This window comes from Anarhichas minor, unplaced genomic scaffold (genome assembly GCF_050575085.1).
Source record: "Anarhichas minor isolate MPS153535 unplaced genomic scaffold, ASM5057508v1 ptg000021l, whole genome shotgun sequence".
NCBI classification, from domain to species: Eukaryota; Metazoa; Chordata; class Actinopteri; order Perciformes; family Anarhichadidae; genus Anarhichas; species Anarhichas minor.
Window position 1 is genome coordinate 1725733 of NW_027466467.1, and position 101896 is coordinate 1827628.

Genomic DNA, 101896 nt, shown 5'->3' on the forward strand with positions numbered 1-101896 from the left:
CTTGAACTCCGGTGCCCTCTCTCTCTTCATATATGATTAACTACACTGGAGTGAACTTTATAAACTGAAGGTCACAGGACGGAGGGGTGCAGACAGGCCAGCTGGAGGCATGATAGGTATTCTCATACAACCAAATCTCTCTCTGAAGCCTGAACACTGAGGGAGAAAGACAACAAACTCTCTTTTAACAGATGTCCCAGAAAAATCTAACATGGAAGATGGATAATTGGTCGTGGTAATGCTGTCGAAATCCTAAATTAATACTCCAACAAGCCTCTCCATCGTAATGTTTCAACAGACACCCTAACCCCTGCGTGTAGTTATTAAACCCTCTAGTAACAAAACCAGAGTTACCAGTCATGTCTAATCTGGATGAATGTGTGCTGCACAGTGTAGAATATCGTTAACATAAGATGCATGTCCGTAGTCTTTAATATAAAACATAAGCGATGTGAGAGCCTACAGAAGTTGAATCACAAGTTAATCTGGGTGGATCACAGCTTCCCACAGTTGACAGTCATCTGTACGAGGTGTTTGAGCTCATATGTTTAACTCACAGGCTGTATGGATGCACAGACAGGTACATCGGTCTCAAATCGACTTGACATGAGATTAATAACGATATATGATACAAATATAAGACGGACAACAGAGCGTTTCTTAAAGGATTTATTGACGTAAGAATTTTGTATTGACGTAAGTATTTTGAACAGGCATCGACACCTACCACCAACTTTGTCATTCACTCTGGTCCTCGTTATGCGTCCTCGGAATCTCAACCACAGCCTCGCGAACGAGTAGTACATTTTCCAGCAAAGTGTTCCGTTTATATTCTATCAAAAGAAACCGTAGAAACTACGTGAAAGACAGAGGCGAAACGATCGAAATATTTATTTCCTGTTTATTCTACGTGGGTCCTGAAATGCCACTCCTACCACACATCTGCCTCAGGCACTCCCACATAAACCAGTTAATTCAAAACCAGTTAAACTCGCACACCGGCGGTTCTGAGAAGCAAGAGAAGAAGAAGAAGAAGTAGACTTGTATCCAAGTGTTAGTGTTACTGGTGCACCCACTGCCACATACCTCATGAGCCTTCTTTACTGGCAGATAACCAAAACCCACCACACGTGAGGCTGCCAATGTATTTGTACGATTGTTTAGCCAGTGAGCGTCAGTATGCTGGTTAGGAGTCCTGTCCTGGTTCTTAAGGTTTATTCAGGACGTGACGTTTACAGGAAACGTGGATATTCACCCCCCAGTTAGTCTCACATAGCTACATTCATCTACACTTTGTTTTAGGGCTATGAAATAACCACCGGGCAAAAAACACAAGAATGTTCTGCATGGGAACACAAACTGTGACGTGAATAACCGGGTTTAGATGGACTCCAAACATGTACAGTAACTTTGCATCCCTTTGTAGTCATTTTGCATCTCTTTCTGGTCGTTTTAAATCTCTTTGTTATTGTTTTGCGTATCTTTCTTGGTAGTTTTGTGCAACTCTGTAATCAAGTGAAAGGGCACTCTAACTAGTCAGGTCAAAGGGCACTCCAGCTAGTTAACTAGTGAGTCAGATATTAATGGATATGGAATAAATGCTCAAACGGTGTTATTCATATGAAGCTAAATTTAGCTACTTTCACCTGCTGCACTCACAGATTAGAGTTTATTATCAACGTTACATAACGTAAACCAGACTAACCTGGTGGTTAACACGGTATCTCGTTAACGTCGAATCACGTGTCAGCACCGACACATTAAGAAGTATTTAAGAATAGCAACACGTGCTGTAGTGTCTTTAAGTTTAGCATTAGCTGACAGGTCGTCAGGTCGTTGTCGAGGTGAAGGAGTCTCGTGCGTTGGTACCTACCCCCTCCAAGATTGGCTCACAGCCGCCCTCACGCGCAGCATGTTTTTATCCGACAGGTGGTAAAGTACCAGTGAAAGTACTCTCTAATACTGCTGATCAGAGATCAATACCTGATCAGATACAAGTCACACAGTATTGACTGACTAACTAAACTAGGGTGTAAAAATGCGACAGCACGACCCGCCCTACTCTGCCTCTGATTGGCTACTACACGCCGCCTTCGGTGACTAGATTGGTTAGATTTGGGGCACGAGGGATGCGATTGGTTAGGGTTAGGCTAAAAATATCAGAGTGAGCCAATCAGAGGCCGAGTAGGGCGGGTCATAGACAGGGTCGTAATATGTTATGTTATCAACGCTACCGGATGGATGTTTATTTTTGAATACCAGATTCCCGCTCATTGTTATCCAATTAATTTAATAATAAGTATTTTAACGTTTTAATGAACGTAAGGAAATACGTTTATTTTTTGTAAACGTCCTCATGCCCTTCTCTCCCCATCCTGCGAAATGGTACCTTCCACGGGCGGGTCTGCGACCGGCCAATCAGCGAACGTTTAAAATGTCCTCAGCCAATCACAGGGCCACATGTCAAAGTTCTATTTCTGAGCAGCCTCTTGAACTCTCGATCTCGTCTCCACTAACTTCATTCATCACCGCCGAGTAGTTATGAATTCATTCAGACATATTCATGGAGACACACAGTGTAACACGGTCAGGATAGGAGAACAACATTATAATAATAACCGATAATAAATGGTTAAATGTATGTACACCTGCACCTTTTCCCGGATTATCTGACATTATATTCTTATCTAATATTGCTGTTCTATTTATTATTATATTACCACATTTCACCTCATAATACATCTAATATCTCCCATGCAATATCACAATTTACCATTTTGCATTAATATCAGTTCTATTTATTAATTTAACTTTCTCTATTTATCTGTATTTGTGTCCTTGTTCTGTTGCTGCAACAACCGAATTTCCCCTTTTTTCATTTTTATCTTATCTCATAAAATATGTTATAGACATTATATACGTCATGAAAATGATGTGCAGTACAATGTACCATTATGTATAATATACAGCCAATAGTATTCAACTATAAAGTCGAAGGTAATGCTTTGTACAAATTGAATATCTTTTTTTTTAGGGAACCGCTCCAAGCTGGTTTGGAACATTTTCTTATTATCAATATTATTATTAGTCCTCAGGGTTTTGTACTCGTTTTCTTTATATCTCCATTATTTGTAGGTCATGGAGCCAATAATTATCTGTCATGACACATAATGACCACAACACAGAGTCGTAAACTTCTGACTGAAAGACATTTCAAAGATATATTTCAGAACATGTTTTAACCCGTGTGTTGTTGGGCTCCTGTTGCCTCACTGTTCACAGGAACTAAGACATCGGTCCAGTTTTCTTGGAAGTTAATACGGAAATGTGCACGATATTCTTTTTTTTCAGTATCAAAGTAATTCGTCTGTACAGGCACATTGCAAACAGGAGCTAATAGCTAATTGAGCAGTTTTAATGGAGACTCTTTGACTAAATATTAACAAACATTGGTTAAAACAAGACCCAAATTTGTAGCAAATGCTCCCTTTTTCTTGTAATTTATGAAATGAATGTACTGACTCAACTGGAGGAACACCTCATGAACACGTCACATGAAGATATAAACAAGAAATATGTGGACTTCCTTTAATGATCACTTGATAATTGTGAACATGGACGGATCATGAGACAGTGGGCCCCTGGTCACCGACATGTAGAAGCCTCTCTCCTCTCACATAAGAACAAGAGCCGCAGATTCAAAGAGACATTTTGCATCCCTTTGTAATCATTTTGTATTGTCTTTTTGTGGTTTTGTGTCTCTTTTTGGTAGTTTTGCATCTCCTTTTTGGTCCTTTTGTATCTTACTGTAAGTGTTTTGCATCTCTGTGTGGTCATTTTAAATCTCTTTGTTATTGTTTTGTGTCTCTTTTTGGTAGTTTTGTAACAAGCTCCACCTGCTTCATGTAGATAATCGATTACATTACCCATTCAATATTTATTCCTCCACTCTTTGCATTCTTCTTTTTCAAACATTTATTAAAACAAGTTCCAAGTCTCACACAACTTTACATATACAAATACATTTTGTATAACAAAAAACCCAGTTACAATACAAAGAATTCAGAGTTTTCATATTTACTGTCACATTCCTCCCAAATGATCCACATGAATGTTTACAATATGTTCACTTTGCGAAGTACAATATAACAGAAGACCATCTTTCTAAATGAGAGTCCCTCCAGAGTTGCAGTCTGTTGTGTTTTCCGTTCAGTTCACCACCTGAAATCTTTCTGTCCACAGAGTGCTGCAGGAATGAGTCCTCAAACCAGGAAAGGAGTCAACATCTTCTTTCCTGTTCCCTCGCCTTAGCTTAGTGGTGACGTGAAGTCACGTGACCGAGGTGCAGTTCCTTTATAGCCTGACGTTAGCTCTTTACTTTTGCTGATTGCATTCAAAAATCACAAATGTGACAATCATTTCTCAAGAATATCATGCTGAACAAAAAGTGTAAGTATCATAAACAATATGGAATAATGCAAAAACTAAAGTCTCTATCAGACCTGTTGTTTTGACACACAGATCTTCAGTGGTGATATCTTCAGTTCATCTTTAGTGTTAATGAATGGAAACATCCTCTCAGTGAAAGTGTGTGTGAAGGTGTGTATGTGTGTGTTAGTATCAGGATCAGAGAACGACAGCTTTCCTCTGTTCCAGTCCAGATTCACTCTGATCCTCTGGAGGTTCTGCACATTGAGAACAGTGAATGGAGCTGATGGTGACCGTGCTGAGTATTTATCTTCATGGAACTGTATTTCCCATAATCCAGACAGTATGAGTCCCTTTCTCTGGACAGACTCTGCTAACACACCTAGAAACCAGCCTGTACTGTCTCCTACCTCGACATCCCAGCTGTGAGTCCCTGAGTTAAATCCCTCAGAGCCCAGAACAGAGCAGTCTTCATTAAACCTCTCTGGATTATTAGGAAGCTGCTTTATCTCTCCTCCTCTCACACTGGTCAGATCTTCAGACAGGATGAGTGCTGGATGAGCAGTGTTTGGGTCCAGAATCAGAGGAGTGTAGGAGACCATGTCCTTCATCTTGTTCCAGATTTTGAAGGCCAGGTTGCCCAGGTGTTTGGCCTCGTCTATCAGAGCTCCTGAGAGCAGCTGTGGATCCTCCAGCAGGGGGCGCTGCTGGACTCTTTCCACTGCAGCCTTGTAGTTGTTCAGGAATGAGACGTCTTCAGCTCTCAGCTCGTCCTCTGTGGCTCTGACTGTGTCTGAAAGAGCTGCTATCTCTCTGCTCAGAGCCTCCATCTTCTCCTTCATCATCTGACTCTTCTGCTCCTCTTCCTCCCTCAGTGCAGCCATCCTGGCCTCCTCTTCCTCCTCTAGAAACTGGTGAAGCTTCTTAAACTGCTCCTTAATCTGCCTCTCTGTGCGTCGGGCCTGGACCTTCATGTGTTCTGCTGTTTGATCAGACTTCACTTTAACTTCTTCATAAACCTTTAACTTCTCCTTTAAGGGCTCCAGAGTTTCCTGAAGGTTCTTCTTGTGTTGTCGAGCAACTTCATCGATGGGTCTGAATCTGTGGTCGCTGTGTTTTTCTGAATCTCTGCAGACGAGACACACTGGCTGCTGATGGTCCAGACAGAAGAGTTTGAGTTTCTCAGAGTGCAGACTGCAGAGAGGCTCTGAAGCTCTCTGATCTCTCTCCAGTAAGAAGGACTCACACAGGTTCTTTAACACCAGGTTACAAGGTGGTTGTTTCCTCGAAGATCTTGTCTTACAAACTGGACACTCCTGAGTTGGTTTCTCTCTCCACCAGCTCTTCAGACAGTGTTTACAGAAGCTGTGGCTACATGACAGAAGAACAGGATCTCTGAAGACTTCATGACAGACCGGACAGCAGAGATGCTCTTCTGATCTGGAAGACATTTTGTCTCTGAGTGAAGCTGAAAACACAGAAAGTACATCAGTCATGGCTCCCCTCCCTCCTCTACTAACTTCACTGTTTTTAGTCAAACTCACATTCAGTGTGTGGAGCGTCAGCAGGTTGAAGCAGCAGTGTTGTAGTTTTCCTCTTTTCTCTCCTGTAGCTGAACTCACTCAGAGGAAGTTGTTAGTTTGGTCTGAAGGTGAATCTGATCGTCTCTCTCTCAGTCTGTGTCTCTCTTTAGTGAGGAAGAATCACAAACTGTTTGTCTTAAGTGAGTCAGGTGAGGGGTGGAGCTTTGTCACTCCTCCTCTGATAAACGCTTGACCTGTAACACAGGGGTGTGTTTCACACCTACACCCCCTCTACAGCTCACTAGTTAACATGTTTTACCTCATTTAATCTGCATAAGGAACATTTTCACCTTCATGGAGCTCATAAAATATCATTCAGTAGAGCAGCTGATGGAGCTTTTATCTGAAAAATGTTGCAGTAGTTTAAGGTCAAAAGTTATTTCTCACATTTATCTACAAAACAAAACGAGTGTAATGTGATAAAAAGTCAGCACCAGGTAGAAGCACTGCAGTACTCTAGTCCTTCTACCTGTAACTGTCCTCAGTTGAAGTCGCAGCTTTGTAATGAAGGTAAATCTTACCGTCTGTGTGTCGGTGAGTCTCTTCTCACTGAGAACTGAACAGTAACAAACTGTTTCCTGTTTGTCTCAGAAGATGTCATGTAAGATGTCATGTAACAGTGGTTCTGCAGCACTGAGCTCCTGATCTGGAATCCTTTATCATGAACTGTAAACCCTTTAAATCCCCAGTGAGTTCGCTTCATTCATCCTGGTCGGTGTTTACACTCCTCCGCAGGCAAACGTGCAAGAGGGACAGCGGACGCTCACCGACCAGATACTGTGTGTGGAACGGACCAACCCGGACTCTTTATTTTTTGTCCTTTGTGACTTTAACGAAAGGAAACCTCAGTCATGAACTCATCAAATACAGACAGTTTATGAAATACTCAACCAGAGAGGAGAACACTTTAGACCACTGTTACACCACAATAAGCGGGGCCTATCGCGCCATCCCTCGTGCTGCACTGGGACACTCTGATCACATCATGGTGCATCTGATTCCTGCATACAGGCAGAAATTAAAGCTCTGTAAACCTGTGGTGAGGAAATTTAAGCATTGGACCAGTGAAGCTTAAGTGTTTAGACTGTACAGACTGGGATGTTTTCAGGACTGCTACCTACAGTCTGGATGAGTACACAGAGGCTGTGACGTCATACATCAGCTTCTGTGAGAACAGCTGTGTTCCAACAGGCAAACCCTGGTTCACAGCTAAACTCAGACAGCTACGGTTGCATACTGAACAGGCATTTAGGAGTGGGGGCAAGGACATGTTCAAGGAGTCAAAATACAGGTCTAGCAAGGCGGTGAGAGGCGCTAAACGACAGTACTCTGAGAAACTGCAACACCAGCTCTCAGCAAGTGACTCTGCTTCTGTCTGGATAGGCCTCAGACAGATCACCAACTACAATCCTAAAGCCCCCCACTCCATGAACGACCTACATCTTGCAAATGAGCTTAACGAGTTCTACTGTCGCTTTGATGGACAATGGGACAGTCCTGACGCCATCCCCCATGAACCCATCCACTAGCTTCAGACCACCAGGTCCCCCTCCCCCAGCAGGGGCCCATGCATAACACCCATCCCAGTGCCCCCCCCCATCCCCCTCCCTGGTGACGACTCTCTCTATTCTGGAGAGAGACGTCAAAAGGCTGTTTAAAAGTCAGAACCCCCGCAAAGCAGCGGCACAGACTCTGTCTCCCCCTCCACCCTGAAGCATTTTGCTGATCAGCTGTCTCCAGTGTTCACATGCATCTTCAACACCTCCCTGGAGACATGCCACGTACCAGCCTGCTTCAAGGCCTCCACCATCATCCCCGTCCCCAAAAAACGACTACAGGCCCGTCGCCTGTCGCCCTGACCTCTGTGGTCATGAAGTCTTTTAAGTGCCTTGTCCTGTCCCACCTCAAAACCCTCACCGACCCACTCCTGGACCCGCTGCAGTTTGCCTACAGAGCCAACAGGTCTGTAGACGACGCAGTCAACGTGACCCTTCACTTCATCCTTCAGCCTCTGGACTCCTCAGGAACATACACCAGGGATCCTGTTTGTGGACTTCAGCTCTGCCTTCTAAACCATCATCCCGTCTTTGCTGCATGACAAGCTCTCTCAGCTGCACGTGCCCGACTCCACCTGCAAGCGGATCAAAGACTTCCTGTCTGACAGGAAGCAGCATGTAAAGCTGGGAAAACACGTCTCAGCCTCTCGGACCATCAGCACCAGTTCCCCCCAAGACTGAGTTCTTTCCCCTCTGCTCTTCTCCCTGTACACCGACAGCTGCACCTCCAGTCACCACTCACCAGTCCGTCAAGCTCCTGAAGTTTGCGGATGACACCACCCCCATTGGACTCATCTCTGGTGGGGATGAGTCTGCCTACAGGTGGGAGATTGAGCATCTGGTGACCTGGTGACTTAGAGCTCAATGCTCTAAAGACAGTGAAGATGGTTGTGGATTTCAGGAAGAACACAGCCCCACCTGCCCCTATCAATCTGTGTGACTCCCCCGTCGACGCGGTGGAGTCCTTCCGCTTCCTGGGCTCCACCATAACCCAGGACCTCAAGTGAGACCTTAACATCAGCTCCATCACCAAGAAGGCTCAGCAGAGGATGTACTTCATGAGGCAGCTGAAGAAATTCAACCTGCCAAAGATAATGATGGTGCACTTTTACACTGCCATCATTGAGTCCATCCTCTGCTCCTCCATCACAGTCTGGTACGCTGCAGCCACCAAGGACAAGGGCAGGCTGCAGCGCATCATTCGCTCTGCCGAGAGAGTGATTGGCTGCAATCTGCCGTCCCTCCAAGACTTGTTTGCTTCCAGGACCCTGAAGCGGGAAAAAAAGATTGAAGCCGACCCCTCTCATCCTGGATATAAACTGTTCGAGACCCTTCCATCTGGCAGGAGGCTGCGATCCATCATGACCAAGACCTCACGGCACAAGAACAGTTTCTTCCCTTCTGCAGTTGGGTTCATCAGTAAAGCCCAGGACCCCCACTGACTCTGACTCTTACATCCCCAGAACAACTTCCTACTGTTACACACCCTTGCACATCCTCTCTCTGTTTCTATATTTAAATACACTTGTCACTTTTATAATATACTTGTTTTAAAGTACTGTTATCTGTCTACGATACTTTATTGTAAATTTTAATATTTTTAAATTATGTCTCGATTAATGCACTGTGTTCCTTGTTTGTTATGCACCATTCACCAAGTCAAATTCCTCGTTTGTGTAACGTACTTGGCAATAAACGTTTCCGATTGTGATTTCGTAAGGTAATTTATGAAATTAACGTACATGGAGCTTCTGACCCAACTGGAGGAACACCTCATGAACACGTCACATGAAGATATAAACAAGAAATATTTGGATTTTCTTTAATGATCACTTGATAATTGTGAACATGGACGGATCATGAGACAGTGGGCCCCTGGTCACCGACATGTAGAAGCCTCTCTCCTCTCACATAAGAACAAGAGCCGCAGATTCAAAGAGACATTTTGGGGGAATTTTGCATCGCTTTGTAATCGTTTTGTGTTGTCTCTTTGTGGTTTTGCGTCTCTTTGAAATCGTTTTGTGTTGTCTCTTTGTGGTTTTGCGTCTCTTTTAAATCGTTTTGCATCTCCTTTTTGGTCCTTTTGTATCTTGCTGTAAGTGTTTTGCATCTCTGTGTGGTCATTTTAAATCTCTTTGTTTTTGTTTTGTCTATCTTTCTGGTAGTTTTGTAACAAGCTCCACCTACTTCATGTAGATAATCGATTACATCACCCATTCAATATTTATTCCTCCACTCTTTGCATTCTTCTTCTTTAAACATTTATTAAAACAAGTTCCAAGTCTCACACAACTTTACATATACAAATACATTTTGTATAACAAAAAACCCAGTTACAATACAAAGAATTCAGAGTTTTTATATTTACTGTCACATTCCTCCCAAATGATCCATGAATGTTTACAATATGTTCACTTTGCGAAGTACAATATAACAGAAGACCATCTTTCTAAATGAGAGTCCCTCCAGAGTTGCAGTCTGTTGTGTTTTCCATTCAGTTCACCACCTGAAATCTTTCTGTCCACAGAGTGCTGCAGGAATGAGTCCTCAAACCAGGAAAGGAGTCAGCATCTTCTTTCCTGTTCCCTCGCCTTAGCTTAGTGGTGACGTGAAGTCATGTGACCGAGGTGCAGTTCCTTTATAGCCTGACGTTTGATTTTTACTTTTGCTGATTGCATTCAAAAATCACAAATGTGACAATCATTTCTCAAGAATGTGTTTGTGTTCGCTTGATTTTTGTCTTATTTTGATAATCAAGCAGGAAGTTCAGTTGAACAGACAGGACGTTAAAGCAGCTCTGAAGACTCAGGTTTTACTTTTCAGTTTTACTGAATGTTAACCTCATTATTCTGCTCTACTCTTCTTTCACCCTTTATTTCCTGTTACTGTTTGCTGCTGCAAATATCTGACGGACAAACAGAGATCAATAAAGTTTAAACTGAATTCATCATTTGTTTTCTCATGCACACAATCTACATAAATAGATGGACTCATATTCACTTTTAAGAAGTGAAGAGTTGTTTACTAATCACCACCTTCAAACTAAAGTCTCTGTCAGACCTTTTGTTTTGACACAGAGACCTTCCGTGGTGATATCTTCACTTTATCATTAGTGCCAATGAATGGAAACATCCTCTCAGTGAAAGTGTGTGTGAAGGTGTGTATGTGTGTGTTAGTATCAGGATCAGAGAACGACAGCTTTCCTCTGTTCCAGTGCAGATTCACTCTGATCCTCTGGAACTTCTTCTGCACTAAGAGAACAGTGTGTGTAGCTGGTGGTGACTGTGCTGAGTATCCATCATCAGAGAACAATATTGTCCATAATCCAGACAGTATGTCTCCCTTCCTCTGGACAGACTCTGCTAACACACCCAGTCCCCAGACTTTACTGTCTCCTACCTCAACATCCCAGCTGTGAGTCCCTGAGTTAAATCCCTCAGAGCCCAGAACAGCGCATTGTTCTTCAAACCTCTCTGGATTATCAGGAAGCAGCTGAAACACTCCAAAACTCACAGTGGTCAGATCTTCAGACAGGATGAGGAATAGATTAGCAGTGTTTGGGTCCAGAATCACAGGAGTGTAGGAGACCATGTCCTTCATCTTGTTCCAGATGTTGAAGGTCAGGTTGCCCAGGTGTTTGGCCTCGTCTATCAGAGCTCCTGAGAGCAGCTGTGGATCCTCCAGCAGGGGGCGCTGCTGGACTCTTTCCACTGCAGCCTTGTAGTTGTTCAGGAATGAGACGTTTTCAGCTCTCAGCTCGTCCTCTGTGGCTCTGACTGTGTCTGAAAGAGCTGCTATCTCTCTGCTCAGAGCCTCCATCTTCTCCTTCATCATCTGACTCTTCTGCTCCTCTTCCTCCCTCAGTGCAGCCATCCTGGCCTCCTCTTCCTCCTCTAGAAACTGGTGAAGCTTCTTAAACTGCTCCTTAATCTGCCTCTCTGTGCGTCGGGCCTGGACCTTCATGTGTTCTGCTGTTATATCAAACGTCACTTGAACTTCTTCATAAACATATAACTTCTCCTTTAAGGTCTCCAGAGTTTCCTGAAGGTTCTTCTTGTGTTGTCGAGCAGCTTCATCGATGGGTCTGAATCTGTGGTCGCTGTGTTTTTCTGAATCTCTGCAGATGAGACACACTGGCTGCTGATGGTCCAGACAGAAGAGTTTGAGTTTCTCAGAGTGCAGACTGCAGAGAGGCTCTGAGGCTCTCTGATCTCTCTCCAGTAAGAAGGACTCACACAGGTTCTTTAACGCCAGGTTACAGGGTGGATTTGACCTTGAAGATCTTCTATTACAAACTGGACACTCCTGAGTTGGTTTCTCTGTCCACCAGCTCTTCAGACAGTCTTTACAGAAGCTGTGGCTACATGACAGAACAACAGGATCTCTAAAGACTTCATGACAGACCGGACAGCAGAGACCCTCCTCTGATCTGGAAGCCATTTTGTCTCTGAGTGAAGCTGAAAACACAGCAGACAGCACGTTAAAACAGGAAGTCAGTTTCTCTGCTGCATAACGTTGCCTCATTTACTTTCAGTGTTTACATTATTTTTTTCAGTCAGCAGCAGGTAGAAGTACTTCAGTACTCTTGTACTTGTACCTGTAACTGTCCTCAGTTGAAGTCACAGCTTTGTAATGAAGGTAAATCTTACCGTCTGTCTGTCGGTGAGTCTCTTCTCACTGAGAACTGAACAGTAACAAACTGTTTCCTGTTTGTCTCAGATGATGTCCTGTAAGGGGCGGAGCTCTGTCAGCCCTCTGATGTGTTTCATCTTAAAAGGGAACAGATGATAAATATGATCAATGATTGAAGTTCTTGCAGATTCCTTGATCGCTTCATGTTGCATGTTTAATATAAATAATTGAACAGATAAAATAAAATGTCCATGGGTTCTAAATTAAAGTATGAGACTCACACAGAAGGTTGTGCTCTCTTCGTTTTACACAATAAACAAATGAACATATTTTCCTGAAATTAAAATGATCAAGTTTGATAATCCGGTTTATTTTTTCTTCAGATGACAATAATTACAAAACAAACAATGTTTTGAGAATAAATAAGTTAACATCTTGCTCTGATGCTTGTTTCTTACACTAGTTTATTCTATGTATTCAGTCAGTAGTCCTTGAATGTTAAATATGTTGGTAGGATGAGGGTTCAGTGGAGGAAGTGACACAGAATCATTTGTGATTTTTGAAACAAAAACGTTCATATCCACCACAGTTTGTTTTGTTTTTAAATCAGAACGAAAACTAAACTCGACAACAGTAGAACAGCTGACACAAGGTTTGTGTGTTCAGGAAGTAAACACGCGCCCGCACACTGTAGCTCGTGTCACAATAGTTACAGGAGTCTGTTTGACCAGCTGTCCGTGTTGTTGGAATAAAACTGAACAACATGAAACATCACGACTCATTCTCTGCTTTTATTTGGGACATTTGTTTGCAAGAAACGACTGGCTGCCTAAACACCCACAGCCCTGGATATCAGACAGACGGCTGCAGCAGAAGGTGACGTGTGACGTCAGTCGGCCAACTGAACGGTTTTGTGTGTGCGTGTAGCTGTGTGTGTTTGCATGCGTGTCAGTGGATGAAGAATGGTAAATAACACATTCCGGCTTTCTTGTAGCAGAATGCTCGTCTGTTGAATGACACCGAGTCTGAGGATGAAGAGGAAGATGAAGAACTAGCAGAGGTTCCACGCCTATCCTGGTGGAGAACACCCCACAATGCTTTCTACAATGCTCACCTAGAACGTCAGGGTCACACGTTACTCTGCTGACTGACCCCTGACCTCCTGATTGTCTCTAAAACGACCCTGATCCTGTTCCTTTCTCTCAGAATAAGTTCCTGTGTCCATTTCTGTATTTATCAGTAGATAGTAAAGTAAAAACGATGACTATGGTCATAATTATTACACACTGTCAAGTAGAGCTGAGATCCCAGAGAAGCTGCTCTAAGTATAAGGCATAAAGATGGGACCATATAGATCAGGCCAAAGGCCAAAGAACACAGAGCTTTTATGAGTAGTAATTTAGTACAACTTAAGAGTTGATTCATGCATTTATTTATCGTTTTAATTAATACGAAGGGATATAATAATCATAATGCGATTGTAATAATGATTTTGTTGACTAAGAGAACTAAAAGAGAGAAATTACCTCATATGACTAACTCGACCTGAAATGACCGGCTGTGTGCAAGAGTGAAGCAATCAAGTTCCTATTTGACGAAATAAGGAAGTGTCCTGTTGCTTTGCCCCCTGCTAATTACCCTGCAATAAATATCTAAACTGCATTTAAAACAAGTAGTCCTGAGAATTTATTAGTAAAGTAGTAAAGAGTACCCATGGCTGTAAAAAGTATTATTGCGTGCCTAACAACAATAGAGTTCTGAATGGTTATTCCAGTTCTTAGTCCACTAAACAAACCCTCATAGCTCAATTCTAGCTATCAAAACCTATCCTGGCACCTTACACACACACACACACACACACTCACACACACGCACACATACACACACACACAGACACACACTGTGTGACCCCTGACCTCTTGATTGTCTCTCAAACTTCCCTAACTGTCTGATCCTGTTCCTTGCTCTCATAATCAGAAAGATCTGGTGGAGAGCATGCGTCAACTTTACGCACTGGCATGTTTGGTGGTGACAATCCCAATATCTGCTGCCTCTGTCGAGCGGACATTTTCAGCCCTCGAACGCATCAAAACATATTCCAGGAATACAACTGGGGAGGGTCGACTGTCATCACTGGCGTCCATGGCAAACGAGAAGGATCTCTTCCTGGAACTGAAACGCACGGATGTTCTGTACAACCGTGTTATTGACTTCTTTGTAAACAAAGAAAGGAGGATGGACTTTGTCTTGAAGTGAACAGCAGCTTTGGTAAGTGAACTGCATTTGTTTTTACATCTGCAGTAGCGTTACTACTGTGTTAATTTGTCTATCGGGTCATTGTTATGATATGGTTAATATTGGTCCCTCTGATGTGAATATTTGAATGGCTCGTGCTCTTGTGTGTGGCGGAATGCGTGTTTTAGCGCTGCAGTGTTGCTGGATTGATTTGTCATGCTTTGTTGTCATATAAATAAATGTGACTGGTTCATGTGAGTTTGTTCTTGTCATTGAGTTAATTACATTGATTTTGACTATATGCATTGTCCGTTAATGACGAAGCATCCCGTCATGTGCGTATTCATGTATCTGCATTCTGCAGTTAGTGTATTTGGTAGGTAGAATGGGCCCACTGGACAACATACATACAGAATAAGTAACACTCGGGTGTCAACCGGACCATTACCTGGATCAGGCTGTTACTGTGCATGATGAACACAGGACTTGATTTCCCTGGACAGAGCAGCAACAAGAGCAGGTGAAAGGTAAGACGGGGTCTGACTCGGAACCAGAGTTGTTGAGGATTTGTGGTTTGTGAATCTGAATCTACCAAAGAACAAGGACCGCCTGGCTTGCCTTGAGTTCAGACGTTTGGCGGTCTGGATGTAAGACAGGTTTTTGTGGTCTGTCCACATGATGAAGTACAGAGCCTTCTAGCTAGTGACCCCATTCGTCAAGGGCCAACTTAACAGATAGGAGTTCACAGTTGCCGATTTAGTAATTATTTTCTGCAGGCGAGAGCTTGCAGGAAAGGAATACACATGGGTGGAGCATATGATCACATGGGGAACGTTGGGAAACAACAGCACCTACCCCATTGTCGAAGGCATCTATCTCCACAATGAACTGGAGATAATGGTCCGGTTGCGTGACCATGACCCTAACCCTAACCCTTTGAGTTTCTGGAAAGCTGACCTGGCCTCAGGGGTCCATTGGAATGGAGTGGAGGTGTTAAGAGCAGTGAGGGGTGCTGGCAGACGGTGTAGGTGCGAATGAAACCATTATAAAAGTTGGCAAACCGCAGGAAACAATGTACCTGCCAATCTGTGACTGCCTTAACCTTTGAAGGATCCATAAGCATCTGTCCCTGTGCAGTGATATAACCCAGAAAATATACGTACAAGCGTACAATCCCATCCGACAACAGATATTTGACCAGGTTCTGAAAAACAGCAGCGGTGTTAGTCAGACCAAAAGGCATTACTAAATACTCATAGTGGCTCAGCGGTATGTTGAACACTGTTTTCCACTCGTCTTCCTCCCTGATGAGGATAAGGTGGTAGGCATTTTGGAGGTTGAGTTTGGTAAACACCGTGGCACAATGGAGAGGGGAAAAAGCAGAACTGATGGGTGACAAGGGATACTTGTTTTTCAAAGTGGTGTTGTTCAGTCCACAGAAGTCTATGTATGGTCTCACTGACCATTCCAAAACCAGCATCCACCGGAGATGAAGAAGGTCTTAAAATACTAGCAGCCAGGGTGTCCTAAATTAAATTTTCCATCATACTCAGGAGGTTAAACAACCGGCTACTGGGAAGATGAGTCCCAGGCTGGAGGCATGGTGTTTACTGAAGACAAAAGCAAGGTTGTGGTACACAGGAGGAACTACAGAGAGGTCCAGAGGTTCAGAGATGGACTGCGTCATGGAAAAACCAGAGGACAGAGCAGAATGTAGACAGTTAGCATGGCAAAAGAAATTCAAGGTATACCTTTCCCATAGTCTATCTGTGGGTTGTGCAGCTTTACCCGAGGATGACTGAGAACAAGGGGGAAAGGGCCGTCAATAATGTGTCAACTGATCTTTCTCTGGTCATTACCTAAGAGGCGTGGAGTTAAAGGAACAATGTTTTTACCAAACCCGTGCAAAGACCTGTCTGTTGAGAGCATTGACCTTTAGAGGAGAATCTAAAGGAACAGTGTCAGGGTTCAATTGGGTTACTGTCTCTTGATCTGAAAAACTCTTATCTGCGCTTGCGCCTATGAGAGCAATGAAGGGTAATGGACTGACCTTGCCACACAAGGAAATCATTTAACAAAGATCTGAGGGGAGATGGGCAGGTTATGTGACTAAGCAGTATATCTCTCACTACTGCCAAGCCTCCCCTTTTTCAGGGCGTAATGGAGGGGACAAAATGGCCGGCCTGACCACTCTACAAACAGCTCTTGGAGTTAATTCGCAGATGTCTCAGGTGTAGCTGTGGGCAATGTATCTTTACCAGCCCTGTCCCTCTGATGCTCAAGAAGGCTGTTGTCAATACGGATAGCAAGAGATACAAGATCATCAAGGGCACTTGATGGATTGAGACAGGGCATTCAGAAAAGCTGCCTTGCGCAGATGAGATGACCAAAGACTTAATTTCTTCCTTGAAACAGGAATAGGAAAAACAGAAGGGGGGGCTGTTTTTCCAGGAAAGTGCAGCTCAGCGGAGGCAGACAATCAGGAAGGAGATTTTAGCCCAATCACTGGCATACGTACGGGATTGTTGCTCGAATACTAGCCAACACTGAACCAGAAATGCTCTGCAGGCTCTGAGGTCACCATCATATGACACAAGGGGTAGCAACAAAGGAATCACAGGAAGGAGGAGAGGGGCTGGTGGATCGCTTCACTGGACTAATGGCTGGTTGTAGACTCTGGACAATGAATTGGTTCTGTAGGTTAAACAAGGTCTGCGACATCTCCGGTACTTGAGTTAGCAGGGTCCTGAGGACTTGGTCATGTTGTCCGAGCAGGGCGCCTTGACCAGTCCGTTGACTGTGTCTGCTTGGTCCATGACTGGCCAGATCGTGCTGTTACGAGGGCTGCAGAACAGGTGAACCAAAGAGCAAACACAGACGAGGAAGCAGGGATGATATTAAGTGCTTTAATGCAGAGTTTAAGGATTGGAATATTGAGCCGGGCAAGAGCAGGGCAGAGGGAAGGACTGGACGCTTTGAGAATCGGGCTTGTGGCTGATTGTGCCAGGCATGGGGTAAGCCGAGACTCGTGCAGGGAATCCAGAGTAGAGGAGTGCCTTTCTAGTTTAGTGTAGTACACTACATGTTATCATTCACCTAGTCACACACATTCTCACACTGATAACGAAGGCTACAATGCAAGGTGACACCTGCACATCAGGATGCATGGACTAGAAGGGCCGGGGATCAAACCGCCGATCTTCCGATTTTGAGGTTGGACACTTTTAGGGAGGGAGGTGTCTCATCCTCACAGAGACACAGAGTAAAAGACAATACTTCTCAAGGCTTTTTTTTTTGCATGGCATTATAACAGCTCCACTACAGTCAGTCTTATTCTTCATTATGTGTTGGCAGCAACAACCACGTGAGCATTTAAACACCATAACTGTAAAAACTGCTCCACCTACTTCATGTATATAATTGACAACATTACCCATTCAATATTTATTCCACCACTCTTTGCATTCTTCTTTTTTAAACATTTATTCAAACAAGTTCCATGTCTCAAACAACATTGAGTTTTATAAACCTAGTTCGGGAACAAGGACCACACCCCGAACATATCTAATTTCCTCCGCACAAAGTATTTAAGCACAACTGACCCATTGACTTCCTCTTTACTCAGCTTCAACAACATCCCTCCCCCAACTCCTTTTTCTTTCTATATTTCTTCCTTCCTCTTTCTCTCTCTCTCTATCTCTCTCTGTCTCCCTCTCTCTCTCACTTGATTACAGGAACACCGGGGGACTCCGCATAATCAGAGCTTTCGAAAAGACAGCCTCCACTCAAGAGTCTCCACTCCCCCAGTTCTCCTCCATCCATCATTCCAGGACCCTCTTTACACTCCTCGTTCCTTTACCCTACACCCTTTCCTTCCTTACCCAACATCCTTTCATCCCTTACCCTCATCCCTTCATCCCCTACCCTCATCCCTTCGATACTTACCCTTCATCTCTTCATTTCATGACCCTCATCCCTTCATCCCTTACCCTACATCCCTTCATCCCTTACCATACATCCCTTCATCCTACGACCCTCATCAAACAAATATCATCAATTCTTTGAAGTCTTGTCACTTAAAATGACCGACTGAAAATGTGTCCGCTTGATTCTTGTCTTATTTTGATTAACAAGCAGGAAGTACAATTGAACAGACAGGACGTTAAAGCAGCTCTGAAGACTCAGGTTTTACTTTTCAGTTTCACTGAATGTTAACCCTCAATCATCTGACAGACAAACAGAGATCAATAAAGTTTAAACTGAATTCATCATTTGTTTTCTCATGCATGTACACAATCTACATAAATAGATGGACTCATATTCACTTTTAAGAAGTGAAGAGTTGTTTACTAATCACCACCTTCAAACTAAAGTCTCTATCAGACCTGTTGTTTTGTCACACAGACCTTCCGTGGTGATATCTTCACTTTATCATTAGTGTGAATGAATGGAAACATCCTCTCAGTGAAAGTGTGTGTGAAGGTGTGTATGTGTGTAATAGTATCAGGATCAGAGAACGACAGCTTTCCTCTGTGCCAGTCCAGATTCACTCTGATCCTCTGGAGCTTCTTCTGCACTACGAGATCAGTGTCTGGAGCTGATGGTGACCATGCTGAGTATTCAAATCCATCGAACAATATCCCCCATATACCAGACTGTATGAGTCCCTTCCTCTGGACAGACACTCCCAGTATCCAGACTAAACTGTCTCCTACCTCGACATCCCAGCTGTGAGTCCCTGAGTTAAATCCCTCAGATCCCAGAACAGAGAAGTATTCATCAAACCTCTCTGGATTATCAGGAAGCTGCTGTTCCTCTCCTAGTCTCACACTGGTCAGATCTTCAGACAGGATGAGGTTTGGATGAGAAGTGTTTGGGTCCAGAACCACAGGAGTGTAGGAGACCATTTTCTTCATCTTGATCCAGATGTTGAAGGTCAGGTTGCCCAGGTGTTTGGCCTCGTCTATCAGAGCTCCTGAGAGCAGCTGTGGATCCTCCAGCAGGGGGCGCTGCTGGACTCTTTCCACTGAAGCCTTGTAGTTGTTCAGGAATGAGACATCTTCAGCTCTCAACTTGTCCTCTGTGGCTCTGACTGTGTCTGAAAGAGCTGCTATCTCTCTGCTCAGAGCCTCCATCTTCTCCTTCATCATCTGACTCTTCTGCTCCTCTTCCTCCCTCAGTGCAGCCATCCTGGCCTCCTCTTCCTCCTCTAGAAACTGGTGAAGCTTCTTAAACTGCTCCTTAATCTGCCTCTCTGTGCGTCGGGCCTGGACCTTCATGTGTTCTGCTGTTTGATCAGACTTAACTTTAGCTTCTTCATGAACCTTTAACTTCTCCTTTAAGGTCTCCAGAGTTTCCTGAAGGTTCTTCTTGTGTTGTCGAGCAGCTTCATCGATGGGTCTGAATCTGTGGTCGCTGTGTTTCTCTGAATCTCTGCAGACGACACACACTGGATGCTGATGGTCCAGACAGAAGAGTTTGAGTTTCTCAGAGTGCAGACTGCAGAGAGTCTCTGAAGCTCTCTGATCTCTCTCCAGTAAGAAGGACTCACACAGGTTCTTTAAAACCAGACTAACAGGTGGATCTGACCTTGAAGATCTTCTATTACAAACTGGACACTCCTGAGTTGGTTTCTCTCTCCACCAGCTCTTCACACAGTCTTTACAGAAGCTGTGGCTACATGACAGAAGAACAGGATCTCTAAAGACTTCATGACAGACCGGACAGCAGAGATCCTCCTCTGATCTGGAAGCCATTTTGTCTCTGAGTGAAGCTGAAAACACAGAAAGTACATCAGTCATGGCTCCCCTCCCTCCTCTACTAACTTCACTGTTTTTAGTCAAACTCACATTCAGTGTGTGGAGCGTCAGCAGGTTGAAGCAGCAGTGTTGTAGTTTTCCTCTTTTCTCTCCTGTAGCTGAACTCACTCAGAGGAAGTTGTTAGTTTGGTCTGAAGGTGAATCTGATCGTCTCTCTCTCAGTCTGTGTGTCTCTTTAGTGAGGAAGAATCACAAACTGTTTGTCTCAGGTGAGTCAGGTGAGGGGTGGAGCTTTGTCACTCCTCCTCTGATAAACACTTTTCCTGTAACACAGGGGTGTGTTTCACTCCACAAACACCTACCACACCTCTACAGCTCACTGGTTAACAGGTTTTACCTCATTTTATTTGCTTCAGGAACATTTTCACCTTCATGGAGCTTTACAGTTTACTGTTACTGTGATCAAAGATCAAAATCATTTTATTCTTACAAACATGATTAAATATTAATTAATACTTTACTTTGAAAACCATCAAGTTAAAACATTAAACTTGTGCTGTGAAACTTCAAAATTCTCCAATATCATGTTTCCACGTTACATAACCTGATCAGCAGAGGTCTGATTATCACTGGTAGCATCGTATGTTAGAGTTTAAAGTGTTTCTATCAAACACACATCATCAATTCTTTGAAGTCTTGTTGCTTAAAATGACGACTGAAAATATCAAAGAGGGAAGTTCAGGATGATGGTTTTCAAAGTAAAATGTATCAGCGCTTTAAATTGAGAGTAGTTACAATTTCACAATAAAGTATTTAGTGGTTTCTAATAATCAAATCTTTCTTTGCTTTCAAATGTTTCAACATAATACTTGTGTACTTTTACTTAAGCAACATTTCAGTGCAGAACGTTTAATTGTAACACTTTTACATTGTGGTGTATTTACTTAAGTAAAAGATCAGGAGGAGGAGGAGGAGGAGGAGGAGGAGGAATGCATTGTCACACACCGAGAATGGAAGCAAGACCATAATAAGTGTGCTCGCACGCTTCAAATGCCATTTTTTTTCTCACCGACAAAACTCAGTGAACAGATCGACACAAGTTCAACGGTCGGATATCCAGCGGTTTTTAGCGTGTGTGTGTGTGTGTGTGTGTGTGTGTGTGTGTGTGAGGAAAAGCCTGTCTTCGTGCTCCGAGCAGCAGCTGGACCTTTCACTCGCTGACGACATGTTTTACTCTGCCGACACCAAACTCCCGCCAAAAATAAAGAACTCTCAAAGACACAAGTGGTGAACAGTTAATGTCATCTGATTAAACTACATATTGTGCATGAAGTACTCAGATACAAATACTACTTCCCTATATATCACAATATTTTTCACCAAATATCGACGATATATATTTGTAGGGTTGACCATTGGTTCTTGTTACAAAATGTTTACACAGTGAGATTTTTGATTCGTAATCATTAGTGATGTGATAATGACTAAGATTAAAGAATAGAACAGTCTGGTAAGTTGAGATAAATTGCATCCCGTTACTGTAATGCAGCCTTTAAAACTAGCAAAAGACGGCACTTATGCCATTTTACGAAATCCAAAATTTTAAAACGATATCATATGTCGATATCAATATAATACGGATACGAGTATTTCTACTCTCTTACAAGTAAAAGCCTTGATAAAAAAGCCAATATTGGACAGAGTAAAGACTAAAACAGGTAATAAAAGGTGTTGAGTCACATGCACCGAGAGGTCTTTTGAGCAAGCGGCCATAACTTGGGTGCCAAAAGTATTGCTCAGTCTGTTGCGGCAGCGATAGTTGGCTGTGGACAGACGCAGAGGTGCACACTCAGTCACTCACGGATGCGAGCACACGCGCGGGAGGGGTCGCATGGTTCTCCTGGCGTAGATGATAATATAATAAAGTCAGGTATGCGACATAATATCCAAGTTCTCTTCAAACGTTTGAATAGATATTGAACTAACTGCTGTCACAGGTGACGGGTGACGGGTGAGACATCCCCCCAACAGGTAACACTGAGCAGCTACATGACAGGATGTAAAGTACATGACGTAGTTAGAGACACGTCCAGAACACCATCTCCCATCTCCAGACCGAGTACATGCATTCCTGAGAGGGGGGGGGGGGGGTTAGGGTTAGGGGGCTCAATGAGGAGCTGGGAACAGCCTGACCCCTGATCCTGGATCCAGAGACATGGCGGGAAAACTTGACTTTAGGTCAGGGTTCCGTTCTTTAGTTAGACGAGCTAGTGTTTTACTTTGACAGATGGACGGACGGAGGGACAGAGAGACTGAGAGACAGACAGTCAGACGGAGGGTCTTAAGGACAGAGGGACAGAGACAGACAGACAGACCGAAGGACATTATGTTCCAGTCATTTAGCAGACGCTTTTATCCAAAGCGACTTACATTAAGGACAGACAGACGGACAGACAGACAGACAGACAGACGGAAGGACAGACAGACGTTAAAAGCAGCCGATTACTAACAAGTTCAACACTTCAAGTTAAAAGGTGAAGACATGTTGTAAAATGTCCACCACTTGTTTAATATCATTTAAAATAATCTGTCACAAGTGAAAGTCCTGCAATCAAATCTTTTGGTACTTAAAGTACCAAAAGTAAAAGCTCTCATGCAGAATGGCCCAAGTCAGAATAATAATATAATATACATTATTAGTTAATTAAATATAGTGAAAGTGCAATATTACCACATGAGCAACAGTGGAGTAGTGAGTAGCAGAGTATAGCAGAAACTTACATGTACAAGTACCTCGATATTGTACCTGTGTACTTGAGAAAATGTACTACATTCCGTCACTGTCTCACATTAAGACATTTATTCACATTATCTCCGCTGTGTTTTCTTTGCTGTTATAAAACTCTCATTATCATGTCATTGTCACACCTGCACACTTGGAGGTGTGCTGGGGGTCCATGTCTCATGCCCCCCCCCCCCGGTAGCCGTCCAGATGGCCCATTGAGGCCGGAGCATAATGAGGGTCTGAGGGATCAGTGGCGTCCGCCGCAGGGTGAATGGAGGGCTGAAGTGTGGGAACGAGGAGCCGCTCGCTGCTCTCACACATTCCTCAGTGCAGAGTGCTGTCTGGCGTGTGCACGTGTGTATGTGTGTGTGTGTGTGTGAGGCGGGGGGGCCATCTCTGACTGAAGGGGGGGGGGGGGGGGGGTGGAATGTGTTTATGTGTTTTTCATCTGCATATTGTGTCATGACTCACTTGGAAGAAATGCATCCTGAGGACCAGAGAGGAGAAAAGATTCCACCATCTGCCTCCTTCTGCACCTCCGCGGTCATCGACACACGTCAACCATCTCACATCCTCACGTCACCACATGGATGTAAACACAAAGAGATGCAGCGTCCCGGTTAAAAAGTACAAGTAAAAGGAGGTAATTCTTCAACATCCTACTTAAGTAAAAGTACACGTTTTCTCAGCTTCAAAGTATATTCTCATTGTCATGCTGCTTTCTTCCAATTTTCCAGATTTTCAGGTACTAGTACTTCACTTGAGTATTTTCATTTCCTGCTGCTTTATTTTCCTAAAAAGTCAAAAAGAGTAATTTATGAAATCAAACTTAAACCTGCAGGATATTTCATATTTGCATGTTGCAGCTGTTTAATCAGAAAGTTAGTCCGAAAAAAACTACTTTTAGGAATCAAATCCAACAAATAAGAGTATTAATCAAGCTCCACACTGGTCAATGAGAGTACTAATATCTAATACTCTCCATTCCAACAACATCTCATGCTGAAAAAGTTCTTTACTCCTCGTGTCAGTTTGTCCAGCGTCCAATTTGAATCAACATTTAAAGTTGAATAAAGACATTAAACGCAAGACTTATACTGTATTTTTGTAGTTGTCACTGTAGATGGTGTGAGTACGTTTTGCACCACATGTTTGGTTTATGTTGAGGGGCTGCAGGAGGAGGAGGAGGAGGAGGAGGAAGAGGAGGAGGTGCAGTCATCAGTAGGTGGGTATAAACACGCTGAAACTCTCATGAGGTCTGGTGGATGTGAACGATTGGCGGTAACGCAGGGAGACGCCCCCCCCCCCCCAGATCAGAGGAGCCTCTGATCTGATACTGCAGGATCCCAACCTCCTTTCCCACACTCTCTTTCCCATTTATCACATATTCTCCTAAATAGGCGAGTGAAAGAGGAGGATGAGGAGGATGAGGAGGATGAGGAGGATGGCGGGGCAGACAATAGAAGTGTGCCTTCCCAGAGGACTCTGGGTAAATGTGTTTAATTGACAGATTATTTTTCCCTCCAGATCTCTCTGAGATATTCGGCTCTTTTAGTTTTTCAGGGTTTTGAAGCAGAACTATAGGTTTTAATGTATTTCCTCTGCAGCAGAACGGTGTTGGTGTTATAATGTGTGTTATATGATTGGGTTATTAATTATTCATTAACACTGAAGCAGACTTTCAATGTTGAAGCTAACTTGAATTACTTTATCCTGCTGGGAGGTTGAGTTTATGACAATAATTCATTTTTTATCTAAAGAAAATAAATAAAATTGTACCTAGAGCTGTTTAAATACACCGCACAGTAAAAAGTACAATATGTCCTTCTGAAATGAAGTTCTCTAAAGAAGCTGTATAATTCTCAAATACAAGAACCTCAAAAACTGCACAGTTTTTATTTTAAAACTGCAGAAATGGTTCTATTTAATGTTTGCTGAACTTATTCCCTAAAACAAACAGTCTGTGTCGTCTTTTCTCTTAAAGGTGCTTGTTTGGGGGGGGGGATTGGGAGCGTTTAGATCGTAGCTCACAGCTAATGATGCTAACAGTGTTTACTTCAGAGGGAACCAGAGGGCGGGTGCTACGTTTCCATGATGACGACGTCGGCTGTAACCGCCTTATTTTAGAAATACAGAGCGTCGTCCGTGAGGTAACATTACTCCACTATACCTCTACATATATATATTGTGTTTGCTGCTGAATTAATGCTCTGAATGTTGCATATTACTTTACTGAGTACACTCATTCCCTTCCCTTCACGTTTAGTTGTATTAAATATGAAAACAAAAAACGAGCAGCCGTCTTCAGTGTGTCCTCTGATTGTTCCGTCTCATCTCTGAAACTTTTAATATTTGTTTTGTTCACCTGCACAGAGCTCGTGAACTGACCTGGTGTCAGTGTGTTTTTATCTTTCCGTGTTTAGTGGCCCCTCATCGGGCCGGCTGTCAGCAGCCTGATCCCATCAGACAGCAGGAAGGTTCCCAGGTAGTAAAAAGAGGCGGTGAGGCCGGTTAACCAGGAGATAATTGATGCCTCTCTCTCTCTCTCTCTCTCTCCCCCTCCCTCTATTGTTGGGTGGGCCTCGCCCCACCAGCCTCAGAGTGTGGGAAAGCTAATCCTGCCTGGGACTCATGGCTTTGTGATGCGAATGTTGCTCCTATAAATAGAGGAGGGGCTCCTCGGGGTCCACATCACTGCTCGCTCTGCTCTCGGACCAACAAATGGCTCCGAGCAACACCAGAGACTCTCCCATCTCAATGCCGTCCACCAGAGACAAACACAAAGTAAGTCTTGCTTCTCTTCAGTCCAATGGCACTTCATATATTTTTTGTTTCTTCTCTGTGCGGCTCTTCTGACCCAGCTCCCCCTCCCTCATTGTTCTGTCCCCCCTAACAGCTGAGGAAGCCGGCGGTGGAGAAGATGCGCAGAGATCGCATCAACGGCTGCATCGAGCAGCTCAAGGTCCTGCTGGAGGAGGAGTTCCACGAGCGGGACCCCAACGCCAAGCTGGAGAAGGCCGACGTCCTGGAGATGACGGTGGGGTTCCTGAAGCGGCAGCTTAGGCTGCGTCCTCGGGTCTCGGTGGATCACGTGGCGGCCCACGGTGACGGCCCACGGTGACGGCTACTCTCGCTGCTGGGAGGACACGCTGCACTTTCTCTCCACCGGCTCCCTGGAGGAGGTGACACCGCTGCGTCTCCGGAACACGCGTGACGCGCCGGCCCTCTCCACGCACAGCCACGTCATGTGTCGTCATGTGGGGTCATGTGTTGTCATGTGTCGTCATGTGAACGGTGTCTTCATGTGTCGTCATGTGTCGTCATGTGAACGGTGTTGTCATGTGTCGTCGTGTGTCGTCATGTGAACGGTGTTGTCATGTGTCGTCGTGTGTCGTCATGTGAACAGTGTTGTCATGTGTCGTTGTGTGTCGTCATGTGAACGGTGTCTTCATGTGTCGTCATGTGTCGTCATGTGAACAGTGTTGTCATGTGTCGTCGTGTGTCGTCATGTGAACGGTGTCGTCATGTGTCTTCATGTGTCTTCATGTTTCGTCATGTGTCGTCATGTGAACGGTGTCGTCATGTGTCGTCATGTGTCTTCATGTGTCTTCATGTGTCGTCATTTGTCTTCATGTTTCGTCATGTGTCGTCATGTGTCTTCATGTGTTGTCATGTGTCTTCATGTGTCGTCATGTGTCGTCATGTGTCTTCATGTGTTGTCATGTGTCTTCATGTGTCGTCATGTGTCTTCATGTTTCCTCATGTTTCGTCATGTGTCGTCATGTGGCGACTGTGCTGTGCTGGTGGAGAGCAGGGCCATCCTTCAATCAGAGAGTCAGCGGTTCGATCTCCGGCTCCGGCTCCGCTAGTCGCATGTCGATGTGTCCTTGAGCAAGACACTTAACCCCAAAAATTGCTCCTACGGTGCCTACGGTGTATAATGTGATAGAATCTGAATTGTAAGTCGCTTTGGACAAAAGCATCTGCTAAATGACTGTAATGTAATGTGAACAGTGTCTTCATGTGGACGGTTGCTAAGCCAACCAAAGCCTCGTCATCACTGCGTCGGCATGTTTGCGGTGATGTCAGAGTGTCTGAGCGCCTTTAATAAAGGCTGTGAGATCATTATGGTCTGTGAGGTGACTCGTTCGACACCGTGTGTTGCCCTGGTTACCTGTTAAAGTGACTGAATGTGAAAACAAACATGTTTCCTGTGGAAAAGTAAAAGTCTATTTTCTTTATATTAAGGAATTTCAAAATAAACATTTTTACTTTATTGAAATTTTTTTATCTGTGTTGTCTTTCATTCTGAGGAACGTCGTTCTGCTGCAAATGTTGTCAAATCGACCGTTAAACACGAGGACAGAAAGTGTCGATGTGCTGCCGATCAGAGAGATATTGATCTCACTAATCGATGAGAACGGGGGGGGGGGGGGGGGGGGGGGTAAGCTTCTAACCTCATGGGTTTACGGCACTTCCTGCTTTCCCACACACTTCAATCCAAGACGAGATAAAGCCAATTATTGTGTGTGTGTGTGTGTGTGTGGAGGGGGTGGGGGGGGTAGTTTTTATTGGTGGATAGGTGCAGATAGGACTCACCTGGTTCAATAAAGGTCCACACTAAATAAAACGTTCAACGTTTCCAAGCTAAATGAATAGATGAGCTCAGTAGATTCATAGATTTAAAAGATGAAACAGTTGAATCAGTTTATATTATACGTGAATGTTTTTCTGCGTCTTTATCAGTTTGAAGTAAAAACAACTTAATGTTATTCAGGGTTTTTAACTCATTAAAGAACTTTTAACTCTGAAATATGTCTTTGGGGATAATGTGCACACAAAAAAACTGACATTGGTTAAAAGTAGTGGTGGGAAGTAACTAAATGCATTTAAATACTTTATTTTCATTACATGACACGTTATACTTCTACTTTTTACTGCACTACACTTATTTGATGTAAGTTACCTGCAGTGTAATATTTAAGGCTCAAAGACATGACTATATATATATATATATATATATATATAGACGGATCCTGATGTGTTTCTTTAACAGTATACTGTATATAAGGATGAAAGTAAGCTAATGAAATTTAAAAAAAAGTTTAAAACAGTAACGTTAAATTAACCAGTTTTCAGTGTGTGTGTGTGTGTGTGTGTGTGTGTGTGTGTGTGTGTGTGTGTGTGTGTTTGCTCAGTGTGTAAACCCATCTGCTCTCACCTGGAGAGGGACACCACCTGCAGCCCGACTTGACACCTGCTGACATCTGACGCAGGGCAGACAGTTCCCACACCTCCACACAGGTCTGCTGTACACTGATATACTGTGTACTACACTGATATATTGTGTACTACACTGGGTACTACACTGTATACACTGATATATTTGTGTACTACACTGTGTACTACACTGATATAATGTGTACTACACTGATATATTGTGTACTACAATGATATAATGTATACTACAATTATATACTGTGTACTACACTGTGTACTACACTGTGTACTACACTGCTATAATGAGTACAACACTGATATACATTCAGATATACATTAAGTCCACTACTTGTGTAAATGTAGTTACTTTCAAGCGCTGATCCTCGAAGTCTGTCAAACATCATGCAGATAATAATAGAGGCGACTTTTCCCTCCAGATTAGTGCGCACAGGGGATGATAAAGCGAGGGGGGGGGCAATTTAACACGGCACACTTCCTTTGTACCGGGGAGTGTGGGAAAGCTGTGCAGAGGCAGACTCCACACAGGGGGAGGCGGCCAGCTCAGCATCTGGGGGGAGGGTCAGGTTACCCCCCACGACCCCCCCCCCCCCCCCCCCCAGCCCACCCCATCCCCCCCCCCCCCCCCCCCCCGCTCTGTCTCACGGCTGCTGCACGTGTGACGGCACGCAGTCCGTTTAGTCTGCTCTAAATATACACACGAGATTATCACACGTTCATCCGGGCAGCACAGTCAAGCACACGATAATAACAAAGGAGGTTTAAAAGAGGAGAAGGAAATACTCACAATTCTGGCTTCTCTTTAACTTGTTAATATATATCATTTATTTTTTTGCACTTGCAGCGACCTGCACATTTTCATACATCTCATATATGTATATATGTATATAAATGTATACATGTATATGAGAGTGTTAATAACTGCTGACTAACTGTAACACACAAGGGGTTGATTCAATAATTGATAAATTAATGAATTAATTAAAGTGTGATCAAATCCATATTTTCATATATAATCATCAACGATCTGATCTGTTTTGTTTCTATTATTTTCCTACGATTTAATTTATAAATATATGTGTGGACTCACATTAAATACATTTCATACATGAAGAGACTCAAACATTTGTTATGACCCTCCATCAGCTGTTAAACAAGTTGTTTATGTGATGAGCATGAATAAAAAATGACAGCAAGTCAACGATTTAAAGATCGAATATGAATTTATTCACATATTTAGTGTCAATAACAGAATGTATTTAATTCCTTTATAAAAGGTGACAGTCAGACTTCACATGGAAGATAAAACACCACATTATGCAGCACATTGATTCAGTACCATGAAGTCGACTCCACAGGAGTCCAACAGGTTTCACTTTGTAAACACTCAGCAGCTCCTCAGAGGAGGAACTCAAACAGTGGAGAGATAGAAATATTCCATACGGGGCTTGGAGATGGTGAACGTCCATCCGGGTGTTGATGCAGCTCCACTACCAGGGCCTCCACACCGCCCTGTCGGTGCCGGGCGGCGGCGGCGGCTTCGCTGCAGCCTGGACGTGGCCGTGCGTGGAGAGGGCCGGCGCGTCATGCGTGTACCGGAGACGCAGCGGAGGTGTCGCCTCCTCCGGGGAGCCGGTGGAGAGGAAGTGCAGCGTGTCCTCCCAGCAGCTGGAGTAGCCGTCACCGTGGGGCCGCCACGTGATCGACCGAGACCCGAGGACGCAGCCTCAGCTGCCGCTTCAGGAACCCCACCGTCATCTCCAGGACGTCGGCCTTCTCCAGCTTGGCGTTGGGGTCCCGCTCGTGGAACTCCTCCTCCAGCAAGACCTTGAGCTGCTCGATGCAGCCGTTGATGCGATCTTCTGCGCATCTTCTCACCGCCGGCTTCCTCAGCTGTTAGGGGGGACAGAACAATGAGGAGGGGGAGCTGGGTCAGAAGAGCCGCAGAGAGAAGAAACAAAAAATATATGAAGTGCCATCGGACTGAAGAGAAGCAGGACTTACTTTGTGTTTGTCTCTGGTGGACGGCATTGAGATGGAGAGTCTCTGGTGTTGCTCGGAGCCATTTGTTGGTTCGAGAGCAGAGCGAGCAGTGATGTGGACCCCGAGGAGCCCCTCCTCTATTTATAGGAGCAACATTAGCATCACAAAGCCATGAGTCCCGGGCAGGATTAGCTTTCCCACACTCTGAGGCTGGTGGGGCGAGGCCCACCCAACAATAGGGGGGGGGGGGGAGGGGGGGGGGGGGGTTATCAATTATCTCCTGGTTAACCGGCCTCACTGCCTCTTTTTACTACCTGGGAACCTTCCTGCTGTCTGATGGGATCAGGCTGCTGACAGCCGCCCGATGAGGGGCCACTAAACACGGAAAGATAAAAACACACTGACACCAGGTCAGTTCACGAGCTCTGTACAGGTGAACAAAACAAATATTAGAAGTGTCAGAGATGAGACGGAACAATCAGAGGACACACTGAAGACGGCTGCTCGTTGTTTGTTTAATACAACTAAACGTGAAGTGAATGACAGGAAATAAAAGTGAGATACAGCAGCAGCTGTTTGATATTCGGAGGTGATCCTATTTATATGCTGTTTTTTAGTGTGTGTACTTTGTAAAGAATCACAAACTGAATGAATATGTTGAAAATAGAAATACCAAAAGTCAAGCTGTCGTAAATATTAAATGGACTTCAAATAAAACGTGATAAAAACATCTGTAATAAATAATACATTTTCCGGTGTTGCTGTTTGTTGTTGACTCACTGAATGATGTTTACATGATGACTTGTTGCCATCAAACATTGTGTGCGTTTGTGTGTGTGGGGGGGGGGGGGGGGGTGGCGCGTGGATGTGTCACGTGGCTCGGTGTGTGAAGCTGCGAGTCCTTGAAGACGTGTGCGCGAGACGCTTCTTCCATCCTGTCCAGACACGCGCTCTGCAGGAAATAACATTTATTATCACATTATAAACAGAAACCTCCGCTGCACGTGGTGTTTAATTGCATCTTTATAACAAGAAACCCTGTTTTTTTTATCTTTGACTGATGTTTTTGAAGTATTACATTCATAAACATGAAAATGTTTGACGTGGTATTTCTTATGTTTATGTTCACATTATTGTGACACTTTGTCTTTGAATTCTGAGGTGCAGGTTGTCTAGTTGTTTCCTCTCAGTGTGAAGATCAGTTGGGGAAAAACCTCGGCACACTTCTGTGTGAACACGAGGATGAAGAGGAGGAGGAGGAGCAAACAGGAGGCTGTTTGTAGTCGGGGCTTTATGGCTGCGGACTGTGGGAAAGTCTCAGGTGTGAGGTGCACGCACACGGAGCCCCACCCGGAACTTATAAATACTGCAGTCCCACATGTGGACCACGAGGACACGCGTCTGAACACATCCTACATGGCTCCTGTGACTCAGACCAGACCGGAAGAGACACCTGTGGACCTCAGCAGCTCCAACAAGGTGACACATCTGGAATAGTTAGGTGTGAAACTCCTTTTAAGACTTATTCTTCTTAATTAAATTGAATGTGTTTCTTCTTCTTCTTTATCAGCAGGACGCCCTGCGGCACCTGTCGCTGCACGCCAGAGGGAGGACATGATGCGCTTCTACGTGCTCCAGAGAGCCGCGCTGCAGAGGCACATGTCCGGGGAGAGGGGCCGACGGACTGCGCGGCGAGGAAGCGGCCAGCCTCCCGGTCGTCGTCTCGGTGGCACGGCTCTCTGTGGAGGCCTTGGTAGGTCGGACACGCTCAAGTGATGATCGTTTTAACGGACACGCTGAGACACGTGTCTCTGCCGCGCGTGACGCAGCAGGTTGCACGCTCAGCTGTGTGTGTGTTTGCGCGCGTGCTGGAGGCAGACGCTCAGCTGTGCAACATTTGCACATTTTAAAGAAGAGAGAGAGACGCCATGTTGCCTTTTGTAAAGGCGTGATAACATCAACGTGTTCATGTTGATTCTATATAAAATATTCTCATGTTTATTCTTCATCTCATTTCTCACTATTTGCCCTATTTTTACAAACTGAACAATCAATCGATTAATGGAGAAAATAATCAGCAGATTAATCCATCATGAAAATCTGCTTTTCCATTAATGCACTATTGTGTGTGTATATATATATATATATATATATATATATATATATATATATATATATATATATATATATATATATATATATATAAAATAGTAGCACAGTCTCACAGTTTTACATTTACCTGATTATAAAGACATATAACTGAAGGAAAAATTTACATGCAGGACTTTTACTAGTAACAGAGTACTTTCACAGTATGGTATTAGTACTTTTACTGCGATAAAGGATCTGAGTATTTCCTCCACCTCTGATGAAAGTATAGATTATAAAAGAAAGAAAAAGACATCTGAGAACAAAGCCAAACTAAATTAAAGTTGTCAGTAACACAAACATTAGCACCACACAGAATAAAATATAAACATGCTGCTTTTATACATAATAATTATAGTCTTTGACTTTCTGAACAGTTCAGGCAGAAGTTTTACTGTTGATCCTTTAATGTCTCATTTTCTGAACAGACGGAGTTTGATTTAAATTTTTTATTATTTACCCAGATTTGTTTTTTGCTCTGTTCAAACGTGAAGAAATGTAAATGTCTGACAGCAGAAAACATGAAAAGGTTTTCTGTAAAAAATAAAACGTCTGACAGCATTTAGTCAGATCACTTCACCTGCTAACTGTCTCTGAAAACTGGTCATTTACTGGTTATTTGTATTGAGAGTAATAGTTAAATTTTTCAATCAAAGGGTTAACAAAGTACCTAGAAAGTACAAATACCAGCTGGATCGAAGTTTTAATAATACAACGTTAAGTGTCCAGCACTCACGTGTCATGCAGCCGAGGCCTTTTACGCTTCTATTCCAGGCCTGAAAGTAAACTTTTGTTCCATATATAATACAGCAGAACTGTGTAACAACAATCAGACATTGCACCAAGTGCAGTGTGTTGATGTCACAGCAGAATATAAAAGGCCCGTCACACATGTTTTAAAAGGATTCTACAGCAGTGGAACTGCTTATTTTAATGCATATAATGCATTCAGAAGATGTGCAGATTTCCAGTAAACGGAAAAAGATGGTGCACGTCATCACCACGTTATATATAAATATATAAACCTGTTGTAGCTCATTGAAGGAACTACAAGAGTTTCACTTCTTCTTCTTCTTCTTCACGTGGTCATTAAAAGCGTGGAGCCACGTCTTCTTCTGAGTCAGGAAACAGACGTAAAAGGTCTCTGGAGTATCTGGAGTATCCGCTGTGTGACAGCAGAGCTTTCCTCAGTGTGAGGAAGGACGCGGTTCTGTCCAGGAGGTCCGACACGGGGGTCCCGTTCTGCAGGTGTTCTCCAATCAGAGCCTTCAGCTTCTCCAACCCACCGCTGCACTTCTTCTCCAACAGGTGGAGTTTACACCTAGGACACACACACACACACACACACACACACACACACACACACACACACACACACGAAGGCTCCGTTAACACCGACGCTCCAGTAGGAAGGTGTGTGACTTTAACATTGCCTCTCCATCTAAAGACAGATCCTGGACTCACCTGAACAGCTGCTCCTTCATGCTGTCCTGCAGATCCAGGTCCAGATACTGAGCCATCTCCTGATGTGTTCCAGTGATGTCGCGTGAAGTCCGGTGTGTCGAGTCTTCTTCCTCTCGGCTCCCCGGGTCTCTGTTCACGTCTGCTGCTCCGCTCCGTATTTATGAACCTCATTCTGCAGCCTCTCGGCCAATCAGGAGGCTCGGTGGCTCCGGGACAATGGGGTTGAGTTGAGTGTCCGTCTCGCGGGACAGGTGGGAGGTCGGAGGTCAAAGAGATGCAGAAAATGTTCCCTGGGAATGTTTCCGAGGCGTGAGGACGGTTCGCTGTCCGAGTTCTCATTGAATTTATTAAAACTCATCATCGGAACGTTAAAAGATATAAAATACACAATAAAATAAAAATAATAAAATATATGTTTCTAATGTGGTGAATTCTTTTAAAACAGTGTGATGAATAAAACATATTTTGTTGTAATTATCTTGAGAATAAAGCAGGTCAACGCAACATGCATTTATTATTATTATTTATTTATTGAATATGGGTAGGAAATAAAGTTTAAATTATAAATGTAGTTTGGTTTCTGGAAATCAAAAACCGCGAAATTCAACTCACTGAACCTTCTGAAATAACTTTTTTATATGTATATATAAATACAAATATATTATTATTTTATCTTGTATAATAATCCTGTAATAAAATGATTTATTTAAATATGTCAGCTGTGATATTTTTCCACTTTTTTCAGACATTATATAAAACAAACTTTTCTGTATAATGAACATTTTTATTCTACCAATTGTTTTTGATTTTCTTTCTCTTGATCTGCTCTTTTGTATTTTATTCTTATTCAGAATTTTATTTTGATTATTAATATGAATTCTTACCATTTTAATTTCCTCTCCCCTGTTTTTTCTAATTGAATAAAACAAATATTATTTTAAAAAGTCTTACAGTTTTGCTTTCTGGGACTCTTCTGTGTAAATTGTTAAAAAGTTGCAGGACTCATAAAATAAAGTGTTACGTCAATATTCATAAAATAATTAAACATATTTCAGGTCAATAAAAATACAACATACTGTGGTCTGAGTGTAGTTCTGGACCCAGCTGGAGAACCACCCTCCTCAGAGCCGCCCAGGGGCATTGTGGGAACAGACACACTTCCTTTGTGTGTGCGTGAGGCAGAAGTGTGGGAACACGCGTGTCTCCGTGGCTCCACAGACAGCGAGGAGGGCGTGAGACTGGGCTGACTGGGGGCACGCTCAGCCCTCGTGCTGGGAGCTGTGGGAGCTCAGAGGAGTGACACTGGGAAACAGACAGCCAACACACCCACAGACAGATGGAGGGAGATAAGCTGGGGCCAGTGTAAACACACACACACACACACACACACACACACACACAAACAAAATAATACATTATTGATCAAATATTGTTAAAGTCAGTGTCGTACTTGTACTTTACAAGAGTACTTCCATTTTCTGCAAATTTATATTTCTACATCGGAGAGGTTTATTTTTATATATTGGACATTATTTTACTTAATTTTATTTTTATTTATTTTCCAGATTTATACAATACAATACGATATAATAATAATATGATATAATAATAAAAAATAATAATAATATATCGCTTTGCTACAGTGCAAAACACGAGCCTCCGAAGATGGTGAGCGAGCTCCGAGCATGAACGGAGGCGTTTATACTCTCTGTGCTGTTCGTTGTATTATTCTCCTAAACGCCAGAGGACTGTAACTCATAGATATGACCATAGACTAGGTGTGTCCGACAAAAAGCCATAAATTAACCTCCACAATGAAAAGGAGGGATTGAAATTATCTGTAAACTCATATCTCATATTCATGGACTACTTTATTGACTTTGTTCAAGACCTGTAAAGAAACAAGTTAAGGAATGAATGTATTATAAAGAAACAAAAGGTTGAATATCCTGTAAACTGCAAAATATTTACTCAAATGAACATTTTTACACAAGGTCTGGACTCCATGGACCAGTTACCAAAAGACATCCTTAGCTCTGTTAACTAGGGCCAACTGTAGCCATGGATTATCTTACAAAGTGACCAGAGGCCCATGCACTGCCACACCAAGAGACTGAGACAGTGGTAGAAGCACTGACTGGAGGGTTCTTCAGTCACTTTGCCAGAACTTTGACTCCAAGCTGTTTGCAGAGGTACGTCACTGACTAGGCATTCATGAAACGTGAGCCACCACATAAAAGCCATCCCGAGAACCCAACCGGTCCTCGCAAAGGACCAGAAGGATCGGGATGTCCCGGTACTGATGGCTGGTCACAGTGCAGTGCAGGAACCATAGACTGTATATGAGAAGTGGACGAAGACGTCGAGACGTCACCCAATTGTTTGTGGACGGAGGCTTTGAAGACTCGAGTTCGGCGTTTTGGCTGTCGCCATCTTGGATTAGGGACATTGTCATCGTTGTTTTTTGCAACCAGTGAACAGAAGTGACCATATTTGGACTGAGGAGGAGTGACGTAGAGACGCCGTATACGTCTCTGGTAGAGACCTGTCAATCACAGTAAGCCCCGCCCTAAAGCATACCCTGCTTTATGGTCTGTTTGACTCTAAATGGACCATAAATTACTAAATGAACATCATTCTGTATTGAAGAAGACTTGAAACTAGAGATTGAGACCATAAACTCATGTTTACAATGTTTACTGAGGTAATAAATCAAGAGAGAAGTAGAGTCATTTTCTCATAGACTTCTATACAACCAGAGGAGTCGCCCCCTGGTGGACAGTAGAGAGAATGCAGCTTTAAGACCTGGAGGTTGCCGCCTGACAGGAACCCACTGGTTGAATCCCAGTTCTCCTGATGCAGCGCTGGAAGCTCAGGACCCCCACAGGGAGCTACCCGACAGCTACCAACTAAAGGACCGGCTTGAGGTCGTCGTCCCTTTGGCCCAGAGCAGCTTGTGTGCAGCAACAGAAGCTTTAAGACGTTCTCACTATTAAGAGACGCTAGACCAGAAGAGACTCTGGGTTTTAAGGGAGCGAGCTGCGCCTCCATTAAACACGATGTGAATAAATAGAAGATGAATACAACTCTTTAACATGATTTAAAACAAACAAAGTAAAAACTGACAGAAACAGTGAACATGAATTTACTCTGGTCGTGTTTTCTTTGTGTTTGTTCCGTTAAAGTTAAGTTGACATAAAGACGTGATCTCAGAGCAGAGTGATGGATCTTATTCATCATATTTATCATCTGTTCCCTTTTAAGATGAAACACATCAGAGGGCTGAGAGAGCTCCGCCCCTTACATGACATCATCTGAGACAAACAGGAAACAGTTTGTTACTGTTCAGTTCTCAGTGAGAAGAGACTCACCGACAGACAGACGGTAAGATTTACCTTCATTACAAAGCTGTGACTTCAACTGAGGACAGTTACAGGTACAAGTACTAGAGTACTGCAGTACTAATGTACTGTAGTACTAATGTACTGATGTACTGAAGTACTTCTTCCTGCTGCTGACTGAAAAAAATATTTAAACACTCAGAGTGAAAGTAACTGAGGCAACTTTATGCAGCAGAGAAACTGACTTCCTGTTTTAACGTGCTGTCTGCTGTGTTTTCAGCTTCACTCAGAGACAAAATGGCTTCCAGATCAGAGGAGGGTCTCTGCTGTCCGGTCTGTCATGAAGTCTTTAGAGATCCTGTTGTTCTGTCATGTAGCCACAGCTTCTGTAAAGACTGTCTGAAGAGCTGGTGGAGAGAGAAACCAACTCAGGAGTGTCCAGTTTGTAATAGAAGATCTTCAAGGTCAGATCCACCTGTTAGTCTGGTTTTAAAGAACCTGTGTGAGTCCTTCTTACTGGAGAGAGATCAGAGAGCTTCAGAGCCTCTCTGCAGTCTGCACTCTGAGAAACTCAAACTCTTCTGTCTAGACCATCAGCAGCCAGTGTGTGTCGTCTGCAGAGATTCAGAAAAACACAGCGACCACAGATTCAGACCCATCGATGAAGCTGCTCGACAACACAAGAAGAACCTTCAGGAAACTCTGGAGCCCTTAAAGGAGAAGTTAAAGGTTTATGAAGAAGTTAAAGTGAAGTCTGATCAAACAGCAGAACACATGAAGGTCCAGGCCCGACACACAGAGAGGCAGATTAAGGAGCAGTTTAAGAAGCTTCACCAGTTTCTAGAGGAGGAAGAGGAGGCCAGGATGGCTGCACTGAGGGAGGAAGAGGAGCAGAAGAGTCAGATGATGAAGGAGAAGATGGAGGCTCTGAGCAGAGAGATAGCAGCTCTTTCAGACACAGTCAGAGCCACAGAGGACGAGCTGAGAGCTGAAGACGTCTCATTCCTGAACAACTACAAGGCTGCAGTGGAAAGAGTCCAGCAGCGCCCCCTGCTGGAGGATCCACAGCTGCTCTCAGGAGCTCTGATAGACGAGGCCAAACACCTAGGCAACCTGACCTTCAACATCTGGAACAAGATGAAGGACCTGGTCTCCTACACTCCTGTGATTCTGGACCCAAACACTGCTCATCCAGAACTCATCCTGTCTGAAGATCTGACCAGTGTGAGACGAGGAGAGATACAGCAGCTTCCTGATAATCCAGAGAGGTTTGATGTAGACTTGTCTGTTCTGGGCTCTGAGGGATTTAACTCAGGGACTCACAGCTGGGATGTCGAGGTAGGAGACAGTACAGGCTGGTTACTGGGTGTGTTAGCAGAGTCTGTCCAGAGGAAAGGAGACATAGAGTCTGGATTATGGACAATATGGTTCTATGAAGATAAATACTTAGCAGGTTCACCATCAGCTCCAGACACTGATCTCTTAGTGCAGAAGAAGCTCCAGAGGATCAGAGTGAATCTGGACTGGAACAGAGGAAAGCTGTCGTTCTTTGATCCTGATACTAACACACACATACACACCTTCACACACACTTTCACTGAGAGGATGTTTCCATTCATTAGCACTGTAGATAAAGTGAAGACATCACCACGGAAGGTCTGTGTAACAGTGGAACAGAGCAGTTAGAGATGAAGAGGATGAATATATTTACGATCTTTATTCCTTAAAAGTGAAAAGTCCCTGAATTTAACCTGTTAAGATGAACCTGTCCTCCTGGTGTCTCATTACTTAAAACATGTTGAGTTTTCTTTCACTTATTGTTTGTTTTTATTTTATTTTTGTTTTTAATTAGTTCAACAATTAGCTTTTTGTTTCTATTGTAAACCTTTTCATATGTAAAAATGTTTCACTTAGTTTCTGATCTTTATGTTTTGGTTCTTTTATTTTTTTTTCTAAACTGTTTCATTTGAAATTGTTCATTTCTTGATTATTTTGATTCATGTGTTTGGAGCCATGAAGACCAGGAGTCTCTCATTCCCAGATTTTAAGCTTCCTCGTCTCCTTGTCTCCTCGTCTCCTCTGTCCTCCGGCGTGTGACCCAGATATTGATCTCAGCGCTCCGTCTTGAAGGACGTCCTAGTTCCTAAAAAGCACCTCGAGGACGGAGGAGGCCTGCTGGAGGAGCTGTGAGCGAGGAGACATCGGTGCATCCTTTGAGGAACGTAAACAAACAATAGAGACGTTGAACACAGCTGGAATAATCTCTAACATGGCGGGACTCTACAAATGTAACTGTTCATAACAACATTACGCTCCGAGGCAGCGATGTAATAATTACATGAAGATCTGTTGCCTCGACTCCTCTCTCCTTGCATCTCTTCCTCGCCTCCTCCGCTCCCGTCTCCCCTGGGCCGGACTAAGACACAAGGAGAGGAGGCGAGGAAAGGAATCGAGGATGTGGGGAAAGAGATGTAGACCTCAGGAACCTCTTTGCAGAAGGTGATGGGATCCAAATAAAGACTTGAGGAGTTTATCAATAACTGCTTTGACTTTTAGTCGAGGGAACTTCCGGAGTCGGACTACAAAAATACGTCATCTGCAGCTCTCTGTTTGCTGTCTTTGTCTTTGACGGCAGCATTTTGGGATTTTGTTAAAAATGATTGAATCATCTATCGGCTAAATCTGTAATTTATAGAGAAACATAAATTCATTATATTACAGTATAAAATCACATATTTGTTTATTTAAGTATGTTAAATTGTTTTAAACTCAGTGTCAATGGTTAAATAATTAAACAATTATATTTCTTTATTCTGTCTTTGAAATGTAAACACATCTTTTAAATAAACGTGTAAAACCTTTCATTGGTATTAGTTTGTTGTTATTAGAGGATAGTATTTGTCTTCTTTTCATATTTCATCTCATTTATTTGTCTCCTGCTTCAATGTTTAACTCATATTTTTAACTAATAAAATACAAATAAGCAACAGAAGCAGCCAACACAGAGCTCTGGAACGACAATATTAATATTATAACTACTTGTGTTTACAGTTGAGTAAAATAAAGAAATGGAGCAGGTAGTTAACTTCAGTAACAATGAGAGCGGACATGTTGGATTCTTCAAGTCTCTGCATGTTGAGTTTCAGCTTCATCTTTGATGTTACATTAAAACAACACGCTGAACACACTCCTGCATGTGCACGCCCTTATCTCACACACACACACACACACACACACACACACACTCCACAGCTTCCTCCTGCAGGAACACACACGTTAGCTTGTTAGCCTGTTAGCGTGTTAGCTTGTTGGCCTGTGGATATCATTGCAGTTTGTTGAGACTCGTTTGACAGTTTGGTTGATGGATGTTCACACAGACAGACACACAGTAGTATTCAGTCTCTTGCCTCTCAAGTAGCTGCAGCTTTGTGTGTGTGTGTGTTTGTGTGTTTTTTCAGTCTGCAGGTGTTGACTGATGATGTCACTCTGACTTCACCTTTTAAAGTTAAAAACAGACCAAACATGTGACCACTTCCTGGTCTCAGCTTTTGAAGACTGAGTGACAGTCTGACAAGATTAGTGTTGTTGTTCAGTGTGTGTGTTAATGGGAAGAAATAAGACTCATCTTCAAAGAAGTCACAGGTTGATACGATGTTTATGTTTTGTTGCTCATTATGTTCATATCATACAGTTAATCAGATGATATGAACTTGAGGTTTATGTTTAGTCTACTTTTATTTTGAACAGCAGGTGAGTGTTTTGATGAGTGTCCATGTGATTTAAAATAACGTTGAAGGTATTGGAAGCTGTCGTGGAAAAAAATATACCCCGTACCCGCTTTGCATGAGTCTTTTGATGCATACCAAAGAATACCAAAGACCAGAGGTTCCCTTCTGTATATTCATTTTCTGCGCAGAAAAGGTTCAATCATCACATCAGAATGCGTACAGTCTCAGTGAGGACGAAAGAACCTCGAAAAAAGTGAACAAGCTTTCTTTATACCGAATGAGCAAAGGTGGGGGCCGATGGCCAATGTTACAGACATTTCAGTCTCAGACTTTGGGTCTCAGACTGATGGAACAACAAGTGAAAACAAACGGCCAGCAACCAAAACAAGTGGCCCGAAGGCTTTGGCACTGGAACATTCTCATACAACATTCTCAAAACACAGTTAGTTATCTATGTGAACAGGCAAGAGAGAATCCTTCTTTTGCACCACAGAGACATGGTGGTGCAGTTCAACAAAGGTCAGAGCAAAAGTATTTACGCATGAATACAATATACTGAATAGGAATATATACTAAGTAAGTAAAAATACATATATTACATAAAAAATACCATTACAAAGCACATTTAAGTTATTTATTTTTCAGTATTTTATATTGTGGTCACAATATTGTGGACTTCAATCGAGGCCAGACGAGATATAAAGTCCCTCCAGCGTGTTCTGGGTCTACCCCGGGGCCTCTTACCATCCTACCAGTTGGACGTCCCCGGAAAAACCTCATAAAAAAAAAAAGAAAAAAAAAGGAGGCGCCCAGAAGGCATCCTGATCATATGCCAGAACCACCTCAGCTGGCCCCTTTGGACGCGACTCAGATCAGGCAGGCTGGTGCTCCTAAACCCCCCCCCCCTTCCAGGTTTCTCCATCGTTGTAGGTTGAAGTCCCCCAGCAGCACTAGAGTCCCCAGTCGGCGCCCTTTCCAGGACGCCACCCAGGGACTCAAAGAAGTCCGGGTACTCCAAACTGATGATTGTGACCCTCCTGTTCTCCTGGGTTGTGGACATGATATTGTGGGCATTATATTATGGGTATGAAGTGATTGAAAATACATGAATGATGAATAATTTACCTACCTGGTCTTGAAAAATGCTCCTTAAATAAAATGTTGTTATTATTAAGAGAAGAGCATAAATAAGTTCAGTAAATGTGTATGAAGTTGTGATTTCTGAAGTCTTTTCTCTTAAATCACACGAAGAGAAACTGTTGCGTATGAACTGTTCAGTTCACTGCAGGTAACTCTCAGGTTACAGGTGTGTGTGTGTGTGTGTGTGTGTGTAAACAGTCATCAGAGTGTGTTGTGTGATGAGAGGCTGACAGGAAGGGTGTGTGTCGCTGATGTCTTTCATCTGGAAACACTGGATTTAGGAAGAGGAAACTGCAAACACTCATTTCTATCCGTCGATGCTCTTTGATGTTTCGACTGCAGCAACAGATATGACTCCAAAGAGCAGATTTACACTCACACCTGATCTGATGCTGAAAACAGTAAGAAAACAGTAAACAGGGAGCTCGTGTTGTTGTTTCTTAACAAACAAATCAGTGATCGGTTTCCTCTCGGCTCCATCATGCAGCGTTTAATGTTCCATCATTTAACAAACGCAAAGAATCGAATGTTTTATACTCACGAGAAACGACGCGGCGTGTTCGGTCCTGTCTCGTTACCCGACGTCCTGTCACACACCTGGAGGGGCGGAGCTTCGGCGAGTAAAGCCAGGTAAAGCTTCAGCGTTTCATCCTGCTGCCTCAGACGGGAGGAAACACTGCAGCAGCATCTGAAGGTGAGACAAAGACATCACTGCATCTCATTTCATATATACTGTATATATACATACATACATACATACATATACACACACACACACTGTGGTTTGTATATTATATGTATATAGTGTGTAGCTGTAGGTCATGTTTGTATATTAGGTCGATTTGTTATAAGCTTGTTTACAGCTTTCACTTGTTGCTTTAATCTGTTTAATGTCTTTAATGTCTGTTCTGTTTTTATTAATTATATATTTAATCAACTCAACGATCTATCAGCGGGGGAAAGAACATTTACTTAAGGTACTTGAGTACAATTCTGAGATACTTGTACTGTATTGTATGTATATATATATATATATATATATATATATATTGTATCCTGTATTTTCATTTTTCTGCTACTTGATACTTGTACTTTTTTAAACTCCACTACATTTATCTGACAGCTTTAGTTACTTTGAACATTTGTACTGTTAATACAAAATATATCAACTAATATAATAATAATTATGCATTATTAAACTACTATACTAGTAGTACAAAGTCATTGAAATGAGCTCCACTTTTACCAGCTGGACCATTAAAGTAATAAACATTAATGCATCAATACTTATATTCCACTTATTATTCTGAAATAGTATATTCTGCATGATGAGTGATTTAACTTTTTTACTCTTTTACTTCTAAAATTTTAGATGCAGGGCTTTTACTTATAACGGAGTATTTCTACACTGTGGTATAAACACTTTTAAGTAAAACATTGGTCTCATTTGTGAATAAATAACTAAATAAGTTAATGTGTTTTTTAATATATTTGCGACTAAGTTTGGGCTCGACTGTACAAACTCAAAGTCCACATATTAGCTTTTCCCGGAGCTTTCAACCACATCTCACAGTCTTCAGCGGTGTCGTTATTAGAACACAAAATAAAAGTCTGGTTTCTACGTTGACATCGTGACGACTTACAGAATTAGCTGGTGAGCTACTGTAGCTGGAGAGCTAGCCGCTAACATGCTAGCTAGCTGGGAAGATGTTATTCTTCCGTTTACTCCTCCTGACATTTAACTCTCTGGATTTCTCATTATTTCGTTCAGTGTGCATGCTAGTTAGCTCAGTGGCTAACATTACAATAAGTCCCTACACTGTATAGTGACACATAGCTGCATCAGTAGGATGACTTCCTGTCTGCTAACTGTGTGAAAGCAGTTTATACTCAGACAGAGAAGCGTCAACAGCTGATTAATGAATCTGAGGTAGTTAAGTCTGACAGGATATAACTAGAAAGGTGCACTCAGTCGAGGACAGATCTCCACCACTTGTGTCTTCAATGACGATTGATTGATTGAATACAACCGACAATTTGTCGTTAAACACACTTCATTAAAAATCAAAAACAAGCGGCGATGTATACAGGCAATCGGCTCAAAGTTGTTGTATAAGACATTTTATACAATCTTGCCAAAAACTAAATTAAACTCACCTCAAGGTGTCTGCCAGCGTACTCAGCAGTGTGTGTACTGGTGGTTCCGTTAGCCAAACACACCGTCCAAAACAATAAGAAAATGTTTCTGCCACTCCGTTTCTCTGGCTGGGGGTCGGCGATGCACTCAGCAGTCAGTATAAAACGGGCAATAAAAGGTGTTTTGAGAAAGTGTGAGTCACCGCAACCAGTAGAGGTCCTTAAGCATGCAGCCATAACTGGGTACCAAAAATATTATGCAGTTTGCTGCAGCAGAATTAGAGATTAGCCGTGGACAGACGCAGAGGAGCACACTCATTCACGGATACACACGACCGATCGCATGATCCTCCTGGCAGAGATAATGATAGAAATACGTTTTATTGAGTTGGCACTTTCTAACTTTTAGGTAAAAACCAGTTTGAGCTTCAACACAAGTCGCTCACTATCAACAGACGTCACACAACTCTTCTGGAAGAGACTTTTGTTTTGGGGAAAAAAAGCTTTCATTTTGATTTATTTAGCACTTCAACATCCACGCCTACAAAGTGCTTCACAAAAGAGTAGAAGGACACTCGGGAGAGTGTAGACCTTCACCAGGACCATGCACTCTCTCGAAATGTATCAAAATGAAAAAAAATGTGTGTATCCGCCCCGTGATTCGTATCTGCTCCAAAATATGCTGGGTTCCTCCTCGGCTCATGCACCGGGTTCCTCCTCGGCTCATGCACCGGGTTCCTCCTCGGCTCATGCACCGGGTTCCTCCTCGGCTCATGCACCGGGTTCCTCCTCGGCTCATGCACCACCCTTCCAACAGATTCCATGAAAATCAGGCTGAAGTAAAATTAGTTTTCCAGTCCAGAAAAGCGTCAGTGACCCTCGATCAATATTGAACCACAACGGTGCAACTGGGCTCTAAATATGTATTTAGTCTGTTTTTCTTTGTTCAGCTTATATTCAAATAGTGCTAACCATAAACTAACCTTCTGTTTCTATTGTTTAAAGAACAGCTTTCTGTTTCAGTGTCAAGAAACACTTGACACTGAAACAGAAATCTGATGCGAATTAAATTTGCACACATTTTGATGCTAAGCTTGATTTCTTCTGTTCTCATTGAACTGTTGATCAGAGGGATCTTTGTCTCTTCGTCGTACAGCGTTTTGTTCTCTGTGTACTAAAATAAATAACATCTATTAGTTTAGAAGATTTTCTACAAGCTAAAAGCATCAACGACCATTCAGAAACAGAGAGTCGTCCTCTCAGACATCTGAGGGGACACAATCATCTTTGTAACCTTTAAAGCAGTGTAAATATTTATATATAGTATATATTTACACTATTGTTTCTCTGTCTGTTTGTGTCTCTGCAGGTCAGCAGGATGAAGCTTCACTGAGGTCCGTGTTCGCAGGTCTGTGTTTACTGGTGCGTAGTGTGTTTACAGGTCCGCGGTGCGTTTACAGGTCCGCGGTGCGTTTACAGGTCCGCGGTGTGTTTACTGGTCCGCGGTGTGTTTAGTGGTCTGTGTTTACAGGTCTGCGGTGTGTTTACTGGTCTGCGGTGTGTTTACAGGTCTGTGTTTACAGGTCTGCGGTGTGTTTATTGGTCTGCGGTGTGTTTACAGGTCTGTGTTTACAGGTCTGCGGTGTGTTTACTGGTCTGTGTTTACAGGTCTCTGTTTACAGGTCTGCGGTGTGTTTACAGGTCCGCGGTGTGTTTACTGGTCTGTGTTTACAGGTCTGCGGTGTGTTTACAGGTCTGCGGTGTGTTTACAGGTCTGTGGTCCGTGCAGGTCACATGATGAGCTCCGCCTTCTCTCCATCATCTTACCTGAGCTTCGGTGTGTCTCCCCCTGCTGGTCACCGTGAGGACCGCGGCGTCTCTCAGCACTCTCTGTCCGGCTCCGTCCCCTTCCTCCTCTACCCCTCCGGCATGGACCCTCTGAGGGGCCCCTACCTGGCCCCCTTCCATCACCACCACCATCACCACGGACACTTCAGCGTCTACGAGTGTCCCTTTGAGCCGGCGTTCATCCAGAAGCGCAATGAGCGCGAGCGGCAGCGGGTGCGGTGCGTGAACCAGGGCTACGCCAAACTGAGGGACCACCTGCCGGGTCAGAGCGCCGACAAGCGCCTCAGCAAGGTGGAGACGCTGAGAGCCGCCATCAGGTACATCAAATACCTGCAGGGCCTGGTGGAGCTGGAGGACCGGACTGTGGAGGAGACTCTGACGGAGAACTGAGACCAACATCCATGTAGTGGACATTAATGACAAATAAATTATTTACATGCGTGTGAGCTGACAGGAATTAAAGGAGTCAACTGATCGTCCTTTTATTAAAGTCAGATATTATGGATCAGCAGCAGAATTCTCTCTGCAGCAACGTTGTTTATCACTTTAAGGAAGTTGCTCTGAAAATGTAATTGTATTATTTTCCTCTTTCACCACTCCAGTCCTGATCATAACTATCAAATGTTCATTCATTTAAAATAATTTTAACCCTTTTAAATGTTTCTTTACATGAGGTTGATTTAAATTAATAGAAAAAAACATTAAAAATGTTTAATTTTTTGCTGTTTACCTATTTATTTATTTTAAACAGGGTTACATCATTGATTATTTATCAAGTGCTCAATAATACAGCAGCCCCTAGTGGAAACCAGGAGAACAGCATGTACAAACCGCTGGAAAATAGTAAAAATACAATTTATTTATTTATTTATATATATATATATATATATATATCTATATATATATATAGATATATATATATATATATATATATATATAGATAATAGATTTGATACTGTAACGGCTGTAAGATCAAACATTTTTGTCCATTATTTTGGTTAAACAGTTTTATTATAGAAGTATTTTGGGAGCCGAGGTTGAAAAGTCTCAAATATATCTGATATATGTAATATTATTACAGGTATTTAGTCATAAACATCAGCATTAGATGCATTCAGATGATCACCTCAGTTATTCCAGTTCATCCTCGGGGGAACACGAATGAGCCACCACATTCTAATCACAATCCATGAACTAGATGTTGAGATGTTGTTGCTCAGAGATGAACCCTGTGAGACCTGTAGGTGGCGCTGTGTTTACCCGTCTCTCCTGCAGCTCCTCTGGTTGAGTGAACAGCTCCCCCTGCTGGACAAACTACAGCCTCACATCTGTTAGGAACATTAAACATCTGCAACATTTAGAAACTATTTAATCTGTAAACTGAACGTCAGACTTGATCGTCAGTGAAAATGTAGGAGGAAAAAAAAGCAATAAGGAGGCAGTGTGTGATCATTAAATATTGATTTAATATTCAAATCGCTCGTATCGAGTTGTGAGGAAACGATGACGCAGAATGAGTTACCCACCACACAAAGCATTAGAAAAATAAAAAGCTTTTCTTAAGACTAAAATAAACACCAAAAGATTCCTCCTGTTTCCACCTGCGCCTCCTGTTGGACTCCTTTAAAAACGTATTTAAAATGTGTAATTTTCCTTCCTCACGACAACATCAGCTGACAAACACCAAACATGTGTCAGACGTTCCTCGTGTCTACATGTTTCTTTATATATATTAACAGACTATTTAACTCCTGACTCAGCATTAATAACCTCAAACATATCATCCACGTCAGCTCTTAAAGTAACGATGAGTTGTTGAATGAAGCCAACTGTCGGTTCCTCTTTTGTTTTTTTAGATAAAAGGAGATCATGAAAATAAACATTTGTATTTTTTTCAGTTTCAGGTCACGTATTTAAGGTTAAAAGTGTCTCCCAAAGGATTTTCATGTAAATTAAGACGTCAGTATCTGTTGAAGCTGAAGGAGGTAACGCAACGGCAATATGTTTGCAATACGAACATTTCCTACTGATGTAGCTTCACAATAAAAGCATTTAACAGGTCTTCTAATCTGAAGGAGTTACAGGAAATGCAAACACGTTCATGCGAACAGTTCAATAAAAAATAGTTTTTTAATAAAGACCAGATTTGAGGAACAACGTTAGAATGCTATTAATACAAGTTCCCCAAAAATAGATTTTCTGTTACTGAATATCTGAGCAGAGAATTTATAATGGTGCATTTTTCTCCCTTTTATATGAATGAATTGATTAAATTAGTAAGTTAGTTTTATTCACTTTTTTAGATCTTGTTTTTTTCTCCACAGTCGACATGATGCATTCACTTTAGAATCAACCCATAAATGTTTAAATTATATCAAATCAATACTACTGCCAACATTCGTGGTCTTAGTTCTGAATTAAAATAATAATTAAAAGTTTAAAGTTGTCGCGCAGCTGTTTTGTTAATTAACACTTCTTATTCTTCAGGTGTGAAGGAACGTTAATACCAGAGATTAATATACTGATTAGAGGAAGAACACTATTGATCATCAGTGATTAGTGGGAGGAGCAGGTAGAGGAGCTTTATTCTACACTAATGAGATCGATTCATGCAAATCGATCTGATTCAAACACTTCAGTTCGTCCTCCCGTCACTCACACACGAGCTTTAAATCTTTGGCTTTGAAGTTAAACTAGAAGCTTATAAAGAAACACCTGAATCGTCCTCAGACTGGTTTCATCCGGTTCTTCTTCTGTGAAGACGAACGAGTCATCAGGAAGTCCTCAACTGTACCTCCGAGTCACAGAAAGAAGCTGCTGATTAGATCAATAATAATAAAACAATTAATTTAATGTTTCATGTTAAGCTGAAATCATTAGAATCAATTCAGCCATTAGTGGATCCAGTCTGAGGATCGGTTACTCCATTTTTAACAGTCTGTCAAATGTAAATATATATAATATATATCTTAGTGAACTGACTTTCTGCCGGTGTCGAACAAAACAAGACTGGACTCTGAGGACATTTTTCACTATTTTTTGATGATAAATGATGAATAATTAGTTTATCTAATAATATAAATCTATAATGAAAACAACGTTGTTTCATTTGATGGATTTCTGGGGGTCTGAAGAGTTAAATAATGTTTTACATACATAAGAAAAACTGTTTTTAATCTTTTCTTTCTGATAAAAACAGCCGCTTGTTTCTGTGATTTAATCATCAGCACTAAAAGTGAAAATGTAAACTGGATGATTACACAAACAGAACAGCTGCAGATATTTTTAGACGTCTGTCCGTCTCCAGAAATAAAAATAAAAAGGAGGACACTGTCCCACCAGGACACGGTGACGACTTCTCTAACAGTGAAGCGCTTCAGGACACCAGCCAGTACTTTACTAAAGCAGTCGGTCATGAAGCGGCTTTGAATCGTGTTTCAGTCCAGAGACGAAGCTGCAGAAACAAAACAGAGAAGAAGAAGTCAGTCAGTAAAGAGTCCAGCAGCTCTCAGTCTGTCCACATGTCCTCTGTGTCTCTATAGTGTCTCACTGCTCAACAAGTGCAGCTTTTCATTTCCTCAATACGACAGGTGTTGACCTACAAGGTCCCAGGACGTAGACGACAGATCAGATTGATTGTCCTCTGTCTAGGACATATAGGACAAATCAATTGTCCTCCAGCGTCCAAGACATAGAGGGCAGATTGAGCTCAGATATCAAGGACAGAGAGGAAAGATCATCCCTCAGTTGTCCAGGAGGTAGAGGACGAATCAATTGTCCTCAGGTGTCCAGGATGAAAAAGACAGATTGAGCTCAGACATCAAGGACAGATCATCCCTCAGTTTTCCTGGACGTAGAGGACAGATCGATGGTCCTCAGGCGTCCTCGACGTAGAGGACAGATCGATGGTCCTCAGGCGTCCTGGACGTAGAGGACAGATCGATGGTCCTCAGGCGTCCTGGACTTAGAGGACAGATCGATGGTCCTCAGGCATCCTGGACGTAGAAGACAGACTGATGGTCCTCAGGCGTCCTGGACGTAGAGGACGGAGACGAGGCGGCGGTACACCAGGTGTCGGTGCTGTGGCTGCAGACAGAAGGCGATGCTCTGCTCCACCTCCTGGCAGCGCCTCAGGAACCGGAAGCGGTCCCGGGCCAGCTCCTCCCAGGGACCCCGCCGATCCTCCTCCTCACCACAGCTGGCAAAGAACTCCTCCACGTCGTCACAGAAACGGACCTGAAACAAGAAGAAGAGTCCCGTTTAAAATCGAATGTAGGACTAGGCCAGGATATTTATTTATATTTTAATTTAAGCCATTTAAATCTGTGACAGATGTCGTAGTTTCAATTTGACTTTAATACACGTTTATTAAATGCTGCTCTGAATGTGTGGTCTTTGATGTACATCCAGGTTTTAAAACCAGACTTGACTCTTTATGAAACAGCTTCATCTTGGTTCAGCTCATTCAACACAATATAAACTTTAAAATTAAACAGAAACCAAAACACTGCAACTTAGAACCAGTGGAAGAATGTAACTAAGTACATTTACTCAAGTAGTAGTACTGTACTGAGGTACTTTACTTGAGTATTTTATATTTTATGCCACTTTCTACTTAACTCAGAGGGTAATATTGTTATTTTTACTGCACTACATATATTTGATAACTTAAGTGTCTTTGCTGATTTAGATTATTAAGACAAAATATAAATACCAAATAAATGATGATGTATTACTATAGATTTAACTACGCAGTAGTAAAGTAATTAAAATGAGCTCCACCTTAACCACCTGCAACATTGAAGTGACACTTTAATGCATCAATAATACTACAACACTATAACATATATTATTATAAAATGGGCCATTCTGCAAGATTAGTACTTTTACTACTTTAATCATATTTTGATGTCAATACTTTTGCTGAAGTAAAATGTTGAATACTTTTACTTACTTAATAAGTATTTGATTAATTCCTATTACAACAGGAAACCTGCAGTAACAGGTGTGGCTCTGCTCTGATTGGCTGTTGGAGCGTTTTAAAAGTTTGAATTTTTCATTTATTTTTTAACACCACATCCCTTTATTATTAATGTTGTTATTTGATTTAATATGTTTAAAAATTAGCATTAAAACTGTTTTTACCTGATTGAGGAAGCGAATGTTGCCGTTTCTACACAGCTTTATATATTCAGATACTTCAAAATACACATTAAAACACGTTGATGGAAACACGGCTGGTGTGACCAGGATAGTACTAAATTAATTAATTAAATTAATTTATTGATTATGTTTATATTTGTGACCCTCCACAGACAGTAAACACTTATTATGTATGAACATCTGCTGCTTTACTTATTTACTTTGCTGGTTTTATGATTTAATTAAATCAGTCTGACACATCAGAATCAAACATTACAGATTCATTTTTATTAATCAACAGAGACTCTGAGGGACTTTGTCCTGATGAATAAACTGGTTTGTGTGTTTCAGTTCCAGTCAACGTGTTTGAACAAATGCGTCACTGCAGTAAAATGAGACGCTTAATTCAGGAAGCAGGAAGCAGAAACAACCACAGATAGAGAGAGGGAGAGAGAGAGACAGCAATAGAGACAGACAGAGGATTATTAAATGAGCTGGAAGGAAATAAAACGATGTCACTGTTCAAATTTAATTTTCTGACTTTGAAATTTCACAACCAAGTATTTCAACATCCGTGCTCATTAGCACGGTTCAGTACGGATATAAAAAATAACTCCTTGTTTTATGATTATCATCATTATGTTTAATTTACTCAGTTTGTAGAAAAACTTAATGTTCTGTAACGATTTGTTAGAAGAAACATCTTTGTTGTGCGTTTGTTTTGATCCCTTTAAGATAACTGGTTGATTTCTTCCCCGTCTGGTTTCATTTGAAGTGAAACTATCCTGAATTTTAAAAATACATTAAATTAGTATTAGTAAAATAGAGAGAGAGAGACAGAAATAGAGAGAGAGAGACAGACAGAGTATTGTGAATAAAACAAACAAACTGACCTTCTTGGTCGTGCTGCAGCTCTGTGAGGTGGAGCAGCCGGAGGAGGTGGAGGGTTCAGAGAAGCCACTGTCCAGCCTCTCCTCAGCCTCCTCTTTCCTGTACTCGGGTGGAAACGCCGGGTTATGGCGGAGGAAGCGAGGAGGACTCTGGGAGGCCTCCTTCTTTGCCCTGGTGGTCCTGGTCCTGGACCCTGCCTTCTGGACGGGCCTTTGAGTCCTGAGCGTTGCCTGGAAGTTAAGCGGGCTGTAAGGGTCCAAGGAGCAGCTGAAGGAGCTCAACAGGCGGAGGCTTTCAGCTTCGTCCACCTCGCTGGCGGAGGTGGAGTCGTCCCAGAAGTCACTGCCGGACGGAGGGGAGGAGGAGGTGAGGGTGGAGGGAGGGAGAGAGGGAGGAGAGGAGGCCGGGGTGGACTGGGCGGAGGACAGAGGCGTGGAGGTGGGGATGGTCCTGGGCGGGGAGGAAGTGACGGTGTGCAGCTGGGCGGTGAAGTTACTGGGGTTGTACGGGTCCACACTTTGGCACAGAGAGCTCCACAGGCGCTCCGCCTCAGAGTCCACCTCGCTGTCTTCATCGTCCTCTTCGTCATCATCTTCTTCTTCGTCGTCGGTCGAGTCGGACTCATCAGACGAGCCCTCGCTGTCAAAGCCAGCATCATCATCATCATCATCACTGGACTCCCCATCTGATTGGCTGCTGCTGTCGTCGTCACTGCAGGGGCAGCCCATGATGAAGGCGATGGCCTTATTTTGGCACTCTGGGTTGGTGAGCGCGGTAGCCTCCACGGACTCTTCCTCTTCTTCCTCCTCAGAGGTCTCTTCCTCCATTTCTGTCTTGACGGCGGCACTAATTTCAGCCGAATCGGCCTCTTCCTCCTCCGGCTGCTGCTGCTCTTCACTCTGGGCTTTGGCCACGCTCAGGTGACAAACCTGGAAGTGTTCCTCCTCCAGACTGGAGTAACCATTGTCCTGATCTGGGGTCAGAAGTGCCGCCTCACTGCAGGCGACGGCAGCTCCTGAACAGCTCAGGTGGTGGTTACTGATGGTGAGCCGATGGTCCGTGGTGGACCTCTCGGTGTTCTGGACTGTTTGAAGGCCTCCATTGTTGACCTCTTTGAGGTCAGTCGGTCCAGCGTTTTCTCCCAGCGTCCATCCCCCAAACGGATCGGTTGTTGTTTCGGGCACTTTTGTTTTGTCGCTCTCCTCGCCCACCCAGAAGCTGCCCCACCACGTCCTGCTTTTACCCCCACCTGGGGGCTTTATTTCCTGAGATGACACCGAGCTCAACAGCACATGGCTGAACAAAGTCCTGACAGAAGAAGACAAGTATCCAATCTGGGTTTGCTGGCAGAGATTTAAGTCCATTTCTTCTTCTGAGGTTGTTTGAATCCCCATTTCCTGCAGAGTATCAGTGGTCAACCACGTTAACGTGCTGCTACCTCTCGGCTCCAGTTGACCGGATGCTCCCTCGTGCTGACACCGCAGGTATGTCAGGTGAGGAGCCGGGTGCTGTGTGAGCAGCATCATGTCGTCCAGTCTTAAAAACTCTGTTTCCTCGTCAACAAAGCTGGTTTTTAAACCCCCACTGATCCATCCGGCTCCTGTTTCAGACCGGTTCGGGGTTGGTGGTCTTCCCAGGAGATATTGTTGCAGAAATGCCATCGCGGCCCGAGGCAGCAGGCCGATCCACGAGCTTTCCTGTCCGTCCAACCCGGGAGAGGTGACTCCACGCCCGGCCGTGGAGGACGAACCCTGCCCGCTGGATAAATGTCCCTCACCGCTCATATTTCTCAACATTTTTTCTTCAACTCAAAAGTGCAAAAATATAAATTATGTGACATTAACGTACCTGAGAAAACAAGATATCTCAGACGCAGTTCAGCGGCAGTTCATGTGACAGCTGTCAAACTGTGGGAGGCTTGTAGCGGCTCCAGCCCGGGTCAACAGGAGCAGTTATTATCCATGTATAATACAAGTGTTTTTTTTAGTGCAACATTGTGTTTTTTACACTGACTGGCACACATACCGACCTCCGCAGCGAGAGGGAACCCAGGGAATAACGTCCGTGACACCGGTGCGCTCCGCGGCGTTAACGCTCGTCTGAGAGTGGTGGTTGGACTTCTTTCTGGTGGAGAATTTCGTGACAGAAAACATGGTGGATGAGTCCCGATGTGACGATGATAGAAGAGACATTTTTTACTTGTTTATCTGCTTTTAATATCCGTGAAGACGACGACGGGCGGGCTGGAGGAGGTCTGCGGATTCCAACGGCAGCCGGGCGATGCTAGCAGGTTAGCTTAGCAGGACAAGCTAACTAGCTTTAGCAGGACAAAGCTAACTTAGCTTTAGCGGTTAGCTTTAACTGAGAGTAACGTCAAATTCGAAATATACTATCAGAAAACCACAATTTGTTGGCTTCGTTCTTCAGTTCAGACAGTTTTTTATCTCTTTCCGGTGTTAATATAATAATATCCAGGTTTTCCCCGAATAAAAGTATGATTTATAACCGCCGTGTCGCTTCTTCCGTGTGTCCGTCTTCTCGCTCCAGTGAGGGATTTCATCAGAAATTTAAGGGACCTTCAACAAAGACCTCGTCGTTCTTTATTACCAGGGAGTGTCGCGGTGTTACTGGTCCGACGTGCTGCTGCTGGTTACATAATGAAAGAGTCCAATGTCTTCACTGCTGCCATGTGTTTATCAGCTGTGAGCCTCCCACGCAGATGGTCTCTTATCTGGACCACAGCTCTGCTCCCAGTAGCCGGTCAGGATATCACATTTAACATTTCATTTTTAACTGTATTTGTATTTCTGATGAAATGACAAAAAAAATCACTAGATTTACCTGTACAGGTGACAAAACATGCATTTTTTTCCAAATTTAACAATTTGCATGACAGAAAGTTTGATTTAATTATCAATGTGTCCACCTGCTGTTTGTTCAGTTTATTTTTATCCAAAATCCGTTTATGCTTTTTCTTTAGAACATCCGTTTGTGCTTTAACTTTTTTTAATCTTTTCTCCTTTTCTAGAGCTTTTAGCCACATTTCATGGTCTTCCTCAGTGGACGAAGATTGCTCACCAGTAACCAGTACAGCAATGTTAAAATTCTCCAGTACTAGTATTCTCAGCAAAATGTACCGACAGTAAATAACTATTATGTTAAATCTAGTATAAAAGGAAACAAACAGGAAAGTCAAAAGTCAAAAGAAAAAAAAATCAACCTTTTTTTTCTTCAATTCAAGTTTATTTTGTAGTGCAAATAATACAAAACATGTTCAGAATAAAATTAATACACATTAATCATAAAGAGCTTCTAAAATCGGACTACGCTGCCGTGGAAAAGAACCTAATCACATTTATTATTAAGTTGAGTCTGTACAGTACTTAAAGATCAGTTCACTGTGAACTTACATTCTGCTCCTGTTTCCTGTCTCCTGTCTCCTCAGTGCGTCGCCACCTTCACTGCACATCACTCTCGTCACCATGTCAACAGCTTTACCAAACTATCTAAAAAAACAGCCCTTTTTAAACAGAGTAGATGATTTAAACCACTTCACACTAAATCCACTTTTCTCTCCGAGTATATCTCATGTTTACACCGCTTGTAATTTAAAGTATTTTTTTTAAAACCAGGACTGCAACAAGTATTTTTATTTATTTATTAATAATTAATCTGCAGATTATAATCTAGATTTATCAATTCATAGTTTTGGTCTAAAATGGTGAAGAAATGTCCGTCACAGTTCCTCTAAACTGAGGCCTTTAAATGTCTCGTTTTATCTCAAAGATGTTCAGTTTAATATGAGCAGGACATCTCCACAACATCTGAGAGACAGAAATCTGCTTTCTCTGCCAACGTTACATGAAAGATTACTTGATTATCTAAATAGTTGTGGATCGACTGACCGACTGGGCGACAGTGACCGAATACAACCAGCGGCTCAAACGTCTGCAGCTCTGATGTGATCAATATTGATTGACTGGATCCATTTAAAAGAACGACAGGAGAGCGTCAGGGTCAAACGTATAAAGAAAGCTCCTATTTGCACAGGACGAGTATTACCAGAGTGACTCCTGGACGCCTCAGGGACGGCATGTCAACATTAACGCGTTACGTGCACAGTGTCCTTTCACAATAAACTTCCGGCTTCACAGAGTGAGAGTTAGGAAAAGAGTGCGGTTGATGTTAACTTGACTGACTAACGACTTAAAAGGAAAGTTGACATGGCAGATTTGCACGGGATTAAGATCACAGAAGACCTTCCTGGTGATACGAGTTCAGTGTCAATGGGGCTCGATTCACCTCAAATATGTGAGAAAAAAGAAACATGGCTTCTCTCAGAATGCTGAGATTCAAGGTTTTCACATTTGGAAGCGAGTGCTGAGCAGATCGGTGGAGTTTGTTTCCTGCAGGCTTCACCTCCTTCAGTTCGTCTACGGCACAGAAACAACCAGCAGGAGACAAACTCTGCTCCCTTTAGATTCACTGCAGCCGGATTATCAGGAATCCAGAGAGGCCGCTTAACCCCCCCCCCCCCCCCCCCCCAAAAAAACAACAAAAAGTACAAAATCACAGGATTAAAAAAAAAAAAAATTATTAAGGAATGAAATGTGGAAACAAAGAGCCGGAGAGACAAACAGGATCTTTCTCTCTCGTGCACCACAGATAGAAAAATGAAATCGTCCTCACTATAAAAATATGCTGTTAGCAACATTGAGGCTAAAGCTCTGCTCGTACAGACACAAAGTTTAAACGTCTCTACCACTGAAGCCCAGCGAACGTTTGAGGGGTTTTATTTTCAGGACACTAAAAGCTGCAAAAAACTAAACGGTCTCTGGAATATTCTTTAAATGCAGCTTGAAAAGAAAAATGACTCGACTGTCCACAAATGATCTCTCTGGTACGATTCAGTATTTCATCACTTCTGCAGAAATCAAACAGTATTAAAGTTAGACAATTAAAAAAAAATGTGTGAAATGTGAACCAACTTCTGAACTTTTGTTTCTGCTGATAAATGTCTTAATTTCCCAGCATGCACCTGTGTATGTGTGTGTGTGTGTGAGAAACTAAATCTTTTAATTGTAATCATTATATTAATCTTTAACTTCTCATCCGTTTTTCTTCTTTCAGTGAGAGAAATGATTCCATTAATTGTTCATTGAATCTGATGCTAACAGAAGAACTAGTGAGTTAGTTTAACTTTTAAGTGACTTCATTGTTCAGTTTGTTTGTAATCACATCAGCAGACATTTTTAAAGTTTAAAAAGGACCTGATCATGAAAATAAATTCAAATCATTTTCAATAAAAGTTCAGGTTTTGTCTTTAAAACGAACCAAACATTCTAAAAATGACATTAGTGAAGTTAAACTGCTGCTGCTTTAACCTTAAACTCCCTCACACACAGAGGGAGGATCAGCCACACGGCTTTTACTTTGAAAGGACTTTCCTTTTTTCTTCTTCCGTCCTCCTGAGGAGCACTGGTTCTCTTCTTCTCTCCCTTTTTAAATCCACCGCTTCCCGGTCCGTCAGTGGGCGGAGTCTGAGCCGGCGGCGCCCAGCTGGTGCCAGTCCACCCAGTGCTGACCCGGGACCAGCGTCTTCAGAGGGATGAAGGTCTCTCCCAGCAGGGTGTTCTCCCAGAAAGACCCGTCACCGAGGACCCGCAGGTGGATCACCCTCTGGTCCAGGTCCCCCCGGGGGATCCGCTCGTACACCAGCTGGAGGGTCGGGATGGGAGAGAGAGGAACAGACTGAAATATGTTTCTTTATTTAGCTGCATGAATATTAGCTTTCACACTAAAGGTTAGTAATCTTGAGAGACTAGCAAGACGGTACGGTATATTTTTAAAGCTTATCCAACTTTAAAACCCCCCCGGTGTTAACAACTCTTTTCCAATGAAAGCAACCCTCCCAAAATGATCATTATGAACATAAACAACAAACATGGCTGCTGTCGAGGTGAATTATCTTTATCTGTACTTCCTGTCTGTTACCATCTCGTTGTAGGTCGGGTTACAGGTGCGTCGAGCCGCCTTGGTCTTCCTCTTGCTGGTCTTCTGCGGGTCTGGGAGGAGGTACAGCTTCACGTAGGGGTCCGGGTCTGTGCCGTCCTGCAGGGGCTGCTGCGCGCACACACACACACGCTATTAATGCAACAGCCAATCAAAGCACCAGAGTAAGAAAACATGACTTTGAGCATTGTTATAATAACAAACAGTTCACAACGGTGAAGTCTTGACTGTGCGTCGTGTCACCAGACTGTTAACTAGCAACACGTCTGAATACACACACACACACACACACACACACTGACCAGGCCTCGAATGTGCATCACCATGATGAAGAGCTTGTCGTTCTTGTAGGAGATCGACAGTTTGACTTCGCCGAGCTCTTTGCCTGCAGCTGGAGACCACGTGAGCTCTGCAACACACACACATACACACACACAGATTAAACTTGCCAACAGGATACAAAGGAGTTAAAATGCAACATACACGTTAATGCAGCAGGAACATTAATCCAGAAACATCAGATGTAATAGTGAAACATGTTGCTGCACCATCAATACTTTGCAGGACTTTTACTTGTAGTGGAGTATTTTCACAGTGTGGTATTAGTATTTTTACTGCAGTAAAGGATCTGAATACTTCTTCCACAACTAGTATTTACCGACGCAGAGAAAACATGATTAACTCATGAGTGAAGACGCAGACATCTTGCCTCACAACATTCTCGTCTCTGTGCTGCACAGATGAAGTCCATCATTATCATCTTATCCACCAGAGTAACCAGAGACAGTGCAACCGTGTGTGTGTGTGTGTGTGTGTGTGTGTGTGTGTGTGTGTGTGTGTGTGTGTGTGTGTGTGTGTGTGTAGGTGTGTGTTACAGGGAGGTATGTGGGTGGACCAGTTGAACTTTAACTGGTTTTACCGTGATGAATCTGCTCCACAGTGCAGTAATCTAATGTTGCATCTACACTGACTCCATCTCACATGCAGGACTTGGTTAGTTTGTACCTGCTGGTTTGGTGGCCGTCGGTCCGGGTCTCTCGTCTCGGGGCAGCGGGTGGAAGAAGGTGTAGACGAGGTCGCACTGCAACACACAATTAATATTTAAAATTAAAACACGCGTCTACACAGCTCATCAAAAAGGCCCTGGACCCTCCACAGTCTATACGTTACATCTTCCCTGTTCAATAGATTACAGTAACTTCATACTGATCATTTTTTGCATATTCCTGCACTAAAATGTACAATTCGTCATTTAAAAAAAACTGAAATATTGTACGTATTTTTATTAATATTTCATATATTTTTTCTAGCCTGGTGCAGTGCTTGCTTTTATTTTTATCTTACAAAGTTTGTTGCAAAGCACCAAGACAAGTTTATAAAGCTGCTTCTGACACTAAAGAGGCTGTTTAATGTTAATTATACTGTCAGGATTCATTTGAAGTGATAAAAGATAATTATCAACCAGTTACAGGTCCGAAACATTTTACTAACATGTCATTCATGATCATAAACCGTGACCAGAATCATCTGATCTGTTAGTTTTATACTCATCAGTTAAAGTCATAAAACTGCTTCTGTCAGCGTTTAGTGACGAATAAAGTGAATAATTAAACACACATGAACCCGTCTGATGACACCGATGGTTCCTTTATACACAAGGAAGCAGAAAGTTAAAAATAAATGTGCTCCTCAATGATCGACACGACAGCGTTAATGTAAATATAATAAATTATTACAACAACACATTTAATGCAAAAATATAATTATTATATTAACACAACAAATGTAATGCAAACATAATATTTTTATAAAAAACAGTTTTTTGCAAATATAATAATATTTTAAGGTGAAGGATTCAAACTAAATTAAATTATAATAATAAGACAGATTTAATGCAAATATAATATAAAGTATCATAACTTTATATTTAGTTTGAGTGTGTGAGAGAAAAGACGGAGAGTGAAACGCCTTCGACTGCCAAGTTTCTAAAACTGGAAAGACCTGATACAGCACACACACACACACACACACACACACACACGCACACACACACACGCACACACAGAGACACACCCACAGAGACACACGTGTACAGGCCGATGCCTTTCCTCTCAGTCAGAACATTTCTCAGAAACCGCTGAGTGAAAATGAAACTTAAGATCTGAGCAGAAGGAACGAGACTCTGAGACACGCGAAGAAACACTAAACTGTAAATGTAAGAAAAGAGGTTATACATATATACACACACACTGTATATACATATATAAATAAATAGATATATAGAAATACATATATAAATAAATAAATAAATATAGAGCTGCATAGTTTAAAATAACAGCGTATCTTTTGGCGGGGGGGGGGGGGGGGGGGGTCGTAGTTTAAACATCACAGCTCTGGTCGTTGCAGACACACCTGGCTGAGATCTGCACTCTGCTGAGGGCACTTTTCTACTTTATTATTATTATTCTTCACACAGAATGTCAGAATGCGACTGACCTGAGCGACCTCCGGGGCGGCGTGGATCAGGTGCCACACGTAACCGTTTAGCTCGTCCTTCCTCCGGTCAGCCGTCGCCTCTCCACGGGAACGACTGATCACAAGGCGGCTCGGGAAACTGTGGGACCAAGAGGAGAGAAGACGGACAGTGACAAATAAAATCCTGATGACTTTAGTTTTTTTATTGTGTTTTTACTGTGTGTGTGTGTGTGTGTGTGCATGTACCTGGGTAGTTTGGATGAGGGGAAGATGAGTCTCAGTTTGCTGTGAAGTTCATGAAACTCTTCAAACGTCCTCTGAACCAGCAGCGCCTCCTGCTGACCCTCACGCTCCACCTTCACTACAAACGACTGACACACACACACACACACACACACACACACACACACACACACACACACACACACACACACACACACACACACACACACACACACACACACACACACACACACACACACACACACACACACACACACACACACACACACACACACACACACACACACACACACACACACACACACACACACACACACACACACACACACACACACACACACACACACACACACACCTTTTATACCTGTGAGGACCCTCACCTTCTTCAAATGTAGCCGTTGTTACAACATCTTAACAACAAATATCACAAAACTCATCAATAAATCATTATATTATTATGACATCAATGGCTCATCGATTTGTTCTTTTCTTTTCTCACTGTTAATATAAATAATTATTATTTTACTGTTTGATTATCTTATCTTATCATTTACATGTTTAACTTATTTTCTCACGTTTAGCACCGTGTTCTGTTCCTGTTTAATCGTTAAAAACGTTTACGGTTTTTAATCTCTAGCTACTACTATAATGTATTATATATATATATTATATATAATTTATATAATATATAAACTATATATAAAATATATAAATATAATAAGCCGCCCTGTGACTCACGTATGCCTTGCCGGTGCTGGCGGCCCTGATATGTCGGCAGATGTAGAGGTTCCTGATGAGGCCGTCGCTCTTCGCCGTGTGGACTCTGGGAGCGAAGGACAGCGTGGGCCGATCCTCGGAGGAGGCGAACTTCATCTGGGCCAGGTTGTGGATGAAGAAGTTGAGTTTGGTGGCGACGCTGCCCAGACTGGACTCTATCAGCCTGCACCGGTAGAGAGAGAGAGAGGACGGTTGAAGGACTATTGTGATGGTTTCTGGTTCTCTTTGTGCATTATAATCAATGTTTGCCAATAAAGTTGGACCAAAAGACGCTCCACTCCAGCAAGTATTTATAGCAGTTTATTTACTGCCTCATGTATGCGAGTGTCAGAACTGATAACCTAATTACAGTGAACATGTTGCTAAGTCTAGCGGTGGCTATCTCACCAGCTACCTTTAACTGTATTGTACATTCCTGAGCCATAATTATTCTTTAGATGTCCAAAAGTCAGATTCAGTTTTGACCAAATATGTAGTTTTTACTGCATCGAGGCTGTGTAGGGCAGGGCTACAGGTAATACACAATCATAGGTGTGTGTGTGTACCTGGTGAAGTACATGGTGGCGTCAGCCTCAGACTCGTGAGGTCTCAGCGCGTCGTAGACGTACTTCAGATCATCCAGATCAGACAGTTCAGGGATCCCACAGGACAACATCTGCACACAAACACACTTCAGCATTACATGTTGACAACGTGATTATCAGGTCCTGCAGTTACAGGAGCGTCTTTTTTCTACGATTTCTCGAGGTGTTTCTGTTATTCTGTCCACCCCTCCCCCTCCTGTGTCTGTGTGTGTGTGTGTGTGTGTGTGTGTGTGTGTGTGTGTGTGTGTGTGTATGTGTGTGTGTGTGTGTGGTACCCACCAGGCCCAGCAGGTTGAGGAACAGGTGTGCGTGTTTCCTGATCAGGTTGTACGCCTCGCAGCAGAGATCCACAAAGTCGTGGAAGCGGCTCGACGGTTTGTCTCCTCCGTTGATGACGTATGCCATGTCGGAGGTGAACACGAAGGGGGCACGGTCCCTGTGTCACACACACACACACACACACGTAAACAGTCACGTACAGGTAAACACTCACACACAGATCACAACAACACACCTGCACCGTGTCAGAGATATCACCTGTATTATTATTACTATGGGAGTAGTAGTATTATATACATACAATACATACTGTTCATGTACATTACATATTTTTTGTCTTTAGATCAATATAAATATTGATCGTAACGTATTGACCGTCATTAACTCGGAGACAAAAGTATTTCAACAGATCTCAAACCTTTATCATGACGAACTGTCCCATTTACCTCAACAATGATAAATAAAACCCAAACTAAAAGGAGAGAACTACGACTCCCAAGATGCATTTCACTAACAAACTCCTCTACCTGTAATCCAGTCTACTGTGACCGTGTCATGCATATGACATCACGACTCACCGTTTGATGTTCCCGAACATCTGTGCGTGTCCCAGGAACTTCCCGAAGTCGATGTGGAACATGTGGCCGCTGGTCTTCAGCATGATGTTGTCGTTGTGGCGGTCGCAGATTCCCAGGATGTAGGTCGCCACGCAGCAGCCGGCACACGAGAAGATGAAGTTCTCCACCGCCTGAACGCAAAGTCAGACTTTATTTATTATTATTTAATCGATTAGCAATCCATATAATAATAATTAAACTTCATAGGTGTACGAAAGCTGCAAAGACACTAAAACTTGAGCCTCAGGGCGAAATAACTGATCTGTAATGTGTATGAGTGAGTGTACAGGTGTGTGTGTGTGTGTGTGTGTGTGCGTGTGTGTCCAGGTGTGTGCACCTTGTCATACTGCTCATCAGTGGGGTTGTGTTTCTGCAGCCAGTCGGCCAGCGGTCGGTCTTTAAAGGACCCGGTGACTCCATGTTCCACCTGGATCTTCCTCAGAGTGTCAGCCTGAGGAATCATCTCCACCATACCTGAGAACAACACACCTGTCAATCATAGCTGAGAACAGGAAACAACACACCTGTCCTCCTGATATTCACCTGTTCTACAGCAATAAAAACCCTGTCCTCCTGCGATATACACCTGTCCTCCTGTGCGATATACACCTGTCCTCCTGTGCGATATACACCTGTCCTCCTGTGCGATATACACCTGTCCTCCTGTGCGATATACACCTGTCCTCCTGTGCGATATACACCTGTCCTCCTGTGCGATATACACCTGTCCTCCTGTATATGATACACCTGTCCTCCTGTATATGATACACCTGTCCTCCTGTATATGATACACCTGTCCTCCTGTATATGATACACCTGTCCTCCTGTATATGATACACCTGTCCTCCTGTATATGATACACCTGTCCTCCTGTATATGATACACCTGTCCTCCTGTATATGATACACCTGTCCTCCTGTATATGATACACCTGTCCTCCTGTATATGATACACCTGTCCTCCTGTATATGATACACCTGTCCTCCTGTATGATACACCTGTCCTCCTGTATGATACACCTGTCCTCCTGTATGATACACCTGTCCTCCTGTATATGATACACCTGTCCTCCTGTATATGATACACCTGTCCTCCTGTATGATACACCTGTCCTCCTGTATGATACACCTGTCCTCCTGTATGATACACCTGTCCTCCTGTATGATACACCTGTCCTCCTGTATGATACACCTGTCCTCCTGTATGATACACCTGTCCTCCTGTATGATACACCTGTCCTCCTGTATGATACACCTGTCCTTCTTGCACACACTTGGTGCATCCGTACCTCGTCCTCTGCCGGTGGAGAAACATTTGAAGATGACCATCCTCATGTCAAGACCCTCCTCGATCCAGATCTTGTTCATGATCCGGATCACCTGCAGAGTCAGCATATCCTGCCGTAGGTCGTCTCCTGACTGGACAGAGTCAGAGACATCAGCTGTCCACCTGAGCTAAGACTGTTTTAATCTCTTTAGACGTCGACAACTATTCAGTTTCAGGACATAAAACCACAGGTAAGAACAGGAGAGACGACTCACCTTGAAGATGACGTTGATGTTGTCTCCCACAGAGTCCAGGTTTTGGAAGGACAGTTTGAGAGGAACAGCGTTGGAGTTGAAGAAGGAACACGACTATAAAAAGACAGAAGAAGAGGAGAACTGAACACGATCACTGATTTAAAACCACATTTATGGTTCAAATAATTTAATTCAGTCATTTGTCCGTCAAACGTTTTGGTTCAGAAAGACAGAAATGTCAACAGCTGCTGGTCAGATCATCATGAAGTATCCTGATCTTATTCCTGCTCTCCAGAAGACGAACCCTTTAGATTTTAGACGCTGCAGAACTTGCCTGAGAATCATCATGTTTCTAACTTTCCTTCAGTGTCAAAGTAATCCAGTAATAGTTGTCTGCACATGCACATACTTACTTCAAACGGCTCATATTAATTAATAATTAATATTATTCAACATACTTTTTAATGGAGAACGTTTGACTGAATTTTACCTAAAAACAAAAAACGGGGCTTGTGTTGCAGCCCCCAAAAAGAATTATGGGAAATGTAGGTCTAAACTTCAGACCTACATTTCCCATAATTCTTTTTTAGACTCTAAAAATTGCAGCATGAATTTTCCACAAAAAAAATAAAGGTTTTATCTATGAGGTCCTAATATTCCTGGAATATCAATGCTTTCCTTATACATTCATATACTGATTTTTGTCCCTAGTTGAACACCTGAGGACATACAGACAAGCCCACCAGGTCAGACAGCGCCACCCTCAGGTTGAATGGAGGGTTGTCATCGTTTCATATGTTTTACAAACAGGGAAGCTGCAGGTATATGTGGTCATTTAACAAGCTATTGGAGACATTAACATGTTGACCTGATGAAACGTCAAAGGATAAACAAAGTCATTGCAGTTCATGAACATGAATGATGAACCACATTAATCCCAATCCATCCAACAGTGGTTGAGATGTTTCAGTCTGGACCAAAGTGGTGGACGGACAGACGGACAGACGGACAGACATTAGCCTCCATAGAGCCATTACACTAACAAGGGCTAAAAAAAACAAGGATAAAAGCAACATGAGACGGAGCTTTAGTTTTGTATAAAACACTGTCCTCCAGGTGCATTTGGTTGTTTATGGGAACATTTGAGGAAAAACATTAGACTTTAAATTAGCTCTGTGTGTGTGTGTGTGTGTGTGTGTGTCTTTCAGTACCTGGATGTTGATTCCTGTGACAAGCAGCGCCGGGTTCAGAGGAAGTCTGCAGTTGCTGTTCACTGAGAAGAACTGCTTCATCTCCTCCAGACCCTCCCTGAGCACACACTGTAACACACACACACACACACACACTTCTATAATAATAATAATAATAATAACAATAATGCTAATATAATTAATAACATGAGCTCGGTAACTGACAGACATTATGATGCGTCTGGTTGGTGGTGCCCTCTGCTGGACTGATACTAAATTGTTACATCATTGAAATTCAACATTAGTTCATAAAAAAGCCCCAAAATCACACATTCATGATTTGTGTGATATTGAATATATTTATTGACAAATTTTATATTTACCAATCAGAGACATTATGTGTGCAGAACATATTACACTTTACATCATAGAGAGTGATGTTTTTTTTTTTTTTTTACTTAACGACACAAGATTTATATATATATATATATATATATATATATATATATATATATATATATATATATATATATATATATATATATATATATATATTTTGTGTCCTCTCACCTGTCTGTTGGACGGCGAGGCATCTCTGACTTTGTGCGCCACGGTGGCGAGGACGGAGACGAGCCAGCACTGACGGTCAAACTCTTCTCGGAGACCTCGACCGACGCAGCAGAGCAGAGCGGCCAGAAGGTGCTGATACCGAGCGCTGAACTGACTGTCCTGCAGGTTGTCCTTCAGCAGCCTGAGAGACAAACAGGATTAAAACTGGTTTGACTAATCCTAACTCTAGATTTGTGATCTGACCAACAGGGATTTATATATATATATGCGACGTATAAAATGAATGATAAATCAAAATAATAAAATGATTGTTTCTGTGTGATCAGCTGACCAGAAGAGGTAGTGAGCGATGCGAATGTCCCCGATGGCTCTCCGTAGGAGGAACCGAACCAGAGAGCTGTCGAGGTAACACTCGTACTTCAGAGCCTGAGACACAGACAGAAAACAGTTATACTTGTAGATGTGTTACACTTTGTTCTCTCTGCAGCTGACAAAATAAAAGCTTCTCCCGTTAGCTGACACAATAAAAGCCTCTCCCGTTAGTTCTCATCTGACCTGGACGAGCTGAGGCAGGAAGTCCAGTAGCTCTGGATCTGAGATGGAGTCCATCCACTGAACAGCCGTCCTCCTCAGCTCCTGGTCCGGAAACCTGGAAAACACACACGATGATGTCACTCATGTTATCACGATGATGTCACTCGGGTGAGCGTCAGTGAGCGGGGGAAGCGGTGTACGTACGAGGCGTGGAGGAGTCCCAGGGCGTCCTGGTGACCCAGACAGGCCCACTGTCTCAGGAGGGCGTAGATGTCCGGCAGGCAGGCCCACTCCCAGCAGGGGGCGCTGGCCAGGACCAGAGGAAGAGCTGCACTCTCTGACTGACAGAAGGCCTTCTTCTCCCAAAGAAGACGCCTGTCCTCCACCGTCAACCTGCACACAAAGAGACACATGAGGACCTTCCATCTTCCTTCCTTAAATTACAGTTACATTCCATCAGATATCCTTGTGTGTGTGTGTGTGTGTGTGTGTGCGTGTGTTTGTCTCTGACCAGAAGACGGCCTTCTTGTGGAGGACGTCCTGCAGCTGGATCTGACTGATGGTGTCCAGTCTAGAGAAGTCGTACTGAGGACAGAAGTCTGCCGGAGGAGGAGTACTGAACAGGACCTCGAAAGACGAGGTGGGGAAGTCCACCTGAGAGACAGACAGAGAGAGAGAGAGAGAGACACAGGTAGAGAGAGAGACACAGAGACAAGATAAGAACTTGTGACCCTTTAAAATTAAATTTGTTTGTCTGTTTCTGGGTAACTAAACTGAATCAAATCCCTTGTATGTGTTCACATTTATGGATAATAAAGCTGATTCTGATTGATGAGGAGATTCAAGTTTCAAGTGTCCAAAAAAGACAAAGAAATGAATAAAAAGAAGAATATCTTGTGACCCTCCAGAGCCATAGAATAAATTATACAACATATATCATCTAAAACATGAGGAGTAAACTGAACTTAATGTGGAATACTGGTGGACTGTCCCTTTAAAACTGTGTGTGTGTGTGTGTGTGTGTGTGTGTGTGTGTGTGTGTGTGTGTGTGTGTTCTCCGACGTCGTTAATCAGGCAAAAACAAACAGATCCTGAATCAGTCGACTGCACTGAAACAAAGAGCCAGAGATGTGTGTGTGTGTGTGTGTGTGTTATACTGACCTAGATGTGTGTGTGTGTGTGTGTGTGCGTGTGTTATACTGACCTAGATGTGTGTATGTCTATGTCTATGTGTGTGTGTGTGTGTGCGCGCGTGTAGTCATTCTGTTCAGTTAAAGTAAATGACAAAGCTGAGTTTTGTAGTTTGCCAGCAGGTGGAGCCGATTAAGATACTTAACATCCATTAATACAAATAGAAATTATAGAAAAAGATGCTGCAGAACATCATGTTTTTAATTTTCATGGTTTTAGTGTATTAACTTACTGAATTTTGCTGAAACTGTTAATCAAACAGGGTGTTTTTGCTCCACTTTGACCATGTGATGCTGGTACTCTGCAGCTATTTGTTTAAAAATGTTTAATATCCGCAGGTCATCTGGACTGAACTCGTCGACATGAGGACTTTGAATGTGGACTCTAGTGGAGCGGATCACGTCTCACCTGCAGGATGACGCTGTCCGGCTGGCTGAAGTTGGGCGAGCTCGTCCGGGCGTTTCCCGTCCTGCCCGGAGCCGAAGGCCACAGACCGAGTAACTTCCTGCCACATGTCAGGACGCTGCACACACACACACACACACACACACACACACAGGTCAGTCCACACACACTTCGTGCTGAGGAGGAAACTACATCATAAAGGTCGGAGGAACTGATGTAACTCTCTATTCAGATAGAGGACAGGACGTGGTGAACGTGGAGGTCGTCAACATAACAAACCGCCTCGAACTAGTCGGAGGTGATGACTTCCTGTGTCGGGGCGTCATGTGACTCACTGTCTGAAGTTGAAGAGCGGCATGGTGACCCAGCCCAGAGCCTCGATGCTGCGCCGCTGCCTGCCCTTGTCCTCGGCTCCTCCGGGGGGCGGCAGAGAGCTGGCGTACAGAGTCACCGTCAACTGAGACTCTCTGGGCAGCTGGTTGATCTGCACTGGGAAACACACCCTGCATGGAGGGAAGGAGGGGTGTAACACGGTGTTCATCTAAACCAGGCGCCAAACGTGCATTCTCTCTAATGTCCACCAGGGGGCGACTCCTCTGGTTGTATAGAAGTCTATGAGAAAATGACTCTACTTCTCTCTTGATTTATTACCTCAGTAAACATTGTAAACATGAGTTTATGGTCTCAATCTCTAGTTTCAAGTCTTCTTCAATACAGCATGATGTTCATTTAGTACATTATGGTCCATTTAGAGTCACACAGACCATAAAGCAGGGGATGCTTTAGGGGCGGGGCTACCTTGTGATTGACAGGTGTTTCAATTTGTTAGTTATTTGTAACATTTTGGTGGCTAAAAAATCTCAATGTCCATTCAGTGTTCGGTTGCACTTAGCTCCACCCTCTGGTGTCACTTCTGGTTGCAAAAAAACAAGATGGCGACATCCAAAATGCCAAACTTGAGGCTTCAAAACATCAGTCCATCAACCGATAGGTGGCGTCACGGTGACTACATCACCTTCTTACATAAAGTCTTTGATCCACACCTGAAGAACTCATTTCTATTTTACTGGAGATCCAAACTTTTGGCCATGTAGTGCCATTAATGTAAGTTGTTGTTGTATCATTAACTACACCTGAACACTGTTCTGTGTGTGCAGGTGTGTGCGGGTGAGGCTGTGGTGTGGTACGTACCTCTGGTCCCACACCACCAGGTGGAACAGGTATTTGCTGACCGACTGTTTGCTGGTGTGCTGCGGCGCGCAGAGCTCTGCCCCTCCGTGAGTCAGAGAGCAGGATAGGAAGAAACCCTCGTAACTGTTCCAATCAGAGAGCGGGACGGGGACATGATGTCATGACGATGTCATGATGATGATGTCAGAGACGTACAAATCACAACGTGATGAATCTGTTTCCAGATCGGCATGAAAACAGCAAACAGGCGGCGCAACATCTTACACTTTTAAATTATTTTGTTAAGTCAAGTTTCACCAAAATATATTATAATATAAATAAAATATATATAAACACTTTCCACTGATTCCCCAGACGAGGACAACAGTAAAAGGTTTTAAACCGCTGAGATAGTCTCTAACAAAATGTTATATTATTATATTATAAATAATTTGTTTTCGTTTTTATATCAAATCTTAATGTAAAAAAGTAACTAAAGCGGATAAATAAATTTGCCAGTAAATATTGTACTTTTTATTGCACTACATTTATTTGACACGTGTTGTTACTATTTATGTTAAAAACCTGATATATTTATATGATATGATGCAGTACTTTACTAGTAATGTACCCAGCAGTACAAAGAGTATCAAAAACTGGCTTCACTTTGAAGAACTTCAATATAAAAATGCTCTTACGTGTTTTAGTAAGTGATAAAAAAGAACATAATATTCTATGATAACACTTTGATTTGAGTATTTTTACTTTTCATACTTAAAGTACATTTTGCTGATAATACTTCTGTACTTTTACTTTCAGTAACATTTTAGTTTCAGAACTTTTACATGTAATGAAGTATTTTTAGACTGTGGTATTTTTACTTCTACTGCAGTAAAGGATCCAAGTACAAGTAGTGGAAATATTCACAAAAACCTCAAAGTTGTACTTAAGTACAATACTTGAGTAAATGTCCTCAGTTAAATTCCACCACACGCACACACACGCACACACACAGATGGCGTGTGATGCTGACAGCCAGGTGTCGGCCGGCCCTGCCTCCTCTCAGATGTCAAAGGTCAGCTCTGGTTCCCAGGCAGTCAGCCCTTTGTCCCGGCAGAGAGAGAGAGAGAGAGTGTGTGTGTGTGTGTGTGTGTGTGTGTGTGTGTGTGTGTGTGTGTGTTAGTGGGGGAGGGGCAGCAGCTCTCAGCTGAGCTTCCTTTGTTTCAGGACACACACACACACACACACAGTGTGCTGAATCATCAGTGTTGCTTGTTCACACTACAGCTCGTTGCTGCCGTCCATCCGTCTAAAGCTTTGTTTATAGTCGCGCGTGGCACCGTAGCTCGGACGGCGCCCGCGCTACGATAAAGGCGTTTATGCTCAATATGCAGTTTGTTGCATTATTCTCCGAAACACCAGAGGGCGTACAGACAAAATAAACTGAAGAATCAAGAAGAGTGTAACTCAGAGATATGAACACAGACTGTACGTGTAACCGGCTAAAAGCCATAAAAACAACCTCCACAATAGAGAGGAGGGATTTTAGTTTTCTGTAAACTCATATCTCATATTCATAAACTACTTTATATGATCTCTGTAAAGAAAGAAGTCAAGTATTACGTGCATTGTAAACAATGGTTGAATATCCTGTAAACTATTTAATTTGGATGCAAAATTATTTATATTTATTTATCTTGTTTCTTTTCATAAAGGATTGTCCAATGTGTCCTACTTTAAAGGAGATAAGAAAGGAAGCACTGAAGCACCTTTCCTTAGATTTGAGAGGATTTGACGAGCTCTCATCAGATACTTTCGGGTCATTTTTAACCTCGTTAGGAACCTTCTGAAGCAGGTGTTTGTGTCTGTGTGTTTTGCGTTTGTTTCGTCGTACCTGGCGGCCCAGGTGATGGGGATGCGGTGGGCGGCGTGCACGTTGAAGGAGAGCACGTTGGTGACGAGGCCGGCCTCCTGCACCGGCGCCGTGCAGCAGCGACTCTGAGCCGTCGTGTGGAAGTTGGCGTTGAACGTGCTGCAGTACAGATCCACCAGATCCAAGATGGCCGCCGTCAACTTCTCCACCACTTTCTCTGTGAAACGAGGTCAGAAACAGGATTGGAACATCTGAATTCACCTCAGAGGTGCTGTCCTGAACTTTCATTGTTTAGTCATGAGTATTTCTTAATGTAGAGAATTATGCAGGAAGAGGAAGTACTACTTAAAACTACCACAAGGAACTTTTATTCTGTGTTGATTTTGGCGGTCCCTGTGGACTAAAGTGGTCGTGTTTCCGAACAGCCTGTGCCGTTGATGATGTTGGGACGTACCTCTGTTCTCTCTGACAGTGAGCACTGACGCATCCTGGGAGGACAGACGGGAAGAGAAGACACCATGAAGAGAACAACATGTGAACGTCTGTTTTCATGAATGAAACTGTCTGTCTGTCTGTCACCTTGAGGACTTTGGGCTGCAGACGACAGGGGCATGCTGGGAGCTGGCTGAGGGCGGAGGTCACATCGGGCGTCTCCACGGCAGCTAACGAGTTGCAGAGCGCCTTCACCGATTGGACGAGACGCTCCACGTGCAGCGGCAGCTCCGCCTTCAGAGACAAACGGGAGAGAAGACGAAGAAGAAATGTGGTTTGATTTGGTCCATGTAAACAATTGAATTTGGGTTCTGAAGAGTCTGTCTTTGAGAGGAATTATTTTAGTTTTGAAAGCTGGAAAAGGAAGACAGTTTGGTAAGTGAGGACACATTGTGAAGGGGGAGACCATTTTGGAACGCGAGGACATTTTGGAGAGAGAGCTGTTACCTCTGACAGCAGGAAGGACTCGGCTTCATTATGAAAAGTATCCAGCAGAAGAGTCAGAGCCTCCCTGTTCACAGAGAAAAATAGGGAAATTAACCTTAAAAGAAGCTTAAAAATGGATAGAAATACAAACAAAATGTATACTACTTTATAATTTAATCAATTACAGTATCAGGACATTTAAAAATGGAGCCAATATTCATCATGATTAATACTAATCATTAAGGTAGAGGCTCCGCCCCTCACCTGGTGACAGTCTGTTTGATTGGACGCTCCTGCAGCAGGATGTTGTGGTTCATGGTGGACAACGTCTCATCGTCTCCTTTCTGTTGTCAAAAGGTTAAAAATTATTATTAATCTGCATTTCTCTCTTAATGATCCACGTTCTGTCCTGCACCAGACTCCTGTTTGAAAACCTATAAATCTGTGTGTGTGTGTGTGTGTGTGTGTGTGTGTGTGTGTGAGTCCAGACCGTGCGGGACAGCTCCGTGTTGATGGAGCATCTCTTGGTGAGCACCAGTCGGACGTCCCAGTCGAACTTCAGACACTGTTGAACAAACTCCAGACCGGCCAGAGTCTGAGAGCTGACAGACAGACAGACAGACGGAGAGACAGACAGACAGTGAGAGAGACAGATGGACAGAGAGAGACAGAAAGAAAGTATAAAAACAAAAACAAACTCTTGTGGTCTTGTACCGCGGTTAAATGTAAAGAATTAAAGTACATCATTTATTAGTTGTTTTTTTATATCTAATCAGGTTTTTTTCCTTCTTTTTCAAATACACATTTAATTTATAATTCAAATTAGGAAGTAACATAATCAAATAAAAAAAAGGATAGGCTGTCTTACAAAGGGGGTCTTGTAAAAGTGTTTAAGAGTGAATTACTTAAAGTACTTTTTTATTATTCATTTTTAAATGCTTCACAAACAGGAGATCTCTCTTTGTGTAAATAATATTTTGACACTAGAATCTAATTGTTTTTACATGCGTGTCAAAGAGGTCACTCTCTTCTACGGCACTTTAATCACTAATATAACATCTGTATTTATAATGTGCAACATGGAAAATGTCTGTAAAACAACTCTGAGTTATACTATTAATAATTCTGCAGAGAGACAGACAGTTATTGTTTCACTGCAGGAAGTTCAGTCATCCTCTCGCAGCTGCAGCTTATCGGACTGAAGCACACTTCCACTGAAGCACACTTCCACTGACCACACACACACACACACACACACACACACACACACACACACACACACACACACACACACACACACACACACACACACACACACACACACACACACACACACACACACACACACACACACACACACACACACACACACACACACACACACACACACACACACACACACACACACACGACGTAAGCACAGCTGTGTGTGTGTGCGCGTGGTCTGTCTGGTGGGTGAACATTAGTGTAGCTGGTCTACCAGCAGCCACAGCTCAGCTGCACTCTGTTATTACGAGAGTCAGAGTCTGAACCACAGATCAGTTTTACTGCAGCAGGCTGTGATGTCTGTCAGACAGCAGCTCAACTGTTACTATCGTTGGTTTTTATTATTATCATCGTTGTAAAGTTATATGAAGTATTTAATCTGAGGGGTTTTCCACCAGAGTCACATGATGAGAAACCACGACAACAACCGCCCGACGTCAACAACAGTCACTTAGATAATAAATGTATAATAATAACAGTAAGAAGACTGATGAATGTTCTTACTTGTTGAGGAACTCGTCGTGTCCACACACCTTCAGCAGGTAGTCGTCCACGTCCATGTGATCCAGATCGTCCTGAGCGTAACACAGAGTCTGATAGATGAGCAGGTCCACCGTGGACGAACCTTAGAGAGACAGAGTCAGAGACAGAGAGACATAGATTTAAACAGACAGAGAGGTATAGACACAGAAATTCAGGGAGACAATTAGTTAGAGAGACAAAGAGGCAGAGAGACAGATTTAGAGACAGAGTCAGAGACACAGAAAACATCAGAGAGAGTCAGAGAGTCAGGGAGAGACAGAGATTTAAAGAGACAGAGAGGCAATGAGACAGATTTAGAGACAGAGTCAGAGAGACGTAGATTTTATGAGACAGAGAGACAATGAGTCAGCGACACAGAGAGACAGTCTTTTATTTTGAAATCAGTCACATCCTGTCCTACCATCACAGGTAAAGGTGAGTGGCTCTCTGAAGTGCTCACTGATGACCGTGACCTTCACGCTGACCCCCAGACCCTGATGCAGCTCCTCCAGACCGACGGACGGAGACCAGACGAAGCCGCCGTTCTTCGAGCTGTCGCTGTGCGGGTACGCCGACCGTAAGCTGTAGAAATAAACTGTCAGTACTGCAGTACTACAGATACGTCTGGGCTAGTATTATCAGCTTTATGTAGTTAAAGTATGAATAGTTAAAGTACACAAGTATTATCAGCTTGTGTGTGTGTGTGTGTGTCACTCACACGTCGAGCATGTGACAGAAAGCTGCCACCTCCTCGTCTCTCTCCTCAGACACCTGGAACAGTTCGTATCCAAACCCGTTCATCCTGGAGCCCAGAGACACCTGTCAATCACACACACATCGATCGTCAGTGAAACTTTATTTACACTGTAATGGTTAACAGTAACCTTTTTCTTTTTACAGTGTAACCGCCGGGTCTTACCGGGTCTGCAGAGACGCGCCGTTGGTTCTTGTTGCTCTTGGGAACCGGTACATACGTCCTGGGCGGGACTTGAGGGGGGAGGGTCTTACTCCGAGCGACGGGCTTCCCCGATTGGTCCCCGTTGGCCCGCCGACCTCGGGGCCCCTGGCGGCTCCCGTTAAGTCGGGACAGCGAGTCGTTGATGTTGTCGTAGTTCAGCTCTCCTGAACTCACTTTGGGCGGATCCACGTCGGGCGTGAACAGGTTCACGTCGCGGGGCGCGGGGGACGCTCGAGGGGGCAGGAAGGGGTTATCTGACCCCGACGACGTGGGTACGGGGTTTCTTGGGGGGAGGGCGGGGGGGACATCGTCCGGAAGAGAGGGGAAGAAGCCCTTAGAAAGAAGTCCCGACCCGGATCCAAGAGAGTCCCCGGGGCTGGAACCGGGGAAGTCCCTGAACTTGCTGACCTCCGGACTGTCCAGGATGTACGGGGACTCTTTGAAGAAGCCTCCCTGAGGAGGCAGCGCCCTGGTGGGCATGGAGTACGGAGACTGTGACCCTCCAGGCTGGTTCAGGGAGGGGTCGGAACCAGAGAGGCCCCTCAGCAGGCCTCCTCCTGCGGGGGCAGGAACAGGCTGGCTGGGGGTGGGTCGCGGTCGTTCGATGGTGGGATTGGGGGTCTTGGAGCGGGTCGGCATTCTGGAGCCGGTCTGGCTGGGTTCTGTGGTTCCGCTCTTGTCCTGCTTGAGCCTGGAGAGGGCGTCGTACTCCATCTGAAGGGCCTCGGCCAGGACCAGGTCCTTCTGACTGAGACCCAGAGCCTCCAGACAGCCCCAGCCCGCCTCGCCGCTCTCCTTCTGGGTCTGAGCCGCCGACATGATGCCCGATCTGCTGCTAGAGGAACCAGCAAGGACACATGGAGCTGCTGAGGATCAGTTGAGGACAGAGAGGAGATTATATTATATTATGATAAACTAATACAGGCTCAACTCGTAGCTCATTGTTCTCTATTCTGTCTCCTTTAATTCAACAATGTGTGAAGGATAGACTTCATTTTATATATATATATATATATATATATATATATATATATATATATATATATATATATATATATATATATATATATATATATATATATATATATATATATATATTTTGATTTGTCATAATGACTTTCAGGATAAACTTAAAATAAACTTTAAAATAATTCCAGATGGTTCCAATGGTCACATGATGATGATGATGATGATGAAGTGTTCATTAATGAACCACACAGGGAGTAAATAAATATTGATTTCTTTATTGGACGACTTTAAATCTTTAATCTGATCAAATCGCCGGCTTATACACTTCAAATGTGACCAGAGCATCCTGGTATACTACATTTAACATACGTATTGTACGTATACTTAATCTAGTACGGGTATTAGACCGCTCGCTTCCTCCACATGTCGGCAGTAGTAGAATTATAAAATGCATAATTTTAACTGCACAACAGCTGCTAGTAAAGACAACCAGGTCAGCGACGCCCAGTAATCCGTTATCCATGTTGAATTAACCTGGTAGGACACGTCGCGACTGCTAAGAACCAATCAAGTAGTGAACTGGGCGTCTAAGGTTTCCGTTTCCTCCCTTCAACACTACAACGCAACCCGGAGGTTTAGCGTATTCAAACGTCTCCGTTTTAGGGGTTCTACAACGCCAGGGTAACGCTCGGCCTAAACGTAGCTAAAATATAAATATATGTTTTAAAACGAAAAATGCACGAGTGTGGATGTATCCAGAGACCTACAAACCTGCAGCCGAGTGTGAAAGGGAGGAAGGAAACAAGACAAACACAATGAGGAGGAAGGGAAGGAAAGGAAGAGGAAGTGAGGCTGTGAGGAGGCGAAACCAGCTGAGACCTGATCAGGACTCATTGGAGAGGGGTTGTTCAGAACTTTATGTGACCCTCCAGAACAAACGTCCTAACGAGGTCGATGTAGATCAAATGTTCAGCAGCGTTTTCTTTGCCTCTATAAGCTCCACTACACCGATATCGGATCAGTACTCATTAGTAGTACTCATTAATACTCTGCATCGGTCTGTGAATTACTGCTTAGCTGTAATATTAATGCCACAATAAAATGGCCTGCTTCACATCAGCAGACTGCTGTCTGATGGTCTGGTTCATCCATCTCCGTTTCAAACCCCAGGGAGGGGGGGGGGGGGGGGACGGGGGGGGGGACGGGGGGGGGACGGACGGATGATGGGGGAGGGATGTCTTGTTGTAGCCCCCCCCCCCCCCCCCCGATATAGACACCACGAACCAGCTGTGTCCCACTTCCACTGGTCCGTGGGGCTGCACCTCTAATGTCTAAAGGAAGCTTCAGATTGGCATCATATTTTTTTGATGTCATCGGAAAAAAACAAAATAAAGCGATTCATCGGATTAAAGGAATTCGTTTTTTTAATCAACTTGTATCAATAAATATAACTCGTCAGCGTGCGCGGCCAGTGGGAGAGCAGCAGTTCAAAGATCACTTTTATTTCCGATCTATTTATTAATTTATTCATAAACAGATTTACATAATGATCCAGCTGTTCTCACATCTTGACACACCTAAAACAGACCGTAATATTTAAAACAGCCCTTTAACAAATTCATAATGCGACTCCTGTAACTCTCACAACGACCAGGCCGTCGCCATCTTGGCTTTTTGCAACCAGTAAACAGGAAGTGACCATATCTGGACTGAGGAGGAGTGACGTAGAGACGCTGTATACGTCTCTGGTAGAGACCTGTCAATCACTGTGTAGCCCCGCCCTAAAGCATCCCCTGCTTTATGGTCTGTTTGACTCTAAATGGACCATAAGTTACTAAATGAACATCATGCTGTATTGAAGAAGACTTGAAACTAGAGATTGAGACCATAAACTCATGTTTACAATGTTTACTGAGGTAATAAATCAAGAGAGAAGTAGAGTCATTTTCTCATAGACTTCTATACAACCAGAGGAGTCGCCCCCTGGTGGACACTAGAGAGAATGCAGGTTAAACACTTCACACAGCTCGATCTAGAGACACAAAACCTGTCTGTCTCTCTCTCTCTCTCTGAGATTTGGTGAATTCAGCTGCATTAAAACACGGTGAGGTGATCACAGACACAGCGTCTGTCTCTCTGCTCACCTGTCTGTCTGTCTGTGTGACTTTTCTCTCCACCTTCCAGTGTGGGACGCTCAGAACCAATAGAAACACTTTGTGACGACACACCTGTGATGGTGAAGCCTCAAACAGGAAGTGACAGACGACCTGATTTTAATGTTATTGTTAAAAGTCTGTCAGTGATTTAGTGGCGTATTTATTACCACGCCCCCTTGCGATGACATCACCACAACAACGTTTTGAAGCATGTTTTCCTCCATTAAGGTTTTTTAATCTTTAAAAACTAACTCATCTCATTCTTTAAGTGTCTCCCTATAACACCTGAAGGACAGCAGGGAGAGAAAATCCACCTGTCCTGGGGGGGCGGGGTTAAGACAGGTGTATATAACGTCATAACAACAACCGAAACGTCATTGCACTTGTTATGACCGATTGTTGTGTGTCGTTGAGCCTTATTTTACTTGTGTGTGTGTCCGAGCATCTCTGTGACAGCTGCAGCAGCTGCATCGCCTCCAACCAGACTCCATTCAAAGAACCGAGTATTTAAACGTGGCCTTCTCCACCCGCAGACTGCCACGGAGGGCGGTGGTGAACAAACCCGGACCAACTTCTGAATGTTTAAACCACAATATAGAGCAATAACATGCATTATGTGTGCGCCGAATTCACCTGTAGGTCATGAAGACTTGCAAAAAGCCCAAAGTCGTGTTCGAAAAACGACCAAAGCCCCACAAACAAGCGGGATTGTTTTTAATTGTCGGTTTTTTAAATGAGATTTGGTTTTCTGACCTTTCTTTACAAAAGAAACGCAGTCCCTACGGCAAGAGATATGCGTCAGATTGTGACTTAAAATCACAGCTAACGTACGCTAGCATCGTCCCCAGGTGTGGGGGGGAAAACCCTTACCTGAGTCTCGCGCTACGGTCGCGAGGAGCGGGCGGTGGTTGCCATTTTAAAGCTGTTTACTTTCCTGGCAAAAAAATGAATACAATCCCATCAAGCCCCCTTTAAGTGTGGAGTCGCTGTCGGTGTATCCAGATTAACAGCCGGTTGTTCCAACACATTCAGCCGGTAGAACCGGATCACCGGCCCCGCTGTGTGAGCCTCTGTTTACGGGTTAAACACTGTACGAGGCTCCGATGTCTCCACTGAACCCCCGGTCTGTAGCGAGCTGATCGGCTGTGCGTCAGCCTCTCTTCAGCAGCTGCTCCGAACGCAGCGGCGTCAAGTTACACACCAACACCCTGTTAACAACACGGGACACTTCCGGTCACATTTTCAAAATATTTGTTTTTCTCTGCTCTCGCCCCCCACCCCCTTTTTTATTAAATTTATTTTTGTTTGTGTATGTATATAAATATATATACATATATTATTATTATTTATTATTTATTATTTATTATTTATTATTTATTATTTATTATTTATTATTTATTATTTATTATTTATTATTTATTATTTATTATTTATTATTTTCTATTTATTATTTATGTGTAGATTGAAATGTGCCCCATATTATTATTAACTAACCTCATTAACCGGATCACACCAAAGATGGATATATTTTATATATATATAATTTCATCAATGTAAAATATCAGATCTAAAGAATAACAAGTGTGCATCATCACTGAAGCTTAATTAAACTGAATTAGACCAAAGTAGAAAATTAAAGTTGACATTTTTATAGTTGAATTTCAAGATAGATTTAATAAATTAAAAGTCAATAAAATGTACAAAATAATGAAAGAAAGAAATACACTTTTCAAAACACAAAAGGCTACAATTTAAATAATATATCACATTAACTTCGTACGTACAACTGTCATGTGATCAGAGTCCTGTACTCACTATTAATTAAAAGGGAGAATTAGTAATTATTTAAGCAAAAATGTGATTTATTTTTTTTAAATGTCAAAATAAAGTGAAAGAACTTCCGGTGACACTCAGACTCATTCTGTCTGACTTGATGGAGCTTCAGTCCGGAGAGAAAAGAGGAAAAACAGCGACACCTGGTGGACAAAACCTTCATCACACAGAGGAGCCCCGAGGTCAGCGAACACTTCACCACCATAGAAGAAGAAGAAACAAAACAAATCAACTAAAATGTGAGGTTTCCTTAACATTTAAACCATAAACTACGGTTTAAAGTGTGTAACCTAACGCTATATTGATGTTTCTCTTCTTTCCTTCAATAAATATTCAAACAGAAAAAATAAAATAGTATAATTCAGACACCAAATCAATTATTTACGTGACAGAACTTGGATTTGTTTTTCTGTCCTGTCGGTCATTATTGAACCACAACTGGGCCCTAAATATTGATTTAGTCTTCGGGGTCCTCTGCAGTCTGAAGAGGTTCAAACTGTGATTTGTTCAGCTGATATTCCAACAGTTCTAACATTAAACTAACTTTATTCTTCTATTGTAAAACTCTGTTGATTCCAGCTTGTTGTTTGCTGCTTTATTGTGAAAACACGTGACACTGAAACAGGAAACTGGTTCTGTTCTGGGAGTCGAACACGAGTCTGTGGTGGAGGTTTTAAAGAAGAAGATTTTATTAATTTACTTTACTCTTATTACTATTGTGTTCTACTTTTCAACGGTGTCAGTACTATTCCTCTTACAGTTAATAATTGTTTTTCTATTGTTCATATGTTTATATTTCTATTCTATTGTTTTTTGTTATGTTGTCATCTTTCATGAAACTCTGGCACAAGAATTTCCTTCAGGATTAATAAAGTTCTATCTCATCTTATTTAAATCTGCTTCCAGTTTCTTTTACCTTTGATGGAGATTAATTCTCTTATTCAACTGTTCAGACGGATCTTTGTCTCTTTCAGTCTGGTTGAACCGTTGAACAGCGTTTTATTCTCCCCTCACTTTATTTGTGACTATCTGAACACACTTTACACACAAATCCTGCAGGTTCACCAGAAACTCCTTCAGCTCAGACTCCAGCGGGGCCTCCAGCAGACACCGGTCCACCGTGGACAGACCCAGATCCTCCAGCAGAGACCGGTCCACCGTAGACAGACCCAGATCCTCCAGCAGAGACGGGAGAGCCAGAACCAGGACTGAGAGGGGCAGCCTGTCAGACCCGCTGCAGTAAAATGAGAGGGACTCTGATGCTCAGAAACACTACTACTTTAGTCCACAGGGGGCGCCAGAATCAACACAAAATGAAAATTCCTTGTGTTAAAGTGAATATTTTTTGCTTTAATTATCCTACATTGAATAGATTATATTATCTTGTGTTAAGATTATGTCAACAAGTGGCTTGTTTATAGTGTAGTATTTGATAAAATACTCATTGTCTTTCATTTTTTATACATATATGTTTTTCTATGTATTGCTTTTTATAATGTTTTTTTATAATTTTATTGAACCTGTATACCACTGCTGGTAACTCTGTGTCTAACGTTCAGATGTGATGCAACAAATACTGATAAAATAAAACTTTGTTCGTGATATTGCAGGTTATGAACACTTATGAACATCCGAGCAGCATGGTGTTCATACTGAGAGAGTCTCTCGAGGAGAATAAAGCACCAAAACAGCAGCATTTCTGTCCTTTATTGTCTTCATGTCAACAAACACATTTCTGCTGCAGCTTCTACTTTTATCTGAACATGTTAATCAGAACAGAACGTCCCTTTACAAGCCGCAAAAAAGTCAAAAATAAAAATAAGTCTGTTTTAGATTTGACTCTTCGTTTATACAGTTAAAAGTCTAAAGTGCTCTATAATCAAGACATTAAAAATGATTTCAATGATTGTACAATATTCACTATCAACAATTCTTTTAAAAAACGTCCAGATGTAAGGCTTCAGTTACACTTTAATGTGATCCGTGAGAGGAGGTCATGGGGGTAAAAACAATATAGATACGGTGCAGCCGAAGACATAATTATCTCATATTTACAACAAGACGTCTCATTATAAGACGTTCTCTTGTCATCATTAATCGCAATCGTGTCACAATTAAAAGTAAAATATCTCGAGGTAATTTATAACAAAATTAAATGTAATCAGCATCTCAGAATTACAAGAAAAGCAAAGTTCTGTATCTTGTAATAATGTGATATGAAAGATATTGTCACGTTGTTACGACTTCCATAAAGTAAAAGATTTGCATGTTTTAATTAAAAGAGAGAAATATTTTGTGAGTATTATTATCACTTCTGTGTATTATGTGTATTATATTCTCTCTCCAGTACAGCCGCTGTACAGTAAATCTCAATAATTCAAACGGGATACAAATGATATAAAACATAAGTTTCCTTTCACATATTCATGACGGACGTGTTAATCGTGAACAATCTCTCTCGTCCACGAACACGGAGATGAGATTTAGGCACAATTTGTTCCAACGGACGTTTTCTTTGACACACAGTTAATTATTTCTACATCCTGACGATCAAAACGAAGCGGCACTTTTTGGAGACGTTCTCGTAATTATACGATAGAAGAGTTTCTGTGATTAGAACAATACGAGATCGTGTGTTGTTGTTGTTGTTTGGGGAATGTGGCAAAAAAATAAAAAAATAACCAATCTAAATCTTAAAATTCTGACTTTTTATCTGGTGATAACAGAAACAAATCTCCAAATTATGATGTAATTTCTTTTGTTTTATATAATTTTGTTGTAAAATAAATAAATATATATATAACTATTCATAATTATATAATAAGGAAGTTGTAATAAGGACAATAATCTCAAAATGATTGCTTCCATGTCATATAGTTATAACTAAGCGAGATACAAATCACATAATTATCAGATTGTTTTCTTGTAATTTGACTTCTGTATACCATAATTATAGTTATTTAGCATTTATTCAAACTAATGTTTCCTGTAATAATGATATTTAATTATATCTGTGTTCATAATTACGACCTCTGTGTCTGATAATCATGAGTTAGCATCTGAAGAAAAGATAATTAAACGTAACTATGTGTCTAGTCATGATCATTTACAAATTACAAATCATTATTTCACTTTTATGAAAATCTGCTTCCATCATTTGTATAACCAATAATAAGTCTTTTTTGGTTTTTATTACGTACACAGAAAGAAATTCATAATATTTTTCCAACGATTTATTTATTTACTTTCTTCTGTGTGACGTATTCATTTTAACTCAGTTTGTTGTAATTTACCAGAAAAAGTGAGATTCTGAGATCTGACTTGACTTCTATCATCATAATTAAATTAAATTCTCACTTTGTAATCACGAGATAAAATGCAATAAAAAAAACATTTATTGCATTTTTTAAATGTCTCGTAATAAATTAATCTCGTCAGAATTTTGTCATCACAAGAAAAGGTATTAGTTATTAGACTTGAATCTCGTATTAATTAAATGTTTTCTTGGAATAAGACGTAACTACATCTCATAATAACGAGAAAAAGTTTTATCTTATAATTTCGAGAGTCTCGTATTTATGACTTCTGTTTCTTATAATTATGACTTCTGCATATTGGAGTTATGACTTCTGTACACCGTAGTTGTGACTTCTATATATCTTTAAAATTACTTTGATTGACAAAAAGAAGATTTCCTCATTTACAAGATCTTGTCTTGTAATTATGAGAAAACATTTCCCGTTTCCCAAACGTCTTTCTGTGACACGTCAGGAAACAGGAACTGATAACTTAGTCCTTCCTTCTGAGCAGAAAGATGCTGAACAGTCGTCCACCAGGTGTGGCGAGTCAGGTAATCCATCCCATCATGAACAGTGTGTCAAACACGGTCTCAGGTGTGTTTACTCTGATCTGCCGCTTCTTGTTGGTCTCGAGTCTCCTGAGAGACATCACAGCTGTTCTGTCCAGCATCTGGACAGTGTGTCCCCGGAGTGTCCACGGTGTGTCCTCGGTGTGTTTATGACCTCAGAGTATCCCAAGAGTGTCGTTAATGTGTCCTCAAAGTGTCGTTAATGTGTCCTCAGTGTGTCTCCAAAGTGTCCTCAGTATGGTTGTGTCCTCAGATTGTCCTCAGTCCTTTCTCAAAGGGTTCTCAGAGTGTCTTCAGAGCTTCCTGTGTCCTCAGTATGTTTGAGTCCTCAGTGTGTCTTCAATATGTTTGAGTCCTCAGTGTGTCTTCAGTATGCTTGTGTCCTCAGAGTGTCCTAAGTGTGTCCTCAGTATGTTTGAGTCCTCAGTGTGTCTTCAATATGTTTGAGTCCTCAGTGTGTCTTCAGTATGCTTGTGTCCTCAGAGTGTCCTAAGTGTGTCCTCAGTATGTTTGAGTCCTCAGTGTGTCCTCAGTATGTTTGAGTCCTCAGTGTGTCTTCAGTATGCTTGTGTCCTCAGACTGTCCTCAGTATGCTTGTGTCCTCAGACTGTCCTGTGAACATGTGGATGGTCTCCTTCTTAGTTTGCTTTGTCCTGCAGGACAGCAGTTGTCTCTACACCTCCTTCTCTTCTTTACTATGAAACGACGTCCGTCTCAGATTTTCCTTCACTTTGACAAACTCCGGAGCTTTCAGGTTTTCCTCCTGCTCCTTCTCCTGCTGTTTGTCCAACTGCAACACAGAGAGACAAAACGTTAAAGACAACACCGAGAGACAAAACGTTAAAGACAACACTCTGTGTTGTATGTGTTGGTGTGTGTTTCCGTGTTGTGTGTGTCTGTGTTGTGTGTGTAGTGTGTTGTTGTTGTGTGTTGTGGTGTAGTGTGTGTGTGTGTAGTGTGTGTAGTTGGGTATGTATGTATAGTGTGTGTAGTTGTGTGTGTGTGTTGTAGTTGATTGTTTTTGTGTTGTTGTGTGTGTGTGTGGGTGTAGTTGTGGGTGTCCGTGTAGTGTGTGTAGTTGTGTGTAGTTGTGTGTGTAGTGTGTGTTACCTCTTCCAGTTTCTGGTGTCTCTTCAGAAGCTCCGCCTCCAGAGGAGAAACCTTCTTGCGAGCTTCTTCTTCCTGTTTCCTCTGTTTGATCAGCTGATCTCTTTTCCTCGACTCCAGAACTCTCTGCAGCTCCGGCTTCGCCTCTACAGTCGTCCCGCTGCCTCTGAACACAAACACACACACACACACACACACACACACACACACCAACACATTATATTCACATATCAGACATTATGATGAACCAACTGTGAACTGATCGACTGACAGACACTGATACTGATGCATCAACAACAAGCTGATATCGATCAGTACATCACCTCAGCTCCTACAACAAAACACACAGTATGACAGCAAAAAACAGCTAAGCTGAACAAAGGTAAAACTTTTACTATGTACAGATATATATATATATATATATAAAAGACATACATATATAGTATATATAACAATGATAACATTTGGAAACAGTAAGACAACAGTGCAAAGTGCTGGAATAAATAGGGAATGATTAAAGTAACAAGTTGCTTTATATACATGAGGTAAATATATATATATATATAATAAATATGACTTTTGTTTGTGCATGTGTGTATTCGCAGTGTGTGTGTGTGTGTGTGTGTGTGTGTGTGTGTGTGTGTGTGTGTGTGTGTGAATAAATATAACAGAGTGAAATAATATATTTTTTCCTTCTTCTTGTATCTGAATGAGTGAAGTGTGTTTCTGTGTTTCCTCCAGCAGAGGGCAGTATGCTATAACTACATATAAAACTGTGAACAAACGCATCATAATATGTGTTTCTGCACACACACACATTATGTGTGCGAGTCTGGACGTATGTGTCTGCGACATGCACATGCAGAAATTTCGCATGTAAAACCATAAATGTCTTCACATGTGATGTAATTTAACACAAAGATTTGTGGTGTTTTTTACTTATTAACATTCTTTGTGTCAGTTTTCTTGGTGCGTCTGCTGCATAATTAGCATTTTTTCTCTTCGCTCTCAGCTTGAAGTTCTGAGTTCAAGTTCCGGTTGATTTGTGTAACAGCAGATGAGTGTGTTGGATTTGCCTCTGGGCCTCCTTTCAGCTTCTTTTTTCCTCCTGAATGATAAAGCTGAAGAGGAAAAACAACAAAACAAAAAACCTCGACCTTGTTTCTTTGCCCACCGTGTTAAAGCTCTGAGTGTGAATGAGCGACTGTGCGGAGGTGAAAACTTTCCCAGAGTCCTCGGCGTGCAGGCCTGCGAGGTGGGAGGCTGTTGCTTAGCAGCATCCGCTCGTGTCTTCAGAAACTTTACACGACGAGACGACAGGCGTTAAAAAAAAGAAGAAACAAACACCGCTCTCTGATTGGTCAGCTCGTGGCAGCCAGCTGACCACCCTGATGGGTCCAAAGCTGAATTCTGCTGAGGGACCCGTGAGCCATGTGAACCATTTGAATAAGTAGAGCTATACCGAACAGAATGAGGCACAAACAAACAACTTTTAATCAATAGTGAATATTAGTATGAACATAAATAAGATGTCACAGCGACTAATATCCACTTCTTATATACAGTCGATGGTATACATAGTATTTAATGTATAAAAGGAAATCGTGGGAATCTGAATGGTGCGGCTGATAATTTACAGGTGTTTTGCTGATGTTTGTCAGTAGAGGAGATGCTGAATCATCAGCCAGCATGAGTCAAAGCTCAGTGTTATATTTTATTATTTTCTGCATTTTATATATATTTTTAACTATTTCTTAGTGGACTGAAGTTTAGAAACCTTGAGTTCGGCACTATGGCCGTCACCATCTTGGTTGGTTTTTTTTGCAACCAGAAATGACACGAGAGGGCGGAGCTAACCGAAAGCTGAATCAGACATTTTTTTAGGCAACCAAAATGTTACAGTTAACTTTCATGAACTGAAATCACTCTGTGAAAGGGTTAAAGCATCCCCTGCTTTATGGTCTGTTTGACTCTAAATGGACCATAATGTACTAAATGAACATCATGCTGTATTGAAGAAGACTTGAAACTAGAGATTGAGACCATAAACTCATGTTTACAATGTTTACTGAGGTAATAAATCAATAGAGAAGTAGAGTCATTTTCTCATAGAATTCTATACAATCTTCTTTTTGCAACCGAAGGAGTCGCCCCCTGCTGGTCAGTAGAGAGAATGCAAGTTTGAAGATACTTCAGCATTGGCTTCCCTTTTCAGAACCAGAGGTTGCCGACTGATTTATGCTCTATGACTTGGCTGAATACTTGCTGGTTGATATTTAGTAAGACATTGCATCTATATTGCCCAGTATTCCCAGCCAATCGACATTTGAATTTCAATATTTAATCAAAAAGTTGTAGCAAAACATTGATTGAGAGACGAGATACTCATAGTTTTGTAATAAAGCTAAGTGCGCACATATATTGTCTCGAATGGTCCCAAACCAGGCTGCATATTCAAGTGCACACGGTTATCTTTTCCGAGCTACACTTTATAAACACCATTGCCTTTTGGCGTTTTATCAAATGTAATAAATAGTTACGTGAGCGTGAGCTACGCTTAGTCAGACACAAAGTCACAGAACAGCCCTGGAGGTGGCTGACAGCAAGACACAGATGAGAGAGGTGCATTGTGAATACTTCACTGAAAGTACAAGTACTTTTGAACATTGTTGAGGAAAGAGAAGACAAGCTGATGATCTGGAATGATAATGTGTTTCCTTCAGTGACTCATATTCCACAATATCCTGGCACTAAAATAAGTCCTCACTATAAAAAAAATGTCCTCGGTCTCGAGAAACATTTCCCAACTGACTAAAAATGTCCCTGCTTTCCACAAATGTCCTCACGTACCAAAATGTCCCCTCTCCCCACTGCTGTCCTCACATCGGCATGTAGACAAACCCCCCCCCCCCCCCCCACACACACACACACTGTTACCGTTTGCAGCTGCTCATCAGCTCTCGGTGAAGCTCCTGGTGACTCTTTGAAGCTTTGACAGGATTCACCAGCTTCTTGGGTTTGATGAGGTCGTCCTCCTCGTCTCCCTCTAGATAGTCGGGCTGGGGGACGTAGCTGGACACCGGGGACGGTTTCCTGTGGACGCCCTCAGACCGGTGCTGCTGCAGGTCTGCATACGCTGAGGCTGAGGACACAATCACGAGGACGCTCAGATTAAAACTTGAATCAGCTCTGCAGAGGATGAACCCTTTAGATTGCACTGACTCTGTGATCTTCCCTCTAGCGCCCCCCTCAGGACATCTGTAGTAATACAGTATAATAAAACAGGGACTTCCTCTCATGATTTTTGTCAGAATGAAGCTTGCGTGTTTGTGAACACCATGTTTTTGGAATTTTGTCTGAACTACAGTGTTCATGTCTCCGCCTGTCCGTCGTCCCTGTTTGTCTGCGAGAAGAAAGGACAGATTAACAGGCATCTGATCCGAGTCCTCAGATATTCTGGGAGACAGAGATCAGATGTCATACAGTTCACCTCACACAATGACCTCTTTCTCAAGCGCAACCAGAGACCGACGTCCGCTGCTGCTTCATATTTCACAAAAATAAAAATGAGCTCTGGGTGCAGCACCCGGCCACAAGTATGTGGACAGCTATCTGGAACACCCCCGAGCTCTTCTGGTTTCAGACTTTCCTCCAGCTGTTGAAGCTGCTGCAGAGATTTCTTCAGACTCCAGAGCATCAGCGAGGGCCGACCTTAAGGCGATTTTTACCATGATGACGTGTTGCAGTGGATAAAAACTAATGTTGTTTCACCAAATCTGCAACATGCAACCTGCGACTTTGCAACTTGATATAATTTCCTCCCACAAAAGATACATCATTATTTTGACCAAAGAATTTCGCACACTGACAGTTATTCATAAACCGGGAAGGCTGAAAACATTTCTCAGCTTTGTGTTTGAGCTGCACGACTGCGCTGCTGTTGCTCCTCCACATTTCCACAATTACAATTTGACTGAGTGAATCCAGCAGAGCGGAGATTTGACAAAAGTCTCTGATTGGATGATTCTTGCAGCTTAATGCCGTCATAGTTGTCTTCTCTCCTACAGTTGATCTGGACTCAGTCTGCGACTTTTCACTCGATTTAATCTCAGATTTTCCAAGAGGAGATGATTCAACAGGAGGGTTGAATCATGAGGGCCGATGCAGGAAGTGTGGACGGACATTGAGATATGCCGTGGTTTCATATTGATCTGAGACAGGACGTGCAAACTAAACCCACTCTGTAGTTTATCGACGTTTCTATGAGTGCCTGTTATCTGGTTACAACTGTAAGCTGTGATAACTCTGTGAGAGGAAGACTGTCTGACTCCACCTCAGCCAGGAGGAAACGTGATCATGTTACACAGTAACATCAGAACATAATGTATTTTCTCTTCTTCATCCTGAGAATTAAATCGCACTGAAGTTATTAAATCAGATCAAACCTGCTGCTGCAAATCCCTCAAAGCATCTTAAACCTTGCGACGAATGGTTTCGGTGAAACTCATCCTGCAGCATCAGATTTTACAAGCTGTGTACCAAATCTGCACACACACTCCATAGTGTTAACTATACGTGGTTCTTTACATTTCTAGATTTGATTCTACATTCTGGTTTGTCTCTGTGAATGACCGGTACCAACAACAATAACACTGATTATAATAATAATCAAAAAATGTAAAAATAATTACACATTTATTTGAAATTAAATTTTAATTAAATTTCTAGTTTTCAAACTGAAAAAAACTGGTGATGTTTTTTAAAATTGTACAGACTTTATGATTTGTCAATTAATCACACAAACAGAGTTGATAACTGTTTGAACACAGCAGGTTGAAGTCTGCTTTCCTCTTACATAAACACTCGGGTCACATCGTGACATGTTGCAAAAGACAAACTAGTTTGAACTGTACAGCTATTGATCCGCTCCTAGAAAATCAATCCTGCTTTTACCATTGAGCAAACATCAAAAAGCTCTGGCCAAACCAGAGAACACCTCAGAAAATTGGACCACAACAGAATCAAACCCCTAGAGAATATTGGACCAAACCAGGATTAAAAAAACTGAAATTATTGGGACAAACAAGGATTAAAACGCCAGAGAATATTGGGACAAACCAGAACTAAAGCCCAAGAGAATACTGTAATAAACCAGAATCAAAACGCCAGAGAATATTGGGACAAACCAGGATTAAAAAAACAGAGAATATTGTGCAAAAGCAAAACTAAAACACCAGAGAATATTGGACCGGACCAGAATAAATCACCAGGGATTATGGGACCAAACACGAACAAAAACACAAGAGAATATTGGACCAAGCCAGACGTAGAATTCTATAGAATATTGAACCAGACCAGGACTAAAACACCAGAGAATGTTGGACCAAAGCAGAACTAAAACACCAGAGAATATTGGGACAAACCAGAACTAAAGCACAAGAGAATACTGTAATAAACCAGAACTAAAACACCAGACACTATTGGACCAAAACAGGACTAAAACTCCAAGTCTTCAAGACTCCACATTCCTTTCATGCTGATTATTAGGTGTTTTATTACATAACAATCCCAGCAAAGTAAGTTGATCTGAACTCCTACTCAAATGAAATGTATCTGCCAACAGTGATTTCATCTTCATCCTACGCTCCCCACTTCCACACCAACCTCACACTGTTTTAATATTGTGTGAGCGCCACGCTGCTCTCCAACACATGACTCAAGCGTTGAATATTCATGAAATGTAAATGATCATATAACTTTATGGTTGGCATACTTAATTCACATCACTGCACACCCCAACAAATTTGTAAAAGCCTCATTGTCAAGTCCTAAAATAAAGAAATCACGTTAGTAAATGCAATTTTCTATGAAATAATAATCGTTTCTGAGGTATATGAATTATTGACTTCTTAAACCCGCAAATAACCTCCATCTTAACGAGTAATTTATTCCTAAAATATGTAGTTACATTATTTAAATTTCAGTTCCAAAATGACAGTAAAACAATTTTTGTATAAGTTTTATTCTAGTCATTACACACATTTCCACACATTCAGCAAATACACTGAATTAATTCAACACAAAGCGCTGACATGCAGACAAATCTATCAAAATAACACAAATTATAAACAGCTGATAAAAAAGTGAAACAGTAAAAGTTAAAATGACAGAGCAGAAGAGAATAAAACAAAATATCTAAAACAAATTGTAAACACAACAACGACACACAAAATAATGCTGCACACACCCAGCAGAAAATAACAACAATAGTTATCTACAATTTAAATAAGTACGAAAATGCTTCAGGAGGATCCAGTCAGTGCTCCTTTGCTTCTTACCAGACTTCACCATACCCTCCCTGGCTGTGGTGGACCATTCGGGGCTAATGCTTGTCCTCTGATCCATCTGATCCATCTGATCCATCTGATCCAGATCCAGGTCCTGGTGATCCTCATGTGTTTCAGTCTGTGTGAACCTTCATGCTCCCTGTAGAGGAGCAGCAGCCCTCCACTCCTCCCGACTGAGTCATGCCGAGTGTAAAACAGCGGTCACATGATCCTCCCAGTGTTTCCCTCCTCCTCCTCCTCCTCCTCCTCCTCCTCTTTGTGAAGATTTCTGACAACCTGCTCTTAGACTTTCCCCACGCTGCTGTCTTCAGGTTTTGGTTTCAAATGAAAACTGTCAACAAGTGAAAGTCTGAAGGTGGTGGAGGCGAAAATTCACAGTGTTCAAAAACAACAGGGTTCATCCTCTGGGGAGAATGAATGTACTCAGCGTATTATAAGTCCTCCAAATTAAAAGACAAAATACATTGTTTGTGCATGACTGTTGAAACACTGGTTTAAGGTTTGAAACCACTGTGAACTTTGTGACGCTGAAAATGACTTATTAATGGAGCTAGGCTACCAGAGACATATGCGTCTCTACATCACTTCTCCACAGTCCAAATATGGTCACTTCCTGTTCACCGGTTGCGGATGTAGTCATCGTGACGTCACTCATTGGTTTGTGGACTGCCGTCTTGAAGCCTCGAGTTCGGCGATTTCGTCATCACCATGTTGTTTTTTTGGCAGCCAATGAACAGAAGTTACCATATTTGGAATGCGGAGGAGTGACGTAGTGACACCGTATATGGCTCCGGTCAAAAGTAGCCCCGCCCTGAAGCATACTCTGCTTTATGGTCATCCTCTTATGGACTTCTATACAATCTGACTTATTTTTGCAACCGGAGGAGTCGCCCCCTACTGGTCGGCAGAGAGAATGCAAAGTTTTAAGACAACCAATCACAGGTCGGTTCTCCCGACGGTAACCTGAGAGGGACAAACTTACCTCGGCCGTTTGGGTGCTTTCCATTTTTCACACACTGCTGCTTCGGTGGAGGCTCGTGGTCGATGCTGTACGCCTTCTGGAAAACCACAGAAGAAGAAAAAAGAGAGAATAAGGAGGGAGGACGCATGACGCTGAAGCTCTGACGATGGTTTCATCAGTTTGTGACGGACGAAGAGAAACCTGAGAATAATTCAGAAGTTATTGTTGTTCTGGCAACCATATTACCCACAATGCAACTGGACCAACAGTGGGTTGGGGAAGTGTGAGTGATGTATGTTTTTCTCTCAGTGTACCTGATTCTGTACTTCTAGTTATCTAGTATTCAGAGTATTTACAGATTTTGAGTATTTGGTGTTGCACATCTTTCTTGAGTCGAGCTCTGCCTCCTTCTTTCACCTCGTTCTCCCCCGTCTCCTCACCTCCTTCCCTCCTCTCTCCACCCTCTCTCTGATCCTCCCCCAGCTCTCTCTCCTTACCCCCTCTCTACCTCCCCTTCCCCTCTCTCCTCCTTCTCCTCCCCCTCTCTCTTCCTCCCCTCCTCTTTCTCCCCTCCTCTGTCTTCATCTCTCTTCTCTCTCTTCCTATCCCTAGTTCCTCTCTGTCCTCCTCCCCCTCTCTCCTACACCCCCACCTCTCTCTTCTCCCACCTCCTCTCTCTCTCTTTCCCTCCTTCCTCTCTCTCCTCTTCCTTAACACCCCTCTCTCCTCTTTCTCCTCCCCCCCAGTGTTTCTCGGCCGCTCGTCTCCTTTCAGACTCCAGGTCAGTTGGACGGCGTCCTCTCTGACTGAATGGACTTTGTGTTAGTTGCTAGGAGACTTCATCAGGCTTCAACATGGTGACAAGGCCCTCACTGTCTCTCCCCCCGCCCCCCTCTCACCCCCTCAAGGAGGAGGAGGGGGTCTCTGGAGGTCCCATGGATGTTGTTTACTGCAGGATGAAGATTTAATGAATGATCCTTTTCTCCTAAACTGGTCCCAGTCCGTCCACCAGGATGTTAACCAGTTCAACATGTGGAGAAATCCTCTTCTTCTTCATCCTCTTCTGATGATGATGTTGTTGTTGACGATGATGATGATGATGATGATGATGATGCAGGTGTCATCATGACGCCCGCATCAGGTCAGTTTTATAACAGACTAAACGTCACACGGTGGTTGAAACCACTGATCTAAATAAGAATAAACTCCACAGCTGACGTGAGATCAGCTGACGGGGGATTTGAACCTGTGACCCTCAGGTCTCTGATCCTCTGTGGTTCTGCAGGTTCAATCAGGAGCAGAACTGACCTGAGGACAGTCTGACCCCTGCTGGACATACAGAAACATTACAACTCCGACTGTGAAGGGAAATCAGTGGCCTGAGGGGCCAAATCTGGCCCTCGAGCAAAGATATTACACACAGAAAAATAAAGGTGCCATCTGGAACCAAAATTGGTTCTTCGGAGTGATGCCATAGAAGAACCATTTCTGGTTCCACAAAGAACCTTTCAGACCAGGGTTCTTTAAAGAACCGTTTCCTTAAACGGTTCTTTAAAGAACCCACAAAGGTGCCTCAAAGAACCTACAACAAATGGTTATTTGAGGCACCATTTCTGGTTCTTTGAAGAACCTAAAGAAAAAAAGGTTCTCTAAAGAACAGTTTTCAAAAAAGTTCTTTATGGACCCAAATGGTTCCATAAAAAACCCTTTTCAAATGGTTCTTTAGCTAAAAATGGTTCTTTGAGGGACCGATTTTTTGAAAACGTGAAAAAATTGTACATTTAAACAGCATAACAATGGAATCAGGGTTCCCACTCTGCTTTAGAGATCATATTCCAGGATCTTTTCCGTGATGATTTGTAAAATCATCTTTTTATGAATACATGTATATCAGCTGGTAGCTAACTACCCCACACCCAGATCATGGTAAGGTATTTATTTTTCTAATTTATACCATCCAATAACTCAAACATGAATTAAGAACCATTTAATATCCCAAAGAACCATGTGACAAACATGTAGAACCATCCAATAGATAAAATGGTTCTTCATAGGTGATGGTTCTTCGTGGAACCACACTGCCTTTTAAAGAACCATTTAAGAACCATTGTTTTTCTGTGTAGTTTAATCTTAAACTACAGATAAAGATAAAAATAAAAAACAAGATTATCTTTAGTCTCAGTTTGCTTTAAACGCAGAGAATTCTTTGATCAGTTCACAGGAAAAAGAAACGGCTCTAAAGTCTAATTTAAATTGAACCTGAATAGAAAAATCGAGGCACAACACTTCTTCTTAAAGCTGAAGTTAAATCTGAAGATACTTTAAATAATGACGCATCACACAGGACTTTATTATGAAGGTCAGAGGTCACACGTATGGCCGTCCTATCACAGCTCAGCAAACAGAGTTAATCTCAGCCAACGAGTCAGCGTTTCTTCTTCTGTGGTTTCTTTTTCAAATTCATATTAGTATTTAAAAAGTAATCAACTGCTAAAGAAGCATTATGTAAAGAAGAAGATGAAGTTATTAAAATGAGCTCCACCTTTTAATCAGCTGCAGCATGAAAGAGATGAATACATTAATGCATCAATAATCTAAATTAAATATTATAATATATGAATCTGCATAGAGATGACTTTTACTTTTAGTACTTTGAGTATATTTGAACACTTTTGTACTCTTACTGAGGCAATAGTTTTGAATGCAGGACTTTTACTTTAAAAACAGAGTATTTCTACACATTTAGTCCAGTTTACTTCTGAGTACTTCTTCTTCTGCTGTTAAAAATTTAGCTTTAACCGATCTTATAGAAGCTTCTTCTTCTTCTTCTTGTTTCAGTATTTTTAGCTGCAGGGATTTTCCGTGATCCTAATCTGGTCCAATCTGGATTTAAGCCATTGAAGAAATCAACACCACAAACACGACTGTTTTTATTTAAACATGTTTTTTCTGTGTTTCTGGACAGGAAGCTGCGTATATAGGTCATCAGGCTGATCCTGGATCTGTCAGCTCTTCTTCTTCTTCTTCTTCTTCTTGTTAATGAGCAGTGTTACGTAACGGCATCTGAAAATAGTCCCGTTGTTGTTTACTCTGTCAGAGCTCATTCACTCACACATGAGTTCACGAACTCACCGAGAACCTGCTGACGGGATCTGAGCTCTGATTGGTCGAGGCCGGTCAGCGCTCTGTTTGTTGTGAGGCTGATGTTATTGTGTTAATATTATAACCATGACATAGATCTACTCCAATATTATAATTTGCTGTGTGTTGAATCACCTCCTGCTGTCTCTTTAGTTCTATAAAAAAAACTGCAGTAAAATAGAGTTATTAAATAATATAATATCCAAACTTTGTCTCTGTCAATCTCACAACAGCTCTTGATCTAATCTAGATGAATAAAGAATATTCATTTATGTCTGAACTTGTTTTTTTAACTGTGAAATATTTATATTTTCAGCTAATATTTTCACAAATACATAAACTTTCAGGAATAAAAACTAAGTATATACAGTATATCTATATATATGTATATATATATGTGTATATATGTATATATATATACATACATAATAAAATTAACTGTGAAAGATAATTTGCTATTCTCCGCGGAAAAGCTTTGATATATATATTTAGCGTTATAGCGTTAGCAGCTAGCGTTAGCATGTTTCTATTTTTGTGATTCATTTACTTAATTTACATTACTTATGTGTTTTTCTCAGTCACACTTTGGTGATACTGAATGTGTAAAGGAAGTAATCATTATAACAGCGGTATGTGGGTTTTATATCACTGCTATAAACCAATCAGATTACTTAATTTTCCCCTTTAATAAACAACAATATATTCATCACTCTACATGTAAACAAACTATATTTTTGTTTAACTTCTTGAATGTGTTCGCTGTATTTGTTCGTATGCACAGCGAGACAATAGCATTGTTTGATTATATGTTGACAAAATGAGAAGTCAGACTTATAGCTGAATAAAAAGACTCCATGAATCTATGAGGACGAATGCAGAGAAAGTCAATAAAAATGCATCAAATGAACAACGGACCGTTTAAAGGTAATCTTATGAAACAAGACTATATCTTTATTAATTATCCAACTCAAAACTCAGCTCAGTGTTTCCAACTCTTTCCCAGTCAAAGAAGCTAGCAGCACTAGCTACGAGAAGTTTCTAACTCAAGTCGTCATCGCTGACATCATCCAGGCCTCCCTCCGAAGCCACACCCCCAAAGTTACCACAATGAACGTAAACAACGTAACACATGTTTGGATTTAATTTAGTTTGAGGTGATCCACAGATCCAGATTGCAGATACACACACACACACACACACACACACACACACACACACTGCAGTTTTTAGTTTAGTTCTTAGTTTAATATTAGTTAATTCTAACGCTTTGGAATAAATAATGTGACAGTTTAAACCTTCCTTCCATCTCACATGTTGGAAAATATCCCTATACGACATGAGAACCAGTTAATTAGAGATATTAAATCAATTTATTCTCTCAATTTGTTTTGTTTTGTAAAGATTTTACATTTTGACATGAACATTATTTTTTTCATTAGTACTTTATGAAACGGCTGCATGATGAGTCTGGATGTGAGTCTGCAGCTTCTCATCTCTCCACCTGCTGCTGCTGACGGGGAACTCCACTAAAAATAGACCCGTGAGTCGATCTGAGCGGGACGTCATGACCCCCCCCCCCCCCCCCATACCCGGCACCCTGCTGTCAGCTGTCACTGGTCACTGTGGCAACAAACACACCCAAACACGCTCACGTCAACAGGTGTGTCGTCCCCCCCCCCCCCCCATAGCTCAAATAGTTCGAGGAATCCACAAAGAGGAGCGAGGTCAAGTGCAAGTACTTCACTTCAAGGTACTTATGCTGTTTATGCCTCTACTTCACTACAGCTTCAGGTACTTTACAAATCAAAACATTTAGAAAACCGTAAATGTTTAAGAGTTATAAAATCTGATGTTTTGTTATGAATTAAACTCCCAAACAATTTGTACGTATTTAACCTATAATTAAGTGTGATTAAGTATAACTGAAACGATTAGTTGATTAATCAATTAGTCAATTGACAGAAAGGGAAACTATTTTTGATTGTTGAAGTATTTTTTCCTGTAAAAAGGGTTCATGGTTCAGATTTGCTGCTTTCCCTTTGAATAATGTAAATGTCTTAATAATAATGTTAATAATGTACATGTATTTTAAATACTGTAAATGTACTAGTGATAATCTAAATTAATTGGGGATACTGTTAATAATGTTAATGTATTAGTAATGATGTTAATAATGTTAATTAATTGGTAATATTGTTAACAATGTTAATTTACATTAATGCATAAGAAATAATAATCTAAAGAGAACATATAGTAGTATGATAGTTCCAGGGGACACTTTCATACTTAAAATACTTTCACTATATTTTCCTGATTACACTTGAAAGTTTTACTTGTAAGAGTATTTTTTTCTAATATGGTACTTTTATAACAGTAAAGAATCTGAATACTTCCTGGTTTCATTGGTATGAAATCACTGAACACAGTTATTCAGGATACGTTTCAGTCACTCAGCAGCTCATAATAACTGTAATACCATCCCATAATAACAACTCAGTGCCTGGTCTTCACTGACCTGCATTGGTTTCACTTCTCACCGTGATGTCACGGTGTACTCCAGGACTTGGCGTCATCACTGATGGGTGTGGTTACAAGTGTCCGACCACACCCACCAGTGGTGCTGCCGGAAACACTGAAGATGCTGCTGAACTTTGAAGGTGGAAAGTAACATAAATATGAATACAAATAAATAAATAAATAAAGCTGCATGTGTGTCTGCAGTCAAGCTGTCTTCTTTAAAAGTTTGCAGAATAATCCATCAGCAGCTCCGATGGATGTACAGACAACTATCACTGAAACGTATCATACAACAGTTTGCATGATATCCTGCAAAAAAAGTTACTCTTCATTTTTCGTGCATTTTCCTACAAAACTCCAGCAACACGCGTCCGCTTCCGCTCGTTACATCCATACAGTGAAGATACATTCCGTCTCCAAAAGGAAACACCTCAGTTAGGTTTAGACAGCAAACTTATTTAGTTACGTTTAAGAAAGGATCGTGAAATACTTTGTTTTGTTTAGGCAAGAAAACTACTTGATTCAGTTTAGGAAAAAGTCGTGGTTTGGGTTAAAATAACTACGGAAGCAGGCGGCAACCTCCGGTTCTGCCGAGTGAATCCAATCGTGTCTTAAAACGTGCATTCTCTCTAATGACCACCAGGGGGCGACTCCTCTGGTTGTATAGATGTCTATGAGAAAATGACTCTACTTCTCTCTTGATTTATTACCTCAGTAAACATTGTAAACATGAGTTTATGGTCTCAATCTCTAGTTTCAAGTCTTCTTCAATACAGCATGATGTTCATTTCGTAAATTATGGTCCATTTAGAGTCAAACAGACCATAAAGCAGGGTATGCTTTAGGGCAGGGCTTACTGTGATTGACAGGTCTCTGCCAGAGACGTATACGACGTCTCTACGTCACTCCTCCTCAGTCCAGATAAAGTAACTTCCGTTCATTGGTAGTGAAAAAAACAACATGACAATGGCCATAATCCAATATGGCGAAAGCAAAATCGCCAAACTCGTGGCATCGAGACAATGACTGCGTCCAATTCTCATAAACAGTCTGTGGTTACATCCCAGAATATCTTTAATCAGATGGTCACGGTGTCATGTTCTCAATGTGGATTTAAATATAGCTCTGCAGCATGCAAGTGGCTCATGGAGAGATTTCGTGTGGGATCAAACTTTATGAGTTTGTAAGAAATCTTCTCTGACCTCGTCTGCACATCAAATGACAACACACTGGGTCAAGAGTCATAGCTTGAGAAACTCTATCATAAGGCATAACTGTAATTTAAAGGCTTGTCTATCTATGCTGTAAAAATAACAACAAAAATCATTTTCGTTTCATTTAAAAATCTTTAAAAAAGTCATAATACTGACTGAAATTCTAGTACCTCACTATTTTGACTTAGAGAGTGATGAACTTTCTGTATCTTGACTTAAAATCGTAATTCATTCATTTTCATCATTCCATCAACATTTTATCCTTTTTATCCTCCAGCCGTCTGGAGAGAGAAGATAACTGAACAGTTACTAGAATAAATCATTTATCAAATACTAACAACAAGATTCACATTTTTTCGGATTGGATTGTGATTAATGTGGTTCATCATTCATGGTCCCCTGAGGATGAACTGTAATAACTTTTATGATCCACTGACTTTTCATCAGGTCAACACTTCATTGTGTCTGAGACTTTGATTTCTGACCAAATACCTGCAGAACTAATAACATTCACATCAGGCTCAGCCGTACTTTGTGTTTACTGATAATTTGCCAATGCTAATATGCTAACATGTTAAACCGAGACGATGTACATCGTAAACATTATACCTGCTGAACATCTGTTAGCATGCTGATGTTAGCATGCTGGAGTTAGCGTTTCCCCTCAGTCTGCAGTTGCTTTTAAATTATTTGATTGACTGACTTTTCCTTTATGTTTTGTATCTTCTGTTTATTCTAGACTGCTCTCAATGAACTATCAAGATTAAATAGATTAATATATAAAGAATGAATAGATTTAACTGGTTTATGTTTATTCTGATCATCAAAATGAAAAAAAGATTTACTTTCATTATTAATCTGGTGATTATTTCTTTGATTGTTTAAAACGCCATCACTTCTGTTTGAGACTCAGTTTACTGGAACCAGTGAATCTTTGTCACTTTAGCTTCAATGATTAATCGATCATCAACACAATAAATGAATCAGCTGGTCGTTTTCAGCTCTAATTCAACCTAAAGTCCAGATTCATCAGGTCAGCATGTGTTTCCGTTTCTGAACAAACTGGAAACCAAAGGTGGAAGAAGTACTCAGACCTTTTACTTTAGTAAAAGTACTTATACCACAGTGTCAAAATCTCCCTTAAGTAAAAACACACAAATATCAGCACCAAAATATACTCATTATGCAGAATAATATATATTGCGTAATTGTATGATAATTATTGATGCATTAATGTGTTCATCGCTTTAACGTTGCAGCTAAAAGTGGAGCTCATTTTAATTACTTTATATACTGCTGGACAGTTTAATCTAAAATAATTAACACTAGGTTGTTATATTTTGCATTAATAATCTGCAAAGTAACAAAAACTGTCAGATAAATTAAGGACAATATTTCCCTCAGAGATGTCGTTGAGTAAAAGTATAAAGTAGAACATGGAACATGGAAATATTAAAGTAAAGCAAACTTGTACTGAAGTACAGTACTTGAGTAAATGTACTTGGTTACATTCCACCACTGATAACCAGGCTGTAGATAAAGTAAACAATCGACTGTAACACTGTCAAACTATATTTAGACCAGTGACTGACCTTCTTTCCATACGCAGCTCCCATTCTTCCCAGTCCTCTGCAGCAGGTTCACAGTCCACACAGCCTTCTTTCTGCCCTCTGTCCTCTCCTGCACTACTTATTTTTCCCAGCAGCCCCGGCCGCCTCTTCCTCCTCCTCTTCCTCCTCCTCCTCCTCCTCCCGCCACCTGGCAGCCTAACAGCCCGGTCGCTGGGGTCTTTTAGCCCACCGAACCGTGAGGCAGCTTCATAACAGCAAACCAGAACTCAGCCGGGGAGGAAAGAGAGAAGCTGAAACAAGTGTTTGACTGTAAGAAAGTGGAGGAGGTGGTGGAGGAGGTGTCCCAGTGTCCCAGCCACCTGTTCCTGCTTGACTCTCTGCTCTCAGCTGTGAGGAGTTAAGATGCTCTGATTGGATTAATGAAATTAAAGGTGACAGCAGAGCAGTAAAGTTCTCTCATCTTCAGGACAAAAGATACTCCTGAAATAATGTTTGTGTCGCACTTTTAACACTGAGGGGAGAATTCACAAAAGGATTAACGTGGCCTTTAGGCCTTTAAACTCTCAAAGCAGTCACAAAAGGTCAAAACACACCATTAACTGCGCTACCACCAGCCCTAGCGTAAATTCAATCAGGAAGACTATACTCTCGCATGCCTAGACCCGTAGTTTATTTCCCATACAGCTGCCTATCACTCCTCACGCTTGCACACTCATTATTTCATTGCTGTTATTGTTTGGGGCTGTTGATCATGATATCAGCTGTCTAGATCAGCTGGTCTCTTCTATCCAATAGCACAACGACACAATGACATCGTTGGCCTATCATCTTGCTGCTGTCTCTCTTAAGTATGATCGTCTCTCTGCCTTCAGTACGTTCATGCTGCTGTTACGCAACCCTCCACCTCCCCATCACCGCCCAGTCTTCGCAGATTCATCAGGTTCATCAGCTTCATCAGCTTCATCAACTCGTCCTTCTATCAGCCACCATCAACACCAGTGTCTGGACTCCACGGGGGGATTTATCTTGCTGCTGCTCAGTGCAGACGCCCCTCCATTACAATTTTCCCTG

The 101896-nt window shown here is 42.2% G+C and overlaps 8 protein-coding genes, 1 long non-coding RNA gene and 2 pseudogenes across 14 annotated transcripts in view; 3 read left to right on the forward strand and 8 right to left on the reverse strand.

Moving 5' to 3' along the window:
• aldh4a1 (aldehyde dehydrogenase 4 family, member A1) overlaps positions 1-2031 on the reverse strand; it is a 9397-nt gene extending 7366 nt beyond the window's left edge. The window contains exon 1 of the mRNA XM_076095936.1: positions 1874-2031. Within this exon, the coding sequence (XP_075952051.1) occupies positions 1874-1914 (41 nt within the window). The 5' untranslated portion in view covers positions 1915-2031. The remainder of the gene's footprint in view (positions 1-1873) is intronic.
• Positions 2032-4490: 2459 nt separating this feature from the next.
• On the reverse strand, positions 4491-5879 carry LOC142954737 (zinc-binding protein A33-like). The gene has a single exon (XM_076095937.1). It carries the CDS (start codon positions 5877-5879, stop codon positions 4497-4499), a length of 1383 nt encoding a protein of 460 aa, XP_075952052.1. The 3' UTR covers positions 4491-4496.
• Positions 5880-9811: 3932 nt separating this feature from the next.
• Positions 9812-12327, reverse strand: LOC142954862 (E3 ubiquitin-protein ligase TRIM35-like). The gene is made up of 2 exons (XM_076096143.1): positions 12217-12327; positions 9812-12024 (listed from the first exon to the last, which is right to left on the reverse strand). The coding sequence occupies exon 2, from the start codon at positions 12005-12007 to the stop codon at positions 10622-10624; it is 1386 nt and encodes a 461-aa protein (XP_075952258.1). The 5' UTR covers positions 12008-12024; positions 12217-12327; the 3' UTR covers positions 9812-10621.
• A 6059-nt stretch (positions 12328-18386) lies between these two features.
• LOC142954691 (nuclear factor 7, ovary-like) lies at positions 18387-23570 on the reverse strand. The gene is made up of 3 exons (XM_076095872.1): positions 23450-23570; positions 20284-20426; positions 18387-20207 (listed from the first exon to the last, which is right to left on the reverse strand). Exon 3 carries the CDS (start codon positions 20188-20190, stop codon positions 18814-18816), a length of 1377 nt encoding a protein of 458 aa, XP_075951987.1. The 5' UTR covers positions 20191-20207; positions 20284-20426; positions 23450-23570; the 3' UTR covers positions 18387-18813.
• A 1969-nt stretch (positions 23571-25539) lies between these two features.
• On the forward strand, positions 25540-26343 carry LOC142954993 (transcription factor HES-5-like; annotated as a pseudogene).
• Positions 26344-29420: 3077 nt separating this feature from the next.
• LOC142954874 (transcription factor HES-5-like) lies at positions 29421-48860 on the reverse strand (annotated as a pseudogene).
• Positions 37222-40014, forward strand: LOC142954872 (zinc-binding protein A33-like). Its single transcript, XM_076096157.1, has one exon. The coding sequence runs from the start codon at positions 37450-37452 to the stop codon at positions 38836-38838; it is 1389 nt and encodes a 462-aa protein (XP_075952272.1). The 5' UTR covers positions 37222-37449; the 3' UTR covers positions 38839-40014.
• On the reverse strand, positions 47449-54705 carry ppp1r15b (protein phosphatase 1, regulatory subunit 15B). 2 transcript variants are annotated; one of them, XR_012955762.1, is made up of 3 exons: positions 52040-54705; positions 49344-50240; positions 47449-48821 (listed from the first exon to the last, which is right to left on the reverse strand). XR_012955762.1 is itself a non-coding variant. In XM_076096156.1 (2 exons), the coding sequence occupies exons 1-2, from the start codon at positions 53831-53833 to the stop codon at positions 50028-50030; spliced, it is 2007 nt and encodes a 668-aa protein (XP_075952271.1). In that variant the 5' UTR covers positions 53834-54705; the 3' UTR covers positions 47449-50027. The 2 variants fall into 2 exon arrangements, 1 of the variants encoding a protein (XP_075952271.1); XM_076096156.1 differs by having other exon boundaries at positions 47449-50240.
• A 567-nt stretch (positions 54706-55272) lies between these two features.
• Positions 55273-79436, reverse strand: pik3c2b (phosphatidylinositol-4-phosphate 3-kinase, catalytic subunit type 2 beta). 5 transcript variants are annotated; one of them, XM_076096153.1, is made up of 33 exons: positions 79137-79436; positions 75103-75976; positions 74902-75002; positions 74605-74765; positions 74166-74286; positions 72886-72997; positions 72660-72739; positions 72417-72480; positions 72057-72203; positions 71932-71965; positions 71499-71694; positions 69626-69748; positions 68770-68937; positions 68438-68552; positions 67350-67492; positions 67043-67231; positions 66860-66953; positions 66636-66730; positions 66305-66485; positions 65756-65863; positions 64566-64658; positions 64313-64442; positions 63362-63498; positions 62986-63155; positions 62408-62564; positions 62090-62199; positions 61506-61707; positions 60771-60895; positions 60546-60663; positions 59055-59130; positions 58352-58458; positions 58032-58181; positions 55273-57755 (listed from the first exon to the last, which is right to left on the reverse strand). In XM_076096153.1, the coding sequence occupies exons 2-33, from the start codon at positions 75958-75960 to the stop codon at positions 57564-57566; spliced, it is 4857 nt and encodes a 1618-aa protein (XP_075952268.1). In that variant the 5' UTR covers positions 75961-75976; positions 79137-79436; the 3' UTR covers positions 55273-57563. The 5 variants fall into 5 exon arrangements, with proteins under 5 accessions (XP_075952268.1, XP_075952267.1, XP_075952270.1 ...); XM_076096152.1 differs by having other exon boundaries at positions 75103-76004; XM_076096155.1 differs by having other exon boundaries at positions 58032-58157; positions 75103-76007.
• Positions 60100-61228, forward strand: LOC142954875 (uncharacterized). Its single transcript, XR_012955763.1, has 2 exons — positions 60100-60264; positions 60526-61228. It is a non-coding gene; the product is annotated as an uncharacterized LOC142954875 (long non-coding RNA).
• A 2306-nt stretch (positions 79437-81742) lies between the features above and the next one.
• LOC142954810 (protein FAM107B) lies at positions 81743-100870 on the reverse strand. The gene is made up of 5 exons (XM_076096069.1): positions 100847-100870; positions 92404-92479; positions 88012-88216; positions 85078-85240; positions 81743-84757 (listed from the first exon to the last, which is right to left on the reverse strand). Exons 1-5 carry the CDS (start codon positions 100868-100870, stop codon positions 84641-84643), a joined length of 585 nt encoding a protein of 194 aa, XP_075952184.1. The 3' UTR covers positions 81743-84640.
• Positions 100871-101896: the final 1026 nt, after the last annotated feature.

What these genes read in the sequence shown, in the direction of transcription:
- ppp1r15b (XM_076096156.1), bottom strand. Translation starts at nt 53,833, where the DNA reads ATGTTGAGAAATATGAGCGGTGAGGGACATTTATCCAGCGGGCAGGGT. An exon ending in GCTGCAGCACGACCAAGAAG is followed by an intron (nt 50,241 to 52,039) that starts GTCAGTTTGTTT and finishes TTCTTGTTTCAG; the next exon opens with GTCCGTTTCTGTGACGACGT.
- LOC142954862 (XM_076096143.1), bottom strand. Translation starts at nt 12,007, where the DNA reads ATGGCTTCCAGATCAGAGGAGGGTCTCTGCTGTCCGGTCTGTCATGAA.
- LOC142954737 (XM_076095937.1), bottom strand. Translation starts at nt 5,879, where the DNA reads ATGTCTTCCAGATCAGAAGAGCATCTCTGCTGTCCGGTCTGTCATGAA.
- LOC142954872 (XM_076096157.1), top strand. Translation starts at nt 37,450, where the DNA reads ATGGCTTCCAGATCAGAGGAGGGTCTCTGCTGTCCGGTCTGTCATGAA.
- pik3c2b (XM_076096153.1), bottom strand. Translation starts at nt 75,960, where the DNA reads ATGTCGGCGGCTCAGACCCAGAAGGAGAGCGGCGAGGCGGGCTGGGGC. An exon ending in TTCTGTCACATGCTCGACGT is followed by an intron (nt 74,766 to 74,901) that starts GTGAGTGACACA and finishes TTATTTCTACAG; the next exon opens with CTTACGGTCGGCGTACCCGC. An exon ending in TGATGCACATTCGAGGCCTG is followed by an intron (nt 58,182 to 58,351) that starts GTCAGTGTGTGT and finishes TTGCATTAATAG; the next exon opens with CGTGTGTGTGTGTGCGCGCA.
- LOC142954810 (XM_076096069.1), bottom strand. Translation starts at nt 100,870, where the DNA reads ATGGGAGCTGCGTATGGAAAGAAG. An exon ending in AAAGCACCCAAACGGCCGAG is followed by an intron (nt 88,217 to 92,403) that starts GTAAGTTTGTCC and finishes TTGTGTCCTCAG; the next exon opens with CCTCAGCGTATGCAGACCTG. An exon ending in GACACCAGAAACTGGAAGAG is followed by an intron (nt 84,758 to 85,077) that starts GTAACACACACT and finishes TCTGTGTTGCAG; the next exon opens with TTGGACAAACAGCAGGAGAA.
- LOC142954691 (XM_076095872.1), bottom strand. Translation starts at nt 20,190, where the DNA reads ATGGCTTCCAGATCAGAGGAGGATCTCTGCTGTCCGGTCTGTCATGAA.